Source organism: Dioscorea cayenensis, chromosome 11, assembly GCF_009730915.1.
Source record: "Dioscorea cayenensis subsp. rotundata cultivar TDr96_F1 chromosome 11, TDr96_F1_v2_PseudoChromosome.rev07_lg8_w22 25.fasta, whole genome shotgun sequence".
Taxonomy (NCBI): Eukaryota; Viridiplantae; Streptophyta; class Magnoliopsida; order Dioscoreales; family Dioscoreaceae; genus Dioscorea; species Dioscorea cayenensis.
This window is the reverse complement of record NC_052481.1, coordinates 3,818,175-3,961,077: the sequence shown is the minus strand read 5'-3', so window position 1 is coordinate 3,961,077 and position 142,903 is coordinate 3,818,175. Positions and strand designations below refer to the sequence as shown.

Below are 142,903 nucleotides of genomic sequence, written 5' to 3'. Positions count from 1 at the left end.
CCTCTCTCAGCACCCCAAATCGGGGGACAGAAAAAGTGGGGTTTTGGAGAGTTTCGGAGGGTTGGAGTTAACCTTCATTTTTCTTCATTAAGTTAAACAAATTTATCCAAACATGGGAAGGGCTACTCTCCAAAACCCTCCCCTTCCTGTACTTTGCCATCAATCCAAACATAGCATTAATAACCATCACTTGTAATATAACTAATGAGAAATTGTCATTTATAATTTCATTAATTAATAAAAGGTTGTTATGTTTTATGTGAAAAGATATATCTTATTAATGAAGCGGTGTGTATATAAATGGCACTCATTATTGAAGTGATGTGTTTCTTTACTAAACACTACATTCCTATAAAAATGATCTTCTACCATCATTCAAATTAATTGAATAACAAACAAACTCTTCACCAGTTCATTTGATTTGTTCTTTGAGCGCACAAAAAATAGAAACAAATTTTCACTTTGTAAAAGTCATTGTCGTTTTGCTTGAGTTTGGGAGTGCAAACCATACTCAAATGTCTTCTTTGGATCCTAAAGGAAATTCACCATTCAATTCAATTTGCATTCAAAATTTGAAATTAGGTGGAGGTGAATTAAGCCTAAAGGAAAGCATTGCTCATGCCTTGAAGGCTTATGCACTATTTTTCTTCTTATTCTTTCTTCTCTACATTTCAAAACCATCACCACCAACAATCTAACATGAGCTTTGCAATATTCCCTTGAAAATTACCCACTCTCTAGTCTTAAGAAGCATGCTCATTGTTTTTGTTCTTCTTGATTTGATAAGCTTGGACCATGGTTAGGATATTCTCCAACCAAAGATGCTACATTTTGCTTGCATTGTTATCTTTTTAGCAAAAATGGTGATCATCCGAATAAGTTTGCTATATGAGGTTTTCGAAATTGGAAAAAAGTTAATTGTGGAGAAAATTGTGCCTTCTTCCGAGGAAAAATCTTAATTCATCACATAAAGTTCCAGTTTGATCATGTGAAAATTGAATGCTAATATTTTTTTTATTTGGCTCCTTTTAAAATTTTTTTTTGACTCCGTCCCCGCAAAGACCCATGTTCATGTGAATCCAAACAATGAGACATTGATCACATGGAGAGTGCCCACATACCACTGCTCCCAAATTTAGATTTTCCACATTAAATAATAAAAAGTAATATATATTATTATTTATATATATACACACTCATTTACCAAATATAGATAAACTCTCTTACAGTTGAGAGAAATTCAAATATTTGAATTTTAACTAGGAAGACAAATGAAATATTAACTATTTTATTAGAGAATAATAAATTATTATATATTTATAAATTTTGAGATAAAAACACTCGCATATTTGGACTCTCTGAAGATGGGGACCAATGTGATGTGGTTAACAAAATAAGATATTTTAAAGTTTTATAAATTTTTAAAAAAAATTAATGAAATGACCAAACATCAAGTGTAACTTTTAAATTATCGCAATTTTGAGTGTGTAAGTTCCTATTGTTTAAATTATTCATATAAAAAGCATAAAATTAAATAGAAAGCATCCATTTCATGGATTAAAACAATTACTTTTTTGTTTTAAGAGTTCAACGACAAATTAAAATTTATTTTTTTAGTTTAGAAATAATTACTATATATTAACAAAAATGCATGATAAAAATACACTTTTTATTTTTTTATTTTACATTTACATCGGCCTGAAAAAGACTAGTGTTAAAGATAGTTGTTGTTTTGATGGTTGTGTGTGTTCAATTTTTATTTTTATTTTTATTTTTTTCTGATAAGTCATGAATTGTATGGTTTTCATCTTCTTATCCAATGTTATGTCTTCAAGTCCCTTTCTTTTTTTTCTCATGCATCTCTAATCACACAAATAAAGGAAGCCATATCTTTATCATTCTATAAATTATGACAAATGACTTTATTTTTATATTTTTATTATTATTTATTGACTCAAAAAACTATCTTATATGCATTGTTATCAGAAATCGGACCGGATCATCAGTACGATCAGTCGAACTAGTGAACTAGTGAATCAGTGAATTGGTGAACCAATCATGAAATCGATCTGATTTTATAATTGATTCAGTATTGCATTTGATTCAGGATAAACTATATTGAACCATCAGTTGAATTAAAAACTTGTTGAACTGCCCAATTTTCAACGAACAAGAACTGTTCTATAAACTCTTAAAATGATATTACTGTCTCTAATGGTTTATATATATTAAAAAAAATCAGCGTCTTTTATATCATTTTTATTTTAAATAATAAATTTTAAAAAGAAACCTACCAGTCTACCACTAAGAAGTTTGTGGTCACATGGATGTGGATTGAGATATATGTTGATATTTTTGTGGATTTTTAATATTATTTTAATCTGTATGTTAAATAATTAAAGTTTGTTGTTACAGGGTTAATAAATGTGTTGATGTTAAGTGGACTTTTATTTATTTATTTACAAATTTATGTTTTGGTAGCATTGGTTGGGAAAAATATTGTGCGGAGATTTCATTGGCCCTCATATTCAAAATTTACTAGACACAATAGTAATAATGGGTCTTTCAGCCAAACATTAATTTTCAGCTATGCATACGTCTTAATTATATATATTTATTATATTTATTAAAATAAATAAATGGAACAAACTTTATTGACATAGAAACATGTTTTTCATTCAGGTAAATAATTTTAGAGGAGATTCCAATACACAGTGGAACATTGATTTGAACTAATTAACAAAGATTTTAACTAAGAAACTGTACCACGTGCACAGACTATGACTGATTTTAAAGCAGCAAATATAGAGTGGCCAACCATAACAAGAAGACAATGAAGTTCCATATTTAATTATCCTGTTTTTCAGCACAATGCAATCTACTCATTTATTGCTATAAAAGCTGCGGACCAGGAAAAAGTTTGATATAGATGAGAAAGAGAAACAGAGTAGAGGAGAGAATGGAAGAAGATGAGGTTCAAGGTAGTTACTTAAATATGTTTATCTGTTTTTTTTTTTTTCCTTTCTTGCTCTTGATGATCTTTGTTTTCATAGCGCCTTTGAAGGAAATATTTAATTTATTGACGATTTATGAAAAATCTCATAAATGTCTTCTTTGATTATCAGCGGAGAAAAAAGAGACGAGAACAATATTATCATATTTCTTACATTATGATAATTAATTTTTGTTTTTAGAGTGTTTTTGAAGGTGAGTTTTACTGGCATGAAATAATATAATAATTTATTAATGTTTTTTTTTATTCTTGGGAAAAAAGCAAGAATAATATCAATATATATTTAAAAAAATGGATAAAACATTGAATTTAAATTGAGAAACAAACATTACCAAACAACAAGAGGAATACGGCTGAAACAGAAACAAAATAGAAGAGGGGCTAGCCATCAACTAAAAGTGGATGTTGTACAAAATGTAACAATTGAAGAAAAACTACATTTCATGGATTTAATATCTTGGGTGATGTTTTTTTTTTTTTTGATAAAAACAAACAAAAATATAAACATACTAAGAAATTAAATGTATCTATTTTCTTCGTAATCAGAAATAAGAGACATGTCTCCAGAGGAAGAGGACTTGATTCACCGGCTTTATTGTCTTTTAGGAGACAGGTACATAACTCTCTCATTTAATTACAATCAAAATAATAGTTTTTACTGTTTTGTTTAAAACTTTAGGGGAAAAATATATACTCTAGGAAAAAAATACTAATGAACATTCTATTATTATTATTATTATTATTATTATTATTATTATTATTATCAGGTGGAAGTTAATAGCAGGAAGGCTTCCAAACCGAACCGCCGAAGAAGTTGAGAAGTATTGGAAGATGAAAGAGATTGAGAACATTGAGAAGAATAGAAATATTTACAAACCAATTTGCATCAAGCCTAGCCCATTTTTCAAGTTCTCAATGCACAATTAAGAACAAAAGCTATTATTATGTTTATTCCATATGAATTACTTATTCTGATCTCTTAGTAACCTTTTTGTATGATTTATAATTGATTTTGACATTTGACTTTTGCATACTATTAGCATCATTGTTGAGTGTATGGTTGAGGTTTTTTTTTTAAAAAAAAAATTCATGTTGGTTTTTAGTACAAGTCAATCAAGAAAACATTATTTAGATGATTTTTTTTAAAATATGGATAGACCATGAGAACAACCCTCACCTTTGAAAAGCTTTGAATTATTCTGATTAAACAATCAATGACAACCATAAATAATTAATTTATAGAGTTTTTAGATCTATCTTTTTATTTCTTCTATATCACTTGAAAAGCTTTCATTTTTTATTTATTTATAAATCGATCATCTAAAGCATGTAAAAATAGTATTTTTAATCAATACTCTATTAACTTATCAATAATAAGTGTCACTCCCAATTTAATTAATATAAATTTATTTTTAATCAATCTTTTATAGTAATGTACTAATGTTTTACAATCATCTTAACATCTTTTGTAGTATGTTATTTCATAACCGCTTAACATTTTAACTTGTACATATAATTGGCTTACCATTAATTTGCTCTCTCCATTCCGTTATAAGTGTCTACTGCTTCATATTTTACATGTTCTAAATTATCTATCTATGTATCTAATTTAAGTGTTAATTTTTAAATTTAATTTTACCGATTTATTTAAATGCATTGTCACCTTGAATGCACAAGCTTAGTGCATGGAGAAAGAAATGGGTATAACGAGAAAGAGAACATAAATCCTAGTGAAATTTTTAATTCCGACTATTTTTCTTAAGTTTCATGAAATATGGTTAAAGTAGACACTTACAAGGGGACCAAGAGAGTGTTCTATAAAACATACCTTTTAATATAAGAGATATATTGTACTCACATATAAATATATTAAAAAACTTTCATACACACTCTTCAAATTGTAGATAATTTCTTATGAATTTATTTATTTATTTTTTTTTTACAAAATAGTGTCAACCATCATTTATTTTAGGAAAGCTAGGGATGTGCATAGGTGTAAAGTTAATACCTCAAAACACATGCACCCTCACCTTATTTGGGCTTTGGATCCTATCTTAAGTTTCCCATGACATAAACACTTGCTAAAAACCATAGTCTTTAAATTTAAAATATTAAGTTTATTATTTGTTAAATTTAAAATTAAAAAAATATTATATTCTTTATTTTTTTAATAAATGGGGACCTTGCCTCTTATCATGAAATAAATACAGACAAAGAGAAGATTGATTGAAGAAACAAATGTCCTATGATCCTATGTATTCAAGTGCCAAAAATCAAATTGCAACGATTCCAAGAGCCCATGTTCATGTGAATCCAAACAATGAGACATTGTTCACATGAAGACTGCCCACATACCACACTACTCCTAAATTTAGATTTTCCACATTAAATAATAAAAACTTTTATAAATTATTATTATTATATATATACATACACATTTGACAAATGTAGATAAACATTAAACAGTCCATCTTGCGGTGGAGAGAAATTCAAATCTTCAACTTTTGAATAAGCACAAAAATGAAGTATCAGCTCTTCTTTTGGTAGAAATAAATTATTATATATATATATATATATATATAATTTTTGAGATAAAAACTTTCTCATTTGGACTCTGAAAATAGGGACCAATGTGATGTGATTAAAAAAAAATCTTTAAAATTTATAATTTTTCTAAAAAAAATTAATGAAATAACCAAAGTCAAGTATAACTTATAAATTCTCACAATTTCCAGTGCCTAAGTTTGCATTTTTCAAATTATTCATATAAAAAGAGTTAAATTAAATGGAAACCTGTTATGAATATTATAAATGGATGCCTACTGTAGCTACAGCACTGTAGTAGTCGGTATTACTGCAGCAACATTCTAGATATCACCGCAACAGGCGCAATACTGTAGCAGCCGCATGTGGCACTGTAGTAGCCGCTAGTAATGTTACTATTCCACCTACCAAGGTATTTTAGACCGTCGGATCAAATCAATCCTGACCGTTCATTCATCTCTTATAAACATATAAATATCCCCCCCCCCCCTTTCTTTATGTATTGTAAAATATATAGAGGAGAAGGAAAAGAGAAAAAGAAATAAAAAAGAGGTGAATTTTAAAGGGCTTTTAGTAAATATTCTGTCTCTTTATTCTTATTATTCGCTTTACATTTATAAAATATTTTCAACACATTATTAGCACGACCTTGCTCATATGGCTTTAATTTTCCTTGGCTCATCTAATATATATCTTACATGTAGAATCTGTTTTTAACATTGAAAGAAGAGAATGGAGGTCTGGCAGGTACGCATAATACTGCTAGCAAACCATACATTTTATTTAATTCATAATTTCAGTCAACCATACATAGGATTTTCTTAGAAGCATACATAAAAAAACATACAGTATAAAAACCACTAAGGCTAATAATAAAAGTACATCTAAAATAAACATGAAAGCAATAATATTAATACTATAACAAGTTTTTCCATCAAATCTAAATCATCTAGTATGATCTTCCCCAAGTTTGCCATGGCGAACCCCCGATCTCGGCAATCGTTGACAAAACCAAGTAAAAGCTCCACCGGTTAAAAAGGGGTTCCGCCGGCCCTTTTCTCTTCTCCGCCAGCCCTTCTCTCTTCTCTCCCTTATCCTTCCTTCCTATATTTCCTCTTCCCTCTATAATTCATACTCCTCACTTTCAAACAAAATTTCATTCCCGATATTGCAATAATTGCAGCGTATGAACAGTACCGTATATAAACAATATCATATGTATATATAGTATCATATATATGGACTACATATAGGGTTTATATTTTATTCTGTACACTTTATTCTAATTGCCTACTATATTATTATTTAGAAAAAAATGACATATTGCTAGAAGGGAATTTGAGTCCCTCCATATTTCTGGGAGAAATTACATATCATGGAGCATTGATATCAAGCTTTACTTGAATGCAAGGAACTTGGGTAAAACGATTGATAATGAAACCAGTGACAATAAGGTGAAAGCCTTAATATTTATAAGGCATCACCTTGATGATGGCCTTAAGAATAAATATTTGATTATTGGGGATCCACAGGAATTGTGGTTATCCCTGAAAGAAACATTTGATCACTTAAAATGGTCTATCTGCCAAAGGCACGTAATGACTGGTCCAATCTCAGGTTCTAGGAATTTAAAAGTATACAAGAATACAATTCTGAGCTATTTAAGATATTCCCAGTATTATGACTCTGTAGAGAGACTATAACAGAAAATATGATTACATACCTAGATGTAACACATTTCCTAGTATACTAAATTTTTTGTGCTCTTTTTATTATGTAGCATATTTTATTATATAGCATGTCATATTATGAATATTATATTAAAGTTATATTTTCTTTTGTTTGCTTTGTTAGAAATATGACTGATGATGAATGTATTATTGATTGCGGAACAACACATACTATTTTAACAAGAAAAATATATTTTATATCCTTATTAATGAGAAAGGCATGTATAGCCACAAATAACAGGGTCATCAGACCTGATTGAAGGTTTTGGAGAAGTAGCATTGATGTTGCCAAATGTGACATCCTTGTAGATGAAAAATGCCCTCTATTCCCCTAAGTCTAGGAGGAACTTTCTAAGCTTTAAAGATATACATCTCAATGGATATCATTTAGAGACGGTTGATAAAGAAGGAAAAAAATATCTTCATATTACACAAATTATTTCATACCAAAAACGTGTACTTGAAACCTTTTCCTGTATATCTTCAAGGTTATATTTTACACGTATCAAAGTGATGAAATCACATATAGTATTAACCCGGAAGGTTAATGACCCAGAGATATTTAAAATATGGCATGAAAGACTTAGATATCCGGGTGATATTATGTTGCACCGGATTGTTACTAGTTCTCATGGACACCCACTGAAGGATTATAAAATCCTAATAAATAATGAATGGGCATGTTCAGCATGCTCATTGGGAAAGCTAATAACCAGACCTTCGACAACTAAGGTGGCTGGTGAATCTCCTAAATGTTTAGAAAGAATACAAAAAGATATATGTGGACCAATACATCCATCATGCGAACCATTTAGGCATTTTATGGTTTTAATTGATGCATCGACTAGATAGTCCCATGTTTCACTTCTGTCTACAAGGAATGTAACCTTTGCAAGACTATTGGCACAAATTATCAGGCTTAAAGCACAATTTACAGATTATCCTATAAAGACAATTCGTCTTGATAATGCTGTTGAATTTTTATCAAAATTATTTTATGACTATTGTATGCAGTTGGAATACATGTTGAGCATCCAGTAGCTCATGTACATACCCAAAATGGGTTGGCAGAGTCATTAATTAAAAGACTCCAGATTATTGCTTAGCCAATGTAATTAAGGACGAAACTTCCTACAAGTGCGTGGGGTCATGCTATTTTGCATGCTGCAGCTTTAAAACAGATCTGACCCACTGTATGTAATTCATATTCACCATACCAACTTGTTATGGATAAAAAATCTGATATTTCACATATAAGAATAGTTGGTTGTATAGTATATGTGTCAATATATAGCACCACCAAATCGTACAAAAATGGGTCTACAATGCAGACTTGGTATATATGTTGGTTATAATTTTTCCTCAATTATACGATATTTAGAGCCACAATGGGAGATGTATTTGCAAAAAGATTTGCAGATTGCTATTTTGATAAATCAATGTTCCCTTCATCAGGGGAGAAATGATTACTCAAAACAAGCCAAAAGAAATTGATTGGAATGCATCACAATTGCATACATACGATCCTCTCACCAATGAATATGAACTTGAAGTTCAAAGAATTATTAAATTACAAAATATTGCAAATGAAATACCTGATGCATTCACTGATACTAAAATGGTAATCAAATCATATATACCAGTTGCTAATGCTCCTGCAAGAACTGAGATTCCTAAGACTCCATTGAAAGAAAATCAAGTAGAAAATAAACCACGACAAAAATGTGGAAGACCAATTGGCACCAAAGATTCAGCTCCTAGAAAAGGAAGCAGAAAAATAATGAGAGGGATCTCCCATGTAAAAAGGGAGAGAAAATTATGAAACCCTCGGAACAAGTTAATGAAGAATCAATGGGGAATAATATTTCTGAAAATATTGAAAATTCAATTTGCTATGTAGATGATGGTCAAAAAATGAATCGGCATGAGACCGAAATAAATGATATATTCATCTACAATGTGGCTACAAATATAAAAATAAATACTGATAATGATCCAGAGCCACGATCTATTTATGAATGTCGACAAAGAAATGATTGGCCAAAATGGAAAGAAGCTATCCAGGCTGAGCTAAATTCCCTATCAAAACCAGAGGTGTTTGGGCCGATAGTGCCAACACCATAAGGGATAAAACTAGTCGGTTATAAATAGGTGTTCGTGAGAAAAAAATAAAATTAATAAAATTATGAGATACAAAACAAGACTGGTTGCCCAAGGTTTTTCTCAAATGCTTAGTATTGATTATGAAGAAACATATTCTCCTGTAATAAATGGAATTACTTTTTTGATTTTTGATTGCCATGGTAGCAAGTAATAAATTAGATATACAGTTGATGGATGTTGTCACAGCATATCTGTATGGATTACTTGAAAATGACATATATATGAAAATCCCTGGAGTATACTGAAAAACAGACATTACAAATCATCATCGTTTATACTCTATTAAATTACAGAGATCTCTCTATGGATTAAAACAATCTGGACGGATATGGTATAACCGTCTCAATGAATATCTTATAAAAGAAAGGTACCAAAACGATAGTATATGTCTATGTGTGTTTATTAAATGTTATACTAACGGTTTTGTTGTGATAGAAGTATATGTGGATGATATAAATCTTGTAGGCACTCCTTTTGAAATTGGAATTGCAGCATCATATCTGAGGAAGGAATTTAAAATGAAAGATCTAGGAAAGACCAAATTTTGTCTTGGTATACAAATCGAGCACTTACCCTCGGGAATATTTGTACATCAATCAACCTGTACAGAAAAGGTGCTAAAGAGATTCAATATGGAAAAGGCTTATCCATTAAGTACTCCAATGGTTGTCCAAGCACTTGATGTACAGAAAGATCCATTTCGTCCACCTGAAGAAGGAGAAATCATTCTTGGTCCAGAAACTCCATATCTAAGTGCAATTGGTGCATTAATGTACCTTGCAAATAATACAAGGTCAAATATAGCTTTTGCAATAAATCTTCTAGCAAGATACAGATCTACACCGACACGAAGACATTGGAAAGGAGGAAAAGATGTGCTATGTTATTTACGAGGAACTACAGATCTTTGCTTATTCTATCCACAAGAATCTTTATCCAACCTCACAGGCTTTGCTGATGCTGGGTATCTATATGATCCTCAGAAAGGGAAATCTCAGACTGGATACATATTTTCTTACAATGGTGCAACAATGTCATGGCATTCCACAAAACAAACTCTTACAGCTACTTTATCAAATAATACTGAAATTCTAGCTTTACATGAAGTAAGTCCAGAATGTCAGTGATTGCGATCTATGATTGGTCATATACAGTCATCATGCAAATTACCAACTGTTACAACAAATGATACAGTAGTTTATGAAGACAACAGTGCTTGTATTTCTCAAATACAAGGAGGTTATATTAAAGGTGACAGAACGAAACATATATCACCAAAATTTTTCTACACTCATGATCTCCAGAAAGAAGGCGTTATAGAAGTTCAAAAGATTCAATCTAATGAGAATCAAGCAGATCTATTCACAAAATCACTTCCCAAGTGCATTCACCAAAAACTTATACATAAAAGCGGAATGAGAAGATTGAAGGATGTAAGTACTCCTAAAATAAATTAAAATTATTTATTTAAGGGGGAGACTGTACTCTTTTTCCCTTCACCAAGGTTTTTATCCCAATGGGTTTTTTTGAGACAAGGTTTTTAATGAGGTAATAACCCTCAAATATACTAAGGATAGTGTGCTCTTTTTCCTTAGCCAGGTTTTTATCCCACTGGGTTTTTCCTAGTAAGGTAATAACGAGGCATATCCTTTGGTTGTAGGCATTCAAGGGGGAGTGTTATGAATATTATAAATGGATGCCCACTGTAGCTATAATACTGTAGCAATCGGCATTACTGCAGCAACCTTATAGATATCACTGTAGCAGCCGCAAATGTGGTACTGTAGCAATTGCCATTACTGTTACTATTCCATCTACTATGGTATTTTGGTCTGTCAGATCAAATCAATCATGACCGTTCTTTCATCTCTTGTAAACTTATAAATACCCCCTTTATGTATTGTAAAATATATAGAAGAGAAGGAAAAAAGAAAGAGAAATAAAGAAGAGGAAAGAAGAAGAAGAAGTGAATTTTAAAGGATTTTTGGTAAATATTCTGGCTCTTTATTCTTATTATTCTCTTTACATTTATCAAATATTTTCATAAAAAAACATTTATTTTATGATTAAAACAAATAATTTTTTGCTTTAAGAGTTCAACAACGAATTAATTTTTTATTATTTACTTTATAAATAATTAATACACATTAACAAAAATGCATGGTAAAAAAATACACTTTTAATTTTATTTTATATTTATATATGCAAAAAAACAAATTTTAAAGATGGTTATTGTTTTAATGATTGTGTGCGTTCATTTTTTTTTTTCCTATAAATAATGAATTTTATAGTTTTTCATCTTCCTATCGAATGTTATATGTTCAAGTATTTTTCTGATTCCTCATGCATCTCTAATCTCACAAATAAAGGAAAATTAAGGCTTTGTTGGCCATTTCTTTCTCATTCTATAACTGATGATAAATAATTTTATTTTTATTTTTATTGTTTTATTGACTTAAGAAACTATTCTCTCCGTTGTTTTTTATTTGTCGTGGTTAACCGAATCTCACATATCAAGGAATTTAGTTATTTTACAAACTTTTATAAAAAATTTATTATTATTCTAAAATTACCCCTAATTTATACCTTCATATATTTCTCTCATATTTAATTACAAAAAGAAAATTGAATATAGTGTTAAGGGTAATTTTTGTAAAAAAATAATAAATATTTTTTGATATTAAAAAATGACAATTAAAAAAAACATAGATTTGTGACAAATAAAAAAGAACGGAGGAGTATCTTATATGAATTACATTAACTTTATTTTAATACATTTCTTACCATTTTATTAAATAATAAAACATTTGTTGTCTTTGGTTTTTTAAATGTAAATAATATAAATCCAATTGGTCTTTAATGGTATATCATCTATGTTTATTGGATTATTTTATATGTTACTCAATATTGGATATAATTTAAAGTTACGAATGACCAGAAAGCTCGGACATAATTTCAAGTGTCTGTGATGCATGTAATATATTATTGGTAAAGAGAATTATTTTTATAACTTTAAATATCAGATTAAGTGTAACAATGTTTAAAAACAATGAATTGATGCTTTGATGGAAAAAATAAAATAAAATAAAATACTACCTCAATCATACCTCCATTGAAACACCTTCAAAGGAAACCTCAGCTACCAAGCTCTTCAATTGAATTATGGGATGTAGGAGGTTGTTATGCACACAAGTGGTGAGGAGAGCGTATCACTAAAAGACCGACTTAGTGGTGAAGGACACCCACCATTTATATGCATACAAGGACTACATCTCATAGCCGATATGGGACTAAAGGGGTTCATTATAATACCCCACCGATCAAGACTGACGCCCTCATCAGTCCGGGTAGTCTGGGCACCGAACTATGGGGCCGGACTCTGGGACCCACCAAGGTTTTACCCGCTCCGCAAACCCGCCCAGACATGACGCGGACTAGCTCCAACCGTGCCCGGCATAGACTCTCAACGAAAGCACCATGTTATGCACACAAGTGGTGAAGAGAGCGTGTCACCAAAAAACCGACCTAGCGGTGAAAGATGACCACCACTTATATACACATAAGGACTTCATCTCATAGTCGATGTGGGACTAAAGAGGTTCATTACAGAGGCCTAAAGCATCAGAGTATATCGACCCTTCTAGATGATTTTTTAAAGTGAATGAAAGTTTAAAGAAAATGAAGAGCCCTGCATTTTTCCCGTAACTAAGAGAAAGTAATTATGGTGCATTTCATTTTTATTGATCAGAAAAAATATTGAGTAATTAAAGATATTTTGCTAAAAAAGATAATTAATGCACTGGATAATTTAGAAAGTGTCTTCTTAAAAGGACCAAGACCCACTCTTCAAAAAGTTTTTATATAAAATTGAAGGCAATATATATCATAACTTTAAAAGTACGGAAGTGCAACAAACTTACTTAAAGACGTTTGGTCCGACAACAAAAGATGTTATGTGAAATTTTTCATTGGTCAAATTTAAATTATATTGGACGTGATGGCAGTAATAAATCTATAATTGGAAGTGTAGGTTTGCAGCTCAAATCTTACGTCATTAGGATGGAGGTGTATACGTCAAGCATTCACTTCCAGATTATGCATATGCGTCTAGTTATATATACTTTTATCATATTTGTCAAAAAAATAAAAGATACAGCATCTTATTGACATAGAAATATGTTTTCATTGAGGTAAATAATTTTAGAGGAAATTTCAATACACCCTTGAACAGTGATTTGAAATGATTAACAAAGATTTGAACTAATAAACTGTACCACATGCAATGACTATGATTCCGTAATGCAGCAAACATAAAATGGCCAATCATAACAACAGGACAATGAAGTTCTATTTAGGATGGAACACAAGCCACATTTAGGTAATGTTTGTTTGGAGAAATTTGAAGTTACATATAACTTGAGTTACCGGATTTTAAGAAATCCAGTGTTTGGTTCATAGGATTTTAAAAATCCATATAACTTAGATTATGCGTATGCCTTTGACGTTATACGCGTTTGTCATATTCGTCAAAAAAACATTTTTACAGCATCTTTATTGACATAGAAATATGTTTTCATTGTGGTAAATAATTTTAGAGAAAATTTTAATACACCTTTGAACGGTGATTTGAACTGATTAACAAAGATTTGAACCAATAAACTATACCACATGCAATGACTATGATTCCGTAAAGCAGCAAACAACAAGATAATGAAGTTCTATTTAGGATGGAACACAAGCCACATTTAGCTAGTATTTATTTGGAGGGATTTGAAGCTACATATAACTTGAGTTATCGGATTTTAAGAAATCCAGTGTTTGGTTCACATGATTTTAAAAATCCATGTAACTCTAATTACATCCAATGACTATTTGGTTTTACGCCCAATTTGAGCGTAAAACCAAATCTCTTGTTTTCAGACTCTTCATATGTATAACTTGTAACCTATATGTGACCAATTAAGAAAAAGTAAGTATTGTCAAACATTCATGAATACTTTTGTTGAGTGGAAAAATTAAAAAATCTAATAATAAATTTAATAATTATTTTAATAACTAATTTAATAATAAAATAAATAGTTAAAATAATCAATATGATAATTAAAATCATTAAATAACATGGTACAAATGTATGTAAAGCTCATAATTTTTTTTTGATGGGTAAATAATTAAATTCAAAATTTGTAAAATAGGGTAAAAATTAATAAATATAATAATAATTTTAATAACTAATTTAATGATAAAATTAATAGTGAAACTAATTAATACGATAGTTAAAATTATCAAAATGACATTAAAATATTTTGTATATAAAATATTTTTAATTCCAAATTTATAAATTACTCTGACCAAATACAAAATCTTATAATACAGTATCTTCAGTTACATCTAACCAAACAACGGTTGGCCGAAGAGCTTCATTGCTCTAAGATTCTCTTTGTGCGGTTTTCTCTTTGAATTTTACAAATGTTAGGGTGCATTTGGTCACTGAGGTTTGGTTTTTTGTTTTAAAAAAATATATCTCTTTTTAAAACAGTCAAATGGTCAATGAAGACATGTTTGCTAATTTCCCTTTTAAAACCCTAATTTCCCAGCGGCGATTGAAGAAGGTGGCACTTTCATGGTGGAAGGGAAGAGGGTGTAGCTTAGAGTAAGCATGAGAACAAGGAATAGGATCAGTGAACCTTCACACCATCGCTTTATCTTCATGGCTGGAGAACATTGAAACCTCTCTCTCTCTCTCTCTCTCTCTCTCTCTCTCTCTCTCTCTCTCTCTCTCTCTGCATTCAAAGCTTGGATTTTTCAAAGGAGGAGAAGATGAGTGCCAATGGTTGGCTGGAGAGCTTCATTGTTCTGAGATTTTCTCTATGTGGTTCATTTATTAGATATCACAAATGTTAGGGTGTTCAACCATCTCACCAAGGAGATCCCTCCGCTCCGCCTTCAATTGAATCTACAACCATGATTCCTACATCCATTCTAAACACTTCTCCAGACGGTTCCTTCAATTACTACATCCTAAACTTCCTAGAAATTAGAGTACCAAAAAAAAAAAAGATTAGAAACACAAATTAGAGGATGACTCACAGATCCACAAAAATATTATTAAAGTAGCCAATCCCAAACCACGATCACAGATCTACAACTCCACCATCCCCCATCCCCCATCCCCCAATCCCATCAAAGCATAACTAAAATTAATCTATCAATACTCACCATAATGCTCTGAGATCCTCCAAATTATGAAGCATTAGCAAGGCAATGAGGAGGAGGAGGAGGAGGAGGGCCATGGAAGAAAGGCAAACTCAAGCAAATAAATACAAATGAAAATTAATAAATACCCACTATAATGAAGATTCTAAATTGTATTTTTGCCTTTGGTTCTTTTTGCATTCAATTCCCTGATAACCCCTAAATTACTTACAAGTCATCAGGTAGCAATTTGGGGAATTGGACCTTACCACCGACTGGATAGACTTTTACCATCAGGTTCGCAGCAAAGACGCCTCTGCATCTTAGTACTCCACACTTTGGCTCTCATTATCTACTTTTTTCTTGGCCTGTGTCCGGACCTTTACACCTCCAGCGCCCCTGACGATTGTGAGTCCACCACCTCATAGACGGGGTTGGGTTCATCATCACAATTGGTACAATCTTTGTATTTTCCCCATCCAAAAATGCATCAATAAAGTACTCCAATTGTCCAACGACACCTTCAAGCCGTTCCAATCGCTCATCAAGGTAGTCTAGCTGATCCTTTGTTCCTCCTGCCATCTAGGGGGAACCCATTCTTTTTTCTTTTGCATTGCAGGTCACGCTTGACTCTTAGCTTCCATTTTTTGTTCTTCATTATGGGTCTCAATGCAGGAGCTCTTGAGGTTACATGAGCCTACTTACTTGATTTTCTGTTGGTTGTAGATTCCACAGGATTTGTGACAACATGTTGCTCAGCACCTGGGGTGGCTGCAACTATGTTATTTTTCTTTTCTCCTCTAGTCTCAATTTTGCTCTTCAATGGCCTCCTTTCCATTTCAATTGGTAAATTCTGGAGATCAGGTTGCTGTGTATCAATAACCTGCAATTTTGGAAACAAATCACCTATCTAATCTTGTAATTTTTTTTTGCAGTTATATTACATTACCTATGATATGGTTTCCACTTGAATTTGTTTAGATTCATTAGGTTGGTTATTCATTTCTGTTTGAATGAAGTGATCAACCTGATAATGTCATGGAAAACAAATCAGCCATGACAATGTTAGGAAATGACTCCAGAATGGAAATGACTCCAACCATACAAAGTGGAAATGTTCCTCCAAAACGTATGGATCAATTGCATCCATAGGATTATTGGCATTGTCCTATCAAAATCATTGCAATTATATTACTGGATGGTTAATGCTTATACCCAATACATGAAAATCACATAAATTGAAGGGGGAAAAGAAATTACCTCACATTGTTCTAAATCATTAGTTGTTGCATCACTTGATTGTCCTCCTTCATTCTGCAACCTAGCCTATCATATATATATATGCATGGTTACAAACCATGCCATACTGAATAAAAATTTATTTCATTCAATTCATAAATTAGGCTGCAAAAGTACCTCAATTCCATGAAATCTTTTGTTATGGCCGGCAACACCACATATGCTGCAAGTGATTTTCCTGCCTTTCATGCTGACCTTTCCTTTGGTGAATCCAACATCCTAATTTGGGTCTCTCCTCCTCAGTATTGTTTTCTTCCCTCTTTTGTTGTTTACAGGTGGAGGTGGGATCATAGGGCTTTGGGTACTACTAGGTAGGCCAACAACTCCTATCCTGTGTGGGATATAGAATGTGGCTATAGATTGCTAAAAATGTGGACACCTTGTAACATTCATCTATATAATTTCCAGGCATGTCCTGGTTGTAGTATAATGTAGAGATTACATGAGCATAGGGCACTCCAGTTAATTGCCACTTTCTATAAGAGCAAGTTTTTTCTATTCTGTCAACCACAAATTGGCCCTCATTGCCTAGGACTTGGTATTATGCACCTCATGACCAGGTTGTGCTATAAGTAAAGCTCAATGCCTTTGCATTTTCTAATTTTTTTTCATTATTCTAGGACAATACTCACTGCCACATTTCTGCATAGCATCTCTTTTCTTTTGAATTCTGCACATCAACTTTGTTCTATTTAATTCATTCATTGTCACTATCCCTTTGCTCCTAACTCCAAGTATTAGACTATTAAAACATTCATAGAGGTTATTCAAGAGCATGCCATATTTAAAAATAGGTCTAAAGTGTGCCCTATACCAATGCTCAGGTGCTATTTTCTACAGGAACCCATAAGCTCCAAGGGACATTGCCTTCAAATACTCCGTTTCTTTATTAAATGCAAGTTTGTAAGTGGCCTTTGCACATTTCCATAGTTGATCTTTTAGAGCTTTTCCTTTGTAATTATTTTTTAAGTTAGTGTGTATATGCCTAACACAATATCTGTGTTCACTATTGGGGAATAGGTCTTGCAATGCAGGTATTAGGCCCTATAATGATATTTATTTCCCATATATTATACAATACACAAGGACAAACAAGAAGACAACAAAAAACAAAGAAAAATAAACAATATGGATAAGTTAAAGCTGACATTTTAAGACCTATATTAAATTAATTGAAGATGAAGTGTTATGAGAACAAACCTTCTGCCTATCACTCATAAAAGCCCAATGCTGGTTGTTGTTGATGCCCAAATCTACAGCTAGCAACTTCAAGAACCATCTCCAGTTATAATTGTTCTCCCTATCCACCACTGCCCATGTAATGGGATCGATGCAATTATTTGCATCTATCCCCACAGCTGAAAGTAGTTGCCCTCCAAACAAACCCTTCACCCAGCAACCATCTACTGAAATTATTAGTCTGCACCCTTCCAGGAATCCATCCTTCAATGAAGACAAGCAAACATACATCCCTTCAAAAACACATTCACGGCATTTGAATTTGATAATAGATTGTGGATGTGTCCTCATAAGCTCAAGCCTGTAGTCATACAAGCTCTTCATTTGCTCATGTTCATCACCAGCTAACATGCTATTTGCAGGACAAAATGAAATGGTGTCAAATCATCAGCAGTAAATTGTAATATGCACTAACATAAGCATTGACATGAAGTAAATATAGTAGTACCTTAGAGCAAGTGATTTTTCCCTCCATGCTTTTAGTCTAGTAATCTCAACCTCCTGATTTTGCTTTACAGCTTAAATAATACTTGCCAGAGACCATGAAGGATCTGCCCTAAATTGAGTCATGTAGGTCTGAGCAATCCATTTTGCACTTACATGCCTTACATTATGGTCTCTACTGCACTCATGCTTGAGAATCCCAGATATAATTTGAATTGTGTCCTTATCTTTGATCATGGGAGCTGCCCACAAGTAGAAAGGGCAACCTTTTTGACAAATTGCCTTGTATCTTTTCTTATTACTGGGTCTAAAATTCATAATATATCTATGCTTTATCCTGTAGTTCCTAACAACCTCCTTGAATTGCTTAAAACTGGTGAACTTCATTCCAACTGCGAAATGGGGATCCTTCATGTCAATTTCTTCTTGGAACTCTGGGTATTTTGGTTTTCTTGGACCTACAACTTCATCGTCTGTTGAAGAAATTGAGTACAAACATGAGTCAGATTCTCCATAGTCAGAGTTAGGTTCTTCTTCTTCTTCATGAACATCACATCATGCTCCTATTCCTTCATTTCTTGCATGTCTAACCATGTTAGGCACAATGGCATCATCATTGCCCTCATTTGTGTCATGTTCCTCAGTGTCAAAGCTATACCCTGAGTCATATAACTCACTCCCTTCATCATTTTTTCCTTGGTGCTCAGGAGAAACATCTTGGATATCAACATTCTCATTTATATATTTCATGTTCCTCGTCACCATTCCCAACAGAATCATTTTGCATATCAACATTTTCTACTTCAACCTATTCCTCGGCATCATTTTTAAGAGAAACATCTTGCATGTCAACATTTTCTTCAACAAATGGTTTATCAGCATCATTACTTGCACTTATGATGCAGACCTTGGCATATATACTCATCAGCATATTTTGGGAAACATTTGAAGCCATCTCCAAGGCATCTGCAACATTTTTTATTTCTGCCAAGCTCAAGCCATTACCATTGAATCTCAACCACCAAAATGTGCAACCTTCTACTTGCAAACCCAACTCCTTGGCCATGCCTAACAATTCTAATCTAGACATCTTATCAATGCAATAGTAGTCAATATAGCCAACAAGCTCCCTGCTTTCCCACTTATGCACGCCATCACTTGTATAAGACAATTTTATTGTGAAGTAATCATTGTGAGGTGCTAAAATATAATTTTTCCAACAATAATTAGCCAGACATGAAATTGATTAAATGGTCACAATTGTGTATCTCATGCTAATCTCACTGTAACAAAGGAAGTCATGGATAACAAAAGAAGCTAACTAAATCATTGGAGAGGAACATTTAATTTTTATCCATACTTCAGCTTTCATTCTAGATACGAAAATCATATTCACACATCTTAGTCTTGCATGTACTTAAACTATAAATTGCAATGACACAAAAAAAGAAACAAGTGGAATAATAGATTTTTCTCAAAATAAGAGGTCATTAGATACTTGAACATACTGATCATATTGTACTAAAAGCCAGTAATAAACAAATAAGAGATGCTATCATATTTTTTTGTTGAAAACACTGTAGATTTTTTACAAATTGGAGTTAAACTAATTTTTCTTTATTTTCACAACATGGACCATTATTTATCTCATGCACATCCCAGCTATTCCCATTTAAAATAAGAAGTCACCCAGGACCACTCCTCAATGTCTACTTATATTAAGTCTTGCAATTAAAATCAGAACTCACCCAGGACCACTCTTCAATGTCCATTTATTTTAATTCCCAATTAAAATAAGAACTCACCTAGGACCACTCATCAATATTTATATTTAAAGATATACATGTAGTCTGAAAAGAGTACACCTTATTGAATTATAAAAGTTGTCAGTTAAGCATTATAAAAGTTGCCACTTTAGCATTAGAATTACATCTATTGAAGATGCTGAATGCAAATCATCAATGTACTCAAACGAATTTACACAAGCACCATTGATGCTAACATTTATATAAAATTCTAATTTCATGACAAATTGGCAATGTACTTACGATAAGTTGGAGATCCTAAGTCCGGGTTCCTTATCACCCTATCGATGTCCATCATGAAGTCACTAGGTGCAAATGGAGGTTGTTATATGGTTGAGGGTTGGTTCGTGTTTTCTAGGTCTCTAAACTAGGGCAACGGAGGGGCAAAGCTAGTGATGGCCAAAGGATAGCTGGCGTTCTCTAGGGCAAAGATGATGACCCCGACTGATGGCTGGCGAGCAAAGCAAGGGGAAGGGGCAAAGCAGCAAGGGGGAGGGAATAGCTGGCTTTCTCTAGGGCAAAGCAAACAGGCAAGGAATGGGAAAGAAGGAGAGTGAGAGGGAAGAGGATGGTGTGGCATCCTCCATGGCAAGAAGGGCCGCCACTCGGATAAGTCATCCAGCTGGCCAAGCCACGTCTTCATCCGACATGGAAAAATAAAATTCACGGCTGCATTCCGGTGGACACATCAGCAAATCCTCACCAGAATCATCTCAGGGCCCTCCCGTTGTAAGGAAATCAAACTGCGGTGCTCAAATTGATACAAATCGAAATTAGGTGCTCAAAGTGTAATAAGTACATATTTAGGTAGCACAGAAGAAAATTACCCCTCTTTTATTCCTCATTATGCACAAAATCACAAATCCTCTCACTAATCATTATATTTTTACTTTCTTGAAATAAATAGCTAAAAACAGACATAAATAGACTCAATTCAATTTTATTTATTATGCAGGAGGTTATGACACTCTTGAGAAACTTTTTGAAGTAATTACTTCGGCACAATTAGGCATACATAGCAAACCAGTAATTTGATTCCAATTATACACATACACAATGAAAATTATGAAAAGAACATAACTAACTTATTCTTTGTTTCAAGTCGGATTGAAAACATTGATAGCTACTATAACTCATTGTTTTCTTTCATTGACCAAGCTGTAGAAGAAGGTTTCATCAAACTAAGTGCATAGCATATCATTGTCTTCGCTTCAAATGGAAAGGAGCTAATTGAGAAACTCAAATTAATGTTTACAAATTTTTTACTAATATTTACTAAATGTGAATTTTTTGACAATTATTGTTGATTGTTTAGAATTCTACTGAAATTATAAGACTACTACCCATGTCATGAAGAAGTTGCACTAAAACTAAATAGGAACTCTAAGCAACTCTGACACTCTCAAATCAATGAAATTTCTACTTAAATATAAAGATATAATGAAGAACAATATTATAGACAAATTTTACCAGTTGAAAACTTCAACCTATGTAACTTCTTGTTATGATAAATGTTGACTTGCGTAGTAAATTCATGACATTTTGATTTAGTATGTCTTTTTTAAATACATTAAGGAAATACAAAATGCAACAAAAAAACCTTTATATATATATATATATATATATATATATATATATATATATATATATATATATATATATATATATATATAAGAAAACATGTGAATTACCTTCCAACTAAACTTAATTTCATGCCATATTAGCATTACACACTAGAAAAACCTTAAAAATACTAAGTTAACTACAAATGCATCTTGGCCTAACCATATTTTTAGCACAAAAAGATTCAAATTTCATATAACTATAATACTTGCATTTCGATTAATAAATACAAAATGAAATGCATAACAAATTGATTTAGTATAATTATCATTGACAATCTAATCTAACACTAAATTATTCTATGCATGAGTTAATATGGAATAAATTTTTTATATTATCTCAAATAACATCTTCACATGACTTCCTTAGAAAAACTTTCACTAATACGTTGTTCTTTTACAAGTGGAAAATACACTACAAATGAGAATTGAGACAAAAAAAAAAAAAAAAAAAAAAAAAATACTTACAAGCAATGCTCAAAAAAGCAGAGGAAAATCTCAACATTAATATAAGCAATACAAATGTTGAGATTACAAGAACACAAATTGTGGATGCACACATAACTCTTCCAAACTTACTTGAGAGTATAAATCAAGTGGGTGAATCCCATCACAACTCAACTTTCCTACGATGAATGTAAAAAAAAAATTGTTTAATTTATTCATTTATGAATAAATCCTTACTAAATATATAGTTTTTTTTAGAACTTACTATATATCTTCTAACCAATATAAATCATCAACAAATAGAATATTTATTACATTTAAAAAAAAATTAAACTACGGAAAAAAATAATAAATAAAATATCATAAAAATAAAAAATGCATATACAATTGAAAACCAAATTACTTTCTTGTCGATATTCTACTATAAATAAAATAACATAAAAATAATAATGCAAATCACTAAACCTTTTCAAACCATCTTGTCGATGATCTACTATAATATCCCTGCCATGATCACTTATACCAATATCACCAACAATTAGAGCAGCAATTTCATGAGTATTTGGTGCAGAATAATTGTGCTCTTTAGGATCTCAATGTGCAAGGAGTTTTATTTTAACTGGCAATTCTTTAAATTTATGCATCTCTCTTACAGTGCGAAAAACTTTGACAATTTCATTATACTGACCTAACATATTTTTTTTTAATCCACATACAATGTCACTGCCAACTTCTTCAATATCATTATTGACTTGAAAGCATATCATTCTATAATTTAATTCAACATCGGATTCAACCATATAAAGTTGTGCAAATTTAGGTCTTTGACTACCCATCAGAAGCAAAGATCCCATTCTATGATAATTTTGTCCTCAATACTTGAATACATAAGGCCGGTTGTCTGATTAATATTATTATCAACTATGCCACCCAATGAAGTAAATTGAAAAAGTGAATTGTATATCCGAATTAATTCATTGGGTGGACAATGAAGTAGGGACAACACGGGTCTCAACTATGCCACCCAATGAAGTAAATTGAAAAGCAAATTGCATATCAAAATTACTTTCATATGTAAACTCGTAGCGTCAGCACAAGTCTCCCACACTAGTATATATATATATATATATATATTTTAAATATCAAACTTGACATGAACAACACTGAAAATTTGAAAACAACATGAAGGCTGCTTACGAATTTAAATGTAGCTCTTTAAATTTGATGGAGAATATAAATCAAGCTACTGAATTAGGGAAAGAGATGCCTATAAATAGTATTAAAAGGTCTCTGTCACACTCTGAACCCAGTGCGATGAGCCTGGAACATGGACAAATGGTTGCACACATATTCTTCAAGACCCAGTGGACATGCAAGGCCGCATCACCTAAACAGAGTAGAGAATAAAATATATAAAACATACAGATAGCAAAATCACAAAGTCATGATAACTAGGAGTTTAGAGTTTTGATATAAGTTAGGGTTTAGTATAAAGACAAATTACAACAACAAGTGTTATAACACCCACCACCAAAAAAGAATACACACTACTCGTCCACATGGCTAAGTTGACCCTTGCAATACCTTACTTCTGATTTGAAAGAGATAATGAACAATTTGATGAGCTTCAAAAAGCCTAGTAAGTACTCCACTAAAAAAAAAATATGGATTAACAAACTTCAAAATTTTAAAATAACATCATTTGTAAAACTTGTACCAAATACATATATGTACAAAAAACTGAATCTCAAGTCTAAAACATCAAGAAAATCCAATACTGGCATCCATAAACATTTAGCATAATACAGAAACAAAGCAAAGTGGTTTTCCAATCATTTAAGTGTCTCCAATTTACTACACCCATTTGTTTTACCTTGCAGCACGTGAGTCGAAAAATCAAAACCCATTTGTTTTAACTCAGTGTCCCGAGTAAAAATAGCAATCCATTTATTTTTGCCTCAATGGCCTAGTCAGAAATTCAAAACCGTTATTGTTTCACTGATGGCATACCGCGAAACTATAGTCTTAATTATAGAGTGCATATCAGCATGGTCAATATTGACACCTATTGACTAGGTTAGAACATAGCTTAATTGAAGACTAATTAATTATAACAAGAGTTTTGCAAGATTAATTTTTTCAAGGAATATAACTAAAATTTCTAAAATAAATAAATAAATAAATAAATAAAACATTGAAATTATATAGTAGATCAATGCTAATAAAATTGTGTAAACATTAATCATATACTCACTAAAATAATTTAATAAATAAACAATTAACTGAAACTATGCTTTTGAAATAATTTAACAAATAACCCATTTAACTGAAACCATGTTGCTGATGTATAAACACTTAAACAAATGCTACATGCTTTAGTTTAACTTTTTTAAAATATTGTGAGAGACTGGCCCACCTTAGTGAGACCCGGAACAGAACTCATCACAAGCCATGTATTGTTTTGCTTAGCCGGGAAATAATTCGCACTCCCCCGGAGTCGAACCCGCGGCCTAAGCCTTTTGTCTCACTTAAAGTGAGCGTCTCTCACCAATTGATCCGCGCAAATATTCAGTTAATACTTTACATTTTATATGTTTTATTATATATATATATATATACTATTCACAGAAACTAGAAGAAACAAAAATAGATAAATATATAATGATGTTCAAAATTTATTAACCTTATCTCATAAGGCTAGTAGTATATATATATATATATGATTTACAACACAAGTAGGTAAAGTCTCCGATTCACAACTTAATAATACATCATGTTGAAAGGTTGGGGGGTTTCAAACTTTCATTTGGTGATGAAAGCTGAACTCACAAGTTTGCGAGATTCAAATGTCAAAACATCAACCGATGTATGTTCAACTACCCCCACAATCAAACTTGTGGATTAGAGGTGGACATAGGCGGTTAACTGGGTCCACCGGGCCCGACCCGCCGGATCCAGTTCACAGGAAGCTAGATCCGAAACCGACCCATGCTACAGAGAAAACCCGCTGGGCCGAGTTGACCCGGCAGAACCGCCAGGTCCAGTTCACTCATAGCATGAACCGGACCCGGCCAAGCAAGAACCAAGATGGAGAATTAACACATTAACCAATTGGCCTACAAATCTTTCTTGTTTTGGTATAAAACATAAATGAACATAAAGAAGTTGCAAAATATATATTTTTTTAAATTTAATCCCAAACAACAAAAAAATTAAAATAATTTATAATAACTTAGAAATTTTGAGACATATCAAAATAATTTTAAAAAGGATAAAAAAAAGTTATATTTTAATTTGTTTATCTATCAAATTAAATTATTAGCACACCTTTTTAACTGCAACAAAAATTAAATATCAAGTAGCATTCTTATTTTAAATTGAAGTTGTCATCAACTTATTTATTTATTACAATTAGGGTTGGTTCTCAAATTTCACTTTGGTCTCGAACTATAGAATTATTATTATTGTGCTCATCATATTGTCATAAAAAAATTACTAATCAAAATAATATGGTGTTAACCATTATTCAAAGATATTCCTCTTTTACTAATATAATTTTTTATAAATTGATATACATAATTTAAAACAATTTTTTTATTTTTTATTTTATAAATAGAAACAAAACAATTTAATATATATATGTGACAAATAAGAGTGCCCCTATTTAAGAGAATTTAAGAGTGTGCATGTGTAGGGACTTAGTGCATGTGTAGAGAATTTAAATAATTATTATTTTTTAAATATTTATGAAAATTTATTGTTTGGTACTTTTATATTTTACATATTGATTTATATAGTTTTTTTAATTTATTATATTGTCTCTTAATTTTTTTTATAAATTAAATATATATGTATAGTATAAAAACTAATTTAAAAAAAATATTTGTGAAAGTGTAATCCCATAGTTTTAGTTGTTTTCCAATAAAATATTTTGACTATATCCTACACCTATCTATATATAGTCTTTTTCAACAATTGTTAATAATAAATTGTAGCTCAAGTGGTTAGATTTTTGCTCTCTAACTTTAAGCCCATGGCTTCAAATCTCATGAGCACCAAAAGAAATAATAATAACATTAAAAAAACTGGGCTAGTTGATGAGTTGATGAACTCGGTTGCCGGCCCGGCCCGTCGGGTTAGCTGGCCCGGTGGGTTTTCACAAGGCGGGCCGGGCCGGGCCAAATGTCGGCCCGTGCCCTCCTCTAATGTGGATAAATAACAAAATGCACAAAATTAAAATTTATACCTATATAACTAGGAATATAGCTGAAATTATTATTTACTTGGAATAGCTCCACTCCAACACTCTCCAAAGCTAAGAAAATCCTCTTTCAAAACATTTTCAATATATAGCATAACCAAATCTAATAGCTCAAATGCTAAATTAAAACCCAGTAAGCATTTGACTACACCAACAATGGTATGAACTAATGAGAGGATCAAGAGCATAGCTTACTCAAATTAAGGCAACCATTAGGCTAGGAAAGACATGTTGTCATAGGAAAGAAGTGATACACTCATGCTTGAATATATGCCTAGGCATTTGCATCTTAAAGCAATTAGACTTGACAAGCAAATGAAGAAACCATAGCATGATGATTAAAAGTCAAGGCATGGCTAGCAATAAAGTCTCCAAGGGTCTATTGGTAGCTGGGTCCCCATTAGGACCTTTCACAAGTGGCGCGAGTTCAAATCATGGGTGATGGTATATTTTTTGGGAGTATGAGTAGTGATTGTGTGCGAGTGGTCCTAACACCCATGTGTGCGCGAGGCCCTGCCCTCACTTGCTCCGTCTAGGCTTGTGCACTCTTCTGTCTTTCTTAGTAGCCTAGCCGCTCATCTTGGCAAAATAAATAAATAAATAAAATAAAGTCTCCAAGGGCATTCCAACAAGCACCTTGTATGCATGATTAAAGACTAAGTGTTAGCATAACTTTGGCAAACAACCATGCTAAGAATAATACAAACATTTCATATGACAAATAAGAAAAAGATCTTGGACAAGCAAGGAGTTCTAAAGTCTAGCATTTCTATAACCACACTAGATCCACAACCAAGACAAGGATCACCTCAAGGCAACAAAACAAGGCATGAGAGACCAAGATTCAGCTCAAAACAAGATGAGAACTTGCTTACTAATTAGTTGTAGAGATTAAGCCACTCCACCCTTGAGCTTTCTATCCAACCTCCAATCAACCAAGCTTTTTCCAAGGTTGTAGGAAGAAGAAGAAAAAGAAGAAAAACCTTGGTCTCTTTGAAGCTTGGGCCTTTGACATCTCCATGCCAAGAATTGGCTTCTGGTGTGGTCAAAGGAGAGGGAGAGCATGGTTGTGGAGGGGTGAAGTTCAACTAGCTAGGTCATGGGGCAGGAGAGGGATGCTATATTGCTATTCTACAATGGAGGTAGAATAAGGTAGGGAGAAAGAAAATAAACATAATTGATCATGCTTTGAGTGGTGTGGGGCTCACAGTCTCATAACCCCATTTTTCTGTCATATCAGGATAGTGCAAACTCAAGATATTAAGTTAACTACAAATAGTTCTTCCTTGGCACTTGATTTGAGTGTTAAAGAAAATTAAATTTTGTTGTAGTTTATTCATATACAAATAATAGTTATTAATTATGTGGCATTTATTTCTTTATTTTGAATTTACTATTATGTGCTATGCATAATAGAGATTATTAATAAGTTTAATTTTTTTTAAATATCCCAAATCCATTTTTATTTTAAAAATAATTTAATTTATTTGCAAATATAAAGATTATTAACACATATAATAAAATAAAAAAATAAAATAATTTACATATACAATTTAAAACCAATTTTGTTTTATATATTGAGCCGTAATGTAATCATGGATATTCACACTAGTTACAAGATATTTGTATCCGTGATCTCCCCACAAAGTTCTAAAAAATATATTATAAAAAATAATACTCCTTCCAGTCCTTTTTACTTGTTTATTTAAAAAAAATTGGTTAAAATTAGTTAATAATCTAAAATTTATAAAAAAATATATCAACTTTCCAAAATCATCTCTATTTAAAATATACTTTAATAAAAATATGTAGTTAAATATGATTGATTGAAAGTTTTACAGTTGTAAAATTTGGAAATGCAAAACCTCTAAAATCGGTTCGGAGGGAGTATTTTTCTAGTGTTTAAATTGAAATTACCCCGCTCTAAACTAGTTTTTCATAAACACCCTCATAAACTTTTCATTTTCCATACGAATTCTCTATGTAAATAAATTAAATTTTGAGGGGTATACTATAATTATGAATTTTTTGGTCTCACTTTTTCTCTTTCACCATCTTCTTCTCCGTTCCCCGATCAAAACCCTCTCTTTCTCCGTTCTCGATCCATTCCCCTCTCTGGATCCTTTCCAACGAGATCGCTGGCGAGGGAGCTGTGGAGATTCATAGGAAGCGAAGATGATGGAGTGGGCGACGGTGCAGCACCTCGACCTCCGCCATGTTGGCCGTGAGCTCAAGCCCCGCCAGCCCCACGCCGCCGCTTTCCATCCCTCCCAAGCCATCGTCGCCGTCGCGATCGGAAACTTCATCATCGGTACCATCTTTTCTCTTTGTTTGTTCTTTTTCAAGATCTCCTTCGTTTCTTAGATCTGTGATCTGAGGCCAGCGGGAAGAATGTCAATGTGAATGGCCATGTTTTCTCCTCATTAATTGTTTGCTATGTTGGTTAGATCACTGTTTTTCTTTGAATTTCCTTTCCTAAATTTGTTGAATTTTAGCTTGTTGATGTACTGAGGCACTTGTCTGCTGTGTTTGTAGAATTCGATGCGATTACGGGGAACAAAATTTCTTCTATTGATATTGGTGCTCATGTTGTGGTAATGGCGTATAGTCCTATCAATGATCATACTGTCATCGCAATTCTTGAGGTTGGTTCCTGTTGAAATTTTTTCATTTGATTTATTTTGTGCTTTGTTTTAGCATGAATGATTATATATTGCCTGTATTTGACTCCCTGCTTGAAATCACATAGGAAGTTTATTGATAAGTGGTATCTTCTGCATTGGTAGTTTATCAGGATGTAGATGTCAAACAATTTTCTCAAATAGTTAGGTTTTGTGAACTCGGGGAATTCTAATTTAGAAAGACGGAAGGGTTTTCCTTTTTCCCTTTTTTCTAAGGTTACTATTGAACTTTTTGGAGAATCCTGCAGCATGGAATGCAAAGGATGAAGTTGCTTTCTTTAAATGATCATTTGATAGAAGCAAAAATATTTGAGGTTTGCTGAAGCAGCAAAGAAAGAGGTTTGAACTAGTTCGAGGCTGGTTAAATAAATTTTCGTGGTGTATTTAGTGAATAGTTATAACTATATCATGTATTTTCTGTTCTTGCCTTTTTGGAAGATTATATAGTTATTCTTCTCAAAGCAGCTATATTTGGTTCAAGTTTGTGCACATTTTTTTTTTCTCAATGACTGTGTCATTGCCTTTTATATTGATGGTCTTGTTAATCTATTATTTATTTATTGGCAACAAGGTAGATAGCCATTATCTGACTGTTATTTACAGGACTGTACTGTCAGAGCCTGTGATTTTGATACTGAACAAACTCTAGTGTTACACTCTCCTGAAAAACGGTCGGAACATGTTTCTTCAGACACAGAGGTCCATCTTGCATTGACTACTCTCCAACCTGTTGTATTTTTTGGTTTTCACAGACGGATGAGTGTGACAGGTCTTCTTTGCTGTGCTTGATTTCACTAGACTTTTCATTTCAATGTGATAATAACTAATGAATTGTAAATTGTAACAATATTTTCATCATGTGCAGCTGTAGGCACAATTGAAGGGGGGAGGCCACCAACAAAAATAAAGACGGATCTGAAAAAACCCATTGTTAACCTTGCTTGTCATCCTCGTCTTCCTGTCCTGGTATTTTGATTGGAACTTTGTGAGATTAATGAACAAACCTTGTCATTTTGGTTTCTAATTAATTTTTATTTTATCCAGTATGTTGCCTATGCTGATGGCCTCATTCGAGCATATAACATCCAGACTTATGCAGTCCATTATACACTACAGCGTAAGAAAAACTAATTGCAATCTTCTATACTTTTTCTGTTTAATTTTTATCTGATTAAATTGATCAAATCTTCTGGGTGAAATACTCTGTTTCTCATTTTTTCTTTTACATGGTGCTTTTACTCAGTTGATAATACAATTAAGCTTATTGGTGCTGGTGCTTTTGCTTTCCACCCTACCTTGGAATGGATCTTTGTTGGTGACCGAAGGGGTACACTTTTAGCATGGGATGTGTCAACTGAGAGACCAAACATGATTGGAATGTGAGTCTATTTCTCACCCTCTGAATTTGTTTTCTTTGTTGGAATAAGCTAATGCTACTAGTTACCATGTTGGTTATGACCTTAACATGTGTAATTGTGTATGTGTATGAGTGTAAAGTCAGTCGTAAAAAGCTTGCTCCTAAATATCCGAAAGTTATTGCAACAATTATAGTAAACTTTGGGTTGGTTCAAATCCATGATGAACAGCTAAAAAATTAGAGCAATTAGGTCCCCATCAAAGGGAAAACTTGGGAAATAATATATCTATTTTTTCCCATCATCCAGAAATGTTCTAGTTTTCTCCTGTTCTGTTGTCTGAAAAAGCTTTCTGAATTTGCTAATCCTACTTTTGCTTCTTTTAATATTACAATTAGCACACAGGCTGGCTCACATCCAATAACATCTGTTGCATGGCTTCCAATGCTGCGGTTGCTTGTAACCCTTTCAAAGGATGGAACACTCCAAGTGTGGAAGACACGAGTTGGGTCTAATCCAAACAGACCTATGCAAGCAAATTTTTTTGAGCATGCAGGTTATTCACTTCCCTTTTGTATCTTGTAGATAATACACACACACACACACATATACTAGAAAAAATTTTGTTAGGGTTAACAGACATATTCCTTAACAGATCCTTCATATTAGCTGTTCATATGCACATAGCAGATGTCATACCTCATGATCTAAGCAAAATTATTAATGCTGCTCCTTCATACAAGTGTGCTATGTTTCTTATATGCAGAAAAGGTCTTATGAACTATATATTACTTAATCATCTGCTTCTGTACATGTTAACGAAATCCTACAAGTTCTTATAAATGCACTCTTGAAGTTTGTTTGCTTGTTGGGAAGGTTAAGTCAATGTGTTTCAGCAATTCCCTATGTCAATGGAGTGCCCCAACTCTAACTTAAGGATCCTGGTGTTTTAGTTTTCAAAGTTAAATTTGAACTATTCAAGTAATCTACGATCACATTCTCATTGGCAAGCACACAATGAAAATGTCGATTGCAATTACTGATGGTTTCTTTTCAATATTGTTCTTTAACAATGATTATATTCTGTATCATTGCCCCATTTGTTTTTGCAGCACTTGAAAACATCGACATCACTCAAATCTTATCTGCTCAGGATGGAGAAGCAGTTTATCCTTTACCTAAAATAAAAAGTTTGGCAGTCCATCCAAAGTTTAATTTGGCTGTGCTACTGTTTGCAGTTAAGTGTGGTATACCATGTAAACCTCTTAGTATTAGACTGCTCATTTGCTGGTTCAATTTCTAAAGACATTTTTCACTTTGAAATAGGATATGGCAAGTGGAGCAAATCCACAAAATAAGGCTACGTACACAAGAGAAGGAAGGAAGCAACTTTTTACTGTTCTTCAGAGTGCAAGGGGATCGACAGGTGATTTCCCACATTTGTAAAAAGATGCCATTTTTTATTCAAATACATTTGTAGCTGCATATTCCTTATTTTTGGTTTTAGAATTTAAAAATGTCTCTATTCAAGAGGCGCTGTTTGCTGTTATTAATATTATTCACTAGATAATGCTTCTCAATTCATTTTACCACTGGCAGCAGAATGAAACACACATAGTCCTTTAACTCATATATGCTCTTTATTTCTAGATTTGAGTAGCACTGACATCGTTGTGATGATTGTTTAATGTTTATTTCCCTTGTTTTCCACGTGTGGTTCTATTTTCGCTATCTGCAATAATTTTTTGAATTATTTTGGCAGCGATTGTGGTCGGTAGCCCTGACTTGTATCTGTTGTCAAGTGTCTTGCATTTGTAATTTTACTGGCATTGCCATTGATATTGATCACTATTATGCGTATTATGCTACTAAAAGCCATCATTATGTGGCATTAATCATTTTTCTTCTAGAAGAATTTTAATAGAATGCTTTTTCTTGAAAACATTTTTTCCCAAACTTCTTCAAAAAGATTGCTAAGGAAGTTTTACTATATGTCAACCTTACACCCATGCTTTTTATTTTGGTGTCAAGCATTTTAGCAAGGGCTAAGAACAGTGTTAGGAAATGTTTACAAGAAAAAGGGGAATGTAAAACTAATGGATATCTTATAATAGCTAGAAACAATTTGTACTAGCATACATTTTTTGTTATATGAGAAGTTAGAATACATATTAATCATGTTGAATATAATCTTTTGAAGCTGCAGTTTTGAAATTTCTCTGACCTTCCATTTTGACTTAAGCTTTTATTATTTTGCATATGTAAATATTTATTTTTGAAATTCTGTTGACCTTTCATTTTGCAGCTGCGGTATTGAAGGAAAAACTTTCATCTTTGGGATCATCGGGGATCTTGGCTGACCATCAGCTTCAAGCGCAGCTGCAAGAGAATCAATTGAAGGGGTGGGTTGTCAGTTCATAATCTTTACTATCAATCTTTATTGAAAGTTTATGGCCAGGATGTTCTAAATTTGTGTGGATGAAATAACATAATAACATACTTGTAGCTACTTTGCCTTTGTATTTGATGCACTACACAGTATACTAGAATATAGGAATATTAGTTAAATCTTGTTTACATCAACTTCTCTGTTTCATGCTTTTGATAATGTATGGTATGCAGGGACCGAGTTTAGTTTAATTTGTTTTGTTGCACTCTACCTTGAACCAAATTCTTGTCTTAACTCCAAAAAGCCTAGCGTAAAAGTTAGATGTAGTTGTTTTGTGCGTGTTTCTTTGGTGACTTTCTTTTTTTTTTTTTGTAAATATATATATGGTTAGTGACTAAGTTCGGTAATGTAATGTTCTTTTTTGTTCATTTGTCAACCAAAAAGTCCTGAATTGACATGCATAATACTGTCATTTTCTATGTGAAGGAATGTACTTTGTATGTACTTCTGTATTTGCTATTTAGATGCAAAGATATATTCTAATTGAAATTATTGGAATCTGTATAATTTCTGTGTTCATCTGCATATTGGTATAGTATTCACTATGATCCTTTGACTTATACTTCAGACTTTTGTGTGAGCAGTATGACTTTATATTGGGAATAGCACCCAATTACTGCTACTGATGATATGATTATTTCTATGCCAGCCAAAATCAGCTGACAATATCGGATATTGCACGGAAAGCTTTTCTTCACAGTGTATGTTTACCTCTATTATAGTTCATAATAGTCAATTTATTTTTTCTTAAGTTTCAGAAGGTGGAAGTCTGTTAAATAAACTTATTTTGCTTTGTTTAATAAACTGTTAATGCAGCCCAATAATAGTAGAAGGTAAAACTAGTTTAATGCCTAGATGCCTTGTAAAATAGGGAACTCAATTCTCTTCCTTAGAATTTATCTTTTTAGATGGAATCATGGAACTGTAAGTAGGGATTTGCCATGGAGGACTGGACTTTTTTACATACTGGCATTGTGCATTAGTATATCTTGATTCAAGAAATATGTTCATTTTACTAAGTTTACAATGTGACAATGCCAAAAATATTGATGAGGTGAATCCAAATTTTAAATTGTTGCTATTTGCTTTGCTTGCTGTGATCTGCGGTGGCCTTCTGGCTTTGGACAACAGGGTGCTTCTTACCTTAAAAACTTATAATTGGTTTTCACACATATACCCATGTGTTGAGCATTAGGTATCTTGTTTTGTGCTGCTTGAATCTCAATGACTCTCACTTGGATATATTCTTGCAGCATTTCTTGGAAGGACATGCAAAAGGTGGTCCAATATCTAGATTGCCTCTCATTACTATCTCTGATCCTAGTCATCAGTTACGAGATTTTCCTGTTTGCCAGGTGTTGTATATAATTTGTATTTCAGTTTGTTATTATGATATTGTGCTCAATTTTAGCGCTAACCCCAGAATTATTCCTCCAGCCTTTCCATTTGGAGCTGAACTTTTTTAATAAAGAGAACCGTGTCCTTCAATATCCCATCAGAGCATTTTATCTGGATGGCTTCAATCTTATGGCTTATAATCTGTCTTCTGGAGCAGATAATTTATATAAGAAGCTCTATTCATCAGTAAACTTCAGAACTTTTAGAGCTTTGAATAATAGTGACAATTTCACCTGATTAAGTTGGTCTTATTATTTCTCTCTTTCAGATCCCAGGAAATGTTGAATGCCTTCCTAAGAGCATACTTTATAGTTCCAAGCAACACTTGTTTTTGGTTGTTTTTGAGTTAAGTGGTGCCACTGGTGTTGTACATGAAGTTGTTCTTTACTGGGAGCAGACAGATCAACAGTCAGTCAACAATAAAGGAAGCTCATTAAAAGGTCAAAAATTTTTCATGAGCTACATCTGCCATAAGTTTTTTATATCTTTAATCTGTTTTTCTTTATATAGGTCGGGATGCTGCACTAATGGGGCCAAATGAAAATCAATATGCCATTCTTGATGAAGATAAAACAAGCCTTTCTATGTATGTTTTGCCTGGGGGTGGGCGCCAAGAAGCTGATATAAATAATGTTCAGGCAGCACTTGATGCAGAGACATTTGCTGAAAAGGAAGTAGTTAATCAGGGTCCTCTTCACTTCTCTTTCGAAACAGAGGTTGATCGGATATTTTCTTCCCCACTAGGTGAATTAAACATTACTTGTTTGTTATCATGGTATACGAATTAAAACTATTGTAAATTTGATTACTGTTTATGGGACATATTGGTTACTGCTGTGCGGCCTTATTTCTGCAGAATCAACCATTTTGTATGCTATTGCTGGAAATCACATTGGACTGGCTAAGCTAGTTCAAGGATATCGGCTATCTGGTGATGATGGACTGTATATTTCAACTAAAACTGAAGGGAAAAAGTTCATTAAATTAAAACCAAATGAAAATGTTCTCCAGGTGCTTAGTTCTACTCCCTCTTTTTATTAATTGTTTATTTTGATTGAGCAAAATTTTCCAACTTGTATGACAATATCCTTACGTCTCTCATTAAATTAAAGTGTTCTTGAGATATTTCTCAGTTCTTCATATCCTTCTATTGCTTTATATTATTCTTGTGGATCTGTTGATTTTCTGTTTTAATCATGAACTCATTACTGTGCAGTCATCATTAATGGCCTATGTAAGTTTGTTAATATTATGCATGCCTATATCAATAATAATGTGTAATTGCTCTTTTTGGTCACTTGAGAAATTTAATTTCCTTTGGTAACAGGTAGATTCTGACTGTTATCTATTATGGGGAAGTTTCTAAGTTTATTAAATGAACCAGAAGCCTTGTTTTCATTTCTTTCTTCCCCATTCTGTGTTTTCCTATGTTGTGCCTTCCTTCTTGCTCCATTACTGATTTAACTGTTTTTGGAATGCTGGCTTTATTCATTCCTAATTTTCTCAGTGCATACTCAAAAAACTACTGATGAAGATAGTTAATAGTGCCTTTATGCTGCCTTTTTTTGCTTGATAAAAATAAATAATAAATAAATAAATAAATGATCAAAGAGAAAATTCTTCATTCTGTTGACTATGAGGCCTTCAGTTGCTAATTTAACTTCATTTTGCAGGTTCACTGGCATGAGACTCTAAGAGGGCGTGTTGCTGGAATATTGACAACTCATCGGGTATTGATTACTTCAGCAGATCTAGACATACTGTCTGGCAGTTCAACTAAATTTGATAAGGGACTCCCATCAATATCCTGAGGCTGTTAATTTTTTGTACATATCTTCTTTTTATTTTTCTTTTAAAAAGTTCTGTTTAAGCCTTAACTTCTCTGCACTATCGATCTCTTCTCTGGGTTGGCCCTACGCTTCTGTTTTCAAGCGCAACTGCAGTTAGCATTCTTGGATGGGATAGCCGAGTTCGAACCATTATCTCAATCAGCATGCCATATTCTGGTTAGGTTTTTGCATTTCTGGTTTGCATTCTATTCCATGTTAAGATTTTGATGACATTGAGGAACATAATTAGATTTATTAATTCAAGCTGTCTTAATTTTTTTTGTTTGTTCCCTCCATGCAGTGTTAGTTGGCGCCTTGAATGATCGTCTATTGTTTGTAAACCCAACAGAGATAAATCCTAGACAAAAGAAAGGTGTTGAGATAAGGAGTTGTCTTGTTGGTCTTCTTGAACCCCTTCTTATTGGATTTGCAACCATGCAACAACATTTTGAGCAGAAGCTCGATCTTTCTGAGGTTTTATACCAAATAACATCAAGGTTCACTTTGTTTCATATTTCAATTTTCTGGCATTCAAAAATCAAACCAAACACCACTAGCTAGGCTAGATTTGTTTTTCTGAGCTCCTTTTATTTTCTGTATCCAAGTCCTGCCAATTTAAGGATGCCAAGTTTTGTGTGCAGCTTCTTTTTGTTAAGATTTGTTAATCTGTTTGTGAATTCAGGTTTGATAGTTTGCGCATTACTCCAAGATCTCTGGATATTTTGGCTAAAGGGTCTCCAGTTTGCGGTCACCTTGCCGTATCATTGTCTCAAGCTGGTCCTCAGTTCACTCAGGTTTGTTATCTTGTTTATTAATGTACATTGGTTCTCTTGTTTCTTATGGTATTGTTTCTAAAGAATTCTTTGATGTTTCAGGTGTTGCGATGCATTTATGCAATCAAAGCTCTTCGCTTCTCGACTGCTTTATCAGTTTTGAAGGACGAGTTCCTGCGTTCCAGGGAATATCCTCATTGTCCACCTACTTCTCATTTGTTCCACCGCTTTCGACAATTGGGATATGCTTGCATTAAGTATGTTTATAATGTATCCATGGTTAGAGCTGATTTTTAGTTAACTGCATGATGAACATGCTTATGCTTATCATTCATTTTTGTGATTTAACTTTGTTCAGGGTGTTCTATACCTTCAACCATATTATTTGCTATTATTTATATTCTTGCATTGGATTGGATGCAAACTCAGATAAATCTAATTAGAGAGGCTCCTCTGAGAATTTAATGTGAGAAAGTTCATCTTACCTTACCATACACGTGACATTTTGAGATCATGAACCACAAGATATGGATGCAATCTGGATTTGTATTAATATGTTCAAGTGTATCCTATAAATCTCAAAGCAACATATGCATCTAAGATATCCTATGACATTGTAATTCTAAGTTGCTCAGGATTTTTATCCTGCATCACGTTACTCATCATGTTAGTAGCATCTCTTCATATTCTTCCATTACATCTACCATCTTTGTGCAAATGACTGAAGATGCAGAATTGCACTATCAACTGTTATTCCCGGTTAACAGTTTATTATCTGGGATTCCACTTCGTAAAGAGATGTTTCCCTTGAGATTTAACTTTATAATTGTTCTATGTGAATGAATTGTTTCTTTCTTTTCCTCATCTAATTTCCTTAAAATTTGCATTGCCATTGCCCATTTTATAGATAAATTATCCTTTCTTATTACTGTTACCTTTTTACGTTCTCATGATGGCCTGAGGTAATATCACAATGTTGTGCAGGTATGGTCAGTTTGATAGTGCCAAAGAAACTTTTGAAGTGATCGCAGATTATGAAAGTGTGCTAGATCTATTTATTTGCCATCTGAACCCGAGTGCCATGCGGCGTCTTGCTCAGAAATTAGAAGAGGCTGCCACTGATTCTGAGCTCAGGAGATACTGTGAAAGAATCTTAAGAATTCGTTCTACTGGGTGGACACAAGGTATCTTTGCAAACTTTGCTGCTGAAAGTATGGTTCCTAAAGGTCCTGAATGGGGAGGTGGGAACTGGGAAATCAAGACACCCACATCTCAGAAGGATGTACCTCAATGGGAACTATCAGGAGAGGTTATGCCATATATGAAGACAAATGAAGGTGGTATCCCAGCCATAATTGCAGATCATATTGGTGTATATTTGGGGGTTATAAGGGGGAGAGGTAATATGGTTGAAGTAAGTGAAACAAGTTTGGTTAAAGCATTTAGGGCAGGAAGTAGTGAAGTTAAGGTTCCCAGCTTGCCTGAATCGCTGTCCAATCCCAGCAAGCCTCCTGCAAATGGTGGTTCAAAAGGTGATAGTATTGCAGAAACCTTGTCTCGACAATTGGCAGGTGCTCCTGCACCTTCAGATGAGCAGGCAAAAGCAGAGGCAGAATTCAAGAGAACTTTATATGGTGTTGTTGATGGGAGCAGCAGTGATGAAGATGACGCAAAGTCAACAACTAGAAAGATTCAAATAAGGATTCGTGACAAGCCCAGTGCTCCTGCAGTTGATGTTAACAAAATAAAAGAAGCTACAAAACAATTTAAACTTGGTGACGGATTGGGTCCTCCAATGAGGACTAAGTCATTGTCTGGTGGACCCCAAGATATTTCACTTTTATCTGATCCAACTCCTGCAACAACTAGTGCAGCTGCTTCAGCTACTGTTGCTGATATGTTTGGGACAAACACTCCATTGCTTGCACCACCAGCACAGTCAAATCCAATGGTTATGGGCATGGGAGTTTCTGCAGGACCTATTCCAGAAGACTTTTTCCAGAACACAATTTCATCAATCCAAGTTGCGGCTTCTTTAGCCCCTCCTGGAACATATTTATCGAAGGTTAGTCAAGCCCCTCAAGGCCCTCAAGTCATGGAGGGAAGCAAATCAGCTCCTACGTCAAATGTGATGCCTGATATTGGCCTTCCAGATGGCGGGGTCCCACCCCAAGCCTCACAACAGGCAGCTGTTCCACCTGTGACCGTAGGGCTACCTGGTGGTGGAGTTCCCCCTCAGTCCCAGGCGCCTGCTCCCCAGACTGCCTTCACCTCGCAGCCTGTTGATCTGAGTTTACTTGAAGTCCCAGGTTCCACTGCTGCAACTGGTGCCTCGAAAGCTCAACCTCCTCCCCCGTCTCCCCCAACAGCTGTGCGCCCTGGCCAAGTAGGTTTCTTTTTTTGCTTTCTTTGAATTTAGCAACCATGCAATAATCCTGCTCTGAATTTTGTTTATTCTTTTGGTGCTGCTTCGTTGGCTCAGGTACCTCGTGGAGCTGCTGCTTCAGTTTGCTTCAAGACAGCACTTGCTCACCTCGAGCAAAATCAACTTCCTGATGCACTTTCCTGTTTGGATGAAGGTTTCTTGGCTCTTGCCAAGGATCAATCTCGTGGGGCTGATATTAAAGCACAAGCTACTATTTGTGCCCAGTACAAGATTGCTGTGGCTTTACTTCAGGTATTATGACTGATTTTGTGTTTTACCTGCTGCTACCTCCTTCAGAATAAGACATTCTCTATTAAATCATTCTGGATATACAAATCGGATATCTGGTTATAATGATCGATGCATTGATGTTATGCTCCTTTGAAAATGTGTTCATGTTTTGTGTGCCTAGAACTTATAGAGGACTACATAAGACAATTTTTTTTATGACCTCAAAATTACCAACAAATTGAAATCAAAGACCAAGTTGGATGGTTACATCTTTATGTCTTTATTGTTCATGTCACATGACATTTTAACATGACAATTTCTTGCTGGCGCTCTCAAAAGCATTTTGACATCAAAAATTGCCTCAAACCATGATAACATGGCTCAATTACGCATTGGCCTGGACCATAGTTGCATCAGTAGTAAAGGAATTAGAAATTTGGTAACTAACAATAAATTAGATTTTGATGAGCACTTCATCAGCATGATTTAAATCTCTACAATGCTATAGGTTTAAGTTCACACATTTCTTTGGTGTTGCCACAGGAAATCGCACGGCTGCAGAAAGTCACAGGCGCCAGTGCTCTCAGTGCCAAGGATGAAATGGCGAGACTGTCTCGCCATCTTGGATCCCTGCCTCTTCTTGCCAAGCACCGCATAAACTGCATAAGGACAGCTATAAAGCGGAATATGGAGGTACAAAACTACGCATATGCAAAAGTAATGCTTGACCTCCTGCTCTCCAAGGCACCTCCGAGCAAGCAGGATGAGCTCAGAAGCCTTATTGATATGTGCGTTCAGAGGGGCCTAACCAACAAATCCATTGATCCCTTGGAAGACCCTTCACAGTTTTGTGCCGCCACCCTGAGTCGCCTATCAACCATTGGCCATGATGTTTGTGACCTCTGCGGCGCAAAATTCTCTGCCCTCTCCACACCTGGTTGTATCATTTGTGGTATGGGAAGCATCAAAAGGTCAGATGCTCTTGCAGGCCCTGTACCCTCACCTTTTGGTTGATATGTTACTTGGTTTGTGTCATGTACAAAGCTATCAGAGTGAGTAACTGTGTTGTGTGTATTTTTCTCTGGCTTGAGATATTAGTGTAGGCTCACACAAAATGCTGTCTGGGACTGTGAGAAGTTCCCTGGATATAGATGATTTTTTGACATCATTTGATTCGTGCTGCTTGTAAAGATTCATTTGATTTATTATTCATCTAGGCTTTTTATTTTTTTATTTTTTAATATTCATAATCATATTCATGCATGAACCAAGTACATCTCTAGAGTTGCAGGAGTTGTATTCGGATGAAGATCCGATAACAAATCGGGTCGGATTTTCCCCCCGGTGTCTGGCGTTATCGGGTTTCAATTCCATTCCATTCCATCCGTTTGGTTACTCGAGTCGAATGTCTTCGTCTCGCTTCCTCCATCTCTCACGCCGCGCGCTCCACATCGTCAAGCCTTCATTCGAAGCCCACGAGATCGATCTCATACGATGCCTCTCCCTCCACGACCTGCGCACCGCTCGCCGTCTCCTTGCCGACGACATTCCCCGCCAAACTTCTCTCCTCTCCCGCCTCGCCCGCTTCGGCTTAATCGAGGAGGCACGCCTCCTCTTCGATCTCATGCCCCGCCGCTCTCTCATCACCTGGAATGCCATGCTCTCCGCCTATTCCCGCATCCCCTCTCTCCTCCCCTCCGCCCGCCAGCTCTTCCATCAGATGCCGCACCGCAACGTAATCTCCTTTACCGCTTTCCTTTCCGCCCTCTCCCACTCCGGCCTTATTACCGAAGCCCTCGAGCTCTTCCACTCTATGCCGGATCGTAACATCATCACGTACAACGCCATGGTCTCCGCCTTAGTTCGTAGCGGCAAACTCGAAGACGCACGCAAGCTGTTCGACGATATGCCTGAGAGGAACTCAGCCTCATGGAACGCGCTCATATCCGGGTACGCCGAGCGCGGGCGCATGGCCGACGCGCGGCACCTTTTCGACCAGATGCCCGATCATCATCGCAACGTGGTCTCTTGGACGGCCCTCATCGCTGGATATTGCCGCGCTGGCGACGTCTATGAGGCGTACGATCTCTTCTCCATCATGACCCCGATTCGCAACGTTGTCACTTGGACGGCTATGATTGGAGGTCTCGTTTGGAACGGGTTCTACGAAGATGCGCTACTCCTTTTCAAGAAGATGATGAATCGGACGGCTGACGTTAAGCCAAACAAGGAAACCATACTTTCACTCATCTACGCCTGCCCCGGGATCGGGTTTCCTCGTCTGGCCGCACAAATCCACGGATATCTGACCGTCCATTACATGGACGGTGATGATCGTGATGGGAGGCTATCCAAGGGTCTGATTCACATGTACTCACGATACAGGCTCATGCGCTCAGCCCGTTGGATATTTAACACGAAAAGGACCACATGCGACGCGGTGTGCTGTCAGTCGTTGATCGAGGGCTATATAGGAATCGGACGGCTAGATGAAGCCCGGCGGTTGTTCGACGAGATCACCTGCAATCTCGACGCAATCTCGTGGGTCACCATGATCATCACGTGGACCACCATGATCACCGCTTATTTCAACGGCGGAGATGTTTCCGAAGCTCGCCAGCTGTTCGATCGGATGCCAGAACGTGACGCAGCGGCATGGGCGGCCATGATCTCAGGGATGGTTCACAACGAGATGACTCCAGAAGCGTTCGATGTTTTCCTCGAGATGCGTGCCGAAGGATTCGCGGTGATGGACCATGCGTTCGCTTCACTCTTAGGAACCGTCGGATCGATTTCTTGCCTCGAGATCGGCGAACAGCTGCACGCGCTGATGATTAAGACCAGGCCGGTGACGGACACGATCCTTTGCAACGCGCTCGTGGCGATGTACGCCAAGTGCGGTGACGTGGCGGGTGCAAGGGACGTGTTTAATAGCATGGTATCACGTGATGTGATATCATGGAATTCGATGATTATGGGCTTGGCCCATCATGGGGAGGCCCATGAGGCGTTGATGATGTTCGATGAGATGGTGACACGTGGAGGGGTGGGGCCGGACGGCGTCACGTTTCTGGGTGTGTTAACGGCGTGCGGGCATGGCGGTTTGGTGGAACGGGGTTTGGAGGTGTTCAGTTCGATGGGTTCGGTTGAACCGGAGATGGGGCACTATGCTAGCGTTGTTGATATGTTGGGCCGGGCCGGGAGGTTTGAGGAGGCGGCCCGGTTCGTGAAAGAGATGCCGGTTGAGCCGGGGTTGGCGGTGTGGGGGGCATTGCTTGGCACGTGCGGGATGGGGTCGGATTTGGGCTCTGCCGGCGTGAGGAAGCGGGTTGGGGAATGGGCCGCCGAGAAGGTTTTAGAATTGGACCCGATGAATGGGGCGGCCCATGTGGCTTTGTGCCACGTGTACTATAATGAGAAGATGGGACACGTGGCGGAAGGAGAGGTGAGGGAAGTCATGGCTAGAAAAGGTTTGAACAAAGTGGCTGGCCGTAGCTGGATTGTGCTCTAGAGACTAGAGTCCATAACTTGACGAGGTAGAAAATTCATTTATTATTAAAATTTAAAGGGTTATATATAACATGCTTTTTTTTCCCGAGAACTTTTTTTTATTTTCCCATCAAACGTTAAAAAAAAAAAAATCTACGTATAAATAATCCAAAATTTTTTCTTAATATATTATTTTTCTAGATAGGTAGAATATCATTTATCTCTTGATTTACCGGTAACAAAATTACTGTGATAGTGAAATTTTGAAACGAGCATTGCAGGGTCTTTAATCTAAGTAGTACTAATCCCATTTTTATATTTCATAGAAATTTTTATTATTTAGATTTGAAATGTACTTGATACAACAGTGTTAAAAAATCCTTAAGTAGGGTAGCAAGTTTACATCTCAATTTTTATGTCTTATACATAAGCCAAATAATCAATTTTCGATAATGCATGTATTTGACTTGTGGCTTGTTGATTTTATTAAAAATACATTTTTTTAAACGAGTGTTATAAATGTATATATATATAAGGATGAGTTTCCTACCAACGTCCGTAGATTTCAAATCTACAGACGTTCATCTGAACTGTTAGAATAAAGAGTGGGATGCACAGTGATTGCACGTGAGCCGTCCAAATCAGTTAAATTCAAATCAAAATTAAGAATACCATACCAATCTATTCGGTCAAAATACATTTTTTATTATGAGTACTATTTATCAACTCGCCTCTCACTGTCTCTCTTCCTCAACATTTCTCTAATTTTGTAAGCTCCCATGACGTTCCTATGAATGTCCCCAAAGTATACCCATATATATATATATTACATATATGTGGATACTACCACCGTTGTTAATTGTTGGTTATTTGAGTAAATTATTAAATTTTATTTATAAAATTACAATTTTGTATGTACTTTTATTAGATGCATAAACATAATAATTATAATTTTTTTTAAAAAATATACATTTGTTTTATAAATGATTTTACCTAAAATTTATAAAATTATTAAAAATAAATGTATAATCCATATATTTTATAAATGTATAAACGATATTTTCCCTACATAGGCTAGACTCTAGAGCTTATATATAAAATCGGAAATTCAACTTTTTAAGGATTTTTGTAATTTATGGTTTTAAAAGGGCCATAATATGCCCACTGCCCAGCGAAAATCTACATTATTTGATAAAATTACAAGGCTTGTTTCGCAAAGAGAAGGAAAACTTAGAATTTTTTACATCTGTACCCAAGAAAGTTCTTAAAATTATATATATGTAGATATATCCATCAATAAAACTAAATACCATGTATATATTTTAAAATTTAATTTGTTTGTATATATATATATATATATATATATATGAGAATAAGTTTTCTGCGGATTGTTGGTAGACGTCCGCAATTGAAAACAGGACCCAATTATAGAGAGAGTTAGAGAGGAACGGGTGAGTTAGGGTGTGCTTTTGTATTTTAGTTTAAGTTGCTGTAGGTTGAGTGGAAATAAAATTTAATGGTTTTGATTTGTTAAAATACTATGTTGTAATTGATTGAACTGTTCAGATCAAATACTGTGTATCCCACTTTTCACTGTGTTAATGTTCTTAAGTACAATAACTAAATTGAAAATTTTTTAGCAGATGATACTATTTGTCAAATAACAATCCAACATGCCAGGATCAACATCCTTAGAATTGGAATCTATAAACGCACGTAGAATATGTGCCCTCTATATAAGGACCGATAATCTAAAGATGTTCTTAGATTTAAAAATTTAGGGATGTCTCACAAATCTAACTGTTTTATTATAAATATAATCTCGGAGATAGGAATAGCATCAGTAACTCCATCTCCGGGGTTAGTAATGAAACAAGAGCCATTAGATAGATGATCAATTGGCTGCTGTGAAGATACCCGTAAATTTATTTTCTAGGATGTCCCAGGATATATATATATATATATATATATATATATATATATCAAAGTGAAATTTGGTATAATTGAAAGGGTGTATTAACCGAATTTTGGTAAACGCTCAAACTTCCAACATAAATAATAAATAAGTCTTCTTTCAGGGGGGTTTACATAAAAATACACCCAAAGAAAAACGAAATTCTCTCTTGGAAAAATTTCTCAGAAAAGAAAGAGAGCTCGGTTGCTCGCCCAGCGCGCGCTAATGGCCGCGATTGAAGAAGATCGCGAGGTGGAGATCATCCTCAAAGCCATCGGCCCCGGTCAACCCAGCAAGATCACACTCCCCTCCATCATCAAGGTTCGCAAATCCTCCATTTTGATCCAAATTTCTTGTTTCTTGATCTCAGAAACCCTAACAATCACAGGCTTGCGATTTGAGAAGATTGGTCGCCGGCGAGCGTGGCCTCCCGGCGGACCGGCTCAAACTCGTCCTTCGAGGGAAGATTCTTCACGACAAGAAGAATGGCCGTGGTGATGGTGATGATTTGCTCGTCAAGCTTGATAACGGAGGTCCTTTCTCCATTGCCATCCTCTTCCCTTTTCTTTCCCTTTTTTCCTTCTTCTAGGGTTTATATACTATGTTTCTTCATCTAATGTCATGGATTTGTGCTATGTTCTATCTTGAAAAATGAAGCCTTTATAGCTTAAAATTTTTTTTATCTTTGATCTGGATGTATGCTTTTATTCATATTTATGCAATTGTGATGGAAAAATTTTTTTATGCTGTTCAAATTCTTGTCATTGTGTTTCTTTTGACATGTTATTGTTTTTTTAGATTCTCTCATGGTTGCTGTTATTCCGAAACCACCTGCTAAACATCTTCATGAGGATGATGATGACGAAGATGATGACTTGGTTAGCTAATTATACTCAACAATCTATGCTACCTGGGAATTCCTTTATTCATGGAATTTTAGTAATTGTTTTTTGTTTTTGTTATCTTTGCTCTTTTATGGTTTGCATATCCAGAAGTTTAGGATTCCAACATCGGCGAGCCGGTGGAGGAGACGGCTTTTTTATTTTCTCCGTGACAAACTGAGAGTGCCTGGTAAGCAAGCAACTGATTGGAGAGCATATTGGTTTTTGAATGAGGATGATTTGCAGATCACATGACTGCATTTTTTATTAACTTCAATAGATATCCTGTTGATGGCAATTTTCTCTATCAGTCTGAAGGCTTGGGCTTGTATTGTTCTCTGGTTTTCATTGGCACCTGTTGCTCACAGATGGGATCTAGGGCCTGTATATGTAAGCATGCTTTGTAACCTGAACTTTGCCAGTGATTTTAGATCTAAGTGTTTACTTTTGATATGCTATATGTGGTTGACAACTGGATTACAAGCATCAAATGATTCAAATTGGATATAGATAGTTGTTTTCTACTAAAGATTTACTGGATTCAATGTACCATGCAGATTCTTGGGACTGGGTTTCTGATCATAATTCTAAATCTTGGAAAGAGACAACATGGTGATTTGAGGTAATTGTCTTCTTTGCAGCTTAATTTATTTTGTTTTATCTTTGTTCTTCTGATTATTGGGATAGTTTGATTATCTTCTCATCTTTTTCATGGTATTTTTGTAGATTGTTTTACTGTTTTAGTGCTTTATGACCAAGTCACATCGTTTCTGCGAGAACTTTTATTGGCTGTGACATTATTAACAGTGTTACTTAAACATTCAACCCTAAACATCATTCAGGACAAATAATGGATCTCAAAACACATTGTGTTTGTGAATTATTATCACATGTCAAGTAAAAATTTACGTGTTTAGACTTTATACACATGTTAGACGCTGAACCGACATTGTAAATTGATCTATTTTTTATACTCTGTTCTCTGATCGATAGTTCACCTTGTGATTTTCTGCAGCGCATATTCGATATTCAATGAAGATTTTATAGAGCTGCCTGGTACACTTAATGCAGATCGTCTTGACAGAGACATCAGAGCTGGACAGCTTTGAGCCCAATAGTGTGATTTTGGAACTTTTCTATGTGTAGCATATGCCCTGAAAGTAAGACTGTCTCTACTTGTAGAAATTTAGCACACAAGATCTCTTATGTGGCCAACTGATGATTTTCTTAGTTTGAAATTTGAATGTATTATTAGTCCTCCTTTAATTTTTATATATATATATATATATATGTAAATATTTTACAATTATATGTATGAAGTATCAGCTACTAGTAGTCCTGAAAGTTTTAATCATTGCTTATTTTTTATCCCTAAAATATAAAAACATACATTTTAATCCAAAATTACACAGATCCATTTGTTCTGGCTCTTTTATATAGATGTCTTTTTTGTGAATTCAGATACAATAAAGAGGTCAAAATGAATATTTTCAGACATTTGCAAACATTTCATTACTTTAACATAAAACTACTATAAAAATATTAAAAATAGCAGCAGAACAAAAAAAGAAAAGAATAAATATTTATCTCTTTGTCTACAGTATTGAATTGACAAATGATCAAATATATATATATATATATATATTAATGGCACAAGTGAGTGAAGGTGAAGAGGAAAGTATCAAAGATTTATAAACCTACAATTCCTTCTGATTTCTCCATCATCTCCAGTGAGCACATTGATGCTTCCCATTTTAATTATAGAACTCACAAAATCTCTGAAAAACAAAGGTTGGCTCAGTGCATAAGCCCACACCAATCTAACAACATCACCATCTGAGTCTTCTGAAACAAGTGCACCATCACTCTCCAGCAAACCTTTACCTTCAAGTATATTATGGTAATACTGATTATCAAATCTTCTTGATGTCTTAAAGTCCAATGGTGCTAATCCATTGTCCCTCCCTGATTCCGGGCATATCGAACTCAATGTTCGACGAAAAACATAGCTTCTATCGTAGTACTTTTGTTCTTCGTATGTTTGCGGGTTGTAAATCCTGCTTCTAAAGCTCAGGCATCGCGATCTTCCGATCGTATGGCCACCTGCATATCCAACTTTTAATGAAAAAAATTTCTGTACATTTTTATCCTAGGAAGTTGTTCATCGTGCCGTATTTTTTTTTTTTTAACTGATAACTAAAAGAATCTGGTTCTGGTTCCTCAACTTAATGACATTGTTTATAAATGATTACCTGAGAGAGCTACTAAGTCTTGGATGTCCAGACCATGAGAATTGAAGTTGGCAATGAGTTGCTCTAGTGTAAAGTTTGGTGCAGGTATGAACTGATTTGCACCACTGAAACTTGCTTCCAATGAATCCCTCCTGCCAAGTTCTACTTCCCATCCAGGCCCTCCTCTCTAAATTTGCAGTTAATATTCATATACAAATAAACAAAAATCAGTTGAAGATACTGTTTCATTGCTAGAGTTCTTCTCAGTAATATGTAAATGAAACTTTTAATGTTTAAGTCTTTTTATTATACGAAACGAAGTTTGCTGAACCTGTCATTCTGTCGCTTTGCAGATAGATTTTGATTTATGACCAAATACTATATGTTCAGTCAATTATGCGGCGGATCACCAAAAATCGGTTAAAATTATTGTTTCATTCCAAGAGTTCTTCATTGGTGTTTTGTAAAGGAAACTCAGTGTGATGGTACTAAGTTTAATGTGTTTCATGATCAAATGCAGGAAGTTCTGTAAAATATGCAGCAATGTTAATCAAAGATGAGAACATACCAGTTCAACAGCATCTCTAGCGACAAGGGCAAGGATATCAGCACAGGACACAGTAAGCGGGCACACCTCCTCCAATGCTACCTTTATTTGATCGATCACCTCGAAACCTCGCAGTGAATTTTTATTCGGAGTTGCTTGCTTTTCACTGACAATATCTAATGTATCATCCAAAAGAACAGACGCGTCACATCCCTGCACAACACAAAATCTGCTTGAGTCAGTATAAGAGAAAAATCGAGCAATTAAACATCATGAGCAGAGATTGAAACCAGAACAAAGCAGTCATGGAAGTGAAGACGGAGTAACGCTGCTGCCATCAGAGGATCTCTATACAATACTGATGCCACATTCTGCCGAACAATTTCCTCTGCCAGAGGGCATGATTCTCTGTAGTAATGCGGATAAAGTGATTCGCAATTGCATGGAACCGAGAAAAAAGTCAGTATCAACAATGGAAACATGAGCAAGACTTTCTCCATCAGATAAGTTTACTGGATGAAATTGCTTCAAACAGAGATGCAATGAGGATGAGACATTTATATAATCTGCAGATGACCAAGTCAAACCTTAGTCTGTTTCTAATTCCTTTCTCAGGTTCTCCACCCACTAGTGTAGAGTTAGCTAGAGAAGATATACCTACTTCAACCAACTTGTTTCAACACTCAACTGCTTGCTATATATTAAACCGATATAACCTTGAACAATTGATAAAGTAGTATTCAGTCAAGACTGTGATTGCAACCATTTGTACTTGTTCAAACAAGTTTATATCATGTAAACAAAACTCAACTGCTTGCTATATAGTAAACAGATAATACTTCGAACAATTGATAAAGTACTATACATTTGAGGCAGTGATTGCGATGGTTTGCGCAGGTTGAAAATAATAATTCTGGAATATTCAGAAAAAAAGAAAATAGTAAGAGAATAGAGATCAGTATGAAAAAGAACACCCATGCACAAAAATAACAGAAAACTATTAGAGGATTTTGATATTTCTGAACATTTGTTGTTAGTGTTTCTCATTCAATGAATTTGTAAAAAAAAAAAGACAGAAAATACACAAGCAATACGAAAACTGCTAGAGGATTTTGATATTTCTGAACATTTGTTGTTAGTGTTTCTCATACAATAAACTTGTAAAAAAAAAGACAGAAAATACACAAGCAATACAAAACCTTTTGTACTTCACCCTTCAATTCTCAAAACCTATACTTTGATCCATGTCCCGGCATCAATTGCTTTAGATATAACAGCCATTTAAAAGTTCTGTAATTTATTTCTCCCAGATATTGTACATAAGTTTCACCACTGGAACTAGAATCACACAAAAATCTAAAAACTCCTCACTGAGTTCAACAAGCCACATGAGCACACACCCTATTCTAGAGTCGATAATTCTGGACTTTAATTATTTAATTCTCCACCAATTATCTATGGTCATGTTGAGTCCATCCAAAAAAAATATTTATGGATTGAGGTGTTATATTTCTGATTGCCACCAGGTGACGAAAGTTCCTGCACGTTAAAGAACGGTGGACAGCATCAAAAGCCTAATAATAGAAACTAGGTTAAGTTCAAACTAAAATGTGGTTATTATTGATTTTTCTTAGTTTTAAAGCATCAATTAATTAATAGGTGATAACTCTTACATGGTAATGCATCATCCTTTCTCTTCACAGCAGAACACTTCAGGTAGCAAGCCGGCATTAGTGACATTCAGAACCCTTTGGAGTTTCCTCTGGTCAAAAACTTCAACTTCAACTGAGAAGATAGAGCTCACAGGACGATGATCCGAGATGTCTAGCTCCGACCTCTGGTAAGAAAGCTGTTTAATACCTTTTCCAGACCAAAGTATACGATCACACCTAAAGAAATTGCAAAGGAGTTTATCATTAGTGTCAAATCTACATATCAATGAATATGAACAATTATTAAATGGATAGCCAAAAACACAAGGCTAAATCATTTAGATAAGCAAAAAATTGTTTTTCAAGCATTTTAATGGCCTAATTATACTTGATTTGATGATCAGGATGTGCATATAAAGTATACATGTGATCACATTCAATAAAATTTGGATTTAGTCGAGACTAGATGATATATATGTAGAGAGAAAGAGAGAGTACCATGCCGGGGATCTCTTCTTTTCACCTTCTCTGGCATTTTCGCCAACATACCTGTTGGAGTTTATGACATACTTGTAAGTTGGTGGGAAATCAATAGGGCCCTCCTTCCATCCATCAAATATCCTACCATATCTTAGCTCCTTCGCTAGCTATTACATTAAACATGTACATTTTAATCATATAATTAGCAGAAGTAATATAGAAACAACCCAATGAAATCAGTGTGTAGTTACTTCCTGGTAAAAACATCATCTTAACTGAAAGCAGTGTAATAGACCTACCTGATCACTGTTGATGAGTTCGTCCCACTGTTTCTTAGCAACCATTTCCCTTACTTCAGCATCCGGCAAATTAAGACGATAGTTCAAATCGCCAAACCAAAATATACGACTGCTCTCATTCAGAGAGAGGCCGAATCACCCATCAGATTATGAAAATAAAATATGTACATTATAATCCTATAACTAGATCTGAGTACAACCGAAAATTAATGGTGCAGTTTACTTTAATTTAATTTTACAGGACTTTGAACATAAATAAATAAACACATCAATTCTGAATTTCTTTAATAGTTCTAATTCAATCTAACATTTGTTTTCAACGGTTGTCATTAATGATTAATCAAATAAGAAATGTTGTTTTAGGACTGGAAGAATGCAGGCAAAGCAAAGATAAGTCGTCTATTAATTAAATAGATAATCTATGATAGTGAAACAATACTTACTCATGACAAGGGATTGTCTTGGGTTGATCAACATCTGAAATACCAGAGAACCGTGTGCGTTGTAAGATATCATAGACATCGGAGTTGCGCTTATGTTGATCTCCTTCTTTGTGGCCGGATGTCAGATGAGAACAGACGAAACAAAAACGAGTTTGGAAGAGTGACATACTTACAGAAACAGAACCCTGTAGCAATGCATTTCCAAATTAACAAGCAGGAAAACAATGTCTCATGTATCAAGAAATGGAAATAAACACTGGGGATTCAGAGAGGTTAACATAGAATAACCTTGTTTCCCATGTATCCCATTATACCAACACCAACTGGTGACACCTTCAAATTGTTTATATGTCTCCTAAGCCTCCTAGACACCCAAATTGATATGTAAATACCAACCATTTGCTTGCTAACGATCCGCACATATCTAGCCCGGGGCTTTGCATATTCATCGCTAGCTCCATCTTCACATTTGTCAGTCACATATTCCGGAATTGAATTTCCCTCTTTAGACAACTTGTCAGAAAAATCATCAAATGTATCAAGATCAGACACCTTTTGCTCCTGATGCCAGAGCATCCCAAGGTTCCCAGAGCTGTGATACACTCTTTTCAATCCAATATTGAATTGCACATTGAAGGAGTCTGCAAATTGAGATTTCTCCATCAAATCAAAGCCGCTGCTTGGGACATTGCTCAAGACTCTCCTCAACTTAGTTCCAGATTGCAAAGGTTGTGGTGGGGTATCTAATGAATATTCAGGCCAGTCAAGCTTAGTCACATGATCAATGTTAAGCACGCCATTCTCCTCCTGAAATCTCTTCCTCAGATTAATATGTTCATCCTCATCTTCTTCAACAATATTGCTTGTAATGGTCACTATAGGCACAACTGAATTATTTAAAAGCTCCCTATTAGGAATCATGTTGTTAGACACAGGTGATGGAGGAGCACTATGACTTTTACATGCTGGCTTTGGCTCTGAAGACTTATTTAATGCCCTCCGAATTATGGCCTCCCATTTTGGGATTGGCCTGCTATCTTCTGCTCCCAACACATTACCAGCATTCAAAGGAACTACCTCTTGAAAACTGCAGGAAACAAAGACATCAGATAGGACTGCATGGTACATTTTAACAATCAAATTCATCATCACCAACTTTCAAGAAGCAAAATAAAAAAGTCACACATTTGAACAGATAAAATTCCTCTTGTGAAGATTTGATCTCATGTGTATTTGCATATCCTTGACACTAATAAAACACATCCATATAGGATGGATTACAAATATTTTGATTATTAAAACTCGATATACAAAAATACACTCACCCAAGAATGTACAAATCTGCTAGATCTCCTGTACAAAGCCACTGATCAATCTCGAGATCATCAGATGGGACTCTTCCAGCAACATTCCATGATCCTATCATGACCCTGTTGATTAAACTCATCAAAACCTGAGCATAAATTAAATTTCATCTAATCCTCAGTCAGAACCATATGATGAAGTGTGAGAAATCAAACCTCACATCCTTTTTATTTATATATTGAATCCGCAAAGTCTCTGATTTTCTTCTCCTCAGTCTTGATGAGGCACCCTTCCTTTGAAACTCTATGTGCAATAGAAGAAAAAATTGAGGTATATGTAGAATGATGAATTAAGAATAAAATAAATTAAAGGTGCACATGGAAATATTAGTGTTGCTAGCCTTCAATGAATGGTAGTAGATGAATGAAGAAAGACCGATCAAGAAAAGCCAAAGCTTGCAAAACAAAAGAACAAATTTCCACTTGGTAATCCTCCATAAGCAGCTTAAGTTGGATACAACCCTTTGCTCATGAATATAAAGGAAAGTGCCATCTATAATTAGTTCTTCTAAACAGCTAATTCATTTCAAAGGAAACTTAACCATGGATGTGCCCTGAGATGCAAACATTAATGACAACAATCAAACTAATTAAAAGTTTATTTAGATGTATTTTTTTATTGTAATGTTCATTTTGTCCCATGTATTTTCAAGATGGTCAACATGAGTCTTGCGTATTGTTGAAATTGTTCATCACCATACTTGTTGAGTTCAACATATATATTATTTACTATGCCCATGTCTGTTGAGGTGGTGGGCTAAGGTGGCATCATCTGATTTCATGTTGGCTCCCATAAGGCATTATTATTTTTCAAAAAAAAAAAAATTGGAGAAATTTTGTTGGAGACGATGACATGGCGAACTGCCTGTGATCTACGACATTTTGAAAATACATGTACATGAGCAAAAAATAAACTGTTAGATCTTATATTTTGATACTAGTGGACCCTATATGGGCTCTATATGGACTTAGGGGCCTTACACCAAAAAGTTTCAAGACTTAGTGGCTCAACCTCTATACCTATATATAAACCCATTACACTTCTATTACACAACCGATGTGGTATTATATTTCCAACATAAACAAATGGTCAAATATACGAACAAATAATGTGTTTAAAACTGCAATTTTTGTTACATTACCATAATCATCACCCGGTAAATGATTACATCATTAACGTCATCAGTTAATGAGAAAGTATCTGCCAGCACCCAAAAATTGACCAAAATAACACCTTTGAAAACCAATATTAGAACACTAGACAGAAAGATGAAGCAATTGCTTGGGCTTCGGCAAACGTCGATAAAGTGTTTTGGTTGTATCCAACAATTAACTAGCACAATCTAGTGTGCAAAAGAAATGAGATAATTAATGTATTCAATTAATCCATTTCAGAATGGAAACATACTGAAGGCCAAGCCAAACTATGTAGTATTATGTAGATTTGATCATAGTAACAAAAATTTAGTTAATCGGAATTCTTGATAAATGAATAACAACAAAAAAGACAAACATTTGCTTCAAATTTGCTATTACCTGAAGTTTGAGTAGAGACTGCATTTTCGCTGCCCACTGCTTGAATGACCCATTCCCTTCTAACATTCTTTGTCTCTTTAAAATATTTGGAAGATAATCTCCATCAGTGGGATGAATCAATTGAAGTGCATGAAAACAATTTTAAAAAGAAATCTGTAAAAAGGATATAAATAACTAACCATCATCTTCACTCTCAGTATCAACCTCATCCTCACTGAACTCATGCACCTTTGGTTTAATATTTAACCACTTCCTCATTACAATTGAAGGCCAAAAGGGCTGCAAGTAAGGAGGACCAAAAGTTAGCAAGTGCTTAATAGTCATAAGCAAAGGCTAAGAATCTCTCAAATTATAATGTAATCAAGTACAAATAGATGAACAAATAGATGAATTTTCACCTCTGAACGTTTTCCCTTTCGGGTTTTCATGGTTGACACTTTAACAGTACTTAGATGCAGTCCTCAGAAGCACGCACTCTTGTTCCCAGTTCCGGTTATATATATTCAGCCTGTATTGTGTCATTCCAAATTAAAGTGCACTGAAACTCCCTGCCACAGAAACTCTGGTTACAATTGCACAAAAGTTGAACATTGGTGTGGTGGTCCCCTCCAACAATAGGAAAAGATAGCCTATAGGGGGCCAATATATGGATTAGAAGTAAAGAAAAGATTGTGGTCAAGGTGTAGAGCAGGCAGCTTAAAATGCAGCAAGTTGCATGAAAAGAACAACAGCCACAAGATGAGAAAATAGCTTTCAGTGAAAAATTCAACTCAAAATGTCCCTTCCTGACTACTTCATACGAAGACATCACTTTCAACACCCAAAAGCTGGACTTCAATATTTCCACCACCTCCCACTAGTTCAAATCTTCATCTTTTTTTAATAGCGTTTCTCTCGAGGAAATACATTAGTTCAAGGATTGGGAGGTACACATAGAAGTTGGGATAACTAAACTCAGATATCCATCCAGCATGGCATGTACTACCCAGAACCTGCACGGCATTGATGGAGACATGCACCATAGTGTTGCCCCATTCTAATGGCAAGGAATGAACGGGTGCAGATGGTGATATTTTGGAGCCAAAATCTGGCCACCAGTATTTAAGAATAAGCATGAAAAAGAATTGCTTGTGACAGCTGTGGATGGTCCTGACTTTACCTCTTTCACATTTTCATCAGAATAACAACGTAAAAGAAACACTGATCGAGTGAATAAGAGGTACAGAGAAAACCAAGAGAGTAGAAAAGAAAGACAGAAAGAAGAGACCAAAATTAGTAGGCCTGCGGGCCAGCACGCTGAAAGAGCAAAGGGACTAAGAAGCACTTCAGAGTCAGATGCAATGGGACAGGAAATGATTGTGATGGCTGTTGAAATTTAGCATTTGAAAAAAAAAAATCCACTTAGCACCAATTTTGTTCACTATAGACTACAGTTGAAAGCGAAACTTCTGCTGATTTCATGTACTCAGACTAGTTATCTTAACTACTTCTCATAATAATCTATAGCAATTTGTATTTGGATAATTAGTAAAAATATAAAATAAACTAAAGGCAAGAGAAAGAGAGTTAATCTGCTCACCTGAACCACCAGTGGGTAGTATTTTGTTTGGACATTATAAGATAATACTACGTCGACAAGTTCGGTGGACATAACTATCAGTCTAGCATAGTTTCATCCGGATTGGTGTCGTTTCAAGTGGTTGCCAGTGAAAGATTATCCTAGAAACTCTGATGCAGACCCTCGATGAAGTGCTTATGATGTTCATAAGGGAGTGCAACACACACTCATGGTCCACAACTGATAGTCCCCACATTAGACCGACATTGATCTTTCAGAAAAATCTTTTAATAAAGTATGCATGACAGCCAACACCATTTGGGTAGGCCAATCTAGTTGAGGTGCACAGCTGAGAAGTTATGATCAATTGATTCGTTGTAATCCAACAGAGGAAAGGACTGTTGCTTTCTTGGTTGTTCTTCTTGGTAGCCTTCTTAAGCAATCCTGCTAGATCTACCATGCAAAACGACTACAGTGATTGCAGAGACCACAGCCATCCTCTCAGCATTCATAGCACCAAGTCAAGAATTCATCCTATAAAAAAAAAGGTGTTAGAAAGTATCAGATGCTAAACTTGTGCTTTAAACAAATGTGCTCTTGCAATACTTTTCTTGTGAGGATCAGATTAACTGTCAGATATTAATGCAATACTTGTTGGTGAAGAACCTGACCTGTGATGACTGCAAGGGGTTTTCAAGAGATTGCTTGCACTAAGATACTTGCTATTATAAACATGACACTAGAGTTGGTATTGCTTAACTGGAAATTTCTCATGTGTCATTTTACTGTAAAAACCATCAGACCGAAATAGATAGAATGCCTACATAATAAGACCAGAAGAAAGGCAAAAAACCAAAACTGGAAAAGATGCCTGCCACCAATAATTCTTAAGTATAGTTTCAGCTACTGCCAATTGATACTGATAGATTCCCTTGAGTTCAAGATTTGTCTGATTGCTGTCACAGTAGAGCGCTGGAAGATTGACAATATGATCCTCTAGTATAGAAATATCAGTATTTCAGTGCCAGGTCATGGTATGGTCATCTCCAGTACAAAACATTGGATCTGGCTCAGCAATAGCACCAACAAGAAAAAGTACAATTCTTGAAGCTGTGGAAACCGTGGCAGTATCTGACAATCAATACCAGCTTTTGACTGTGCTGAGAAAGACATCAGAGAAAGCATTAAAAACATTGTATATAAGAATGAGAACCATCTCCAGATAAGAATTCATGAACAAAACCATCAAATTTGTGTTCCTGGAGAGGCCTGATTCTCTGAATGTTCACAAAGCAACTCACACCATGTACCAGTAACAACAATTCACCATATATTACGAACTACGCATGCCACCAACAGTGCAAGTTAAAGAGTGACATTCAACTTTAAATAGACGTAATCAGGACAACTGGCCCATCCTATCAGTCATCACAAGTCTAGTGTCTACATTATTGTCAAGAAAAATATCCAAATTGTATCACCAAGTCCTTAATGAAAGACATAATTATAAAGATACTGATCAAGTTGTCTGTGTGCAATCTCAGTAGATACAAATAAATCACAGGAAATTTAGACCGATGCTTGAATAGTCACAAGTCGCTTGAGATGAAATAAATAAATGGCACTACAAGTGCCAATCAAAGATAAGAAACCCTAGAATACCATATTTTTAGTCTAATACTGATGTGAGAGGCTTTCTCAAAATGGTTTATCCCTAACAACCAGCCATTAATCAAATACAAGTTGCAGTGAGGGACAAAGGAGAGTGCTGGTGATGCAAATGAGTGACCATCCATAGGGGTGACACTAGCACTTGAGTGAATGACCAGCCATAGGTGACATGAGCAAATGTATTTATCTTGAATAACAAAAGCAACAAAATGCTTTAAAATAATATTGAAAACAGATTTGATGAAGAAGCATGATAATATATACTATTGGCATGTAACCATCTTTGGATATGAACCATGAATTTAAATAATATCAAAGAAGAAATTTGGCACATATTTATTGTTCAAGAGTCATGACAAAGCTGCTTCATAATTTTAGAACTTTTTATTTTAGAGAAGAGAAAACAGCTTCAGAAATCTTGCAGAGAAGATGGGATAAAATAAATGTATTGCATTTTAAAAAATTAATCTTTACACATATGGGCATAAATATTCTTAATATACAAACAAAAGCATGGTATGTATGCATGCCAAAGATTCCCTTCCCAAGTACAAACAAATGCATCATCCAAGGGACCTTATGTCAGATGTTTTACCGGTATTTCACAGTCTCTATATCTTGATGGTGAAAACTATATAATCTTCAGCTATCTTGGAAGTGCATATTAGCTTGAATCCCAGAATTCATTTCTTCTAATATTTCTTTATAAAAATGGAAGGATGATGGAACACTCTTGAAGCTAACATCATGAAGCACCACCAAAGACTCTTGTTTGATGGCAAGTGGTAACTTTACTAGTTAGGAAAACAGTAGTTTCATTGCCGACCAAGTCTTTCTTCACTGCAATCAAAACCTTTTCAGGCACAAGAGGACCATCTTCATGATCCAGCAGCCTGGTGTTCCACCGCATGCTGTTAGCCAGTCTCCTAATCTGGTTCACAATGTCCACATCATCACGAATTATTATCATCCCTTCAGGACGCAGAATGCGGTCCATCTCTAGGAGGATGTCTTCCATCTTGCATCTGTTCATGTAACAAAACTTTATAAGGCCTCCAAATATCTAATATTTTGACATCAGGAGATCAAGCTGATGAAGGAACAACTGTTGTTGTTGCTATTTAGGTAAGGTTCAGATTCACAAACCAGTTGCAGTCACACACTGAGTAAATTGAAGATTTTATGAATTTCTAGAGAATAGTGCATCTAACATATAAAATGTTTCTGGTATAATAACAAATATATAATTTTGTAATTCTAGTGCGCATGGTCAACATTTTTTTTTTAAATCATTTGGTATAAATGGAAAATCTATTAATAGTCATTGCCACCAATTAAAGGTAATGATTGTTTTTATGCTAAGCATTAAGCAGTAGAGCTACCTGTTCTGATACAAACTGAAAACAGCATCTGCATGTATCATATCATATGTCCTAGGGTATGTAGAGAAGGCTTCGCACCTGCAAGAATAAAAAAAAAAAAATTAGTCATCAGTGCAAAAAATAAATTAACAAATAAGGCATTGATATGGATAAATTAATCACCTAACAAGATCTGAATTACCATGACAGTTCCATATTTCCACAAATGAATTAAAAGGAAAATTTCATCACAAAATGCAACAGCAAACAATATCAATCTTATGGACGTAAATATCCAACAAACAATTTATACAGGTTGGGTATCAATCTCTGAAGATTCTGATCTTTCCAATACTGTGCTACTCCCCTAAGCAGTTCTTCTCAAGGAATATCTAACATTGGCTTTAAGTTTTATGACAGAGAAGTGTATATGAACAAAACATCTACCTTCCTCAGTTAATATACTATTAGATATAGGATTCTTGATCCAATAGCTCTCTTTCCATGGAAAATAATTAGATCTGCAGTCAAAAATGTAATGTGCACTTGTATCTACAAATTCCTTCCCCATGGTCATGCTTTAAGAGATTGATACATCAATTTGAAATTTCAAGTAATGATCACATGAAAGTATATAAATTTCATCCCATGGTCTGATATTGTAAATCCCATCCATAGACTACAGGTGCAACTAGAAGAATCATGCACATTTTTTAACACATCCCCTCAGAAACCAACTAGCAGTAAACAAAAAACTCCAAAAAAGAAAAATCAAGGCATAATTAAAAATATGCATATGTATATATATATACATATACACGTATCACACTGTTAGCTTTTGTCCAATGGTTGTCTGCAAGTTCATAATTTAAAAGTCAAGGTTATCTAAAAGTAAGAGCTATCTAACTAAAGTTTCTCCAAGTAAAGAAACTTCAAGTAGGATAAGAAAGGAGGTAAATACCAGTCATGGTAAATGCCAATCAGACCCCGCTCATAGACAACACCCAATGTGTTTCTCTCTGATATAGTTGGAACAACATTCATCACCCATAACTGGGGAGATTCAAGTGCTGCTGCAAAACCTCCCAGACCAGCATTCATGTCCATAATGTTGCGGTACCTCACAGAACCAATTAATTTGTTTATCCTTTTGTAAGTTTTGACATTCTTCTTCCATAAATTATTATTCTCCACGTAAGCTTCCACAGAGACACCTTGAATATAACGTTCAGATATTCTTGGGGGAACAGCAAATAGTCTATCTGGGAACTTCTTCAACTGTCTGCTAGATATTTCATCTGGCCTGTTAACTTGTAAGGAGGGAGTTACACAAGGTTGAATGCTTTTGTACCTGACAAGGAATCAGAAAATTAGACCTGAGAATTTATTCTAAAAGACACTAGTGATATGCCGAATGATAGTTTTTCATTAAAAATGTCCGGTTATTTGATTATATATATATATGTATAATTGGAGGTAATGAGCCAAGAGAGATTGGTATGTATATATAATTAGTCTTATCTCCCAAAAGAGTATATCTTGTTACACAACCAGTGTGATTGGTATGTGAATTGACAATAACAATACTTATAATGAAACAGCATTCAAGCAAACAATTGCTAGTAACCCAGTGTAATTAAAAGCACAATTTAAAAAAGAAAAAATAAAAAATAAAGAAAACAAAATTGAAATTGGATAAGATTGAACTTAAATTAATATAATAATCATCTACTAAAATATTAAAGATCAAAATAAAATCATTAACATAATTTAGTAAGTAAGACCTAATTTAGAATTTTAATTCTAGTCTAATCATCATCAAACTTTATTAGTCTTTCTTTTAGTTTTCTTATGAAGTTTCTTGTTTTTTAAGATATTTTTTTTGTTATATTCTCCTAAAGAGTTTTTATATTCCAAAAAGTTACCTTAATTTATTTTAAAAAAATAAAAAACTACACTTTCCACAGTATATTGTTTATATTTCCTAAACAGCATTTATTACTCTATAATAGTGTTTCTCAAAAGCATTTAAAAATGAAAAAAAGAGAAACTTAACCAAGGCAAAGCAAGGCTTTTCTTGCAATTTTTTGCCCTGCACTTGGACAGCAGCGCTTGCTTAGGCAATGCTCCTTTGATGGCACTTCATCTAGTGGGTTATGAAGCGCTATAGCCTCACCTCACTTCATTTGGGAGCTTAAGCGGGCATTTTTTACGCTTTTAATGACACTATAGTAACCATGAAGGCATTAAATAATAGACAGCAAACTTAAAATTTTTACACCATTAGTCCTGTTAGTCCAAGCGCAAGGTAGATTGTTTCGTTCATATCATATCAAAGATAGAGGTTTAAGCAAAAGAAAAATAGGAAAATACCAGACATCATCGTCTTCCTTAGATTTGCACATCTTCACAGAAAGAACTTCAGGTCTACGACATGGCGAAGAGTTTGTCTTCATCCATATAGCTAAGTTTCCTTTCTCATACTTCTTTTCCCAGCAAAGTACACTGGCCAATTCCTCTATCTTCCTTTGTTCCTCTTGAAGTTCATGCATTGATCTATTCCATGCCTGGTAATTTTCCTTCCAATTAATAGGGGTGCCAGACAATATCCAGTACCCACCAGGTCTAAGAATTCGATCTACTTCCATCATGTACATCCCATCTGCAGTAAGAAGATCAGGAAAACATGCAATGGATTATTAACTGTAACACAAAATGTTGCAGCATCATAAATTGTAGAAGCCTTGAGCAAAGAACTGCAAGGCATTCAAGAGGCATACCATTGGATGTCCATGGAATCATGCATTCAGAACAGTGAACCATATCAAAGGCTCTAGATGGATATGGAAGCTTTATTGTTCCCAACACTCCAATAACAGCAGGAACACCTCTTTCTAGAGCAAGTTGTACATGAGCACCGTGAGAGTCCCTTGGAGCAAAGGACATGGTTATTATTTTTCTTTTGAGAAGGTAAGCACCCCAACTAGCAACCTGCATAATGTTTCAGGTTGTCAGAGTCGTAAACTTGCAACAGTATTTAGCACAAGGCTGATAACAACATTGACTCTGGTATGTGCATAGGTTCCTTTGCGGTTTAAATAAACACTATACAGAGAAAAGGAATTAAAATGATATATAGTGGCATTGTAATTTTCCAGGTTTCTCACTGACAGGATAGTCTACCTTGAAATCTCTACTAATTGTCCGGGTTCTCTTGAACAGATCAAGATTTCCTTATTTATATCAATTTTGAAAACATGTTTGACAGGATAACTATCTCAAAAGCATGGAAAGATGAAAGTATCCCATGCTTAGCTAAAATGGATTGATCTCAATTTCAATTATAGAGGGAGATGAAAATAAATGAAAATTAAAAACATACCCCACATCCAGTATCAAGTGCAGTTCTAATAGAACCATCTGCCAGTGGAATGACGGATGCAAGTTCTTCTATATATGCATCTGCTTGAGGAAAGGTTGAACCTCCTCCTGGAAAGCTGAACAAATTTCCCTTCAATTGGACCCAGTTCTCAAAAGGCTTCCCAATGGTTGAACTCTTATATGGAACATTTCCATATGGCACATAATCACGGCTCTTGGGCCAAGGGAAGGGAGTGATGTAGTCCTTCGGCGCTGGGATAAGGCAATGCAATTTTTCATTTTCTTGAGGACAGTGTCTCTCTCTGTAGACCATATTCTCCATTGGAAGTGTCATTGCTCGTTTTTGATCTTGGCATGGAGTGTAATCTGTATATTGAGAATCACATGACTCCAAAACTTGTGTTTTTAATTCTGGAAGGTTGAGGCCACTTTTAAGCTTATGATGAGTTTCAAATTTCAAATTGCTCAAGACACTGCACTCTGTTTCCTCAGTGATTTTCAGTGCTATTCTATCACTCTTTCCAAATTCTCTATTTCCATTATTATTAATATGCCATATAGTCAAAATATAGAAGAAAAAACACAGACTTAGGATAATCATTATTGACAGTAAACTCCTAGTCGTCCTGCCATCCAGTAAGTTCATTTTCAGATCCTATATGAACCTGGATGAAATTTGAGCAACTTTAGTTTTTACAGCAAATCGAACAAACACAAGAACTTTAAAGCAATAAATCTTGCAGGCAAATCAGGCAGAAAATAAGCTGTAATAAATTATATTCCACTGATTAAAAGACAAACATATAAACAAGAATTCAATTTTAAACAGTTCAGAGTTTTAAAAAAAATAATAAAATAAAATTTATTGAGATGGTTTGTGAAATAAGATATTATGGTTCGGTAAGAACTTACCCTCCAAGTAAAATGACAGAAAGTGGGTTGTCCATCATACCAAAAAAATGTCCAAATTCGTTGGACGATAACCAAACTCAAAATCATCAGAGGCTTTGTCAAGCCAAATTTAATTTCATCGGAAAGATTGTCCCCTTTCAAATCAACTAAAATTTGTTCAACAAAAAGTCAAGCATTGCCTTATCCTCCCACTGGAAAAAGGTGTTAATCATTTTAGGAAAATGGTTGCACATTAAATGCCCAGAAATACAGGCATTAACTTGTAAATGACTACAATACAATAACCATAAGATGCAAAATCCATCTCATCACACTGGAACAATACCAAAAACTAAAATCTTACAAAAAAAAAAGCCATATCCAAATACTAAACAGTCTAAACTAAACGAATCCTAACACTATGTTGTCATAATGAAATCAAGCATGCAAGAGCAATTTTGGTTCTGGTATTCTTCTCTTTCAATCCAAACATAATCTCAAAAAAAGAGGAAAAAAAACAGTTATAACATTACTAACTGGATCGTTGACTTCTGGAAGCAACAAGCAATAAGAAAACCATGGAATACACAAAGAGATTCAAAATTAGAAATTCTGGCCTTCTTTCCATATAAATCCTAAGCAAAACACTCACGCCATTGCCAATTTAATCCATTAGCATCTCCTCAAAACAACAAACGATGAGGTAACCATAGAAAAACACAGCAAACAGATTAAAGATCAGAACTTCAAATAAGTTTCCAGTTTTCAATTCTCTCCGAATCCAAACAAACACACACTCCATTTCAAAACCCAATCCATCAACATCTCCCCAAAAACAACAACCCATAAGAAAAAAAAAAAATCATAGATCACCCAAACAAATTCAAGATCAAAACTTTAACTATGTTTCTAGTTTTCAATTCTCTGAATCTAAAAACCCCCTAAAATAAACACTCACGCCATCACAAACCCGATCCATCCACCATCTCCTCCAAACAACAACCAATAAGAAAAATCACAGAACAAGAGAACAAATCAAAGATCAAAACTTCAACAATGGAAACAAAAGAGACTCCAAACCTCGCACAAATCCTTGCCGGCACGACGAGAGAGCGAGAGAGAGAGATTGAATGGTTCTACTCCTTCGCAAGATGCAGTCCAAGTCTCTGGCGCGCAGAAGATAAAGAGCAACGCGAGGGCGGAGCGTTCAAAACGAAAACAGAGTCTTGGTCAAAAGAAAACCAAGCCCGGGCCCGTTAACAAGAAAATAAAACAAACAAAATGAGAAAATGGTTTTATAATTTAAAAAATAAAAATAAAATGAAGTTTTTCAATTAGTTATATATTTATTTATTATTTTATGTATTTATTTTTAATAAGTGATGAAATGGGCCGCGTCTGGCCCGTTTGGAAACTTGATCGTTTTAGTTAACGTTAATTGGGACGGCTGAGTCAATAAGAGACATGGGAAGGAGTCAGAGTGGACAATGACTTTTCAATTTTTTAAATTATTTATTACAAGTGTGATTTATTTTATATTTTTCTGATATTTTTTTAATTCTTTTAATTAATTACTTTTTTTAGGATATTCGAATCTTACCACACAACTTGTTTTGCAAAGCTTTTGAAGATAAATCAAAACCATTGCTTTCTTGTTGGTTTATTGCGTCATCTATTTTATTTTATTTTATTTTTTTAACAATAGATGACAATTGCCAAGATTTTTTTTTTACTCTTTCGCAGAGGTGACAAGATATATACATAATTACATCAGTTATGATGACTTAATAATATTTTAGAGATAAATCCTTCAACCATACAATCAATAAATAATAATGATAAACGATATTATGTATAGTATATAATGCGCGAACAATATTATTATTGAAGTAAGGTTTTGAACCATCTCCTCTTTGCTCATTTTGTGATGTGTTATATCATTAAATTACCAGGTCATTTATTTTATTTCTTGACATCTTAAATTAATAAAAGTATTTTAATTATGAAAGTTAAATAAAAAAATCTAAAAATTTATTGAGAAGTTCACTTTTCTACCTAATTTTAGTAAGTACCAACTTTTTCCTTTTAAAAATTTAATTCTGAACTAGATATTTTTCTTAATCTCCAACTAATTGAAGTTAATGCATTTTTCTTTTTTATCCTCCCCATCCAATCAGGTCCATTTTTTTTATTTATCAACAAAGTGAAGTACATCACACTAGTTGAGACTATTTGGTTGAAGTATAGAATGTAAAGTGAAAAAAGCCTCTTTTGAATATTAATTGAAGAGACAATGTTTCTTTGAACTAATACTTAATTAATACTGATAAAAATTAAATATTTTAAAAGTAAATATTTATTTTTAGAATAATAATAATAATAATAATTTTAAAAAACTAACTAACAGATATATTTATATAAAGATTAAATTATGAAAATATGTTTATTATTTATCTCAAATTATTTGGTTATAAAAATAGTATTAAACATGGTTCGAATAAAGCATCATCCATATGATATTGATCCTTCGTTATGATGTTTTTATATATGAAATTTTCAAAAGTTGATAAATTGCCATTTCTTGCCTTGTCATAACCTTCTTGTAAGATGGATGAAAAGAAAACCTCTAGATAAACAAACATTATACAAAATTAATATTAAACAAACAAAAAACATGAAAAGTGATCAAGGACAAATATATAAACAAACCAATGCTTTTGTTAAAAATTTACAGGCTCGGTTTATCAAGAATTAGACTTGGCTTATTCATTTAGTTAAATGAACTATTCCGAAACTTAATTTTAAAAAAATTGTAAGATAAATAAACTGAGCCTAAACACTCTCAAGCTCAACGATTTAAAGCTTATGAATAACTCGTTATTGTAGTATGTTAGTTCTTGCAACAATTTATACATCTCATCTCTACCTGAGCATGTTTTTATAGTGAAATTACTATATAGCTTGATCATCGCCCAATATGTAAGAGTGAAAAAAAAATATATATATATATATATATATAAAATAAAGTTATTCAACTGTTGATAAAAACTAAAGCATAACTCAGTGATTTTTTATCTTGTGTTTGAAAGGTTTTGATTTTAAAACCTCTAAAATATAATGTAAAAAATAAAAAATACTTGTTACTAATTTGTAAAAAAAAAAAAAAATTAACTCATTCTTCATAGACCGAGGAGTGACAAACAACTCTTCTTCTCCTCGTTGGGTTTTGAAAAAAGAAAAAAATTTACAAGAAAAAAAATTGAAACTAAATGAAAAAATAATCCAAAAGGGGAAAAAGTTGGAATATAATTTACTTTACAATGTATTAAAATGGTACAATCAAATATGGTATAAAGTAACAATATTCATATCAAATCAAGCATCACATCAAATTGGATGCAAACAGCAACAAAACTCCATCTTAAAATCATCCCTCAGTACCCAAAAATGCCTGCCTCCATTGCATACAATTTTGTATACAATTTGCTGTGAGAATATACCATGTGATGAACTAAGGCACCCCTCCAATGTCCAGATCCTTTTAGCTTTAAACAATTGGAAACTGCAATAAAATAAAATAAGAAGAAGCATTGCCAATGGATGCTGATAAGGCGACAAAACTAATAATTTTAACACAAGAAATGATAAGAAAAAGGACCATTGTAAATACATTCCATGTGCGTGTATCTAACAACTTTGCCTAATTAAGATCCAATAAAAACAGCTAAGCAAATGCTGTGAGCAATACAGTTGCTTTCCATATGGAGTGTACAAGGAGGTTGGGTTGTTAGAACGTGTTTAATCACCTATCAGTAGTTTCTCAAGGACTAATTAATCATAAATAGGATTAGATGACAAAATACGGCACTAAAATGATGTGCAAGGACGAGTATTAAACGGTTAAACCTCTTGTTTGCTGAAACTGGAGGCCAAAAATTGCAATTGATTATAGATATTTCACAACAAGGAAAAAGAAATTTGTTAGCTCTAAAATGGACAAGAATGTCACTGAGCATAATACCAATATTATAAATCTTCGCAGTCAGGGATAAAAACACAAACATAAAGGGATCATATCAAGAATCGCAATTGTTCATAAGGTACACCAATCAATGACATAAGAAAGAGGCAGAAGTAGGATCATCACACAAGGTAAATTCAAGTTCTTATATAGTTACTCCCAGACACATTCATATGGTGTGCTTATGAATGAGATAGACACAAGAAAGAGGCAGAAGCAGGATCATCGCTCAAGACAGGATCTTAATAAAGTTATTCCAGGCAGCTTATCAATGACAGATGGAAGGAAGAGGCCAAAACAGAATCATCATTCAAAACAAATTTAAGTTCTAAACAAAGTTATTCCTGGATGTTATATGTGCATAAACCTTGATATCAAGGAGACAGAACAGTGATGAGAAGGATATTTATTCAAAAGAAAGACGGTGCATAAAGTACAAACAGTGTAACAAACAAGAGTTGCAAGAATGCAATTCAAGCTGGGAAGAAAATTTAGGCCAGATTTAACACCTAAACATAACATCTTTGGTTTTAACAAGAAGTTGAAATGGAGCATACAAAGGGAACATGATCTTTTAGGATAATAATGAATTATGTAGTATTGGTACAAACGTAAATCACAACAATGCAATTTTCCGCTAGGTAAAAAAATTCTAAGTTACAAACAGGCACATTCATGCTTAATTCATTGAATCCATGAAATATCAAGTTCTCAACGCTTATCACAATCCAAAACTACTGAAAGAGACACGCCTACCAGAATCCTTACATTGTCACTGTTTGATTAAAACCAAGTCCGTGGGACATAACATGCATAGGATAGTCATTCAGGAGCAAATGCATCTACTGAAATTTGTGATATTTCTATAGACAGTTCTATATCACGGGCAATATTATAAAATAAACAAGCATTCCAATAGGCAGTTTATGGCTACAACTCACAGTTCTATCTTTGCAGGTCATTGATGGTTACTGATACCATAAAAGCAAAGGTTTTTTTTTTTTTTTTTTAAATTCAACAAAGAACAAGAAAAATGAAGACTTTTAGATGATGAGAAAGAGTGCTTACAGTTTCAGGCTTTGAAATGTTAAGCCTGTGAAGCCTTGGAGTTCCGAAAATCCTTCTTGAGCTCAGCTATCCTCTTGACACACTCGGCCTTGGACTTCCCAGGAACAGCAGCCGCCACCTTCTCCCACCTCATCGCCGCGTCCTTCGGGAAAGCCTTCAACGCGTTCAGCAACGCGAGATCCTCCCCAGAACTCCAACCCCCACTGATGGCCTCCTCTTCCTCCACTCTTCGATCCACCGGCTTCCGCTGCTTCAAGAAGCGCTGATACGAATCCGAATCTCCAGGCCTCCTCTCCGCCAGAGATTTCGCCATCCTAATCACGCTCTCCACACCATGACGCCCTTGAAACGCCTCTTGAATCCTCTCCCACCTCCCCGGCTCCCCGGCGGGGTGCTTCGAGATCTGCTTCTTGAGCAAGTCGAGATCCAAATCCGTCCAGTCGGCTTCCTCCATCTGCCCGCCATTCGGGACCGCTGCCTGAGCACGAGGCTTCTTCTCGGGAGCCACCGCAGGGACAACAATCGGCGCCGGATCGGGGACGGGAGCCCGCGTCCTCCGTGTCGCGTGACGCGGCTGAGCTTTGGGATCAGGCAATGGATCGGGAATCGGCTCCGGATCGGGGAGAGGTTCTCCGACGCCGACACGTACATCGCCGCCGGTGAGGGAAGGGGGAGCAAACGGGCCAACAAAGAGAGAAAGCGAGACCCAGAAGAGGAGAGAAGAGAGGAGAGGTTGGGAAGAAGAGAGAGAGATGGCGGCGGCGAAGAGGAGAGATCCGGCGAAGACGCAGAGGAAAGCGTGGAGCTTGGAGAGCTTGGTGAGTTGGAGATCGGAGGTGGGCAATGGCGATGTTCTGGATTGGAAGAGGAATCGCGGGCGTGATTCCTCTTCGACGAAGTCCATCGTTTTCGATCTTTCTCTCTCTCTCACAACCAAAACGGTTCTTCCGATGTAGCGACAAAAGTCCCACATAAATTAAATATATATAAATTTTATTTATTTATTTATTTATTTTAATAAATAGAATATAAATAATTTTTTATTATAAATTTATAATGTGAGATAGATTAATATGCAATTAGTAAAAATCATAATAATAATAATAATAATAATTTTACGTATAAGTGTTATTTTTTATTATTTATTTTTTTAGTAATTATTCTATTTACATGTATTAATACTTATATCAAAACTTATTTTTTATTTTATTTTATTTTAATTCACTATAAAATTATCAATAAGTAGAAATGTAGTAAACCTCATGGTGGTCCTCATAATTTTTTTGTTTCCTTCATTACACCTAATAACATTAATCTTGTGTATGGATTTTTTGTGTATGGATTACACGAAAAGTTCTCCTCAACAAAGGAATTATTGCTTATACAACAATATTATCACATTTGGATACATCTTAGATGTAATAATTTCCCTGGAAGAGAATTTAACTTCAACTGATCTTCAATATTCATATTATTCAGAATGGCTATTTCTTTAGTAGGGAAAGACTCTTTTACTCTTTTTTATATTTTCTTAGCCAATTTAAGGTTTTTGTCTGGGTTTTTAATTGACTTTTTGTCTTTGTCTTTAATCAACTTTCTTTTCTTTATCTAGATTTCTAATCAGGTTTTTTCTCCCCATTGAATTGCAAATTTATTATTTAAGTTTGATATTTTGGGCTTCACGTACAACACTTTCATGAATATTCTCTATAATGGAGTTGGTTTCTCTCCCATTCCATTATTTCTTCTCTTTTTTATTTTAATTTTAATTTCTAATTGCTGTGATTTTATGGTTTTTGTGTTTTTCTTTGTTTCTATATAATGGAGTTGTCACATATTGCTTGGATTAAGGGCTTTTGTTATGATTAGAGTATGACTAATAGCTTTATAGCATTTGAGATCTAGCTTTGGCAGCATTTTATTTTATTTTATTTTTTTGTTGGGTGTAATTAGGGCCTCATTAGGTTAGTTTCCCTTTCAAGTATTAAACTAATTATATGCTATTAGGTTTTTTATTAGATTCAAGTAAGAACAAGTTTGTTCTATCTCAAACTTTGGGTAAGAAAAAAATTAGTTTCAAATAAAATTGAGGTCTCATCTGATAAAATTATTTTGTTTTGTGTTTTGTAATTTTATTATTTTGTAGCTCCCTTGACGATTAAAAATTAGGAGATTTTGTTCATGATTGCTTTTTTTTTCATCTTGGAATAATGGTTTGCAAGTGGTGGATATTAATCATTGTCAGGTTGTATTTATTTTTTTTTATATATTCAATAGAAAAATAAAAAAATATATCATAGAAATAAATAAATAAATAAATAAATAAATATTTAATTATGTTGCTCTCTTGATAATAAAATTTATTTATGATTTTAAAGTTTTCAGAGGCTAATGTAGTAATGTGTCAAGATTTCAAGTAGGGATTATAATAAATGAAGCAAACATAAATTGAAGTTGAATTATTTGATTTTTTTATTTTTTTTGCAAGAGGAGTTACATATGTAACTAGCAATGAACTAAAAACACAATGATATAATCTCCTAACCAATTGGTCAAACTAATACTATTTCAACTTTAGAACTTCAAAGACAAAAAATTCCTATAGACAAACGGCCTTTAGGTCAATTGGTATCGGGTTCCTTGCGTAGGGCGTTCATTTCAGGAAGAACCCGAGATCGAACCTCATGTCCTACGCAAAGTGAGGGCACGTGGGTCGGCGTTGAGCTTTGCTCCCCACACGTACTACGTCCCCCGAGCTTCCCAGTGCATTGCCTTTCTCAAAAATAAAATATTAAAAAAATCCTATAGAGGTGGCTGCCTTCATGACCCATCTAGGTAAATCCAATCTTTTATAAAACAAGAAGATCTCAGAGGGTGCTTTCCATGAGTGTCCCAATGATCTCTATTAGTTGGTTCTAGTCCTAAGGAATTAGTTCCTATCTTCCCATATCTCTGTTCTTTTTTCTTCTACTCTAAAAGCTAGCCGAGAGTTAATATCCTCACTATTCTTCCAACGTTTACATAATTTAGCATACCCAGTAAAAATGTAACTGATCCTCGGATTAAGCTCATTACCCTTGTCCAAAGCCAAATGCATTGCCTTTGCTTTAGCAATTAAGTTAGAGGTGACCTTCATTCTGCAACAACATGCAAATAGAATTCTCTTGCTATTATCTATTACTAAGAACCAAGCACTCTTTCCAAGGCTCCTCAACTTGTCAAGAAACATTTTTAAAAAAAATGAACTAGGGATTAGCAAAAGTCATAAGATTGCTCAAGTAATTTTTCATATGACCATCAATTGTAGAATTATATTCCTGAATGTGATCAATAGAAGATCTAGCAAGCCACTAGTGATTAATAGGAATGTTTTTGAAAATGCAATTGCACATTGCTTTCCAATTCCACCAAATGACAGCAACATAAACAAAATATTCTTTTAAAAAAAATATACATTTTTGTTATTCAAATACCCGACGCAATACCCTCATGAAAATCAATATTAAAATTAATTAAGCTACTAACTTCTCTCAAAACCTTTCTGGCATAATCACAATTATAAAAACGATGTTCAGTATTCTTCATAATCAAAATACAAAAAACATATAAAGTAAGACCAATTTTCAAGGAATAAAGAAACTTAATACTCTTAATCCTACCATGGACTAGTGGTGGGCATGGACCAGGTCCAGTGGGCCCGACCCGCCGGGTTGCGGTTCATCGGCCCACCGACCTGGAATAGGCTCGGCTGGGTGTAGAACCCGCCGGACCCGGCAGATCCAGTCACGGGGAAGCCGAGCCCCGAGCGGCCCGGCTTCCATGTTGACCAGCGAGCTGGCCCGGGTTGGCCTGCTCGATAAAAATCTATAAAATTTTTGAAATTTCGATATATATGAAAATCAAAAATTTTTTGAAAACTCAAAAAAAAATAGAAAAAATTCAGAAAATTTTTTAGAAAAAAATAAATTAATTAAGACCCCAAGAATTAACCCTAAGATTCCAAATAATAAGAGATGTCCCAAGTTGAAGTTGGGAATTAATGAAATTAAAAAAGAATAAGAGTAGGAGTTGGGAAATATTGTGATTAAGATAAAGAGTTGGGGAATGATGATAATTAATTACTAAAATTTCATAAAATATAGAAAAATTTAAATTACACTAAATTTGAAAATAAATGGCTTGCACTTAATTCGTTTACGTGTCGAATCAAGTTGCTTATGTATCCTCCTGGGTGTGAGAGGAATCAAAGTCCACGTAGTTCTCTTACCTTGTGTAACCGGTCACCCACTTACCAATCGGTAACATCTAGGTCTTGGTCGGACTCAATGACTATTGTTGTCGAGCCAGGTGTGCTCATCATGTTATCTGTGTAGAAGAAATCACTAGCATCTGGACCTTCTTGTTTTGCTTCTTGTTGCCAAACTTGAGCACGTTTCCAATTATCCGTGCAAACTTGAATTTTAATATTTTGTGGGTTCAACTGCGAACGTGTCGTATCCAACATGTTCCCACCTACGCTAAAAGTCTGTTCGTAAGCTACTGTAGACATAGGATACGCAAAAATATCTTTACCATTAGTGAAATAATGGGGTATGGATTTCCATTACCTTGCCACTAGTTAAGGATGTTGAAATTCATGTTTGTGTTGATTTCTTCTGAGAATTGGAAGATAGTGTTTAGATACAAGTCGAGCTCTGTATATTGTGATCCCCTTGGTTTCTTCATTGCTTGCCTCTGCCGGAATGATTCTCCTCTATTACTGCTAGATTGTCCTACTGCCTCCCATGCAACTTGTGGAACTATATGGCTATATCTAATACAATAACTATCATATAACTCAACAAGTTGACTCTTAGTATCAGCAACAATTTCATTGACATCCACAATGTTGTCGGAGTCCAGTTTAGAATCTTGAGTATCCACGTCACTCATGAGAAAACTCATGGCAACCAGTTGGGAATCTTGTCCTCCATTGCATCCTAAAAATTTGTAATTTTCTTCCAAATATTCTTGCAAACCTTCTAGCTTCTGCCTTGGATCAAGAACAAATGCAACTAAAGCAATAGGAGATATATTTTTATAATAAAACAACCATTTAATTTTCATAGTTATCACTGCACTAAACAATTGTGAATCTAATCTAAACTTCCAAAATTGTTCAAACATGTCAACAACACCATATAAAAATAAATGGGAATTAGGAAAATAAACTTGCGAAAACAAATTAGTACATGTGTTAAAAACTGCAAGCAAATCAATAATACGAGCAATAACTACCCAGTTATACTTATATAAACAAAAACCAACCAACGAATCATTAACAAACTTAGTCAACAATGTCCAATAGGGAAATGTTGCACTAAGAAGCCGATAAGTAGAGTTCTATCTTGTTTTGACATCTTTAGGGAATTTTTTGACCCTCATGTTATGTGCTTTACAATAGCGAACCCATTGTTTCATGAGGGTCATGCTTTTTCCCATATAAGCTATGACCTCTCTAACAGGGAGTACAAATTCTTTAAGCTCTTCCAAACCACTTTGCACACATAAGTTTAAAACATGACAAACACATCTTATATGAAAATATTTGCCACCACATGAAGGCTTCAAAAAATCTTCTAGAGGTCTAATTGAGGCCGTATTAGTGGAGACATTATAAAAAAAAATCGAAAAGATTTTAAACATTAAACCAAATTCTTTGATAACTCCACGAATAAGTCTATAAATATTATCGGCAGTATGAGACTCGTTGAACACCCTAAAAGCGAGAACGCGCTTTTGGATATTCCACTTGTATCAACCCAATGTGCCATAATACCCATAAAAGAATTTTCATGAAAAACATTGGTCCAAACATCGGAACATAAAACAACTGAAGAGTTAAAAGTACGAAAATACTCACAAAGTTGTTCCCTACCATTCTTGTATTGTTTGAATATTATTCTTTGAATTGTCCTCCGTGAAACTTTTTTGCACGCCGGTTGCAGTGTGTCATTGATGCATTCTTGCACTTGACACCGTTCAGCGAAGTTGAACAGCAAGCGCTCGATGGAAATTGTCTCCGCAATTTTATCCCTATATTTTGCTTGCAAAAATGTAAATAGAGAAGATCGAGAACCTGTACCTTCATCCACAGTGAATCTAATTTGTGACTGTGATCGAGCATGTCCAAGCTTGTCCGGGTGCTTCTTCTCCAAGTGTTTGTTAAATGTGTCATATCCTCCACCCTTACAATGCTTAAAATTTTGAACCACAATAATTACATTTACCATGTGTTACAATGCCATCATTATTATATAATTTTGTAAAATGAGTTTTACAAATGTTAGGTTTGAGGGCAATTTTCGTGGAGTTGGTTGCTTGTTCAGTTTGTGAGGGTACATCAATCGGTACCGATTTGTTCCATTGGGCTCTCAAAATCCTGAAATGGATTGCTTTTTTGAGTAGGTGGTGTGGGAGTGGAAGCCGATCCAACAACGCTTTTTCCTCTAGAGCATCCACCACGTGAAGCCATATTGTAATATCTAAGAATACAACAACTAATTTCATTCAACTCTACAACAAATAATTTCATGCAAATATTTACAATAAAAAAAAACCAAGTCTAAAAAAACTACAAATAATAGTTTCATGCAAATATTAAAAAAAACCACAAGTCTAACATTAATAATTAAAATAAATATCAAGAATACAACAATTAATTTCATTCAAGTCTGCAATAAATAAATTTCATGCAAATATTTACAAAAACCAAGTCTACAAAAAAACTATAAATAATAATTTCATGCAAATATTAAAAAAAAACACAAGTCTAAAAAAATAATAATGAAACTAAATATCAACAATACAATAAATAATTTCATTCAATTCTACAACAAATAAATTTCATGCAAATATTTACATCAAGTCTACAAAAAAATTACAAATAATAGTTTCATGCAAATATTAAAAAAATGCATACACAAGTCTAAAAACTAATAATGAAACTAAATATCAACAATACGACAAATAAATTTCATGCAAAATATTTACAAAAACCAAGTCTATAAAAATTACAAATAATAGTTTCTTGCAAATATTAAAAAATGCATACGCAAGTCTAAAACTAATAATGAAACTAAACATCAACAATACAACAAATAAATTTCATGCAAATATTTACAAAAAACAAAAAACGAAATCTACAAAAATTACAAATAATAGTTTCATACAAATATTAAAAAATGCACACACAAGTCTAAAACTAATAATGAAACTAAATATCAACAATACAACAAATAAATTTCATGCAAATATTTTAAAAAAAAAGTCTACAAAAATTACAAATAATAATTTCATGCAAATATTAAAAAATGCATACACAAGTCTAAAACTAATAATGAAACTAAATATCAACAATACAACAAATAAATTTCATGCAAATATTTACCAAAACCAAGTCTACAAAAATTACAAATAATAGTTTCATGCAAATATTAAAAAATGCATACACAAGTCTAAAGCTAATAATGAAACTAAATATCAACAACACAACAAATAAATTTCATGCAAATATTTACAAAAAAAAAAAACCAAATCTACAAAAATTACAAATAATAGTTTCATGCAAATATTAAAAAATGCATACACAAGTCTAAAACTAATAATGAAACTACATATCAACAATACAACAAATAAATTTCATGCAAATATTTACAAAAAACCAAATCTACAAAAATTACAAATAATAGTTTCATGCAAATATTAAAAATGCATACACAAGTCTAAAAACTAATAATGAAACTAAATATCAACAATACAACAAATAAATTTCATGCAAATATTTACAAAACCAAATCTACAAAAAAATTACAAATAATAGTTTCATGCAAATATTAAAAATGCATACACAAGTCTAAAAACTAATAATGAAACTAAATATCAACAATACAACAAATAAATTTCATGCAAATATTTACAAAAACCAAATCTACAAAAATTACAAATAATAGTTTCATGCAAATATTAAAAAATGCATACACAAGTCTAAAACTAATAATGAAACTAAATATCAACAATACAACAAATAAATTTCATGCAAATATTTACAAAAACCAAGTCTACAAAAAAATTACAAATAATAGTTTCATGCAAATATTAAAAAATGCATACACAAATCTAAAACTAATAATGAAACTAAGTATCAACAATACAACAAATAAAATTTTTTTTTTGATAAAACAACAAATAAATTTCATGCAAATATTTACAAAAAAAGAAAAAAGAAAAACCAAGTCTACAAAAATTACAAATAATAGTTTCATGCAAATATTAAAAAATGCATACACAAGTCTAAAACTAATAATGAAACTAAATATCAACAATACAATAAATAATTTCATTCAAGTCTACAACAAATAAATTTCATGCAAATATTTAAAAAAAAAAAGACCAAGTCTATAAAAACTACAACTAATAGTTTCATGCAAATATTAAAAAAAACACACAAGACCTAAAGCTAATAATTAAAATAAATATCAACAATACAACAAATAATTTCATTCAAGTCTACAACAAATAATTTCATGCAAATATTTACAAAAACAAAAGAACAAGTCTACAAAAACTACAAATAATAATTTCATGCATTTTTTTTTGAAAATCCACAAGTCAAAATTAATAATAAAAATAAATATCAAGAATACAACTAATAATTTTGTTAGTCCACAAAAATAATTTCATGCAAATATTTAAAAAAAACAACTCTACAAAAACTACAAATAATAATTTCATGCATTTTTTAAAAAACCCACAAGACTAAACTAATAATAAAATTAAATATGAAGAATACAACTAATAATTTTGTTCAAGTCTACAAAAATAATTTCATGAAAATATTTAAAAAAACAACTCTATGAAAACTACAAATAATAATTGCATGTACTTTTTAAAAACCCACAAGTTAAAAATAATTCCATTCTAGTCCACGAAAAATAATTTCATGCATTTTTCAAAAAAACCACAACTCTAAACTAATAATAAAAATAAATATCATAAATACAAAAAAATAATTTCATTTAACTCTACCAAAATAATTTCATACAAATATTAAATAAAACCAAGTCTACAAAAACTAGAAATAATAATTTCATGTACTTTTTAAAAACCCACAAGTTAAAAATAAATTCATTCAAGTCCACAAAAAATAATTTCATGCATTTTTCAAAAAAAAACCACAACTCTAAACTAATAATAAAAATAAATATCATAAATACAAAAAATAATTTCATTCAACTCTACAAAAATAATTTCATGCAAATATTTAAAAAAACAAGTCTACAAAAACTAGAAATAATAATTTCATGCATTTTTTTAAAAAACCACATGTCTATACTAGTAATAAAAATAAATATCAAGAATACAACTAATAATTTTATTCAAGTTTACAAAAATAAATTCATACAATTATTTAAAAAAAAACAACTCTATGAAAACTACAAATAATAATTTCATGCATTTTTTTGAAAAACCACAAGTCTAAACTAATAATTAAAATAAATATCAAGAATTTCAACTAATACTTTTATTCATATCTACAATAATAATTTCGTCCAAACCCATCAGGTCAACCCGTCTGGTTGAGAACCGGGTCTGGCCCGTAACTGGCTCGTCTCTATGACAGGCTGATTACGGTTTGTTGGCCCGACCCGCCGAGTCAGTGCCCCGGCGGACCGATTCCGTGCCAAGTACGGGCCGGGCCGGGTTGTCAAATGGCCCGGCCCATGCCCATCTCTACCATGGTCCATTAGCCAAGTGAAAATTTTGATTCTTGGTACAACAGTAAGTTTCTGAATAAGTTGACAATTGATGCAAGCTTCATTATCAATACACCATCTATTAAGGAACTTATAGATAGATAAAAAGATTATATTACTATATGAATCTTGAAACCACACCTAGCAATTGCCTCTTAATGGGCGAATATTTCTAAATTAAATATCTATATGAGAGTAGAAATTTGGACCAAAACCAACTTTACCTTGTGTAAATTCCAATTAGAACCAATGGTGAAGTCTGAAATATGAAGATTATTAATATCAAGACTTATATTAAAAAAAAAAGTTGGTCTAAAAGCCAATAGGACATCAAAACACTAGGGATCCTTGGAGAAATAGATACAATTTGGATTGGTGGACTTATCCAAATATGTGTTTTGATAAAATCAATAACTTAGCATAATGATCCAAAAAACTAAGAGCAATTGGGAAGAATCATGTGGTTCCATAAATTGAAGATACCATATTTCCCATTCAAAACATCCGGCTAAATGCAAGAGTTACTATTAAGATATTTAAGAATATTTTTTGGCATTAAAGCCATCTGAGCAAGTTTGAGATTTTCACTACAATGCTCCCCTCTAGAGTTATCATGTAAAGCAGTGTTCCACCCCATAAGATGAGTGCCACTGTGATTGCCTCCTTTATTCCAAAGGAATCCCTTGTAACTTGGAAATGGATTTTAAAAAGAGTGTTTCGGAGAGGATAAAAGAAAGGTAATAAAAAGGGATAGCTAAGAGCATCTTTAATTGGGGATTGGGGTGGGGGGCTTCATGCGCTCATTGAGTGCTCAATCATGGAAGCCCCCCATTTATGAGAGCTCAGTGGTCGTTGAGCGCTCAACGATGAGACCCATGTTATTTTTTTAATTTTGAATGAGGTATTCAACTCCAGAGATGAATCGAAAAAGAATTTTTTTTTTAATATTTTAATCAACAACTGTAGCAACAGTAGTTTTACTGTTGAATGACATGCTTATAATAAGTGGGTTTGGTAAGTGTCTTGTTAGGTATAGGTAAGTTTGGTATGTGTCATGTTTACTACATGATAGTTTGGTATATGTCATGTCATGAATAGCATAACTTAAGGGTTAAGTCTTGGAGCCTATATAAGGCCACTTAGTTTGTAAGATGAGGGCATCACTTCCCCCACCATAAGGGAAATCCCTCTCATCCCCATCAATGCAATAAAAAAACTCTTTTGTGAATACATCTCTCTCTCTCTCTCTCTCTCTAATCTATGCTCTCTTCTCTCTAAACTCTTCAAGCAAGCTTCCGCCCTAACCGTTACTTCACCCAAGATGACCCCCGCATCCAGAGTAAGTTGAACGGCATCCCCAATATCCACTTCTTCATCCCCGACACGATGGCGCCGCTGTGGTGGATCTAGTGGTATCAGAGCTACAGTAACTTTTCTCAACAACCTCAAGGTAGTATTTACCATACAGGGGTAAAACTCTTAACGGGGCCCCCAACATGTAGATAGTAAGTTTTATCTTGGTAGTATGACTTTTATTTGATCCATGAACCTTTAACTAAAAATCTAAAAAATGAGTTTTGTACAGATCTTTTGAAAAAATATTTTGAGCATAAAAATGAATCTTTTATGTGAAAAGAGTTAATCTGACTAATATAAAGAGTAAGACAAACTGGAGAGCACCAAAAAGTACCCGTCTGAAGAACAGGAGGTCCGTTTAGGGGGAAAAGAGTGTGGAGGTAAGTCTGAACTTTGAAAGTTGGAAAGGATGAACTCTCACATATTAAAAGATAATCATGTGAATTTTTCAAAAAATTACTCTTCTAAGTAATTATGCAAAGTGGAACACTCAGGCTTTGGAAACTGGAGACTCTACAAGGGTGGCCTAGTACAGCAGACAGGGAAAGGTTAGTACACTTTAAGACGGTAAGATTGAACGAGCCGACAGAGAATGTCCATGGTGAAAAGAAGATAATTTTTCAAAAACCCCTAAAAATTAAAAAACCAACAAAAACCTAAAACAAGTTTTTACTTTCAATAATTATGGATCAAATAGAGTTATTTACCAAGTTTAACTTCTATCATATTACATGTTGTGGATCTTGTTGTTGCATAAAAATTCTCTCTTACTTATTTCAAGTTATTCCAAAGTAGTAGTAACTTTTGTTTACTGCAAAGTAGAAGTAGATTATATTTTCTGCAAATCTTATTTTAGTTTTATATAAATATCATTGAAAAAAACATAAAAATAAAATAAATTAAATTTTACTAAAACAACAACAAAATATCAAATCAACAACAAAATATCAAAACAACAAAATATCAAATTAAAAATATTAAAAAGAAGGAAATCATAAATCATCAAATTAAATCAAACTAATGAAAAATTAAAATCAAAATAAATATTAAAACATAAATGAATCAGATTCTTAAAGAAACAATAATTATAATACAAATAATATGTACTACAATAATAATGTTTATCCTAATAAACAACATAATAATATTAAGAAATTTTAATATCTTAAAATGAAAAATAAAATAAAAAATATTCATAAAGAGATAAAAATAATAACTTGAGTATTAACGGTATTAAAAATAGCAATACAAATCATCGAAGAAATAATAGAAGAAATAATATTACCAGAATCATAAAAATAAAAAATGGATGCAAAGATGGATTTAATTATCAAGAAATTAAATAATTTAGAAACACAATTATTAAAATTAGAAACTATCTTATCTAATCTAGATTATGTAACAAACAGTATAAAAAAAAAGGAGAATAGAAAAAATGAAATAGATGACTTATGTAATCAAGTAAAAAATATTCAATTAGGAACAAATCAAAAGATTAGAAAACTAATAACTCCATTTAAAATCTGGACTAAAGAAGAATTATTAAAACCACCAGAATATAGGTTAAAATTCCCAAGAAATGAAACATCTACTTGAAACAACAGAATATTATAAAATTGAATTAATAAAAATAAGATATTACCTTTAGAAGAACTAAATCAATATAGCTTAAAAGATAAAATAAAATATCAAACATATATATGGCTCAATAAAGTAGAAGAATATTTAGCAGAAAAATTATGAATTACAAATGGATCAAAAGAAGAAAAAGAACAATTAAAAAACTGGAAAATTAAATTATTACAAGAATTTGATAATATAGAAATTCAATATGTCTAGAGAAAATCAAGAAAATTCAGAAAATAAAACTATAGTAAAAAGTATAGATAATATTAGAAGGTTCTCTATCTTAAATCATTTAAAATATACAAATCATATTAATAAACATTATAAAAGACAAGAAGTAACTTACACAATTGAAGAACAACAAAATAAAGCAAGAAATATGAATATAAAACTAATCACAGGAGAAGAATTATATAAATTTGGAATATTTGAAACAAAATCAAAAATATATGAACACTATGATGAAATAGAAATATGTTGTACAAGTGGTGATAAACAAATTATATTAGATTTAATAACAGAAGAATCATATAATGAACTTGTATCATCAGGCTATACATTAATCCATCTAGAACTACTAGTGTTAGGAGTAATAAGATTACACAGAAAAGGATTAGGTAGAAGAATTTTATTAAGCTTAGTAGACATAAGACAAATTAAAAATATGACAAAAGCAATAATAGAATCCATGGAATTAAATATGAATTGTGATTATGCAGAAATAATTTATATGACCCCAGACTTTTTAGTTCCACTTGAAACATTTTATAAATATATAAAATTAGTAATAAATTCAAAAGGTTACACCATGATCTCAAATGCAACAAATTTAATAATAACAAAAACATTCACAGGACAATTGACAAACAGTTGTAGAATTAATTATATTCTAACACCTAAAAAAATAAAATCATTTCTAGAAAACCAAGGACTAAAAGGAATAGAAGGAAAATTTTATCCATCAGAAATATTAGAAGAAAGTGAATGGAACATCCAACCTATAGATATCCCAACAACATCAAATAGACCAAGTAATGCAGAATTTTATGAAAATACTAATGGTAGTATAAGTATAAGAATGATAAATTATACAAACAAAGGCATAAAAATAGAAGAACTTTAAAAATAAAATGGATTTAATATATACAACATATCCATAATTAATTAAAGAACAATTAAAACCATTAAAAAATATCTAGGAAGTATAAATACAACCATAACAAATCAAATAAAACAAAGAAGAGCAATTTGGCTGATATGTGTTAAAGATTATGTAACAATGAAACAATTTTATCAAATAAGCTCAGAAATACTTATAGAAACTAAACAGTAAAATATGATAATCAAGGAAATTGGATATAGAATATAAAATATATACCAAGAAAAGAATTATATCCATTAGAACATCAACAAAGAACAATCAGATTATCCAAATGGAAAAAATCCCTTGAAGAACAATTTAAATCTATTGAAAGTTGTTATACATGAAAGATTTAATAGATTCAATAGATATAACCTTAATAGATACTCTAATAAGTAACTCAATTAAATATACAATAAAGATAATAGAAGTCTAAGAGAAGAAATAAAAACGAGACAATGTATGTGGTTAAAAGAGTTAAAAGATATATAACTTTAAGAGATTAAATTCATTATCAAACAAAATCATTAATAGAAGTAAAAATCAAATCAAAAGAAAAAGATGAAAATGGTAAATCTATTTGGAAACCAACAAAAACAAAATATAAAGATTTTCATCAAGATGAATATTTAAAAGATCAACATAAATTTTGGAATTACAAATCAAGATTAAAAAATGAATATGATTCCATAAATATTTGTTATGATTAAAAATGAGTAAACAAACTTATAATTTAGATATAAATCCTAAATACTTATTAGAACAATATAACCAAGTTGAAAATTTTAAAAAATGTGAACATAAATTTGAACCATTTAAAATAAATTATAAAACAAGATTTGATAAATGCTATAAATTTCACATAACGAGACATAGAGTAACATGCTTAAAATGTGAATTATCATTATGTAGAAAATGTGTATTAAAATTATGCAATTTTACTTTTGAAGAACAAAAAATAGAAAAGCCAAACAATAAATTTAGACAAGATAAAAAAAATAATTGAACAATTATTAAAAAGAATTAAAACTCTTGAAGAAGAAGTAGATAATTTTTTAAAAAAAATATTAAATAAAAAAGAACAAAGTAAAGGAAAAGGTATAATTATTCAAGAACAAGAGGAAGGAAATATTTTAGATAAGTCATTAGAAATATATTATGACTAAGAAAAGAAAAATAGATAAGGAAAATACTATAGAATTAGAAACAATGATTAAGGAATTAAAAGAATTTAAAGACAAAATAATATTGAAATATCACATAACCCATTTTAGAAGTAAAATTGTAGATTCATTACAAAATACTATAGATTTAATTATAAAAAGAAAAAGAAGACTTTAATGGAGAAAATAATGAACTAAGAGATAAAAAATTAACAATGCTACAAAAGATTACAAAAATGGAAAAAGAAATAAAAGAAATACAAGATAGTATAGAACAATGGGAAACGAATAACTATCTAAAACAACAAGAGACAATAAACTTCCCATTCTTACAACAAGAATTTAATCTCTGTTCATCTCCCTCTTTGAATTTAGAAATAGAAGTTTCACAACAAACTGAATCTCCATTATTCTTATCTCTTTGGGAAACATGTAACTGAAATATGTAATTTGAACATTACCCTATAGTTTGTCCATTCGTATTAGAGAAAACTGTGACTGCAATACCAGCAGGTTCATTTGCATTTTCTTTAATTGTGGGAACTATGTAACCAAGTCCCTAAAAAAGAAACATAAACAGACAAAGGTTTGTTCATCTGAATAATAAGAGCTGTGGCTACAAAACCAGTAGGCACATACGCATCTTTTGTTATGGTGAAAACCTGGTTATCTTTATACCGCAAACACATGCGAAAGCATGAAAATTTATTTAGATTAATGAGCTTATTTTTTGCAGAAATGGCAGGCAAAAATTTCTATAACCAACCATCCTCCCTTGAACCCTAGTTAAATCTCTCAATATTCCCACCAAACTCCACTCTAAAATTCAGAACACAAGCCAACTTAAACCTGTCATAACAAGTTATTCTTGACAATCTTTGGGCCAATAAACATGACCCAAAAACCCTTATCTCTTTATTCCACTCTTTAGCAAAATACTTTCACCAGACATGAAAAAAATCAAAAATCCACCTCATTTACCATTACCAGAAACACCCAGTATAAAATTCTTTTTGAAACCTCAAACACTTGACTACATGGTAGAACAAGTAAAGAAAATCAAAACATTGGAAGTTGAAATATCCAAAAAGAATGAAGAAGTTATTATGATCAAGGCTCAACTTCAACAAATTACAAAAGAAGTTGAAGAAATGAAGAAAATTATGACTGAAGAAAGAAAACAAAGAATAGAGAAATTTGAAGTATTTCCAGAACCAATAGAAGAAGTAAAACAACTCATTTTCAAAAAAGTTATGAAAGCTCAATATGACCAGTTTATCTCTGAACAAGAAGTACTACGACAACTTGCAAAAGAAGAAATTCTTCTGGCAGAATTTGAAATAGCTGGAAATGTTCTCAGAGAACTAGCACATAAAGATACTGGATGTCAATGTGAAGAAGGATTCACTATCGTGAAATGTTCCTTAGATATGTCCCAGTGGCTTGATCAAGAAATCAATGGCGTCTAGCTAAAAGCCATCAACCTCTTTAAACATGGAAACCTGTCTAGAATTATGCTGACAAGTCCGAAGCAAGCAAATTTTCTAAATGACTACTGGCAGCTGATACATATTCTACAAAAATTCTTCAAAGCTCTTGGACCACAAATTGATGAGTATGTAAATCTAGAATTAAATTCAATTCCTCCTTGTTAAGATGAAGGCTATCTCGATGAAGCAAGGCATCATATCAAGATCACTCTCCTTCGCCATCATAAGCCTGAACAAGAAAGGGTAACTCCTATCAGACTTGAAGATATGATCATTCTAGGAGATATCAAAAGACAAATGAAGCTATGGCGAGCATGTGCAATCTCCACTGATTGGAAGAGAACTTGCCCTACAATTACTGATAATCAAAGGTGTCAAATGGTGCTAGAAACAAAAATCATGAAGTCTGCTCATGGGCAAGAGAGTATCGCTTTGGAGATTATTCAAGATTAAGTATCCCAGTAGAGATTTTAATGCTACCAAGTCCAAAAGGATCTCTAGAAGGCTTGGATTATATTGCTGAAGAAAATCTAGCCAACATGATGGAAGGCTAGAAAGACTTTCATTGTTTCAGATTTTTACCTATCCCAGCTTACGACATCTTGGTGGACTGAAGCAGTGTTGTTTGTTTTTATTATGTAAAAGAGTCGGTGTTTGTTTTTTTTAGTGTGTAAAATAGGTTTACAACTGTAACAACAGTAGTTTTACTGTTGAATGACATACTTGTAATAAGTGGGTTTGGTAAGTGTCTTGTTAGGAATAGGTAAGTTTGGTATATGTCATGTCATGAATAGCATGACTTAAGGGTTAAGTCTTGGAGCTTATATAAGGCCCCTTAGTTTGTAAGATGAGGGCATCACTTCCCCCACCATAAGGGAAATCCCTTTCATCCCCATCAATGCAATAAAGAAACCTCTTTTGTGAATACGTCTCTCTCTCTCTCTCTAAACTCTTCAAGCAAGCTTCCGCCATAACCGTTACTTCACCCAGGATGACCCCGGTATCTAGAGTAAGTTGAACGGCATCCCCAACATCCACTTCTTCGTCCTTGACACGACGGTGCCGCTGTGGTGGACGGTTGTTTGATCATATCTTTTAATATTTTTTATTTTTTTAAATTCAACAGTTTGAATGATGCAATGACTCTTTTTAATTTTTTTTAAAATTTTTAATTCTTAAATTTTTATTTTATTTCTATAAACACACCCACACACTCAAACAAAACATACATTCTTCTCCACTTCTTCATTTTCGAATTTTCAATTATATTATGGATCAAATTACTCCTCCATCTTCCCAAGCTCCGAATTTTCCAAATAATTTTCAAAATTTTTCATGACAAATTAATTCACATCACAAATTAATTGTTTTTTCTTTTCAAAATAATATAGGGCAATTTTATTATATTTTAAATATTTATTTTGAAATATAATTTTAAATATGTTATTAAATTTTGTTTTAAATATTCAAGAATATATTAAATAAATATGTTTTAATGAAATATATTAATGTTAATAGTTTAAAAAATGGATGAAATAATTGTGGGTCCTATTTTATAGTATAAATAATGAGAGATAGTTTAATGCGTTGATAGGTTGATTATGGGTCCCATTTTATAGTATAACTATTATGGGAGATAGTTTAATGAGTAAGAGTTTAATGGATTGATGAGATTACATGATCATCAAACTCTAGGATAGTCTAACCACTAAAGATGCTCTAATACCAAGGAATTCTTAATTAAAGTTATTTTACTATTTAGAGATAAATTTTTATGGCTCCAAGAAGCAATGATATTAGAAACCCTAGATATCATAGGCTTAAATTGAGCCATAAGAAATTTCCTGGGAGCTATTAATTAGAGCACCTAAATAGCTAAAATAATAATTGTCAATCCTAAAATTTAAAATGGAGCTACTAGTTTTAGATTATTTTTTGTTAATCCATTTAGGGAGATAGACTGTAAATCTGGTATAATTAGGTTTTTTGGTCAGTTAAGTGGGAGTAAATATTCAGATGTAAATAATAAATTATGTCAGTTATAGGAGCATTTTTGGTAACTAGAATCAAATCATCTACATATATAAGGTGATTAAAATTATGATTGATCATAGCCTCAAACCTATGTATCATACCAAAATTCAAAGCATAATTTCTGTAAGGTTGAACAAGAATGGCCATAGCTACTTACTAGTCTCATTCAACTTCTATAAAACTCAATCTTTTGTTTAGTTTTTTTTTTAAGTTTTTTTGTTTAATTTAATATTATAAAAAATCTTTTCCAGAAAAAACCATTATAATACAAAGGTTTTTTCCCATGCATACTCCTATAAAAATGTGTAAGTCTTTTTCAAAAATAAAGATGTGTAAGTACTTGTGAGAGGATTTTAAAAATAAAGAGGTGTATCTCTTTATCATACCTTTTATATGAAGAGCCATATAGGAAGTTATCTATGCCTTTTCATGAAGAGACAAGACTAAAACACTGAGGGTAGTTAAAACTCCAAAAGACACTTGGAAAGAATGTAAGATAAAGAGATATAATTAGCATCATTCGTAATAAGATTAATGAAAAGTTGTCATTTGTAATTTCATTAATTAATGACAAGTATTAAGATTTATTTGAAATGGTGTGTCTCTATAATTAATACTCTTTAAAGTAGTGTATCTCTTTAATAAACACTCATTAATGAAGTTGTATATTGAAGTGATGTGTCTCTTTAGTAAGCCTCATTATTGAAGTGACGTGTCTCTTTATATAACACCACTTCATATCTACAAAAATGATCTTCTACCATCATTCAAGCCAATTGAATGAAAACAAACTTTTCACAAATTCACTTGCTTTGTTTTTTGAGTGCACAAAAGATATAAGCAAATTTTCACTTTGTAAAAGCCATTGTTGTTTTTGCTTTAGTTTAGGATTGCAAACCATACTCAAGGCTCTTCATTATATTTTAAAAGAAATTCGTCATTCAATCCAATTTGTATCCAAGGTTTGAAATTAGGTAGAGACGAATTAAACCTAAAAAAAAATGTTGCTTATGCCTTAAAGACTAATGCACTATTTTCTTTTTATCTTTTCTTCTCGACACTTCAAAGAACCTCAACACCAACAGTATTTATGTACCCTTACTTTTAAAAAGGATATTTTCTTATATATCCTCAAATCATTTTTATTAATATATATCATTATGACCAAAAGTCAATTAAAAATTTTTATTATGAAAACCTACTTTTTACCATGTTCATTTCATTCAACATATAAAATTTTAAAAAATCTATATTATCAGTTATCTCTTCCAATGGTCATGCAAGGAATTTTTCTCCTTTAGAAAACTCTTTGGTTTGTTAGAATAGAATTAAAATAAAATACAATTTCTTTATAATTAGATGTCATATGTTCATCCTTTTTTCAATGAATCAGCTCTTCTCAACTATTATAGAGAATATTATTCTAAAATGATTTTTTTTTCTATTGTAAACCTCTAAATATTAATTGGAATTGTCTATAAAAAAATTTATTTGATATTGTCTCCTCTAAAAAAATATATATGATTGATTCTATGCTCAAAATTATAAAAAACTAAATAAAAAAACTAAACACATCATTTATATTTGCAGAAATCAAACAACATTTTTAAAATTTGAATCACAATATGTTCACTTAAACATCATTTCTCTTACATTATGATTTAAAATGTAGGGAACCAAATAACCCTAAATTAATGTGCTACGAAGATTTTTTTTTAAATATTTTAATTTTCTATTTTTAAATTTTTTATTAAAAAAATATTATAATAATTAAATGATTAACATATCTTTTAAAATGCAAACTTACATGTATCCCATTGCAATGAACAAACATAAATTTTTACTTCAATGAAGTTTCATTTTACTCATATACTTGCATCCCTAAAAAAAATATTTTGGAATTATTTTGTCATTTTTATTAATGATTTTTTCCTTTTTTTTCGGTGTTCATTTTTATTAATGATTTTTTTCCTTTTTTTTCAGTGTTTATTAGCTACTACTTGACAAATAGTTTTTAAACGAGTATATTATATAATTACTATTCTTCATATTCTTCAGGTCCATATACGAGAACCAAAATTATTCATTTTACTTCATGGTTAGAATTTTTTTTATTTTTTTTATTCAACGGAGTTGACACATAAAAATTTGCCTCGCTATCACCTATCAGTCTTTATAGAGCTCCTAGTAACTCTTTGCTCAAGTGTGTCAATAATCAAAAGAATTTTTTAATAAAAATATCTAAATTGGTTTTTGTAATTTAGAGACTTTTTATATTATTTTTTTAGTTTAAAGATTTTTTTTTCCTTTTGAAAAATGCGACAAGCACCAGAACCCAGGGGCGTGCACGTGTGAGGAGCAAGACTCAACGTCGACCCATGTGTTCTCACCTTACGTAAGACATGAGGTTCGATCTCGGGTCCTCCCCGAAATGAACGGCCTACGCAAGAGACCCGATACCAATTGACCCAAACGCCGTTGGTTAGTTTAAAAATCATAACAAATTTGAAATTATTATTTTTTAATCATTATTTTTTATATTTTTCACCCCTAGGAAAAAATAATTTCCATGTCATGCAAAGAAAACCCCAAACATGGTTTGCACAATGAGTAGATGAGGCTATGAATGGTATCCACTCAACAAAACAAAATCCATTTTTTTAGTACTATCAAACACTAAAACCACTGCTTTGCCTCAAGAAGAATAAGAAGAAGAAGGAGAAGAAGGAGAAGAGTGAGAGAGCATAGCAATGGCTTTGAAACTCTGGGCTTCTTCAGCTGCCAATGTGCTCAAAATCTCTTGCAATGGAGCTAGAGCTCCTACCTTCTTCAGATGCTTCTCTTCTGGTAATCCATGAACTTCCTCCCATCATTTTACTGCATTGCATTCATTAAACTTGCACTTGTTGGTTTTGTTCTTGTAAAGCTGTTTTTTTTTTTTCTTGTTTCTTATCAGTTTTGGATGGCCTGAAGTATAGCCCTTCTCATGAATGGGTGAAGCATGAGGGCTCTGTGGCTACTGTTGGCATCACTGACCACGCCCAGGTGAGCAGAATTTGAATCCAAGTTGTCCATTTGATGGTGATTTTTTTAAGACATTATTGTGCAGGGTCATTTGGGAGATGTGGTGTTTGTTGATCTGCCTGAATCTGGGAGTAAAGTGACCAAAGGTGGTAGCTTTGGAGCAGTGGAGAGTGTTAAAGCAACAAGTGATGTTAATTCTCCAATTTCTGGTGAAATTATTGAAGTTAATACCAAGCTTTCAGAAGCTCCAATCCTGGTAATTCAACCTATCTATTTGTTTCTTCTCTTTTATTTCCATGCTGGAATAGAGTAAGTTCGAAAACTTTTGCTGCTTTTTGTTGTTTGTGGGAGATACATTTTGCTTGCCAGCCAATCAGTTTTTTGCAACCTTTGATTGGCATTGCAGCAATGAATTTTGCAATATAATTAGTTGGAGAATCTCTGCTGTCTTTGTTATTAATATTGCATACTTTTCACTTGTGTAGATTAACTCTGTAATTCATACGAAGATGCATATTGAAATATAATAATTCAACCTATCAGTTTTTTGTTCCCTTTGATTTGCATCACAGTAATGCATATTGGAATATAATATGTCAGAGAATTTCTGCTGTTTTTGTTGTCAATTGTATATACTTTTCACTTGTGTGCATTAACTCTAATTCATAGAAGATGCACATTGGAATAAATTAATTCAAGCGATCAGTTTGTTTGTTCCCTTTAATTTGCATTGCGGTGATGCATATTATTTAGGTGAAGTGTTTCTGCTTTTTTGTTGTTTATAGCATGTGTGTTTTGCTTGCATAGATTAACTCCAACTCTATATGAAGATGCATTTTGGAATAAAGTAATTCAACCAATTTGTTCCTTTCGATTTGTATTGCAGTAATGCATATTATTTTGACTTTTTTGTTGTTTGTAGTATATACTTGTGTAGATTAAGTCCAAGTACATATGAAGATGCATATTGGAATAAAATAATTCAATTGATTAGTTTGTTTGTTCCTTTAGATTTACATTGAAGCAATGCATATTATTTAGTTGAAGTATTTTTGCTGTTTTGTTGGTTTATAGTTTATACTTGTCACTTGTGTAGATTAACTCCAAGTCCATGAATAAAGTAATTCAACCAATCAACTTGTTTTTCCTTTGATTTGCATTTCAGCAATGTGTATTGGAACATAATAAAGCCAGAAAATTTCTGCTGTTTTTGTTGTTTACAGTATATACTTTTTGCTTGAGTAGATTAATTTCAGTCCATATGAAGATAAAAAAGTCAAATGGTCGGTTTGTTCCTTCCTTTCCATTTGCATCACAGCAATGAACACTGGAATATAATTAGTTCGAGAATTTCTACTGTTTTGTTATTAACAGTATATACTTTTTGCTCGTGTAGCTTAACTCTAGTCCATACGAAGACGGATGGATGATAAAGGTCCAGCCAAGCAATGTATCAGAATTGGATTCCTTAATGGGGTCGAAGGAGTACACCAAGTTTTGCGAAGAAGAAGACGCTCACCATTAATGAGCCAAAAAGGATTACAACATGGTTCCTGCTAACTATTGGCTTTGTTAAAATGTGGAGGTAAAACCACTTAGTTTGCAATCCCTTTTTTTAATATTGAAAAATTCAAACATAATCTTCAATCATTATGAAACTACTTTGTCATCAACTGTTTCCTTGATTATTATTTCTGCATGTTGATTCTTACCGATTTATCTTTTCGACAATGCCTCAGAAATAATGCAACACAAGTGCAAGCTATAATATTTTTTTTTTCAATTTCTCCATTGCCTAATTGAAGAATTCTAAATTCAATCACAGAAGTAATTAAAGAGAAAATATAAGTTCTTTTTAGGCGACAAGTCTTGGTACATCAAGTGCAGTAGGTATACATATGGACACAAGTCTTATGAGTTCTTCATTCAGATCTCCATAATCTAATTCTCTGACAATGCAATGCCTATCATTCTTTTAAGAAAGCTTGATGTAATTTGGAGAATCGAATTACAAATTATCGAACTCCTTTTTATCATTTTGCTTCTTGATCAGCCTTGCTTATCTGCTGTATGAATTGTTTGAAGCCAAAAACAATTCGACCTCATATCAAGTGTCAGATACCAAGAGCTTTGTAATTCTTGCCATGCAGTTATCTTTTGGCCGAGGATGAGGTAAGTACCTCACCGGGCTCTTTGGATTTAGCCGCTCCATTCTGCAATCAAACCAACAATATATAAAACTATATAGAGAATTCCAAATACAAGAGAAAAACCGATACTGATGTAGAAGAACTCACTTATAATCTAATAGAAAGTAGTGCAGGAAAACTGATATCTCGAGTTTTGCTAAGTCATTTCCCGGACATAGCCTACTTCCTCCTCCGAAGGGAAGAAAAGTTCCCACTTTAGGTGTGACTCCCTGGATCGTAGGTTATACAGTTTAAATCTCATAATATGAACATGGATTACTAAATGAAGAGAAAAAACAAGGCTCATCATCTGATACTTACATTCCATCTAGAAGGGTTGAACTCTTTAGGATCAGAATAAACTTCTTGGTCCATGTGAACATTTCTGTACCATACTTGAACTTTCCAACCCTTTGGTATGATATAATCTGCATCAATCAAATCATGCATATATATGAGCTGAGTATTCAATAGAATCAAGCATTTGCTATTAGTATATGTGGTGAGAATACTAACTATTGATCTCAACGTCTGTTGTTGCTTGCCGAAAAGCCACGAATGAGATATTAACTAGACGCAATGTTTCATCAATAACCTTCAAAAATCAAATCGAATTTAGATGTATGCATTTGTAAATTTACAAGCTCAGCATTGGTTTTAATAAAAGATGAACAAACCATGGAGAGATATTTCATTTGTCGAACATCCTTGAGTGTTAATCCTTTCTCCGTGGGAGGTTTGTTCCTTCGAATCTCCTCTTGCTCTAACTAAATAACATTAGACATGTTAGAATAGGTTCATCAGTTTTGACAGTAAAAATGCAGAAAAACAGAAATCTATATACCTTGGCTAATCGAAAACAATTACGATGTTCTTGTAGAAAAACAGTTGCCCACATCGTGATATGACCCGAAGATTCATGACCAGCATTGAGATACATGATCAAAACATCGATAATCTCCTCATCATCCAATTGCCTGCCATGTTCATCCTTGACTTCTAGCAAAGCATCCATCATGTCCTTGCTTTCTTTCGGAAGCTTGCCTCCATTCAACGACCTCCTCTCATTGAGTATCGATTGCAACACTGCAACTAGCGTCTTTCTTGCCTGCAATTCGATACAATTCTCATCATACAACGAAGAATTCAATCAAACAGTAACAAATACCTTCAGAGCTCTATGGTAAGCAAAACCCGGTAAGTTTATCGCCATAGCTCGCATTCCATAATTAAGATCAGTATATACTCTTTCCAAGGCCTCCATTATTGGATCACTCTCCGAGCTCAGGAAAATATGCATGATTATTCGAAACGTAAACCGTCTAAGCTCAGTTAGGAATTGGATTTCGCCCATCGATGACCATTTATCCAAAGTAAACACGACAGTGTCTTCGATGAACTTGAGATAAGTTGTTAGAGCTTCATGACCATTGATCGGAGTCGATGTTAAGCGTCGTAATCTCTTGTGTTCTTCATTAGTGATGCCTATGAATGATTTCTTTCCAATTAGTTCACAAGTGGCTTTTGGCCATCCAGGAATGAACTTCTCATCATCCATTAATACAATCTTGCAAACTTCTGGTGTTGTTGCCAATATTGTTGGGCTTCCAAACATGAATGCTTTGTACATTCCGGTTCGACCAAATCTACGATGAACCGTAATGAGTTTTGTCGACAAAATATACATCGTTATTTATATATTTATGCCATTGTTTTCTTGTAACATTAATCTAATTCATAATCTACGAGCTAAATACCAAAAAAAAAAAACATGAAAATTGACAATGTATTAAAATTATAGTGAATTTATAAATAACATAAATGTGTATTTCTTTAGTTCTAAGAGAAAGTAATCAACTCAAATAAAAGTACTAACATGAATGTTTAGTAAATTTTTTATTTTTTTGTACAAGATTGGATATATAAATCACAATGAGTTTATGACTAATATATAAAAAATAAAAAAACAAATAATTGAATTTGCAAACAAAATATAATAAAATTTGAAAACAAGGAATTTTTTGGATTACTGAGAAATCTAAAACCCAATAAAATAAAAAGAAAAAAGATCAATAATACATGTCTTATTATAATCATAAAATCAGTTCCTAATCCTTAAATAACATTATATTCTAAGTCCTTGAAAGACCAGAGAATCATAAACAAAGCAAAGGAACAAGCATACAAAGATAAAAAGATTACCATCATTTGATTCTTTTTCATATGATGCAACAACAAGAAAAACACTACCAATGAAAGTACAAACAATGTCTTAATATAATATGACAAAAAATAAAATAAAATAAAATAAAATAATAATAATAAATAACTCCTGAAACATAAGCAGACAAAAAACAGACAGAAACTGATGCAAACATATCCTATCCTGTTTCTGAAAATGCCAAGTTCTGCCTTCAAATCACTCAATCACTCACCACTAAAAAAAAAATCAAAATACTGTTTCAATGTCCTTCACTTCACACAAATATAACATCAAAAACCAAATATATATATATATATATATATATTCAAAAAATTAAAAAAAAAAATACCTATTAACAAAAGAGCCAATAAAAGAGTCAGGATCACTAGACTTGAATGATCGGAGAAATGTCCACATGTTACCAATAACCGGCCAACCCATGTCTCCGGGAGGCAATTTTTGCCGTATTTTTTTATCGAGCTTTTTTTCTTGCCACCACTTGTGTGCTCTTTTCATCGCTTCTTTTGCTATCATCACCGCGCCGGTAATCACCACCACGGTCATCATAACACTCCCTAAATCTATCATTTTTTTTTTTCGTACTCAAAAATCTTATACTTATAAAAATATAAATATATATATATATGTTGATAATATATATAGATATTTGGAGAGAAAAAAAAAGGAGATACAAAAAGAGAGAAAGGGAGAGTGAATGAAGAGAAATGAGGAGGAGAATATATAGAGGAGGAGAAGAAGCCGGCCATTGTTGTATATGAAGGGTTTTGGTCACAAGTTGGTTAGTCATACATGTGGTTAGAGATGTTAAACTTGCTCTTGTTGACCCTACCATCCACATAGGACATTACATCATTGGACCCCATGCATGAACTAGTTCATTTTTTTTTTCTTTGTTTCTTTTTCTTTGATTTCTTTCTAGCTATTTTCTTATTTTTTTATTTATTTATTGTTTTTTTTTTAATGCTTTGTTTTGTACTGTTATTATCTTTCCCACGTTCAATGGTTCATGCAACGTGGGGGAGGGGAGTGTGTGTTGTGCTGTTACTTTATTTATTTTTATTTTTTTATATAATTTTATAAAGAAAACTTGAATGCACTCGATCGGTAGTGTGTGTGTGTGCATATTGAGGTGTTTATTTATTTATTTATTTAATAAGAATGAGAGAAGAAATCATGTGTGTTGTGTTTTGTTGTGGTGGGATGGGTATTTTGTGGAAGTTGGGTTTGGTTGTGTTTAATGGAATTGTTTTTCTACTCATAGAAATATTCTTTAATTATGGGGAAAAAGTGGTTTGATTTTTGTGTGGAAAAACTAAAGACAAAGGATCTATTTGGTGTTGTTGGTACTTCTGATTGTTTATTTTTTATGATAATAGGGGAAGCTAGATTTGAGTTTATTTAATAGATTTGTTTTTTCAATTATAGAAAAGTTTTTTAATTATATAAAAAGAGTGTCAAGAACCGTGTTAGAACAGACCAAATATTTTGTTAGCCAGTGGGTACTCTTGACATAACTTGTTCATTTTGTAAAAAAAATGATATTATATGATTTTTAAATATTTTTTATTATACCAAATTTTAAAATAAAAAAACTAAAGAGTAACAACATATTTGGGATTGTTGGTATTTATTAGTATTTCTTAGCTTTTCATTTAATTCGAAAACAATAAATAGAAAAGCAAGCAATTTTTAGTGTTGCTTCTTATTTTGTATGAAAAATACTTTCATAAAACTTGATCTTCACAAATAAATGCATGGACCAAGTTTTCATTAATAATATATTATTTTAATTTATTTTATTATGATGTTATCTTTTTAAAAGTAAACTTTACTTTGACTTAGCAATTATATCTACCATTTAATTATATTTATTATAAAATTATATTTAATAAAAAAGGAATATTTTAGTCAAAATAAAAAAAAATAATATTTGAAAATTCAGGAAGCTCCAAATAATTATGATATTTTTCGGATAGAAGCCTCTTCAGATTTATAACCATCATTGATTATCAAATTGTGAGAAATTATTAGCAATATTTTTTATATGTTTATTTATTAAAATTTGCATGAATAATAAGTATCTTTATCAATGTGTAAAATTTTCATTTCATAATTTGGATAAATAGTGAAGGTCCTAATCAATGATTGAAAATTTCATTCTAGATGCCAATAATATGACTTATTACCTAATGCAACATGATGTTGCAACTGTACTTGAAATTAATATGAGTGGACTTCTGTCAGTGTTTAGTGATTGATTAATATTTCATTATTAATTAGTTAATAACTCCAAACAAAATTCAAATCAATATAAAATAAAACCAATAGAAAAGCACTTGCTTGGAAGATTCTCATTTAATAATTATATATGACTTTTCTTTTCAAAGGGTTGTTTGTGATTCCATCTTCTAAGAAACTTCATATCAATGAAATTCTAATTTTAAAAAAAAAATGAGGATTTAGTTTTTTTCTAAATTAAAACATAATATACATTTTGGTTATATCAAGGCCAAACAAACTTGTACTAGAGTGAATATAATAATTTTATATGTGATATCATGTATTATTTTGTTCTCACGTCTTAGTGCTAGGAATGTTTAGCTATATATTCTTATATAATTATTTTACCCTTGGACTTTTCTTGCATGCATTGCAATTATTATTATTATTATTTTTTAATTTCATGACATGAATTGTCTTGTATAAAAAGAATGAGTTTTGGTGAGATGGAAAAAAAGCATCTAAATTGATTAAAATTTTATAATTTTAGGATTTTTATAATGACCACTATTGAGTCTTTAATTCACTTCTGCCTATCAAAGTAAATGTAAATAACTTATTTTTTTCTTTTCGAAACATACAAGAGGACTTCAAATGATTTTGTTTTTTTCACATTAGAGTTAATAATTTTTTATACGGAACCACTAAACTCAATAAATAACCTGCAATAACCTGATGTCATTATTTGTCGAGAATTATCTGTAGATGAAGAGATGTCAAAAATGCTTATTACTTCCAAAACAAATCTTTTTATATCTATATATAAACACTGATTCATCAAGAATATGCAAGAAAAGTATTTCAAATTGTTGATTCATTGCCAAAGATGACTTAGAACCAATATTTTATATTATCTAATAGATCTTCATGTTCTTTTCTTGACTTGTGTACAAATGAGAATTTTACTCTATAAGAAATTTAACAAAAAAAAAACTACTAATTAAATTGGCCTTTTTCTTGGATGTACTGATTGATTGAAGAAAAACAAATTGAAAAATAAATGTATTTCTTAATACGAAGAAAAAAGTTGCTACTTTTTTTATTTACCGCAATTAAAACTTTTTAGGATGCTCATCATTTATGTGTGTATATCTATATCTATGGCGCAAGGTTTGTATAAAAACTTTTCATGTAATATATATGTGCACTAGATTATTTATTATTATTATTATTTGACAGATGTTTGGATAAATATAGTTAATTTTAAAGATTATTTTGTATTTATGATTTTTTTTTTTGTGTTAGATATAAATGCTAGGGTAATTTTTTTTAAATAAACTAGCAAAAAATAATTAAAAAAAGGAAATATGTCTCTTTTTTTATAAAAATTAGTAAACTAACATGTTTCACATAAAGCAGGTATTTAGAAATAACATGTTACCCTTAAGTATGACAAAGTTGACATTTTAAATGCTTGCTCAGTAGAAACCAAAAATAATTTATTATTATTGTTTAAAAGCCGGTTTTACTCTCCTATATTCCTATAACTTTTTACTAATATATTCTTTTAAGAAAATAATAACTTTCTTTCGGAATCTTTTCTTAGATTAATAAATCATGCCTTCACATGAAAGGCTTTAAGGTGAGATCTAATTTTTTATATTTAAATATCAAATAAGATTTGATGATGAAGTTCTCATGATATAAGTCATCATTTATTTGTTGTATTTAGATATTGCCTCATTATATATAACATCATATGCCTTTTACTTTCAAAATATATACCAACAATTTATCGAGATTTTGATGTAGATTCATATTTGATAATTATTTGTCTAAGTGGAAATAATAAATGGTAGACAACTAATGACCACTAAATTGAGTGATGAGTTTTAATTCTCAACTTTTTAATTATCTTGTGAGCAACAAATCTTAACTAGATCCAAAATATCACTTCTTCCATCAATCTTGCAAGAATAAAATCAAATCTATTTGCACTCAAATGACCAAATCACAAAATTTTGGGTCACTAAAACCTTAGCTAAGAATAGGATAAAACATACATGGTGGAAAACTATTTGAAAAATGAGAATATTTGCCTAGCTAGTAGGACTAGTAGGGAATAGGGAGTAGGATGCACAGACAAAAGCATATGATTGGATATTGGAAATGAAGAGATGAATGATGTGTGGTGTCCCTTCAAAGGGGTACCAAATGTCACATTGAGTTTCATTGGATCATTTTCTCTTGACATGGAGATTGGAGAGATTAGATTTGCATAGTATCTTGTAAATTGTCATTCCATCATGCCTTTTATGACCATGAACGAAAAAAGAGAAGGAAAAAAAAAAACTTAATTTTTAGGTAAAATTTTGAATTTTTTTTGTCCACTCGAATTGTATCTAAATGAATGATGTCTTCATTTGAAGATTAGGTTGAGAAATGTCATGATTATACTGTTGTAGTTTGACTCATGGCTATTTTGAGTGTAAAATAAAAAAAATCAAAATTGAAAATATCAAGAAACAAATATTTCTTGGTTGATCTTCTCATTAAATATTATGGTGACATATGAATTTGTCTTTTTTTTTTTTGGAAGGAGGCAAATTAAAGAATCAGATGAAGGATGTTGATGATGATCTTAAAGATATATAGTAGTCAAGGCGGCACCTCTTAATCAAGTTGTTGTACTCATCTTCTCCTTGATATTGCCTTCTTTGATGGTGAAGATCCAAATTGAGGTCCTTGTCAAAGAAGAAGAAGAGAACAAGCAGTAAAGCCAAAATTACCTCAAGGATTGTTTAATTTGAAGAGGAATCAAGAGAGTGGTCTATGACTAATGGCCATTCTGTTTATAAATTTAATTGCACTTAATTTAAGTCCCTTGCTTGGATGATGGTGACCCTTTTTATAGTTTACTAGTAAAGCTTTGCCGAGGTTTACTTTGTTCCGTTGGATGATTATCATCCAAATCTTGATCTAAAGATTCAGATCTCTTATGTTCAATTAAAAAGGTACTTTCTTGTGTAGATGATTTAGACCCATATATACATATATATGGGTCTAAATCATCTACACAGGTACACAGATTACTGTTTACTATAAATGTTTGTTTACATCCATTGGTCCAACGGCCATTATATTATTTATATAAACATTGTATAGACTATTGTACACCATTATGTAAAACTGTTCATTAAATGGATTTTAGCTAATGGATGATGATCCAATAGCTACTGTGGACATCCCTAGATTTCAAATCTAGGGACGTCCCTAAATAATGGGTCCTCATTATATATATATAAATGCATAAAAATAATTATGTGAGAATAACTATAATTTTATTATCACATATATATTGAAATATATATTCGGATCAACATGGACTGTTTATGGGTGGATGTATTGAGCAGAAATCTATTGTCTGTGGTTAGCATCGTATAGTTAGCATCAAATGTATGTACCTAACAATGCATTTTAAAAAGCAAGTAGTTGCTTCTTAAAAGAATGGGAAATGATATCAGCAATGGTAAGTCAACTAGATTTATTGTGGAGAATTTGGGAATTGGCACTTTGATTTATTGAGTGACGTTCTTGCTATGGAATTTTTTTTTTTTTGGTAGCTTTTGTTTGGATTAACATTGAAGAAAGTGAAAAAAAAAAATTCTATTATGTAAATTAGAAAGTGATGATATTTTTTCTACAAGATCAACATACATGATTCAACTGGAATAACCACCTTCATGTTGCATGCCTTGTAACAAGGTATTGTCATAATCAGATAATCTTGTCCTAATAAGATAAAAGTATTTATTTTTAGAATTTTGTAGGGATCCTTGCCAACAACTTTTTTTTTTTTTTAGTTTACAGTATCATAAGATTTTCATTGTTCAAGGAAAAATGAAAGAATTATACATGTTTGGAGGGATTGCGAGAAATTCCATGATACTTGGATCTTTTTAAATCTTTCCCATGAATATGCAAGTTAGATTTCTCTTAACTGTGGGAGTAAGAAGCAACAATTTGATATCCCATAGGGTGTGTTTTTCATGCATGCAGCTTGGTTTCTTCGGTATTGGAGAAATTGTGCTTTACATGATACTGATTTTGTTTGGCCATCTATTGACACTGAATTTATGCTTGCTCATGTTGTGGAGGCAAATGATATTCTTGGGAATTTTATTAGGAAGTTCAAGCATAAAATACTCATTTAGTGAAAACTACCAAGGGATCCCTGTGCCAAAATTAACATGGATAGTAGTATAAGAGAATATCCAAGCTTATTTGCAATTAAGACAGTATTACAAGATAGAGATGCAAAATAAATTTGTAGTTTCATCTTCAAAGTTGGTATATCTCCCATATTAGTTGTGATGCCTCATCTCTTAACAAAGGTATTTTGGAGATTAGGTGGGTTTATATAACTGTTCTACTTGATTTAAAGTTTTTTTTTTTCAAATATACCAATATTTGATAGCTTTTCTACTGAGGTTTGAATTTGGTGTCAGGGTTGAATTCTAAAATCATTGTTGAGGTAAATAGCCTGTAATTAAATCTACATATAAATTTTTGTTTTATTTTTTAAAATTATAAAATTTTCCATAACTTATGTATTTGGTTTATATAATTAATTTTCAATTACTTGTTTTTTTTCCTTATTAATTAGTTTATCTATTTACTATTTTGAAAAATAATCATATTATGTTCAATGAAAAGTGGGAGCATACAATGTTTATGTGCCAAGTTACATTAGATTGATGGAATAAAAATTTAAGAATTTTGGATTATATTTTGATATATTATGTATAAATAATTTCTGCAACTTTTGAAGTGTCCAATTTCTGAATTTAGTGGTTTTTGAGCTTCAAAGCTTTTTTTTTTTAAGATCACTTTTAGTCTCCAAATAAACTATGTCAAACATTGACCATGTTGACATAAATTTTTGAAAATGAGACTGCAGTTTTGCATCGGTCTGTTGGCAAAATAATAATAGCCTCTGATATTCTACCTCGAGTTACCGAAGATAAATAAATGATTTATAATATTTAGTCTCAAGTCACCGAGGATAAATAAATGATCTATGATATTTTGGCTATGGTATGTGAGGAAAAATAAATAATCTCTAATATCCATACTAAATTTGGGAGATATATACCTTTATTTTAGGAATCTGATATATTTTGAATTGTAATTTGAAAATTTTTATATATATATATATATATATATATATATATATATATATATATATACTACTATGGTAATTTAAAAACAGTTATGCTTTTGAACTATATTTATGATGGATTACTCTAATTATGATGTATGTAATTTGATATTATTTTACTCTAATATATTTTATGAGTTTTTTTATGCACTCATGTATGAGTTTTTTTTATTATTCTTGATAGTTGAAATTAAGTTTCGAAATCCTGTATGATCCCAAATATATTTAGTGGATTACGTTTAGGGCTACGAAACTTATAAACTTTTTTTTTTACCCATTGCAAATCAAACCGGATGATAATTAACATTAATTATCGAGCAATAGGAGTTCTCTTAGTATAGATGAAGATATTATTTTCTGTCCTTTCTCAAATATCTTGAAATTATTTAGAAACCTTATGTTTTCCAGACACTATTACACTCTTTTATTTTTGGAATTTATGGTTTTATTAGTTTATATAATTTGCTCTGAGATACGTTCTGAGGCCTTGCACGCCTACTGGGTCCATGCCTTAAGGATATGTACATGTTTGTCCATGCTCCGGGTCTGATTGGACTATGTTCGGGGGCATAAGTTTAGTGGCAGAACTTTGAGGTGTTTATCATAGTCTATTTCTTTATTACAACAAGGGATTTAGAAAGATGAAACTTAAAATTGACTCTCTAGTTGTAATTATGAAAATGAGAAAATCCTATTTTGAATAGTGTACCACACCACAATTTGCTTGCTGCAAAGACATGTTGAATTAAGAATCGAAGCTCTTCAATCGCACATGTGCATATAAAGACTAACAATAGTGCTCACTCGATGATGACTCACTTTGATGACTGATAAGTATAGAAATTGCATGAAATCCTAATATTAATTTGATCTTATTTGTTGTTCAATCACGAAATTTTACATGATTTTTGTATAGATTTCATTCGCCTTGTTTGGAGTACTTATTTTGATTATTTTTCATGCAAATAAGTGGAAATCGACCTCCAATATATATGTGTTTGATGTGTTCTAGAAGACCAAATAAGAAGCAAGTTATGGCGGATTATAAAGTAAGAAGGGAATGTAAAGCAAAGAAACAGAAAGAAACACGACTAGCCTGTGTTAATTAGCATGGATGTGTTTGGTGTTGATCTAGAAATTTAGAGATCAAAATAAAAAGAAACACAAGCAGCCCATGTTACCCAACACCACCTGTGTTTTGCGATAGGAAAAGAAATCCTAGCGTATCAAAAGGGAAGGAGGAGAAAAAAAGAAGAAAGAAGGATGGGTAGGGTTAAAGGAGAAGCGATCTCCAAAAGGCAAGGAAAGCAATCAAAGAGGAACTAAGAGTAAGAAAAGCGAACATCAAGCTTGGATCCACATCGATTTGTCGATTGGCAAGTAGGGATAAGAAGTTTCTTTTCTTTTAAAACTTTTTATTTTCTTGTCAGATGTTTAGATCAGTGTTCATGGGTTGTATTTTGAACATGGAGGAGTAGAACCTTTCTTTCTACGATTGGGATTAGCCAAAGGAATGTAAAAGATGTTATGTTCTGAATTTCTCTTCTTAGATATTGGTCGATTGATTTTAATTTGGTTTGCACTTAATGCTTGTGATTTTGAACTTAACATAGGTGCATGTTACCATAAACATTTTAAATGGACCCTAGGTGGTAGGAGGCAATTTTTTCATTCCTTTTGATGTAGTTGTTGTCTTATGTCAATTCTTTGTCTTACTCCTGTGTTAGTATGTCCCTCATGACTTACCTGGCCAGCTAATGCATTGTTAGTGGTGGTCTCAGTGTTTACCTACCAAGATGTCGGTATTACTAGGTTCTGCAAAGTTAACATGTGCTTCAATGTAAAGAAAAACAATATAAAGTGATAGATCTTACAATAGCTTTTCTTTTTTTTGGGCATGTTAGTTTGTTATGCCCTTCAGCTTGACACATATCACATTTAAATATCCTGCCTCTCCTTGTCAACTTTGTTCTACTCTTGTTTTTACTTTCCAAGGGCTTTTCCTCCTTTTTTTTACTGGCCTACCTAGCATCCTCTTGACTATTAGAGGGAGTAGTGGTCCCTCTTTACTTGATGGCCAGAATTCCCTGCCTTTGACTGGATTTACAAAAGACTGGTAGGCTTTCAAATAAACATCTTTTGTGAACCACTTAGAGACATAATCAAGGGGGTCTGCTCCATTGTAAGCAATGGAAGCCATTACATGCTGGCAGGGGATCCCATGCTTGTCCCATTTTCCACATGAACACACATGTATTGCTAACATAACTACATAAGCTTCCCTCACATGCAACACTAAGTTGCCCCAATACACTTCATGCCTTAGCCCCCCATTCCATACAACATGCCATTTAGCACTTTTTTTCCTTTTTTTTCTTTATCTTAACAATTATGTTTGGTCCACAAACACACCTCCACTTCCACATATAATCCTTTTTCACAGCAATCATTGTCATAACATACGGCCTAATATTCTCTAACATGCTTATAATCGGCTTACTTCTAGCATCTAACACTAACCCATAAAATGTCTCACACATATTGTTGTCTATAAGATCACACTTCACTACATCATAAAGAAGGCAACATGGAAACCTGTGATTGGCTAGTGCTCCAGTAAGTCCTTCACAGTTGCCTACCCTCCATGAAAATTATACATCTGATCTAGGTATTTTTGCATCTGTGGTTGACTGGTAGATCTGGCAACATTCCATAATGCAATCTACAACCCCTTCCCCTGGTGTTTTTTTCCCCTACCTAGCATAGATGTGTCTTGCACACATCTTATGCTCAATGTGAGGGAAAAGTTCATTGGTTGCATATATTATACCCTGCAAAGACAACAACACATTTACTGAAATGTAGACCTAGTATGTTTACAAACAAGGAAAAAAAACATGCCATTGTTTCAGTATTTTACCTTCTTCATGTCACTGATTAAGGACCACCCAAGCCCATCTCCAATGCCAAGATCTGCTTGCAATTGTTCAAAAAACCATGTCCATGATTCAATTGTCTCCTTCTGTACTATTGCCCAAGCAATTGGGAATATTTGATTGTTCCTATCTCTTCCAACAACTACAAGCAATTGACCTTTCAGAAAATACCCATCTACTCCTATAATCCTCTTGCAACCACCAAGAAACCCCTCTCTTGCTGCTGTAAGGCATATATACATCTTCTGAAATGTTGGAATATCACCAGGGTTGGCCTTTTCTGATAAGATAATCGCATTACTCCTTGGATTGGTAGCTTTTAATTCAAGTGCATAGTTGGTTAGAACTTTGAAATCCTCTCAGAATTGTTCCTCAATCTTCTTAATGATCAAACCCTTGGCATTTCTACAAACTTTTTGTGTGATGAAGACCCCCATTTCCCTTCTGACCATTGATCTCAAATGCCTTGGTGTGATGAAAAGCTTTACAAAGATCATCTCACCAAATCTCTTTTCAATTACTAGTGGTGTTACCTTTCTATTCTTTGTAGTTCCAAGTAGGCAAGAGTGTTGAGGAACATAGTGCTTGACTATGATTAAGGCCTTTTTCCCACAACACCATGAACAAAGTATCAACCATGTGTAATTTTTCCCTGAGTAGATAGCCCTAACTCTGACTGCATCGTTCTTGACATACTTGAATTCAAATCCCTTCCTGGTTGAGTAATCCACTAGTTCCTTCTTAAATAGCTTCAAGTCTTTAAACTTTAGATCAAGGGAAAAATCCTCCAATGGCTTAGATGGATCAAAAATCTGCATGGTAGACCTGTGCCTCCTAGCTTCTTCTATCTCTGAGCCTGCATTGGTGTCCTCATAGCTTCTTGGATCTGAGGATAGAATATAATCACTTTCATATCCTCTCACCTTCCCAGATTTAGAATTATGCCTCACATTAGACTCCTCATGGACATCATCGCCCATCTAGTCACCTGATCCTTCTTCTGCCTCTTTTTAATCACCCTACTTGAGCTCCACTTAATTTCTCACTTTCTCCCTGGCTTCATCTCTTTCAGCATCTTCATCTAAGTTGCAATCTATGATAGGCAGTTCAACCAGTCTCTCTTCATCATCAGCCTCAGCCTGCTCATTTTCAGCATCTTCAAACTCAAATGCCTCTATAGTACCAAACCTTAATTCCAAGGAAAACCTCTCCTGAAAACCAAATTGTAAAATTTCTAGCAAAGGTCTTCCATGGTTAATACCTATTGCCTCCACATAGACATCCACATCAAAGTGTCTCTGTAGCAGTTCAGTTAGTCCTACAATTCCAGCGTCATCAGCTATTTGTTGCAATGTCCCCTATCCCTTTACAGAAATAAGTCCATATTTTTGTTGACATCATAACCTAACACCTAAATATCTCCAAGCATCTCCTAATAGCAAAGGTTGTCATGGCCCACACCAAAGGCTACCACCTTGCCATCCTTATACTTTGGTTGAGTTTCTCTTATGAGTGTACCTCCATGGTGGTAACTAACAACATATTCATCAGTGAACGGCATGGTTTGACACCTGTAGGGAAATGGGTAAGTGATGTCAGTAATTGTATTCATTTCGCATACCTGAATAAAAAATGGGCAGCAATATTATATGAAATCTATCATCAAACAAAAAAATGAACCTATCATCAAACACATGTGAGACACCAGGTCATATATTCAACTATAAACAAAGCATCTATCATCAATCAAATACATATAAACTCAAATTGTGCTAGCATATATTCAAGAAAAATAGAATCTCTCATCAAACACATACAAGGCATCAAAATAGAAAAATAAAGGTACACCAAAATAAGCAAAGAATACTCAACTAATACAAGCATACCTAAAGTATTTAAGCTTTAGTTGACCAATTTATTTATTATTGCCACCATGTGAGTCACACCAAAGGCACAACCTTTCAAAGCTTTATTAGAGGGACACAAACAAAGGGGACCATTTGAACTAAAAAAAGAGAATAGTGGTAATAATCTATACACAAAACAACTACAACCTAGGCAGATTAACTTCATCCTTGTTATAACATATAAATGGTAAGCAATCTAAGCGATCTAAACACAAAACAATGCTAGAACTCATTTTGTACAACTAAAAACCATACAACTCATCCACGCACTTTTTACGCTAACCCTAATGTGAAAATCAACCATGCTTACCTAGTCCTTACCCTTCACTAAGTTCACTGACCGTCGTGTTATGTTAGAAGTTTTGTCGGTATAAGATGCCCTAGAAATTAAGCTTCTTGATACTAGCGGTGAATTCCTTCACGACAACCCTAGAAAGCATGATCCTTGGCACCGATGATGAACTCCTTCATGACAACCCTAGAAAAGGTGGAAGATATTTGAAGGCAACAAGATCCGAGATCAAGGTGGAAGACGACCTCTTTTCCATTAGCCTATTGGATCCGATTAGTTTGGATCCACCATCCTGATCCGATAGGCTAATTACCCTATTAATCAACCTTTTGAATATTTTACTAATATTTTAAACATATTCCAGGCCACGTCAGCAGAGAAGATGACAAAATCTACGTCCATTAAGAGGAGAGACTCATTTGACGCAAAATGAAAAATACCGGGACCCTATGCAGGCAAAAAATATTAGAGGGGCTAAATGGGCACTTTGGATATAATACAGAGACAATCCATGGTATTATACCCAATTATTCGATAATTGACAATTTAGTCACTATGAGAATGATAACTTTATTACTGTTTGACAACTATGCACTTGCGGAACATATCAATAACCTTAATTTAGGCCTCCACATCTTTAATGTGCTCTCGAGACATTTTTTTCACCATTCCTAGCTAACGCCATTAGAATAGCTTGTCCTAGAACTATGTAATCTTTTAGCTTTGTTTTTCTTTCTTCTGGATACATACAAATATATATATATATATATAAGAAAATGTAGACTGGGGACATTCTATAATGTCCCCAATTTTGAAAAGGAAGTGAGAGAAATAAGATGAGAGAGATAGGAAGAAGTGGGTGTGTAACAGTAACACATACATTGTACTGCCAAAGAATGGGTGGGTATGGTGTTCTAGTTGGTTTATATATGTTAAACTGTAGGTATAATAATATTGTCCATATTTGATTGAACAATTTATATCAAAATATTGTACATATATATATATATATATATATCACTTTTCATTGTGCTACAGTTCATAAGTATAGTAACACAAATGAAACACATGATGAAGATGAGAACAAAGGTATGTAGATTTTGAATCTACGCTCGTCAATAGATGACACACCCTGTCTATATATATATATAACTATGAAGTAAAAATCATATGAACAAATCCCAACCATAACATAATTTTTGATAAAATATAAAATTCTTCTTTTCTTGCACAAACTATTTTATTAAATAAATATAACAAAAATTAAAATATGGAATTTTTTTTAAAAAAAAATCTCAGAAAGTGGAGCGTTATATATATATATATATAGATGAGTACTTGTATGTGGTCCTCGGTCCTCCCTGCACGGTGTTTAAGAATTCAAAGGGGTCATCATCAAACTGAAAAAAGATAAAAATAAATAATAATAATAATAATAATAATAATAATAATAATAATAATAATAAAATAGAGGGGTTCATTTACAATATTAGAAAAAACCCTTCCGAGGACTTGAAAGGGAAATAACATGAATTCAAGGGGCTGGTTTGCGAACTCTCTAATTCTCGAACATCCCCAACTTGGATCAGAAACCCTAGAAAAAATTAGCAGACGATTGGAAGTTTCAAGCCAGGTTTAGCTGAGTTCATTGTTGTTTGTCAATTTTTTCCGTATTAATTCAGTTATTTGATTGATTTAGAACTTAGTTTGGTGTTTTTTTTTTTTTAATGAAATGCATTGTTTTAACAAGATGATTTTTGAACAATTAATTCTCGTTGTTAATTTATTTCAGGGTTTTGGAGATCTTCAAGTTTCACATGAGCATGGATTCTCTTCAAGTTGATAGCTTTCCTGTTGCTCATAAGAATTTTTCAGTAAATATTAAGGTTTCTTTGAAAGAACTCTGTTAAAATGTTTTCATTTTAATGCTGAATTTACTGCTTTATATCGCAGTGTTCTTTTAAATGTATTCTTATCTGTAACTTTTTATTATAATTATTTGGTGGCATTGAAAGTGAATTTATGGTCTACATTGCTTAGTTTCATGTATTTTTAGCTGGATTTTTTGTTTTTGTGGCATTGTAGGGGAACAAAACAAACATAGTGATCTGCAAGTATGATGATAATTTTCTGGTTTGTTACTTGACCTTAATATAATCAAATTTCAGTAATTTAGCAACTACTTGCTTGAATGATGCTCACTGTGAAAAAATAATTTAGGTATTGGTAACGCAGATAGGATCGATGGGAACTATACTTCATGCTAAGTAAGTATCTTTATTCGGTGATTTTTCTTTTATCGGGATTTAATGTAGAACACTTGTATGAGCTTTTTCTTTGATCAAGCTAATAAAAAGGTGGTTTGTTTGGTGCTTTCTCTTGAGCAAGTGGACATTCAGTAATTCAGAAAAGTTTTCGTTGTTTTTTGCATCCAATTTTTTGGAATTATTACTCTTCAATCTTACCTAATATTGAATAATTGAGAGTTAGAACTGTATCTTGTTAGTTGGAGGTCTGAAGTATTTGATTTAGATCTAATCGATAATCATCACTATCTTCTTGTTGTAAAAGTAGCCAAAGGTGAATTCTGGTTTCTGCCTTTTGGATTGTGCGTGCTGGTTCAGCAAGCAATTATATAACTTTATAGCACATCGATGATAATCAGTGCACAATTTGATGTTTGTTTTTAACAGAGTAAATGTTCCACAATTGTTTATTGTAAAGAAAAAACATCATCTTGTTTGTTAGGAAAGAGGAGGGGATGTCTGTTGAGCCAAATTTCAATATTTCAGTAATATTCGGCAAGCGAGATGAGGTAAGATTATTATATTTCTCTGAATATGATGAATGGAATGAGGAGTCTTCAGAAACTAGAAAATTTGAGATTTCTGAAATTTTTATTCGCAGCCATTACTTGTTGCATGTGCCCGCCAACTGATCGAGCATATCAGGTGCATTTTCTTGTTAATTTTGATACCCAGTTTTGTAAAAGCTTGATAGAAATAATAACTCTAACCAATCAACCATTGTTGGTTGAATCTTAAATTTTTATGTTGTGCTTGATGTTCATGTAGTTTTTTTTTTTCAGTAACTCTGGCTCAGCGAAGCCCTTGGTGTTATCGCTTGGTCTGAAAGACCATTCTCCGGTAACTTATCAAAATACATTATATATAAATATCACAATTTCATCGACAGCATGAACTGTGAGAATTGTTTGTGTTCATTATTATTATTATTGCAGGGGACTTTAAAAGATATCATTTCAGTTGTTACGGAGAATTTCATTTATTGAAAACAAAAGCGATGAACCTCGACTTCTTTTAGCTCATTGAAGACTATTACTGTATGAGAAATGTAGTAAATCAAAGAAATTATGTTGGATTTGTAGATGGTGATTGATTGTATGAGAACATAATAGGTTGTGCTTTTTCTGTTAGTGAAAATTTAAAACCTGAAGGTTTACTATTATATATATATATTGACTTTTTATTTTTAATACATTTTATGACTTTTAATTATTTTATGGGCCCAATATAAGTTTGGTATAATAGTAAACATAGTCCCACATCGGCTGTTTACATGATTTACATCTTCTTTATAACGATCCAGCCACAATTGAATAGCGTGTTCGTTGAAAGGAGAGACGGTTGGCATCTCCCCTGACAGGGACGGGAACAGCCTTCGGGCTTTTCTCTTTACCACACATGGTTAAGGCTACCCCACCACTCCCATCATGGTTGTGGAGGATCTTATCCAAATTTTTTTATTATTTTTTTTTTTATAAAGATAAAATAAATTAGATTTGATACATTTATATTTTTTTAAAACTAAATAAATAAATAAATAATTAAGCAAGAATATCTAGCAAATGATTTTTGAGTTCCTCCAATCGGAAGTAGAAAATAATAAGAGTGGGCCATGTTAGCTTTTTATCTGTTTTTTTTTTTCTTTTACATAAATAGAAAAACCAATCAATCAAAAATATTACACAAATAAATTTAGAACACTCCGGGTTATTATTTATTTTAATAATATACAACAACAACAAATAATTAGACCTAACCATATCATGAACCAAAAAACTAGATAACCAAGCTTTGGTTCACATTTTGATCCCTTGAGGGCTCGTTCTTGTTGGTACGTAAACGACATTGGCTTATCGCATCAACATGATGGTAACTCAGCAAATAATAGCAATTTATTAACTCGTCGAGCCATAAAAACTGCAAGATGAACCATTACGTCGTCTCCGTCAACATCTTCAGTTGTTAGTTATCTTCAGTAATAAATACTTACTTTCTCCATCAACGGTTATAACTGCTGTTTGAAGCACCTTGACACTAAATAGAACTTTCTCAGGGAAAAGGGATTAGCATTCCTATTTATTGCATTGATCAAGCTTCAGTTAGTTTCAGCCGTGGGACTACATTCATGGATTGCAGTTCCTGAAAAAGAATAAAAATCATCTTTAATTTATGAAGTGCTCTGCAAACTTTTTATGGAGAAATGAAAGATCTGATAATGATGCTGCCAACTTTTAAAGCTGTGTAAGTGCTTCAAACCCGGTTTGGGACATAATACTATGATCGGCATTAGTTATATGTATAATACCTGAAACAGGAGCTTGCAGGCATAAGGTAATTTCATAGTTGAAATGTTATCACCATTTTTGCACATTGAACAAAAAGCAGTCTTCAGCTTGTAATTATAGTAACCCAGTAAGCCACATTTTCTGCAGACCTGGAGAAAAACAAAAAAACAAAAAAACCCCAGATCTGAATCAAGTAGTTTCACAGTGTTGTGCATGTGCCATATTTGTAACCGAAGATATTTGTTGGATAAATCCATGGGAAGTTCACATAGATTTACTCAGTGAAAAAAAAAGTACGGTCATTGTAAGTGTTACAGATCTTAAGAACAAATAGTTACAGTTTGTCATGGCAGAAATTCAATAATATATTAGCATAAACATTAACAAAAAAAGTACAAAAAACAGAAAAGTCGAATTGAGCAAGATATACTACTCAAAAAACGACAGTTAAATATCTTCAGATTACTTGCATAATCTATGATACAAAACTACCTCAAGCAGTGCACAAATGAGTGTTCACATACAATGTAAAGATCAACTAAATAAATTCTAAACATATAAGAATTATATTAAATGTCCAAGAGAATTCAACGAGAATCAAGAAATGAACGCTGAAAAAGAAATTTGTTTGTCACCTGAACTTGGTAAGGGTCACTCGATAACATCAATCGTTCGAAGAGTATCATGCTCGTACCGTATGCTATTAAACAATCACGCTCCATTTCTCCCAAGCGTAATCCTGTGGATTAAACATACTTTTAAGTTCCCAAAAGTTATTGTTCTCTCAAACCCCACCCCCTTCAAATGACGATCAAAAGCAAGCATTGATCCCATGCCAGTATATAAACTATTGGTTATGCTGTGATCTACAGAGACCTCCATCACGACTTCTTCCTTCCGTGGGTTGTCTGGTGAGTGTCACACGAGGTCCTTTAGCACGAGCATGCATCTTATCAAGAACCTACAGTGAACACAATGGCATAAGCAGGGATTAGAAACTATCCTGAGATACTGACATATGAGTTCAGCATCAATTGACTGCAAAATGGATTAATATGAGATTAAGAATCATGGATTCCTTTTTTTTTTTTTAGCATTAAAATATCCACATTAGATGCATCTTCATGGCAGCATTAATGCAATGTAAAACTGGCAACACTGCAAATTTTTAAAACTTAGTAACTCACGCTACTATACAGAAATTAGGCTAAATGCTAACAGTATATTATCCTTCCTGACACCTGCATATTAGCTATTTAAAACATGTAATTTGAACATGCTATACCAAACTACAGATAAAAATTGCACAAGCAATATTGGCATCCAAGTAGAATCCTGAATCTATGATTATGGATAGAAGTTTATGCAATAGTTGAGGCTTCACCATGTGCTTCAATTTTTGGTAATAAATAGGCCCCATGAATATATATGCTTGAAGAGGATAACCTGTGATCCCTGAAAGGTGCAAGCAAAAGAAAAGGATTAAATTAGTAAAATGGTGAATATATATCCAAAATAGGAATAAGATACAAAAGGTAACAACTGAAGTGGAATACAGAAACACGCCTCACGAAAATATCCAGAAGAGGAAGAAGATACAAGAGGGCAAACAGTTTCCACATCAAAGAACGAAAATCTTGTCACACGCATGCTTACCTTTGGTTTGGAACTTTTAAATATTAATTCAAGCTTCTTGTTCAAAATGATTGTTTAGAACATAAGCAGCCGTGTGGAATGCGACCTATATATGACAAGGCCCTACTGATTAGGAAGGACTCTTTATAATACCTCAGTAGGCCTTAAAAAAAAAAATAATGAGCAGATTGCTCTGATTAATTAATTTTTTATGCTCCACTTCTAGCATTAATGTCAAAAAATGGAGAATTCATAAAATGTGCTTCTTTCTTCAATCATTCATTCAATAGACGTGATTCCTCAGAGGTGGGACCCGGGACATTGAGTTTGATTGCCCTACACAAAACACTGGTTTGTTGCAAAATCGTTTCTTAATTCTATTCTTCCTTTCCTTAGATGGGCCAGACAGACAGCCTATGTTTGTAGCTTAAACCATCACTTACCATATTAAAACATAATCAATAGAGAAGCTCTAGATAGGCAGTGACCCATCATACTAAAAATAAAATATTTGAAATTAGTTACACAATGCCAAACATAAGCACATTTTCATGTCCAAATTAGGGTTTCAGGTAATTTCTATCAACAGTAAATTAACTTTCAGGAGTTACAGTCAGTGTTCTTAAAAAATGCCATATAGGACAATTTCAAAATTGAACAAAGAACCAAGGGAAAAAGGTAGAAAACACCTTTTCAAATAACTGTATGCGCACCTTCCTACTACATCTTTTGCAAAACGCCTACCTTCCTACCTTGTGCAACCCACTCGAATGAAACAAAATTATAATGAAGTCCAACTTCTATATCATCTACCCAATTGGATTTCTCTAAAAAGCTTAGTTCCAAGGATTATTGGGCTTCATAAACTCATCGGCGTAATCCTAATGTGCAAAAAGAAGTTTCAACACCATAAATCATTTTTTTTTCTTGGAACAGGTTGATAAAGAAGTGAACCTATACTTTGAAATGTGAAGAAACAACAAATATATTGGACAATTATGCTGTACATGCCCATTCAACAATATTCAAGAGCCAATAACATGCAATGTTGTTCTACATTAAGATGGTTTCCAGATAAATTTTACTCGGAATATAAAAGGTTGAGTCAGGGAGTATACCAGAATATAGGAAATCCTTCCCGCTATAACTAAATCCATGCTTCACAAGGGTGGCACTGGCATTTAGCAGAGTATCATAAAAACCACTTCAAATGAGGAAATATAATACAAAAGAGATCAACATACCTTATGTCTTCCACCTTGTCTGCGTGGCCACTCGGCTCCCCAAAGGCACTTCCATAATGAAATCTTCCACATGAAACTCCAGCTTTGCTACCAAGAAGCTCTATCATTTTTCCTACTGTCATTCGGCTACAGATAATAATTTTGAGATCTTAGTGCAAGAAATAGTTAACCACAAGTACCAAGAAAAAAGGCCTAGCCAAGTCATAGGTTCCATAACCAAGATAATTGGCTGTAAAGGAACAAAAGAAGATAGAAATGCCAATAAATGAAAATTTAAAACAATTCAGTCACGCTTCAAAACATTTCAATCATGCAAGTTCAAATTTGCAAATGCTTCCTTTGATCACCTTCCCGTCAAAGACTACATAGTATAATATCAGGGCGGGATCACTTCAACAACGATAAGATTCAGTGATAGGCACAGGCAGGCCAATTACACGGGTTTGTCTTCATTCAAAACCATTTCCACAAGTGCCACACACTAAGTGCTTCTATATACATATAATTTCCAATTACATGTTTCCCACAATTAAAACTGTTAAGTATGATACTGACATGTCTACTTGCCTAAGTACCAAATAAAGGTGTGCATAAACTATAGACCTAAACCATAAAGCAAAGTTCATTTTAAAACCTAACTCAAAAGTTCACATAATGGAATCAACACGAATGACAGATCCAAGTGTCTAGGTTTCTAGTATGCGTGTATGTTGTAGCTTTATCAGCAAGGCATGAAATATAAATCAAATTGTTATCATCTGCTCAAACATGTGTAAGATGATACAAAGAAAGCTTTCCTTAAGAACTTTTGGTTAAAAAAACCTCATGGTGGTCCCTTTAAATTGTTGACAAAGAACATAATGGCATTAACTCATTGAGCATCAAAAGACGTGTCAGTCAGGTTATAGTCCTCATGGGCTTAAACCTTTCAAATCTACAAACAAATCATACTTTCACAGGTATAAGGTCATTTACAGTTATGTACTGTTGGCTTCAGACGCATGTAAACAGGGCACTCTACATAACTGAGATAAAAATTTATCCTAAAACCCCCCACAACACCTTCTCAATCCATTTAATGTTAAATGTATCAGACTAAGAATTTGATGATTAAAATAAGGGTAAAGGACCCAAAGGTCTAGGCCATTGGTAAAGGACCTAAAGGGCCTTGCGAAGTTGCAAATACCCATTCAGGACCCTATAAATTTCCCACACCCAATAAATATCTATTTTTAAAACAAAATACCTACTCACCTCTAATTTTCTGAATTTACTATTCTACCGGTAATATATTCTAATTTTTCATCCTCCTTGCCCATCCGGCAGGGTCGCCCCAATCCCATGAGCCCTCTTGGCCCTGACCTCGATCCCCGAGGTCAGGATGAGCTCATGGGGCTTGCCCAGCACAAGCAACTAGCCACTAGGCTGGTCAGGCGTGGGGTGAGAGCCAATGAAGGAATGCAGGAAAAGGGAATGATAAAGGGTAGAAGTGTGATTTCACACAAATTAATTTTTGGAAAAAAAAAAAAAATAAATTTTTAGGGTCTGAAAAGGTAGTTAACTTTTTCAAAAGGATTTGATGGTCATATGCAACTTCGAGAGGGTCTTAGAGTTTCTCTCTTCTTAACATAAGATTGCAGATAGCAAAGCATAAGAATAAGACATGAATAGCAGCTGGATTCAAACCTACATTAGTGTAGTGAAACGATCAGAAAATTGTTCATCAAAATAAAGACTCACATGGTAAGTGATTGTAGGGAGAGGCCACTAACAAATTACACTGATCACAGACATGGATTAAGTCTACAAATAAAAGAATAGCCATTGGATCCTAACAGTAATTTGGTTCATAAGCATGAAAAGAACATGATCTAATTATACCTGGGATATCCATGTGGATTCATGATTAAATCGGGGCAGATGCCACGTTCAGTGAAGGGAAAATCCTCCTGCTGAACAATGGTGCCACATACACCTTTCTGACCATGTCGACTGCTGAATTTATCACCCAACTGTACAAGTGATCAAATAATGAAAAGACAAACCTATCTAACAGCAATGCAACATTATGAAAAAAATGAAAGCCACTAACTTCAGGCCTTCGTGTGTGACGAACAATAAATTTGATGCACAGTTTTCCATTTGGATCAGAGCTGAGGAGTACACGATCAATCACAGTAGTCTCCCCTTCAGGACCTTTGTAAGTAGCATTGGCAGGCCTATAATCACTGCATGCACATATGAGCAAAAGACTGCATTAGCATCATTAGTACACATAATAAAGCGTAATAGAAATACAAGAGCACCAACATTGGAGTTCCAGAAGGGTGGCGATCCCCTGTATTTTTTGGGGCATATTTGTTCACAAGAACATCATGATTGCGGACAATCTCACCAGGTGCAGCTATTCCATCATTATCCAAAATCTGTAAACAAAATATGAGTAACATCAAAGAGATAACTAATTAAGTCAAAATACTTGAGAGAGAAGATAACATACGAATAGACGATGCTATAAATCATTACATAAAGGTCAGATTAAACTATTAACTTTAAACACATGGTAAATGATTAACAAGATGCCAAGGCTTTGGCCGTTCAAAAATGAATATTAAAACAGTGTGCACATCATAACAATAGTGTTGATGACTTTACCTGCATGGTTGACTTCCTAGCAGAAGGATCCGTATCAGGGCGTACTATTTTATCACGTGCCCCATTGCTATAGATTTCATTGACACATGAATACCTGGTAAAATGCAATATTAAAAAAGAGAGAAAACTTCCTAAACAAGAGGAAATTGGTCATTTGTTTTCAAGCTACAAACAAACAATTTCCTGAATAAAAAAAATTGATTCGCAAGCATCTCAGGTAGTAGTAAAAAGATGAATCTCATCAAGTACTTTTTCATTGCTATACAACGACCAAATCCACGGTCAAGTGATGACTTGTTCATGACTATGGCATCTTCAATATCATAACCGCTATAGCTCATTACAGCAACAGTGGCATTTTGTCCTGCTCCAAGCTTATCAAAACCAACCTGGAAAAAGAATCATAAGTTAAATCAAAATTAACCTGAAAAAATCATAACAATCCTTCATAATAAAATACAAACCAGCTCTATCGTCTTTGTCGTCAGCAAGGGACGTTGTGGGTATACAAGCAGGTAAAGCAGAGTGTCTGCACGGCAAAGCTGCAAGAGAACACATAACTCAATATCCTAATTATCAATGTAAAGCACCAAAACAAAAAATATGTAAACTAAAGATCGTGACAACAAAGGGAGAAGTAATCAATTTTCGTTTTGGCTTCAACATTCACATTGACAGACCACACTTTAGGTTTCTTATCATTGGAATTTTTTTTTTCAAAAAAAAAGAAAAGTACAAAAAATAACCTTGTGTTTCCGAGTTTTGCAAAATAAGGACAGAAGATTTTTTTTTTCAATTCTATGACGTGTGATTTCCCAAATTTACTAAAAAAGGAAAAAAACGTCAACGGTGTTAACTTTTCATTTTTTGTAGGGGCAAAATCATCCATTCATATAAAATAACCACTATGTGGCATAAAAAACATGATTTTTTAACATGATTTTGTTTGATTTAAAGAATTGAAGTTTTTTTTTTTTTGTTTAGTGGAATTTTGGGAGAGATAAATAAACATAAAAAAATATAAATTTTTAGGTCATATAAGTCGATTTTTAAATGAAATGATGATTTTGCTCATGTGAGTTAATAGATGAGATTATAACAATCCAGCTCATTATAGCTTGTTGAGGAATCTTAATGTAGAAATTACAGCCTACCGACTAACCACGATACATCTTCAATAAAAATTTGAAAGACTTTACTTCTCAGGATAAACTTCACAATTCTTCAACTGCAAAGAAATTTAAAAAAAAATAATACTCATGCGTTCACCGGTCTTACCTGGTTATAGCCAATATTGCCCATTGCCTGCTTTCCCATAGCACACTACCATAAAATAAATCAACAGAATTAGATACTAAAGATGCATTTGGCTTCCCTTTAAAGCATGTCTGAAAAGAAAAAGAAAAAAAAATAGCATACCTGATATGTATTCCGAGGAGACTGATTGTGATGAGGAAAAGGAATTAGTCCAGCACAAACCCCTAAAATCGTAAATGGTTCAATCTCTATGTGTGTTATTTTGCTTTTGTTAGCATCCTTTTCATTGTCAGCATCATCTTTATCGATATCACCCTCATAGAGAGCAATCTATCAGAGAAAACATTCCAGTGTTCAATAAAAATGACAAAAATCATCAAAAGGTAACATGGAAAAAGATGTGTTCACTAACCAAAGCATTGTTCTCTTCATTAACATCCAGATATTCTATTAGTCCTTCATGGAGAAAATCATCAAAATTACGAACACCCGCCTATAAAAAGGTGAAATGCATTAGAGAGGAAATGTTCATTCAAAATTAGTGGAACAACTAGCAAACTGTCAAATGCAAACCCGCAATTCTTGAATATGGTGCTCCTTTATCCTTGATACACCCTTGTCAGCAATTACAAGAGGTCTACAAACTCGACCACCATCAGAAGCAACATAAACACAACGCTGTATCACATGGTCAACAAGTTAATACTAACAAAATGGACAATACTTAAGGAACTTAATTATAAAAATACATTAAATGACAAAAGTAATGAGTTTTTCAGTAATGGCATCAACAAAAGCGACTTCAGATTTTGATAATATTATAAGAACTAAGTAGAAAGCCGCTGAAGAAAAAATACTTTCAAATGCCAATTTGAACATCAAGCACTCATATCTCAATAAAAAGGTCAAATAACATACCATATGAATTACAGTTTCAAGTCATTATCAGAAATTTATATGAATTGTTGGAGTAAAAAGAACCAAAAACTAGCATAGTACTCATAAAGAAGTGAACAGTACAAATTGTATTGTATTGTATTGGAAAAATAAGTGCAAAGAACCTTTCCTCTGGCTATACTCAGCTTTTACTACAATATTTTAGTTTTTTTCCTAAGATACTACTCACTCACTCCTTATTTAGCAAACAAGTAAACAAACTCTAGTCTTTCATTTCGATTCTTCGGATTTTAGAAACTGAATTCTGATTTAGAAAATTACGACACAGCATCCTTTGTCTTCTCTGTCAGGGTCTTCTTGATCATGCTTCTTCTAAGTTACCCAAGTACAAGCTAATAATACCTATATGCATTTGATATACCTAACTAATCTTTCAGATGAATCACATTGTTTCATGGATCAGATACAAAGAAAGCATAAGATAATGAACCCTACAGAAGAAATCCTTTTTTCTTGTCATGCATAGAAAGTTAGATACTTCATCCTAGAATTTTTAGAAACTAGCTATTGATTAGGAAATTAAGATAATTCATACTTTCACTTTAAGAATTTATTTTCTAACAGCTGCTTATTGATCATGCTTCCACACATTATAAACCATTTTTAAGAGATTAGTTATTCAAATAAATCTTTTTAATAATTAATGTTAGATTAGTATCACTATACACCTATAATTATTTTAAAAAATAATTTTTAATTTTAAAATATTTAATTTTGATTTGCATTAATAAAAAATACATTGTGTCAAGTCACACACAAAAAAAAACCCTCTGACCAACATTTGAAAATATTCCCTTTTAATTCTACCCTTTCCAACCTGACATCCTCCACAAAGAGAAGGGGAGAGAGATAGCACTGAAGAGAATAAGCACCTAAGGATAAAAGATTGTGCTAGAAGATACAATACAAAGACTTTGAGCACCAGAAACATCAAACAACAATACATTAATACTAGCTTGCAAAAAGATGGCTGCTCTCAAAAAGTGCTTAGCCTACTAAGCCTCATAATCATACATTAATATCACTAGTAAAACAAGGGTGCTTGTACAAATAAAGGTTCATCCCTGCTGCAACAAATAATGAAATAATAAGATGAAAATTTCACCAGAAGTGAATTTTTAGACCATAAGAAGATAGGCTACCTGTTTATCATTCACAAAGACGCTAACAAATTCCCCAATTTTACCCAACCTACGCAACTTTCTAAGAGCACCAGCAAATCTCTGTACATTGGAAACAAAAGAGGATGTGAGAAAATATTACAAGATCCCAGAAAACTAACACAGCAAGTATTGAAAATTGAGATACCCGTGGTTGCCTGTGTTTTCCAAGTATTAGTCCATTCAATATAACAAGAAATGAATTTGGTGCATGGAGCTCCTCTCCAGAAAGAAGAGCCAAGTCCTCAACACCTAAACTATAGCACTAACACATGATTGACAGAAAAGATTAAAAACATTAGTTCAGAGCAAGATGTCTGCCAATAGAGAGAAAATATATATATATATATATATATAGCCATCTAGTGACTGCAGCCATGGAAGTTAAAGACACTGATATTGTCATTTAGTCGAAAATAAAAACACATCCTTCCACAATCTCTAACACTAATATTGAATATAAAAAATAATTGTAACATTTCCTAGTTATCGGAGATATTAAGCATTTCCCTCATACTGGAAATAAAAAGCTGTCCCTAAAAATGAATTATAGCAAGTTCTCAAATAGCTAAATTTTACCATATATGCATCTCTCAGCTTCCCAGATTTCTTGTGCATTGAAAGCTAATAAACATCAAAATGTACAAGAAAACTAATTTGCTCAACCAAATATCAAAAACATTTCATCTTACGGTTTGTTATGATGTAGACAATAACTGCAGGTGATTTCTTATTTAGAAACATTATAAGTGTCACTTTACAATTTATATCTGTGCATGCATTAAAACATAAGAATAGCATCTGGTTCTGTCAATTTCTATTCATAAATACCAAAAGGCAAGTATTTTCAGTAGTAGAATATAGTGTATATGTGAAGGCAACATCGTTACTGTTATTATGGGAAGTCTTAACATCAGGATGCATAGTGGCATACGGCAAATGGTTTTCATTTGTTTCACAAATAAATAGAAGATTTATGGATGACTCACTCACTCACATAACTACAACAGAACATAGCTATTCAAAGAAACAAAAGACAAGCACATCAATTCTCAATGAAACAAAAGGCAAGGAAAATTTGAAGCATAATACCACAGTATGAGAGAAAGGCTAAACAGTATAAACCAATAATCCATTGACAGGATATTGAACATATAAAGGGGAAAACGCAGAAAAAAAAAACCAAAACATTATGACTAAAGGGCAAAATGAAGTGGGAAGTCGGCACACATGATGCGACGAAAATTTAGAAAAAAAAATACTTCACAGATTACAATATTAAGTTTTCACGACAAGTTGAATTAAGGATAGAAATAAAGAGGAAAGTCAGGAAGACACAACTGCATTATAAATTTAGATCAAAAACATCATAGAGTTCATTTTGCCCCGAATTTGCAGTGTCCACATAAACATACATGACCAGAGATATGATAAATTCAAACTTACGCAGTTAGAATATGACTGAATCCATCAGCACCTAGGCCAATAGAAAAATTTCTAGATGTATTCTAGAATGTCTAGACACTGCAAAGGATGTTGGCTTAGATCTTTGCAGATAATAGTGGCTCCAACAAAAAGCAAGCATATCCTTTTCTTACATGTTGCAACTATGGATAAAAAAAGATGAAAACCAGAGAAATCAGCAGTTTCAACATAAAGCAAGCCATTATTTCTTAAATGTTCACAACAATTGAAAGAAAGAAACATACCAGAGATATCAGAGGACCCTCCTCATCGTCCGTTGTGACATGGGTCATCAAAGCTAAATTTTTAGTCAGTCCACAGGCTTCTCCTTCAGGAGTGTCACATGGACAGAGCATTCCCCACTAACAACAAGAATACTTGTTTTAAGATTTCAATCTGGTGAATTTACAGGTCTACAATGAAATTGTCAAATGACTATCATGCAAGTCACTGACCTGGCTTGGTTGCAATGCTCTTGGTCCACTTACTTTCCTGGTCTTCTCAAACTGGGGAGATATGCGTGTCATGTGTCCCAACGCTGCAATAAACGACAGCCTTGAAACAACCTGAAATATTATAGTGTCTAACAATGCAATGATTATTTTTTAAAAAAAAAGTTTTGATTTTAGGAAAGAAGATGGCTACCTGAGAAACACCTTTTCGGTGCATCTTGAAACGCTTTAAATCCCAATTTCCAGTTGAAATGGCTTTCTCTAAACCGTTGGTTATCATATCTTGCTTTAATATAAATGAAGGCTACATAAAAAAATAGCGATATTATTGCATACAAAAAATAAACCAGAATGTTTCAGAAACAAATCCTTGTTTAAAGAGCAGACACTCAATGCCAAGGAACTCGCTAGGAAAATTAAAATAAACCATCTTGAAAAAAGCTAAAAGTCGTGACGAAAATTTAGACTTAAAATTGTGTCAGCAAATAGTAAGTTTACAACAATAACGTGGCCCAAGTTGCTTCAAACTTGCATAAAAGTATTACAAGTTCATTCAAACTTACTTGAAACAGATGAAAGTGAGAGTGATGACTAGTATTCTCATATGCTTTGTTCAGAAGATCGGCAGCACAGGAATTCATAGATTTGAATAAATCCTATAAAACCACACTGGTTAGTAAGTTGTCCAACCAAATATATATAAAACAGGGTGGTTAGATTAACTATAGAAGTCACCTCAAAAAGCAAAGAAATAAGTTGCCCAGACAGTTCCAATCGCTTGTTCCCAACATAATCCTGATAGGCAGGGAAAAAATATCAGCTATGAGATGAAACTGAATTTTATAAAGATGTTTACAATCCAATATAATTCTCATAGGCAAGGAAAAGGACAATGATATTTATAAATATCACTAAATTTTGTATCAGCATTTACCAATTCGTAAAGATAATCTACAAGTTACAAACACCCCAACCACCCAAGATCCACAAGTGATGGGTAATGCAATATAATCAATAACAATTTCTCATTTCCCTCTAACTTATAAAATAAAATTCCTATATAAAGATAAACTTGAACCCCAATCAAGAAGGACCCATTAAGATGTTAGCAAGAGAGACGTTCTTCCACATATAACATGACTTGATAATGACTTTGAGAGGACAAAGTGAGGATCAGTAACCAAGTAGAGGGAGAACAAGGGATCACATAACATCAGGAGAACCTGGTGTATGTTTGAGTCTCTCTTGTTCTCCTCAGACTTTCCATCAAAGACAATTGGCAATAGCCAGATTCAGCAAAGTCCTCAAATCAACTGAGCTAGGTTTTATCTTGCTTTAATAAGTGAAATATTAAAAGCAATGTGTTTATCAAGGGAAGCCTCCTGAGTCATTCTGGCTTAAGCAAAAGCTGCCTGTTTCCTAAGAGGTTTTAGCAATCAAGAAAGGTTCTGAGGAACTTATGCTTCTATCATACAAAGGGTATATGGTCATTTGCAATTACTACAATCTGGAAAAAAAAGGAAAATAATCCAAAGTTTGTCTATGATTAAACCAATATGTTTATCAAGGGAAGCCTCCTGAGTCATTCTGGCTCAAGCAAAAGCTGCCTGTTTCCTAAGAGGTTTTAGCAATCAAGAAAGGTTCTGAAGAACTTATGCTTCTATCATACAGAGGGTTTATGGTTATTTGCAATTACTACAATCTGCAAAAAAAAAAAAAATAATCCAAAGTTTGTCTATGTTTAGCATCACAGAAATCTAAAGAATCTCAATATTAACAAGAGCTGGACAAAGAAGACCGACACATTCATATTTAAGATATGCCTTTCTATTTTGAACTAAAGCTTAACTAAAAGCTGTGAAGATCACAAAGAGAATAAACTTGTAAGTTTTTTCTTCTCTTAAGAGCTCCCTTGTCAACTTTACCAATTGTACAAATACCTTTCGAGAACTAATAGCAATTGGTCCAATGATTTGTGTAACTCGTTTCAGTCCTAAGAGCCCCAATCTAAATTATCCAGTTAGCTTCATAGGGAAAAAAGCAAAAGGCTATATGATGCCTGCAGAAAAATATCAAACGATGATTATCAAATTTAAGATAATTCAAAACGTAGTGTAAGTATACAAAGTTAAGGTTGGACTGAGGGATAAACATTATAAGCTGAAGATAGAAAATAATAAATACATCACAAATCTGGATATTATCATCTACCTTGTCATCAAATGTGTCTGTATTTAGGATTGCATCCATCATGCGCCTTAACATTACTGAAGCATAAATGCACTTAGGTCGAAAATTTCCATTGATTACCTACAAAAAACAAAGGTAGAGAAATCACAAATTAGAGATTAGCACATAACCAACAAAACATTTATGAAGCTCAAGATTAGACTTACTGGAACATTAGCAAGAAATACATCAAGAAGAATAGTCCCCGCCATGCCTTCCTGTATAGCATAGATTAATTAAACTTGGATAGGATAATTAAATTACCAACTCAAGAAGATATAGTCAAACGAGCATAACAGCGGGTGATACAAAAGGTTTTTGTCATACAAGTCCCTGTATTTCTACAAGAATCCATATTAAGTTATCACTATGGGAACAATTATGCTAGGGCTCATAAGGTATAGCGGTGCTTGTGTGGAAACACAATTGTGCCCCCCTAGTTACACAAGATAATACCATCAATACCAGCAATTGCATAACTTCAAGTGCAGTGTGTAAATTTGTGGCTCAAACATACCCTTCTACCACCGTCCCTTGAAGAACTAAAACTTGTCAACTGCAAAAAAAAGAGTTAATATAACACCAACACATAACAGAGAGTAATATTAATAGGTTCATCTCCAAACAAGTAAGAATCTTCACAACTGTAACTCAGCGCACTTCAACAAGAACTTTATTGATAGAAATATCAACCAAAAGAAATTACAAAAGCTCAATTTCATCAACAATTAAACAAGTACAGACATTCATAGCAACCTTTTTCTTCATAGTATTTGAATAAACTATTGCCTAATTTGGAAATGTGCACTAGTTTGATGGTCCTGATAGCTGAAAAGTTGTTCAACAATTTTGCAATAACATAAGCATAACATTAACACTTCGCAATAGTCATGCCACTAGATAAAATGGGCTTCAAGAGCAAGTATGGAAGAAATACCTTTCTATCACAATACATATACCAATTAATGCCTGAACCACTAATTGTAGCATATAGCACTGATGACCATCAAAAGGTGATAGATGTAGAATAGAAAAGATATTTCTATACCAAATAAGGGACTTGCTTTCGCAACGAAAGGTATACAACCTTATCATAGAGATCCATGACAATAACCTGAGATACATCACTATCACCAATGATGGATGATGATGATAGATGTCTCACACAATACATTATTAAGCTTATTTAAAGTTGTCTGTATGAGAAGGCAATATAAGTGGAAATTTGACATGGCCTGCAAAATAAATTAAGCTGAACATTTGAAAAAGAGAACCCAAGTGAATAACAGAAATGGTGATAAGAACAGAAATTCACAGAAAGTGAGATTTTTTTAGTTTGAACAAGAAGAAACCTTATGTTAATCAGATGGCATAAGGAAGTAAGCTAATGATCAGAAAATGAAATCTTATTTGATAATTGATAGCGATAGGACTTCTTTAAATAGGCGCATTGCGTACGTCTCATCTTAATATTCAAGATTACAAGCTCAACAGTTTGTCAAATTTTGTGCGTTAAAGCATAATGACTGGGTTCACAAGAAAGTTGGACAGAAAAAACTATTTAGAAAAAATATAGATTTTATGTAGGTGATATCTTTTATAGCAGTAGGCAAGGCTACAAAATAAGGTAAAGAAGTATTATACATTAATCAAGAATAGTACTTAAGTTCATAAATTTTTTCTCATAAAATCAATCAACTTTGCCGAAGGACTACGTAAAGGCATTTGATATGAGAAAGAGAGATTAGAAACATATAAAACAAAATGCCAGCTGTGAAGGTACTTCATAGTTCAAATCCAAGAAATTAGGCATTATACTTTTCAATGCAAAACAATAAATACCAAATAACAATGCTAAAATTAAGGTGAATTCTTCAAATTTTAAACAAAAGAAACATTAAAACAAACTCACCTTTCCTTCAAGATATGATAAAGCTTGCTGTTGTGTGTATATCCTCTCAGAAGCACATTCCTGCCACAAGATTAATTATATGGAAATTGATAATTGACCACAGAGCTCATTGCCATTCCACATCTGGGTCATTCACCCATTTCCTTTGGTCCCACCATCGCAGGCAATATTAAATGAAATGGCCCTTGCAGCAGGAGTTCCAATGGCCATCCATCATATTGGTGAGTGATGGAAATGAGTGACAATGATGGAGTTCTGCATTAATCACTACCAACAAACATAATGATTGGGGCACAAATTACCTCTATAGATGGAAGGAGTAGAGATCCATATCGAGGATCTCTACCAAGCATTTGCACAACCTCTTGATCACTTTCCATGCCCATAGCTTTCATGACAACCAAAATGGGAATCTGTAAACGCCCACAGTAGATCCAACACGTAAGAAATTGTTCTCATCAATCAAAATTAAATAAGATATTATTGACAACTTACTGGCTTTGCGAATTGATTAAGTTGGAGATAAATCTTCTCTTTCTCCATGAAGAAAACAGTCTTGCTCTTTGTCTCATGTGTGCTGCTCGTAACAGATGCTGTCACTCTGATCAATGGAAAAGAAAGTTGTCATGGCATGTAAGTTTTCAAACAAAACAAGCATTATTGAAATAAAAATCCACTAGAAAACTAAACCCAGATGGATTATGCTAGTTTTTACTCATAGAGTAGAAGAGTAACATTACTTTCTTAAGTTCATTGTATTCATGGATATTTCAATGTAAGACTATTATTTATCTGAGAAACAAAGCCAGGTCATTTAACGTTTGGAAATTTATGGTTTATACAATTTATTACCATCCCAGGGTCAGATACAATGTATGTAAATGGTTTCTTACTTTCTTCTAAAAGGACAATTTTTTATTTCAACCACCCTCTTGGTTCCCTCTAACAATAATAATATCATAAGTTGGATCTTCTTCATAGCATTACTAAATTTAGATACACATGATGTAAATGATTAGTGCTTGGTTCATCTAGTCTTTTGGAACACCAAGGAAAAGGTCCATGTAGACAAACCCAAACAGTGGGGACTAATGGCTTCTTCTTGTTTTTGTTTGTTGATAATATTTAATTTCGATTACCCATTAGGTTATCCTAAACAAGGGTGATATCATAAGCTGGATCTTTTTCTAAGCATTACCAAGTTGAGCTGGAATATTTCTCCTAAGCAATAAACGCTTGTTGGCATCAAATATTAAAAATATAGTTGAAACAGCATTCATTATGGAAGTAAATACAAAATTGATTTGCACAGAAAAATTTGAGCGAAAATAACTATAATCAGAAACACCATACCTTCCCTTACTGTCCATATCAATAATTATGCGATTCTTGGAAAGTTGTTCTTGTATTAAAATTACCTGCACTTAAAAAGCTTTCCATTAGTGACAAAACCAACCAACTTATACTTTCTGATAATTGCTAATTTGCTATATAGCCAACTGAGGCAGCATCATAAAATCTAAGCCACTTCACGCATCTCAGCAGATCAATGGATTCCACCCAAATGTAGTAATGATAATGCATGCAGGAAAGTTAAATGAAGAGGTTAACCAACTAGAACACCTTGAATCATATGGTAAATACTTGAAAAAAGATCTTACCCTCTCAGTTCCCTTCACTACAAAATAGCCACCAGGATCAAGAGGGCACTCACCTACATTGTCAGATAGGAAACGAGTATTAGACATTAAGAGCCAAAAAAAGTCATAAATGTGTATTCATAGACAAACCAAGTTTTGCAAGTTCAGTTTCATCCTTCCCAGTCAGCACACAGTGGCTGCTCCTGAGCATAATTGGCATCCGTCCAATTATGACCTTCCTCTAAAACATGAAAACCAAGTAAATAATAGCCAGCTGAGGGAAAATAAAGAGAAAATTATAAATGTTTTACTTACCCTCATCTGAAGTGTAGGAGGACCATCTTTGAGTTCTCCTTTCTTTGGGGTCTTGGCTGTTCCATGTCCAATAGTATATTCAACGTCGACCAAAATGTCAGCAGCATAGCTACAAAACACAGACAGCACCCCAGCAAATGAATGGGCGAAATTTCAGCAAGAAAGCAAAGACAATTGAACACCAGTTGAAATCATAGGGGCACAGCAAAAGAAGAGGTTTCAATTATTTGAATCCAGCGAAGTTAAGGAACAGAAGAATTTCTATATGAATTTTCTTAACTCAAATAAACACAAAACTAAACCTTCCGGGTTTCCATAAATAAAAACACATACTAGGAAAATCAAATAACACCCAAGAGAAAGGAAGAAAAACAAAGTTCAGAAGTATACGTGGAATCAGAAAGGCGACAACCATGGGGAGTGAGAGGCTCATTGATAGTATCAGTTATTCTGGAAGGTCGCGCAACATAGATGTTGGTATACCTGGATTACCAAATCACCATACAACAATCATCTTTTATCTCCACATCATAAAAAAAATTTGAACAATAACAAAATAATATAGAAAAAGGATGACCACCTAAGATACATGGCTGGATCATGACGACAGACAATGCGATCATTGGCCTTCATGATCTTTTTAATGCCATGGTTAATGAAGTAGTCAAAGGAATCAATATGCTGCTTCACCAGTCCCCGAACCTACAAGACCAAAATCCAATAACATAACATATAAGAAAAAACAAGAAAAACTATCAACAAATCACATCGGCATTTCAGAACAATCAAAATCAGGAGCCTCAGAAGCAAAACAAACACAAAAAGAGGGGGAACAATCAAGAAAGCACAATAATATCAAAATTCCTAGGACAAAAATAAATAACCAAAAATCAATCAAGGCAACATATCAATATAAAAAAACAAGAAAGCAAATTTATATCAAAACCCCATGAACAAAAATAAACAAGAAAAACAGAAGAAGAAGAAGAAAAAAAACCAACAAAACAAACATCAATAAGAACAACCCAAGAACAAAAATAAACAAAAATGCAAAATCAAGAACCCAATGACAAAAATAACCAAGAAACTCTAAATATTAAAATAAAAAATTACAAAATAGATTTTTTTTTAAAAAAAACCTTCAAGAAAGCGGGGAGGAGGGGGAACTTGTCGACAGGAGAGCTCACGGGAGCGGCCAACGAACTGAGATCGACATTAGGGCTGCAAAGAGAAACAAGAGAAGCATAAGAGGCTCAGATTATCAAGGGAATGAGAAGAAGGGAGAGGAGGAGGTGGAGATGGTACTCGGCCCCCATTGCTCGGCGACGGAGGATTGAAGACGGTGAGAAAAACCCTGGCAAGAACCCTTGGATGAACGGAGGAGAAGGTGGTGGTGTTTGAATGGTTTAAATATTTGGGCTTTTACAATTGGGCCGGGCTCCTTTTGGTTGTTTCATTTTAATGAATAAAATATTTTAGTTGTTTAAGGTGTTTTTAAACCCGGACCGGACCAGCCGATCGGACTAGTAAAACCGAGAACCGAACAGCAGTCTAGTCCGATTTTATGATTGTGGTTGATCAATAATTAAACCGGTCAAACTCATTATAAACCGATGAACCGGCCGGTTGGATCAAAACCGGGGTCTACCCGGTTTTTGATTTCCTTCTTTTCTTCAAGGGTCATTTGGTATGTAGGAAAGTAACAACTTTACAAGGGAAAGTAAAGTTGTGAAAGACTTTCACATGTTTGGTTTTAATATGAGCAATGCAAAGTAACGGTCTTCATGTAATTACTTTCCCTTTGACTAGGGAAAATGATTCATAGGGGGAGGGTGTGAAAATATTAAACAAGTGAAATTCTGATACTACCCTTAGTTAAATAATGTTTTCCTTTATCTTTTCTTGATTTTAAAAACCCTCGAGCAAAACTCCATTTTTCTTTTCTTTCCAAAACTCTAGGGCAAGAGAGAGCACTCATTAATTTTAAATTATTTTTTTTTTAATTTTTTTTTTGTTAAATTTTTTTATTTTTGGAACTAGATTTTAGCTTTTTTTATGGTTTTAATGAATTCATTTGATGTAACAATGGTTTGGTGATGAGATTTAAACTATTTTATATATATATATATATATATATATATATATATATATATATATTTAATTTATTAACTAGAGTAATCAAGGGCAAAATTGAGAATACATATAACTTTACATAGAAACTTATTCATACCAAACAAAGAATTAACTTTACATGTATTTCAATTACATTTTTTATTATACATACCAAACATTGTCTTGTTACTTTGCAGGAAAAGTAATTGCAGGGAAAAATTTTACAATGAAAGATTTTACAGGGAAAGTTTTTCACTATAAAGCACCAAACGGGGGCCCAAAGATTCAAGCATTCCGTTGATGTTGGTGAGATTAGCCAATGTCTCTTTTATCTTCTAAACCTCCACCCTCCGTGAAATCCAGGCTATTTTTCATAATAATAATAATAAGTGGAAATTGCCAAAAAAAAAAAACCTAAGTTTTTAATATTTCGAAAAACACCCCATTAATTAAAGAATCCCTAAAAACCCCTTCCTTTTAAATACAATGAATTTGAAACCCCCAAGCATGTAATAGAGTTAGTTTTGAATTTTTTGGACGAAATTATCCCTTGTATGGGAAGTTGTGGCAAGTGAGACATGGTTTGACCATAACGCCCTTTGTTGCAATAATTTTTCCTCTTTAAGAAGAAGCAGTTTTTTTTTCTTGGTTAATCCCCAGAGCACACCATTATTGGCACTGGCTTTCTTTTTCTCTCTTCATCTCTTCAGCTTTTCTTTTTTCAAAGTTGTCGTTGCCTGGACATCTTCTGTAGGATTGGACCACTGCCTCGAAGGAGAATTCCCGCTCAACTCTTCGGCATTTCATTAGTTTGCGCTCCAAGGTATTGAGGTGAGGTGGATGCCGTTGAAGATGTTGTGAAGTTTCCTTTTGTTTTGATATTCTGTGGGTTTCTTTCTAGTTTGATTTGTAAAGTATTCTATTAGAAAGAGAAATTTTTCGGTTTTATGGTGTGATTATTGGATGATCTTGTAGTTTGTAGGGAGATTTTTCGGCTAGGGTTTTGTTTGTTTTTCATTTTGGTCTATGTACACGATCAAAAGCGATAATGCTGTGTTGAAGGAGATTTTTCGATTGTTTTGCAATCTCATTGTGATGTGCGACTTGATCCACATTTGTCTAGGATGGGCAGGTTTAATTTTGAATGTAAATATTGTTGTTTCTTTTTAACTATCGATTGTTCTGTTTAAGTTTCAGTGTTTATGTTTAAATATCAATGTTTCTGTTTAACTACCTATGTTTCTGTTTAAATTTCATCGTTTCTTTTTAAATTTGCGTTTATTTACGAAAATGATTTTCATAAATAACAAGCAAAATGTACAATAATATGCGATAGTTTGTGGCAAACATATGTAACGAATATAAGTTATCCTTTATGCTTAGTTGGTGACAGTTTCTTTGTAAGATCTACAATTGTGTCGGCACTCGTGGTAGTGAAATGAGTTTTTTAAATGGTTAGAGCCTACAAAACGTTGTCCAACATGCAATGACAAAACTTCAAAATGATCTAATGAGTAAGGAAGGCCTACTAAACCATTAGGATGGCCCTAAGATGGAACGGATACGCTCGTAGAATCTGAATACCTACTAAAATCATTTCTGTTTAAACAGAAACTAGATAAATTTAAACAAAGACATAACATTTTAAACAGAAACTTGATAAATTTAAACGGAAATATTTCTGTTTAAACAAAAAACTGTATAATTTTAAACGGAAACAAGGACATGACAAGGATAGCTGAGAAAAAACAAAGTTTTAAGTGGAAACTGGGATAATTAATCAATAATTAACTTGTACAACTATATTTCTATTTAAATATCATCGTTTCATTTTAAATTTGCGTTTATTTATGGAACAATTTTCATAAATAACGAGCAAAATGTACAATAATATGCGATAGTTTGTGCAAACATATGTAACGAATATAAGTTGTCCTCTATGCTTAGTTGGCGACAGTTTTTTTGCAAAATCTACGATTGTGTCCGCACTCGTGGTAGTGAAGTGAGTTTTTTAAATGGTTAGCGCCTACAAAACGTTGTCCAACATGCAATGACAAAACTTCAAATTGATCTAACGAGGAAGGAAGGCCTACTAAACCGTCAGAATGACCCTGAGGTGGAACGGATACGCTTGTAGAATCCGAATGCCTACTAAAATCATTTCTGTTTAAACTGAAACTAGATAAATTTAAACAGAGACATAACATTTTAAACAGAAACTTCATAAATCTAAACGGAAACATTTCTGTTTAAACAAAAAACTGTATAATTTTAAACGAGAACAGGGATATGACAAGTATAGCTGAGAAAAAACATAAGTTTTAAGCGGAAACTGGGATAGTTAATCAATAATTAACTTGTACAACTATGTTTCTGTTTAAATATCATCATTTCATTTTAAATTTGCGCTTATTTATGGAAACGATTTTCATAAATACCGAGCAAAATGTACAATAATATGCGGTAGTTTGTGCAAACATATGTAACGAATATAAGTTGTCCTCTATGCTTATTTGGCGACAGTTTCTTTGCAAGATCTACGATTGTGTCCGCACTCGTGGTAGTGAAGTGAGTTTTTTAAATGATTAGCGGCTACAAAACGTTGTCCGACATGCAATGACAAAATTTTAAATTGATCTAACGAGGAAGGAAGGCCTACTAAACCGTCAGAATGACCCTGAGGTGGAACGGAAACGCTCGTAGAATCCGAATGCCTACTAAATCATTTCTGTTTAAACAGAAACTAGATAAATTTAAATAGAGACGTAATATTTTAAACAGAAACTTGATAAATTTAAACAGAAACATTTCTGTTTAAACAAAAAACTGTATAATTTTAAACTGGAACAGGGATATGACAAGGATAGCTGAGAAAAAACATAAGTTTTAAGCGAAAACTGGGATAATTAATTAATAATTAACTTGTACAACTATGTTTCTGTTTAAATATCATCGTTTCATTTTAAATTTGCGTTTATTTATGGAAACGATTTTCATAAATAACGAGAAAAATGTACAATAATATGCGATAGTTTGTGCAGACATATGTAACGAATATAAGTTGTTCTCTATACTTAGTTGGTGACAGTTTTTTTGCAAGATCTACGATTTTGTCCGCACTCGTGGTAGTAAAGTGAGTTTTTTAAATGGTTAGCGCCTACAAAACGTTGTCCGACATGCAATGACAAAACTTTAAATTGAACTAACAAGTAAAGAAGGCCTACTAAACTGTCAGGATGGCCCTGAGGTGGAACGGATACACTCGTAGAATCCGAATACTACTGAAATCATTTCTGTTTAAACAGAACAAAGACATAACATTTTAAACAGAAACCTGATAAATTTAAACGGAAACATTTCTGTTTAAACAAAAAACCAAAAAGAATGTAAAAATGTATGCAAAAAGGTTTAACATTATGTGATTGGTGGTTGTTTTCCGACCATTTTTAAGGGCAAGGATGAAATTTTATAACATGGAACTAGTCCTAGTGACCTGTAGGGGGCAAAAATGAAGTGAAACAATAAAAGAAGGGCTGTCTGAGGTATTCAAAACTCACAGGGGCTGTTTGGGAAGTTTTGAAATTTTTGAAGGGTAAACAATAATTTTCCCTTAAAAAAACTCTTTATCTGATTATCTTCGAACTCCGGGATTAGTTAAAGTAGAATTAGATTAAAAAAAAAAAAACCAAAATCTCTACAATGAAAAACAAGAGAAAACATTAATTTCATTGTAGAAGAAGACGATGATGAGATAATGAGGCAGTTTTCGTGATTAATATATTGGACTTTTGCAAACCGCCCCCTCAATTCTTAAATTTTATTTTGAATATGATTTATTTAAAAAATATATTCCTGATTATGTACAAATCTAGTATATTAAAAAATGATTTTTTTAAAATTAATAAATAAAAATAATTACATCCTTTTAAATAAACGTTTGAATAATATTAAACTTGGGTAATTCTCTTAAAAACTAGAAAAAGAATTCCATCCTCATCCTATCATGATAAAAGGAAGAGTTGATCATTTTGGTATTTTAATAAATTTGAAATTAAAATAATTCTATTGGAAGGAAATTAGCAGGGGATATACAAGCAAATAAGTGGGGAATTAAAATAGTTCTATTTCAAAATATTTGGAACAATTATAAACTTTTTGAGGACAACAATATTTTAAAAACATCATTGTAAAACATTATTAAATCATAAAATAGCATTTTATAAGACTACAAATATAATAATATTTTAAGAGGATAAATAATACTTATATATATAGTCACACCAACTGGCCCGTGACCCAAATATGGCCGGTTCATTTCCCAGTCCAATTTAAAAACATTGGTTTAAGTTAAAAAAAAATCAACATATACTTATACTATGGTTTCGCAATTGTATTTTATTTTAATGTCTTATTTATTCCTTGTTAAAATTAAAGGCATATACCCACACTATGAATAAAAACATAAAAATCAACATCAACCTACATAGTGATCAGTTGTTAATAATAATAATAATAATAATAATAATCTATACATACATATTATTAAAGGAGATGTATAATCTACTCTGAGAACATTTCAAAGAACAATTTTAATTTTTTTTAATAACATTTAAGTTTTTATTTATATTACTTATAATATTAATAATTGAAAAACATTAATTACACCTAATTATTTATGTAATAAATGTCTAAAAGGCCTTTGAAATTTTAGGTATAAAATAGTTTCTATGGTAAGAGTTGTTCAATTATATTATTTTATATATGATATTGCCTCAAAACTCCTCACAAAATTTTAAAATACCCTATGCGAAGCCGGAGAAAATGCCTAATAATAATAATAATAATAATAATAATAATAAAGCTACACTTCATTCAATGAAACAATACTCCACCAAACATTACTTTTATCCCCATCTCCAATCCCCTTTCCCTATTCCTATCCCCATCCCCATCCCCTTCCCCATCCCCATATTCTCATTCCCTCTAACCAAACGGGCCCTAGAATTAAGGAGGCGTTTGGTGCATAGTAGTGATATATTACCATGGTAATGAGATTACCGTGATAATGTAATTGAGAATGTTATATAATCGGGAATGTTGTGGTCACTCGAAGAACCAGAAGCAAAATAAAGGGGGTGCTCATATAAAAAATTATAATTTTTTTTTAAGTTTTTTCAATTAAAAAAATATATAATTAGATTAGCTGAATGACATATTTATTGTAGTTTAACTGATCAAATTGTTACACAAAAAAAAAATACATTTATAATTTTTTTATACAAGACAAAATAAAAAATTAAGGGGCCAAACAATAATTCTTTATAACTATTTTTCTAAAAATATATATATTTATATAAATATTTGTTTATATATATATATATATATATATCTTATATCTTATAAAATTAAGCACCCCCTTACCCCCTCTTACGCCCTTGGTTGTGATAATGTGAAATTACCATGTTTGGTTGAGAGTTTATATTACTGGTAATAGTAATATTTCATTATTATGTTTAGTTAGTGATGGTAATCACTTCAGTAATATATCAAATTTACCAAAACACTCTTACATATAAAATTTTAAAAAATATAATTTAAAATATTTAGATAAATAAATAATTAAATTATAATATTAAAAAATATTTTTTTACAATTTTTTAAAATACTTTTGTATTTACCTAAATACCCCTACTTATAAAATTTTGAAAAATATAATTTAAAGTATTTAGATAAATAAATAATTAAATTATAATATCAAAAATTATTTTTTTTTACAATTTTTAAAAATACCTTTGTATTTACCAAAATACCCCCACATATAAAAATTTGAAAAACTTAATTTAAAATATTTAGATAAATAAATAATTAAATTATAATATCAAAAATTATTTTTTTTATATTTTTTTAAATATCTTTGCATTTACCAAAATATCTCTATGTATAAAAATTTGAAAAACTTAATTTAAAGAATTTAGATAAATAAATAATTAAATTATAATATCAAAAATTATTTTTTTCACAATTTTTTAAAATACCTTTGTATTTACCAAAATACCCCTACATATAAAATTTTGAAAAATATAATTTAAAGTATTTAGATAAATAAATAATTAAAATTATAATATCAAAAATTATTTTTTCCACAAATTTTTAAAATATCTTTGTATTTACCAAAATACCCCTACATATAAAAATTCGAAAAACTTAATTTAAAGTATTTAGATAAATAAATAATTAAATTATAATATCAAAAATAATAAAGAAAAATAAAAACTAGGGAGTGTAATAAGCAATTTGATTAAATGAGTGGGGGCAAAATTGGAAAAAAAACATTACACATTATCACCAACTTGGTAATCTAGATGGACACCTATTTTGGTGATAATCACATTACCATCTAATTTGGTAATATTTCACTATTGATAATCTGAATACATTACCACCAAATTCTCGGTAATATTTTCACATTACCGCAAACCAAACGCCACCTAAGTTAAAACATATGAGTCTCATGGGGGAGTTTGAATCTCACCACATGTGTAGTGAATTGTGTGAATAACAACTTATCCAATTTATCAAAAAACAAAAATAAAAATAAAAAATGAAATACCATCTAAGACAAATTGATCTAGCACAAGTGGAGGTGAGACTACATTAATTTGATCTCAATGAATTTTGGAACATTAAAGTTGATAATTATATTGAAGTAACATGAAAGGAAGACATTCAAGAATTAAATTAATTTCAAATAAGTACTCCATGATATTTATTATGAAAAGTATTATCTATCACCTTCAAAGCAAAACGTACAAAGTACACCTTAAAATAACAAGATGCCAGTAGATCCTCCATTGTTAATATCACTTATAATTCCATATAGGGCCAACAACTCATAAATACTAAGCCTGTTGAGCAGCTCTTGCTCCTCTTATATATATATATATATATATATATATATAATCAATCACAGTCCATACTAACTCATACTATAATATCTACATTAAAAAAAATTAAAAATTTAAACGTTTAATACCAACACTAGTAAAAATAAAATTGAATACTTCCTAACTCCAGAATAAAAAATAAAAAATAATAAAATAATATTAAAGAAGGCAAGCATACAGCAGAGCAGTGCCAGCATTAGGACACAAGTGACTAATATACAAGATAGACTAGAAATCTAAATCCAAACAATCAAACAAAGTTCAGCAATCAAAATCTATGTGAGCAGAGCAGGTCTTACTCAAAGGTATCTCTCAATGCATTCAATTTGAGATTCTCAAAACCAGTTACAACAAACAGGCAAAATTGGACTTCTTTGTCACACTTCTATATGGATTTAAAAGGACCCTTTTATTCAGCCCATATGACATGATATAGGCATTTTGCAGAGACACAAAGAAACAAAGGGCTCGGCTGTACAGACCTGTGATGGTTCATGGTTCATATATGGCTCTTTCATTTTCTTTAGTTTTGTTTGCTAATATTGCAGGGAGGTAAAGGGGAAGAAAAAAAAAAGCAAATGGGTATCAATATTATATCAAAAAAACCACTTGAAAAAGCAAAAGTTTTTATTCGAACCTCGCCTTGAACTTCAGACTGCTGTGAGGTCTAGGAGCTGGCACCATAAACTCGGACCCTCTGTTCAATCACGGTTTGGCAGGCAGGGCAGCGAGTTTTCGCCTTTTTCTCATGATCCTCATTGCATTTGGCGCAGAAAGTCTGGTGGGCGCATGGTAGGAGGACCACTGAAACTTCTTCTTTCAGGCAGATAAAGCATAGCCTGCTGCCGTTAACCCGGCGGGATGATCCTTGTTTCCGCTTCGAGGCTGTCTGCGGCTGTGAACTGGTATCACTGGTGGTTCTTTTTGTATCTGTATCTTCCGAGGTAAATGCATTTGATGACTGGCTAACCATCTCACCAGTTCCTGCCACTGCTTTGAGACGGGCATACTCTTCTTCGAGTCTTTGGACGTCATCCTTGTGGCGCTGGAAGTCAAGTTCTATCTTCTGCCGCAGTGCCTCATGTTTTCTCTTGATCTCAAGCTCGGCGGCTTCCTTTGCTCTCCTTTCCTCGTCTACCTTTCCAATAGCATGCTCTTTAGCCTTGATCTCCTTTTTCCATTTTGCCTATATGAGTTCAGAAATAGGTCACTATAAGAAAATAAAAGCAGATGCATCCACTGCCAAAATTAAGTGTGAAAGAGATCACCAATTGAGTTAACAGGACAGACCAACAGGATGGAATAACCTAGAAGTCTGATGCCTGGTTGGGATGTAAAAGGGCATGTTCGCTTCAAATTGCACACAATCATGCAATTTATCCACAGTAAATAGTCTCAAACTTTTCAATTAGCATCACATAAGAGTTAAAAGTAGCAGATTGACAAAGCATGAATTGTTGGCCCAGCAGGAGAGCCAGTGAAATTGCTTAAACACCAACTCCCACAAGAAGCAATTTCCTAATCTACAGGGTAGGAGCATCTGGCTAATTGTCATACATGTAATTACAAACTAAAAAGCCTAAAACAAGACTATAGAAGATGCACCCAAAAAAACAAGAAAAGTATATCTAAACAATAAACTTATGGCAGCAAACTTTTATGAATCCACATGAAGTCTAAGGCATTTCAAAACATTCTCTAAGATCCAGAAGCAGTCCATGAGAAGCCATCAATATAATTAAGAGCACATGTCAATGGGTCTGAATTAAAATATGTACTGGTGTTCATGATTCAGACACGAACAATAACTAGAAAGAGCAAGAAAGAAATATTTATATTACCTGAACACTAATATTTTCCTGCCTGAAATCTGACCACATTCCATTCCCTTATTTGATAACCAAGTTACAGGACTTATATTTTGGTGAATATTGTGTGTGCACTGATTACAAAATAACATGTAAGAGCAATCTGAACATGCAATGCACTACCATATAATGTATATCAAATATGCTGCAATTGATATACTAGAGAGTATTTTTGAAGTGATGTTCAACAAAGCCATTAAAAACAACTGTGGTTTTTAATTGCTATCTAAACACTTGTGTCATATACTTAATCAAATAAAAATCATCAACGCATCAACGGGAACTGTAAAACTACAGAACTCAGTGACATTGAAAATTGCAGCAGGTGATAAACAAAGCAAAATAAGCAATTTCTCATATGCTATTGAGAAAGGCAATTGTTCTGTCTTTCTTATCCTTCACAACTGCAAAAGATTCACATTAGAAAATATGTACATGATCACTATGGTGACAAAAGATCTAAGAACCCACACTCTCATGAAATATAGTTGCTCATAAAATTCTTTCAAGCATCAGAATGAAAGCAAATATGAAATCAACAACAATAACCCATGGATTAAAAGCACTACTCAATGGTCAGTCAGGAAGCATAAAAAACAAGAAATTCTCAGTTTTTATACTCACCTCAGCACGCTTCTGTGCCTCCTTGACATCAGTGAGGTGCCGCTCAACTTCAACAACCTTCCTCCTCTCCTCTGCAATCTCATCCTGAACCTTTTCCCTCTGCTTCTCCCACACCTGCAGCCGTTTAAAGCACTTCTTCTCCCTTCTCGCCGCTTCTGTACAAGCAGCAGCAGACTCCGCAGCACTAAGCTTGGATGCTTCCATCTCGGCTCTAATCTCTGCATTCTCTGTTTCCAACCTCCTCACCTCAGCATTGGCCCGATCAACCTGCCCACTCGCCTTCCTCAATGCAGCCTCCATCTCTGCCAGCTTCTTCATAGTAGTATCCTCCAATGCCTGTTTTCCCTTTCTCACTCTCTGATTCTCCTCCCTCTCGGCCCGCAATGCCCTCAGTTCCATCAAGTCATTGCTGACCTTCCGAGCAGCCTGCAGTGCCTTTTGTTGTGCCCACTCTTTGCGCTCCTTCACCTGCACACGAAGGTCCTGAATCTGCCTACAAAGGTCTATGATTGTCGCCATCTTGGGATCATCCCTGTCATTCTCCCCTGCTTCCAAACTCGTCAAATTCAAGTTCTTCATCGCCGAGGCAACAACATCCTCATCCAAGTCCTTAACACCGCTCGCATCCGCCATAGGCGGATGAGGCAGCTCAGAGGGGTGAGAGGCAAGGGCAGCAGCATGGCGCTTGAGAACCGACTTCGCCGAGGCAGAGAGCTCAGTGTGACGATCATACTGAGCATGCAACTTGCAGAGCGCGAGCTCAGGCGATGGGACATCAATAGCGTTCGCCCGGCCGACGTGGAGGTCGGCCATTAGAAGACACCACATGGCATCGCCGCGCGTCAAGTGCGGCCGGTACTGCTGCAACAAGCACACCAATCCAGCCAGCGAGTACTCCTCCAAATGCCTCAAATCCGAGAACCCCGCCGGCTCCACCACCGCCGCCGCCGCGCTCCCCTGCCCCTCCTGCTGCGGACTCGAGTTCAAAGACGCGATCGCGTTCTGCAAGATGTTCGACAGCACATCCATCGACCCATAGCAATGCCCACTCCTCAAGATCGCCTTCAAAGCCACCGCCTCATCATACCCTAACGAGATCAATCGAGACAAAGCCTCCTTGTAGACGAATTCCAGGTTCTTGAGAAGCAGCTCCTCCAATTGCTCCTCGGTGCAGTAGCCCCAAGCGGCAGGGTCATCAGCGGATGAACCCAGATTAGGATTAGGGTTAGGGTTCGGGAGGGGATCGGGGACGGAGACAGCCGCCGACGAGGTGGCCGATGAGGCCGGGGGTTTGGCCGATGGTGGAATGGGTTTCGGTCGGTGCTTCCTCGCTGCACGGGCCTTATCGCGGGCATTGGAACCCATCTCCGGTTGCCGAGGCTGAGGATGAAGAACCGGTGGCGGCGGCAGCGGCGGCGACGACGGCGGAGTAGCGAAGAGAGAGAAGACGGAGTGACCGGCGAGTTTCGAGCAAGCGTAGACATATAGAAAGGAAGGAGATCGGACGGGGATGGGAAGGGGGTTCCGTGGATGGACGGTGGATGATGAGGTCTGGTTCAGTGGATGAACGGTGGATGATGGAGGACAACGTGATTGGTCCATCACATCAGGCGTGGAACTCGAGGTGTGATGGACGGCTGAGGATGGTCCGGTTGATCTTTTACTGTGATTTCTCTTGCGGTCATTTCTCTTGTAACCCATGGTTGGAACCTGTTTTACATGATGGAGATTTTACCTTCAAGATGTTAAGTTAAAATCTTAATAAATTATTTTTAAGTGTTTGAATCAAGTAAATTTTAATGGACAAAAACTAGAAAGTAGTGAAAAAACAAATTATGTGTATTATTCATCACTAGTGGAATGATATTAGATTGACTCACCCAAAGAGTTTTACTGATGAATCTGATCAATTTGATGTTAATTTGTGTAAAATATATGTTAGTATAGAGGTATATTTTTTTGAAAAAAAAAAAGATAAATATTATAAAGAAGGAAGAGATAATTAATTATTTATGAGATTAGATAATAAATTATAAAGTAGAGTCAATAGAAAAGTAGTATTTGAGTAGCTTATAAAAGAGTTTTGTTTTATTGAATTTGACCTTTAGGAAGTCGATGTGTGCAAATAATGTTAGAATAAAGTTTGATTTTTATGAAAATAAAAATAAAAAGTACCAAAAAAAAAGAAAAAATTATTTCTAATGGTCAAATACCAAATAATAGAATTAATTGTCTTGGGGGTTGTTTAGAGGAAGATGCTTCAATTTTGAGAGGATCATATATTTTTTTTTTTTTAGTTCTTCAAAAGAAAATTAATTGACTTTATGGTGAAATAGCATATAGTTGTGTAAATTAACTATTTTTGTTTATGATCTATCATTGACAGTAGAATCATTGGAATAACATTTTATTGTGAAAGGGTTTTGTAATTGAACTTGATCTATGAGATGTTAGCTTACTGATAGATAAAAAATATTACTGGAGGTAGATTCCAATAAAA

General features: G+C 33.3%; 15 protein-coding genes, 1 long non-coding RNA gene and 1 other non-coding gene across 24 annotated transcripts; 8 read left to right on the top strand and 9 right to left on the bottom strand.

Moving 5' to 3' along the window:
- The first annotated feature begins 2,908 nt into the window (after positions 1–2,908).
- On the top strand, positions 2,909–3,994 carry LOC120271437 (MYB-like transcription factor ETC3). Its single transcript, XM_039278116.1, has 3 exons — positions 2,909–2,981; positions 3,560–3,626; positions 3,781–3,994. Exons 1-3 carry the CDS (start codon positions 2,930–2,932, stop codon positions 3,938–3,940), a joined length of 279 nt encoding a protein of 92 aa, XP_039134050.1. The 5' UTR covers positions 2,909–2,929; the 3' UTR covers positions 3,941–3,994.
- Positions 3,995–10,112: 6,118 nt separating this feature from the next.
- Positions 10,113–10,577, top strand: LOC120271526 (secreted RxLR effector protein 161-like). Its single transcript, XM_039278215.1, has one exon. It carries the CDS (start codon positions 10,113–10,115, stop codon positions 10,575–10,577), a length of 465 nt encoding a protein of 154 aa, XP_039134149.1.
- Positions 10,578–23,638: 13,061 nt separating this feature from the next.
- On the bottom strand, positions 23,639–27,923 carry LOC120272387. The gene is made up of 2 exons (XR_005540182.1): positions 27,635–27,923; positions 23,639–23,885 (listed from the first exon to the last, which is right to left on the bottom strand). It is a non-coding gene; the product is annotated as an uncharacterized LOC120272387 (long non-coding RNA).
- An 879-nt stretch (positions 27,924–28,802) lies between these two features.
- Positions 28,803–41,133, top strand: LOC120272211. 2 transcript variants are annotated; one of them, XM_039278975.1, is made up of 24 exons: positions 28,803–29,070; positions 29,295–29,404; positions 30,044–30,209; positions 30,306–30,406; positions 30,485–30,557; positions 30,684–30,819; positions 31,194–31,351; positions 31,908–32,032; positions 32,122–32,221; positions 33,101–33,197; positions 33,894–33,945; positions 34,498–34,599; positions 34,682–34,828; positions 34,911–35,082; positions 35,153–35,386; positions 35,499–35,653; positions 36,316–36,444; positions 36,531–36,648; positions 36,773–36,968; positions 37,154–37,265; positions 37,347–37,501; positions 38,229–39,630; positions 39,727–39,921; positions 40,444–41,133. In XM_039278975.1, the coding sequence occupies exons 1-24, from the start codon at positions 28,935–28,937 to the stop codon at positions 40,912–40,914; spliced, it is 4,842 nt and encodes a 1,613-aa protein (XP_039134909.1). In that variant the 5' UTR covers positions 28,803–28,934; the 3' UTR covers positions 40,915–41,133. The 2 variants fall into 2 exon arrangements, with proteins under 2 accessions (XP_039134909.1, XP_039134910.1); XM_039278976.1 differs by lacking the exons at positions 28,803–29,070; positions 29,295–29,404; positions 30,044–30,209; positions 30,306–30,406; positions 30,485–30,557 and having other exon boundaries at positions 30,737–30,819; positions 31,201–31,351.
- LOC120272212 (pentatricopeptide repeat-containing protein At1g32415, mitochondrial-like) lies at positions 41,126–45,491 on the top strand. The gene is made up of 2 exons (XM_039278977.1): positions 41,126–43,436; positions 45,468–45,491. The coding sequence occupies exon 1, from the start codon at positions 41,159–41,161 to the stop codon at positions 43,409–43,411; it is 2,253 nt and encodes a 750-aa protein (XP_039134911.1). The 5' UTR covers positions 41,126–41,158; the 3' UTR covers positions 43,412–43,436; positions 45,468–45,491.
- A 19-nt stretch (positions 45,492–45,510) lies between these two features.
- Positions 45,511–47,496, top strand: LOC120272217. Its single transcript, XM_039278986.1, has 7 exons — positions 45,511–45,664; positions 45,732–45,876; positions 46,142–46,221; positions 46,336–46,414; positions 46,505–46,614; positions 46,782–46,846; positions 47,240–47,496. The coding sequence occupies exons 1-7, from the start codon at positions 45,569–45,571 to the stop codon at positions 47,331–47,333; spliced, it is 669 nt and encodes a 222-aa protein (XP_039134920.1). The 5' UTR covers positions 45,511–45,568; the 3' UTR covers positions 47,334–47,496.
- Positions 47,497–47,781: 285 nt separating this feature from the next.
- Positions 47,782–50,063, bottom strand: LOC120272216 (peroxidase 20). Of its 2 annotated transcripts, XM_039278984.1 has the most exons (5): positions 49,868–50,063; positions 49,293–49,410; positions 49,024–49,215; positions 48,477–48,642; positions 47,782–48,327 (listed from the first exon to the last, which is right to left on the bottom strand). In XM_039278984.1, exons 1-5 carry the CDS (start codon positions 50,047–50,049, stop codon positions 47,906–47,908), a joined length of 1,080 nt encoding a protein of 359 aa, XP_039134918.1. In that variant the 5' UTR covers positions 50,050–50,063; the 3' UTR covers positions 47,782–47,905. The 2 variants fall into 2 exon arrangements, with proteins under 2 accessions (XP_039134918.1, XP_039134919.1); XM_039278985.1 differs by having other exon boundaries at positions 49,293–50,013.
- Positions 50,064–50,102: 39 nt separating this feature from the next.
- Positions 50,103–57,483, bottom strand: LOC120272214 (type I inositol polyphosphate 5-phosphatase 2). Of its 4 annotated transcripts, none has more exons than XM_039278980.1 (13): positions 57,006–57,476; positions 56,356–56,868; positions 55,175–55,405; positions 54,956–55,055; positions 54,777–54,851; positions 53,397–53,484; positions 53,202–53,306; positions 52,165–52,963; positions 51,877–52,061; positions 51,434–51,542; positions 51,153–51,301; positions 50,676–50,891; positions 50,103–50,541 (listed from the first exon to the last, which is right to left on the bottom strand). In XM_039278980.1, exons 3-12 carry the CDS (start codon positions 55,202–55,204, stop codon positions 50,687–50,689), a joined length of 1,845 nt encoding a protein of 614 aa, XP_039134914.1. In that variant the 5' UTR covers positions 55,205–55,405; positions 56,356–56,868; positions 57,006–57,476; the 3' UTR covers positions 50,103–50,541; positions 50,676–50,686. The 4 variants fall into 4 exon arrangements, with proteins under 4 accessions (XP_039134914.1, XP_039134915.1, XP_039134916.1 ...); XM_039278981.1 differs by having other exon boundaries at positions 55,175–55,324; XM_039278982.1 differs by lacking the exon at positions 51,434–51,542 and having other exon boundaries at positions 51,153–51,203; positions 57,006–57,479.
- Positions 57,484–58,435: 952 nt separating this feature from the next.
- Positions 58,436–64,820, bottom strand: LOC120272213 (probable methyltransferase PMT2). Of its 2 annotated transcripts, XM_039278979.1 has the most exons (8): positions 64,719–64,818; positions 63,660–63,850; positions 62,749–63,412; positions 62,147–62,357; positions 61,740–62,028; positions 60,328–60,717; positions 59,388–59,465; positions 58,436–59,030 (listed from the first exon to the last, which is right to left on the bottom strand). In XM_039278979.1, exons 3-8 carry the CDS (start codon positions 63,391–63,393, stop codon positions 58,751–58,753), a joined length of 1,893 nt encoding a protein of 630 aa, XP_039134913.1. In that variant the 5' UTR covers positions 63,394–63,412; positions 63,660–63,850; positions 64,719–64,818; the 3' UTR covers positions 58,436–58,750. The 2 variants fall into 2 exon arrangements, with proteins under 2 accessions (XP_039134913.1, XP_039134912.1); XM_039278978.1 differs by lacking the exon at positions 63,660–63,850 and having other exon boundaries at positions 64,719–64,820.
- A 2,261-nt stretch (positions 64,821–67,081) lies between these two features.
- LOC120272674 (transcription factor MAMYB) lies at positions 67,082–69,693 on the bottom strand. The gene is made up of 2 exons (XM_039279547.1): positions 68,728–69,693; positions 67,082–67,200 (listed from the first exon to the last, which is right to left on the bottom strand). The coding sequence occupies exon 1, from the start codon at positions 69,629–69,631 to the stop codon at positions 68,747–68,749; it is 885 nt and encodes a 294-aa protein (XP_039135481.1). The 5' UTR covers positions 69,632–69,693; the 3' UTR covers positions 67,082–67,200; positions 68,728–68,746.
- A 20,289-nt stretch (positions 69,694–89,982) lies between these two features.
- LOC120272501 (glycine cleavage system H protein, mitochondrial-like) lies at positions 89,983–92,028 on the top strand. Its single transcript, XM_039279336.1, has 4 exons — positions 89,983–90,178; positions 90,288–90,376; positions 90,441–90,611; positions 91,752–92,028. Exons 1-4 carry the CDS (start codon positions 90,082–90,084, stop codon positions 91,878–91,880), a joined length of 486 nt encoding a protein of 161 aa, XP_039135270.1. The 5' UTR covers positions 89,983–90,081; the 3' UTR covers positions 91,881–92,028.
- A 158-nt stretch (positions 92,029–92,186) lies between these two features.
- Positions 92,187–95,394, bottom strand: LOC120272500 (ent-kaurenoic acid oxidase-like). The gene is made up of 8 exons (XM_039279335.1): positions 95,097–95,394; positions 93,713–94,190; positions 93,389–93,652; positions 93,222–93,311; positions 93,061–93,139; positions 92,866–92,972; positions 92,653–92,774; positions 92,187–92,568 (listed from the first exon to the last, which is right to left on the bottom strand). The coding sequence occupies exons 1-8, from the start codon at positions 95,333–95,335 to the stop codon at positions 92,463–92,465; spliced, it is 1,485 nt and encodes a 494-aa protein (XP_039135269.1). The 5' UTR covers positions 95,336–95,394; the 3' UTR covers positions 92,187–92,462.
- Positions 95,395–104,962: 9,568 nt separating this feature from the next.
- On the bottom strand, positions 104,963–106,125 carry LOC120271525. Its single transcript, XM_039278214.1, has 3 exons — positions 105,540–106,125; positions 105,130–105,425; positions 104,963–105,040 (listed from the first exon to the last, which is right to left on the bottom strand). Exons 1-3 carry the CDS (start codon positions 106,123–106,125, stop codon positions 104,963–104,965), a joined length of 960 nt encoding a protein of 319 aa, XP_039134148.1.
- Positions 106,126–108,859: 2,734 nt separating this feature from the next.
- On the top strand, positions 108,860–110,812 carry LOC120272330. The gene is made up of 8 exons (XM_039279144.1): positions 108,860–108,977; positions 109,137–109,230; positions 109,430–109,477; positions 109,565–109,611; positions 110,093–110,159; positions 110,252–110,295; positions 110,433–110,490; positions 110,586–110,812. The coding sequence occupies exons 2-8, from the start codon at positions 109,162–109,164 to the stop codon at positions 110,634–110,636; spliced, it is 384 nt and encodes a 127-aa protein (XP_039135078.1). The 5' UTR covers positions 108,860–108,977; positions 109,137–109,161; the 3' UTR covers positions 110,637–110,812.
- Positions 110,813–110,968: 156 nt separating this feature from the next.
- LOC120272913 lies at positions 110,969–111,109 on the top strand. Its single transcript, XR_005540446.1, has one exon. It is a non-coding gene; the product is annotated as a U6atac minor spliceosomal RNA (small nuclear RNA).
- Positions 111,110–111,321: 212 nt separating this feature from the next.
- On the bottom strand, positions 111,322–130,233 carry LOC120272347 (DNA-directed RNA polymerase III subunit 2). 2 transcript variants are annotated; one of them, XR_005540174.1, is made up of 39 exons: positions 130,161–130,233; positions 129,995–130,076; positions 129,436–129,557; positions 129,246–129,338; positions 128,856–128,964; positions 128,691–128,781; positions 128,562–128,614; positions 128,254–128,318; positions 127,396–127,501; positions 127,203–127,313; positions 126,901–126,960; positions 125,506–125,544; positions 125,156–125,206; positions 124,971–125,069; positions 123,495–123,554; positions 123,323–123,415; positions 122,953–123,063; positions 122,763–122,873; positions 122,553–122,669; positions 120,992–121,108; positions 120,826–120,906; positions 119,300–119,404; positions 119,139–119,219; positions 118,889–119,056; positions 118,748–118,792; positions 117,934–118,011; positions 117,719–117,858; positions 117,470–117,563; positions 117,125–117,240; positions 116,907–117,042; positions 116,696–116,826; positions 114,815–114,940; positions 114,689–114,744; positions 113,320–113,390; positions 112,812–112,896; positions 112,571–112,674; positions 111,956–112,084; positions 111,641–111,789; positions 111,322–111,567 (listed from the first exon to the last, which is right to left on the bottom strand). XR_005540174.1 is itself a non-coding variant. In XM_039279164.1 (38 exons), the coding sequence occupies exons 1-38, from the start codon at positions 130,169–130,171 to the stop codon at positions 111,739–111,741; spliced, it is 3,498 nt and encodes a 1,165-aa protein (XP_039135098.1). In that variant the 5' UTR covers positions 130,172–130,233; the 3' UTR covers positions 111,322–111,738. The 2 variants fall into 2 exon arrangements, 1 of the variants encoding a protein (XP_039135098.1); XM_039279164.1 differs by having other exon boundaries at positions 111,322–111,789.
- Positions 130,234–138,288: 8,055 nt separating this feature from the next.
- LOC120272147 (MND1-interacting protein 1) lies at positions 138,289–141,926 on the bottom strand. Its single transcript, XM_039278904.1, has 2 exons — positions 140,404–141,926; positions 138,289–139,097 (listed from the first exon to the last, which is right to left on the bottom strand). Exons 1-2 carry the CDS (start codon positions 141,766–141,768, stop codon positions 138,579–138,581), a joined length of 1,884 nt encoding a protein of 627 aa, XP_039134838.1. The 5' UTR covers positions 141,769–141,926; the 3' UTR covers positions 138,289–138,578.
- Positions 141,927–142,903: the final 977 nt, after the last annotated feature.

Coding starts and splice junctions, on each gene's coding strand:
- LOC120271437 (XM_039278116.1), top strand. CDS start 2,930: ATGAGAAAGAGAAACAGAGTAGAGGAGAGAATGGAAGAAGATGAGGTT. Junction 2,982..3,559: donor GGAAGAAGATGAGGTTCAAG/GTAGTTACTTAA, acceptor CTTCGTAATCAG/AAATAAGAGACATGTCTCCA. Junction 3,627..3,780: donor TATTGTCTTTTAGGAGACAG/GTACATAACTCT, acceptor TATTATTATCAG/GTGGAAGTTAATAGCAGGAA.
- LOC120271526 (XM_039278215.1), top strand. CDS start 10,113: ATGGTTGTCCAAGCACTTGATGTACAGAAAGATCCATTTCGTCCACCT.
- LOC120272211 (XM_039278975.1), top strand. CDS start 28,935: ATGATGGAGTGGGCGACGGTGCAGCACCTCGACCTCCGCCATGTTGGC. Junction 33,946..34,497: donor GGAAAGCTTTTCTTCACAGT/GTATGTTTACCT, acceptor ATATTCTTGCAG/CATTTCTTGGAAGGACATGC. Junction 35,387..35,498: donor GATATTTTCTTCCCCACTAG/GTGAATTAAACA, acceptor TTATTTCTGCAG/AATCAACCATTTTGTATGCT.
- LOC120272212 (XM_039278977.1), top strand. CDS start 41,159: ATGCATGAACCAAGTACATCTCTAGAGTTGCAGGAGTTGTATTCGGAT.
- LOC120272217 (XM_039278986.1), top strand. CDS start 45,569: ATGGCCGCGATTGAAGAAGATCGCGAGGTGGAGATCATCCTCAAAGCC. Junction 45,877..46,141: donor CGTCAAGCTTGATAACGGAG/GTCCTTTCTCCA, acceptor TTGTTTTTTTAG/ATTCTCTCATGGTTGCTGTT. Junction 46,615..46,781: donor GGGATCTAGGGCCTGTATAT/GTAAGCATGCTT, acceptor TGTACCATGCAG/ATTCTTGGGACTGGGTTTCT.
- LOC120272216 (XM_039278984.1), bottom strand. CDS start 50,049: ATGAGAAACACTAACAACAAATGTTCAGAAATATCAAAATCCTCTAAT. Junction 49,216..49,292: donor TCCATGACTGCTTTGTTCTG/GTTTCAATCTCT, acceptor TGTGTTGTGCAG/GGATGTGACGCGTCTGTTCT. Junction 48,328..48,476: donor AGACTTAGTAGCTCTCTCAG/GTAATCATTTAT, acceptor TTGGATATGCAG/GTGGCCATACGATCGGAAGA.
- LOC120272214 (XM_039278980.1), bottom strand. CDS start 55,204: ATGAAAACCCGAAAGGGAAAACGTTCAGAG. Junction 55,056..55,174: donor GAAAGGGAAAACGTTCAGAG/GTGAAAATTCAT, acceptor CCTTACTTGCAG/CCCTTTTGGCCTTCAATTGT. Junction 51,302..51,433: donor AACTCATCAACAGTGATCAG/GTAGGTCTATTA, acceptor TTAATGTAATAG/CTAGCGAAGGAGCTAAGATA.
- LOC120272213 (XM_039278978.1), bottom strand. CDS start 63,393: ATGAACTTACTGGATGGCAGGACGACTAGGAGTTTACTGTCAATAATG. Junction 62,029..62,146: donor GATTCCATGGACATCCAATG/GTATGCCTCTTG, acceptor TTCTTACTGCAG/ATGGGATGTACATGATGGAA. Junction 60,718..61,739: donor AAGGAAGACGATGATGTCTG/GTATTTTCCTAT, acceptor ATTCCTTGTCAG/GTACAAAAGCATTCAACCTT.
- LOC120272674 (XM_039279547.1), bottom strand. CDS start 69,631: ATGGACTTCGTCGAAGAGGAATCACGCCCGCGATTCCTCTTCCAATCC.
- LOC120272501 (XM_039279336.1), top strand. CDS start 90,082: ATGGCTTTGAAACTCTGGGCTTCTTCAGCTGCCAATGTGCTCAAAATC. Junction 90,377..90,440: donor GCATCACTGACCACGCCCAG/GTGAGCAGAATT, acceptor ATTATTGTGCAG/GGTCATTTGGGAGATGTGGT. Junction 90,612..91,751: donor TTTCAGAAGCTCCAATCCTG/GTAATTCAACCT, acceptor TTGCTCGTGTAG/CTTAACTCTAGTCCATACGA.
- LOC120272500 (XM_039279335.1), bottom strand. CDS start 95,335: ATGATAGATTTAGGGAGTGTTATGATGACCGTGGTGGTGATTACCGGC. Junction 93,653..93,712: donor CTTACCATAGAGCTCTGAAG/GTATTTGTTACT, acceptor ATCGAATTGCAG/GCAAGAAAGACGCTAGTTGC. Junction 92,973..93,060: donor AACAGACGTTGAGATCAATA/GTTAGTATTCTC, acceptor TGATTGATGCAG/ATTATATCATACCAAAGGGT.
- LOC120271525 (XM_039278214.1), bottom strand. CDS start 106,125: ATGGGCGATGATGTCCATGAGGAGTCTAATGTGAGGCATAATTCTAAA. Junction 105,426..105,539: donor AGTTTGTAGAAATGCCAAGG/GTTTGATCATTA, acceptor TTATCTTATCAG/AAAAGGCCAACCCTGGTGAT. Junction 105,041..105,129: donor TAATCAGTGACATGAAGAAG/GTAAAATACTGA, acceptor TTGTCTTTGCAG/GGTATAATATATGCAACCAA.
- LOC120272330 (XM_039279144.1), top strand. CDS start 109,162: ATGAGCATGGATTCTCTTCAAGTTGATAGCTTTCCTGTTGCTCATAAG. Junction 110,160..110,251: donor TATTCGGCAAGCGAGATGAG/GTAAGATTATTA, acceptor TTTTATTCGCAG/CCATTACTTGTTGCATGTGC. Junction 110,296..110,432: donor CAACTGATCGAGCATATCAG/GTGCATTTTCTT, acceptor TTTTTTTTTCAG/TAACTCTGGCTCAGCGAAGC.
- LOC120272347 (XM_039279164.1), bottom strand. Junction 123,555..124,970: donor CAGACACATTTGATGACAAG/GTAGATGATAAT, acceptor CCTGCCTATCAG/GATTATGTTGGGAACAAGCG. Junction 119,220..119,299: donor ACCATATTCAAGAATTGCGG/GTTTGCATTTGA, acceptor ACCTTTTTATAG/GCGGGTGTTCGTAATTTTGA.
- LOC120272147 (XM_039278904.1), bottom strand. CDS start 141,768: ATGGGTTCCAATGCCCGCGATAAGGCCCGTGCAGCGAGGAAGCACCGA. Junction 139,098..140,403: donor AGGCACAGAAGCGTGCTGAG/GTGAGTATAAAA, acceptor GAACTCATATAG/GCAAAATGGAAAAAGGAGAT.